Here is a 144,179-nt window from a genome sequence, read left to right as displayed (position 1 = left end):
AAATGTTCCACCTCAGGAAACAAAATGAGCACAGTTACTTTTGAGTTTACCCTCCCGCCCCTGCAGCACGACCTATGGAAATTTAGGGTCACCCAGCCAGTGCCCCCATGTCAGACCTCCTGATCTCAGCTGACACAGCTGGCCAATGAGCAAGGTGAAGGCAGCACAATAGTAACTAGTTCATATTTCTCCCTCTTGTGAGCAGCACCTTACATCTGCTCCTCACAATGGCATGACTGAAATCGAGAATCCACTAAGCTGAGAGTAAGTCTTCCTACTCCATGACACAGAACATTGGAATTCCACAACAGTGTGCCATCTGGCTGCGGTTAAAATATTTAGTCGCAATCAACAACCACATTCAACTTTTCTTGTAGCTAGAATTTCAGGCACTATCTCGGAGTTAAAATAAACAGACCTTTGGGTAGGCTGACTAAAGTTCAGCTATAAAAGAGTCCATTATTAACTGTAGATTCTTGCAGCCCTCTCGGTGACAAAGAGCACACAAGAACAGGAATTATTTGATGACAGATTAGTATCATTTAAGTGTCATCTCTTCACCAATGCACTGTTGTGAGTTCAAATTTGCATTTAAATATACATGTAGCAGTGATCAATACTGCAAAGTAAATAATTCACAGTAAGCACAATAGTGTCTTACCTGAAGACCAGCCTGAATTTTTCAATTGTAACATCAACATCCTTGCTATCTTCCACGCAGAACTCAACAAACACATAGTTCTTACGGTCATACCATTGTGTCTTTGCTGGCTGGCTAAAGAAATAAAAGTGAATCAAACAGCAGTTAGTCATTCTTTAATTCTTAAAGCATCAGGTGTTAAAAGTTGAAGCATAAAGAAGTGGGCATTTATTTTGAAGTTCAAAGTTTCAGATGGTGACTTAATAGTTACATTTTTTTAAATTTTGAGTACCCAATTAATTTTTTCCAATTAAGAGGCAATTTAGCGTGTTCAATCCACCTACTTTGCACATCTTTGGGTTGTGGGGGCGAAACCCACGCAAACACGGGGAGAATGTGCAAACTCCACAAGGACAGTGACCCAGAGCCGGGATCGAACCTGGGACCTCGGCGCCGTGAGACTGCAGTGCTACCACTGCGCCACCGTGCTGCCCCAAATCGGGGAGTGATACTAAGATGATGTTTTAAATGTGCACGAGCCCTTTGCACATGAAGTTTGACCATTGGCACTTTTTAACCCTATAAAGCCAACGGACCAGTCATGAATCCCATATAGGCCACTCGCTGGTTTAGCACAGTGGGCTAAATAGCTGGCTTGTAATGCAGAACAAGGCCAGCAGCGCGGGCTCAATTCCCATACCGGCCTCCCCGAACAGGCGCCGGAATGTGGCGACTAGGGGCTTTTCACAGTCATTTTCACAACTTCATTAAAGCCTACTTGTGACGATAAGTGATTATTATTATTCATTGATGTGGGGAATGATGGCCAGCAATCTTTAAGGCAACTACAGGATAAAAGTCTGGAAATGACAGTTCAGTTTTCGGAATGTTTTTTGTGTGGCCTGAAGGAGTATGAAGCTTGTCAGCTCGTTGACATTACAAATATGAGGCATAACCATCAATGTGCAATTGGGTACAGTAATACTTTTTTAAAAATATACTTTATTAAAGTTTTTCGATCAAACTAAAACAAAAATTTCCCATTTTACAACTTTGTAATAATATATACATTGATCGTTTTTAAAATAAATAATGTGCTAACTAACGGCAACTGCCAACAACAAAATAAGAAACAACAGAAATAATAACTAAAATAGTAACTTCGTAAAATCTAATATAAATAACTAATATATAAACACACACATAAAACCCCTGAGGACCCAAATGAGTCCCCCCCCACCGGGCTGCTGCTGCTACCTTTCCTATTTTCCCTTATCGCTCTGCGAGATAGTCGAGGAACGATTGCCACCGCCTGGTGAACCCTTGAGCCGAACCACTTAGTGCGTACTTTATCCGCTCCAATTTTATGAACCCTGCCATGTCGTTTATCCAGGCCTCTACGCCTGGGGGTTTAGCTTCTTTCCACATAAGTAGAATCCTTCGCCGGGCTACTAGGGACGCAAAGGCCAAAACATCAGCCTCTCTCGCTTCCTGCACTCCGGCTCACCTGCAACCCCAAATATAGCCAACCCCCATCCCGGTTCGACCCGGACCCCCACCACCTTTGAAATCACTTTTGCCACACCCACCCAGAACCCATGCAATACCGGACATGACCAGAACATGTGGGTGTGGTTCGCCGGGCTTCCCGCGCATCTCCCGCACCTATCCTCCACTCCAAAAAATCTACTCAGCCTTGCTCCAGTCATATGCGCCCTGTGTAGAACCTTGAATTGTATCAGGCTGAGCCTGGCACACTAGGACGAAGAGATTACCCTACTTAAGGCATCTGCCCACAGCCCCTCCTCTATCTCTTCCCCCAGCTCCTTCTCCCATTTTCCCTTCAGCTCCTCCACCATCGTCTCCCCCTCGTCTCTCATTTCCCTATATATATCTGACACCCTGCCATCACCCACCCATGCCCCCAAAATCACTCTGTCCTGGATCTCTTGCGCCGGGAGCTGCGGAAATTCCCTCACCTGTTGCCTCACAAATGCCCTTGCTTGCATATAGCGAAATGCATTCCCAGGTGGCAGCCCATATTTTTCTGTCAGTGCTCCCAGGCTCACGAACGTCCTGTCTAAGAACAAGTCCTTCAATTTCGCAATTCCTGCTCGCTGCCAAGATTTAAATCCCCCATCTATCCTTCCCGGGACGAACCTATGATTGTTCCTTATCGGGGACCACACTGAGGCACCCGTCACTCCCTTATGTCGTCTCCACTGCCCCCAAATTTTCAGAGTTGCCACCACCACTGGGTTTGTGGTGTATTTTTTCGGGGAGATCGGCAACGGCGCCGTCGTCAGTGCTTTTAGGCTAGTTCCCCTACAGGACGCCATCTCCAGTCTTTTCCACGCCGCTCCTTCCCCTTCCCTCATCCACTTACATATCATTGACACGTTGGCGGCCCAATAATAATCACTTAGACTCGGCAGTGCCAGTCCCCCTCTGTCCCTACTGCGCTGCAGGAACCCCCTCTTTACTCTTGGGGTCTTTCCAGCCCACACAAAGCTCATAATACTCTTGTCCACCTTTTTAAAAAAGGCCTTTGTAATCAGTACAGGGAGGCACTGGAACACAAAAAGAAACCTTGGAAGAATCACCATTTTAACCGCCTGCACCCTGCCCGCCAATGACAGGGGCACCATGTCCCACCTCCTAAAGTCCTCTTCCATCTGCTCCAACAGTCGTGCCAAGTTAAGCTTATGCAAGGTTCCCCAGTTCCTGGCCACCTGGATCCCCAAATACCGGAAACCCCTTGTTAACCTCCTCAACGGTAAATCGTCTATTCCCCTGCCCTGTTCCCCAGGGTGCATCACAAACAGTTCACTCTTCCCCATATTCAATTTATATCCTGAAAATTCTCCAAACTCCCTGAGTGTCTGCATTATCTCAGGCATCCCCTCCACTGGGTCCGCGACATACAACAACAAATCACCCGCGTATAATGACACCCGATGCTCTTCTCCTCCTCTAAGTACCCCCCTCCACTTCCTGGAGCCCCTCAGCGCTATGGCCAGTGGCTCAATTGCCAACGCAAACAGTAACGGAGACAGGGGACATCCCGGTCTTGTACCACTATATAGTCGGAAGTGGTCAGATCGTTGCCTATTTGTAATCACACTTGCCACCGGGGCCCTGTATAGGAGCTGAACCCATCTAATGAACCCCTCTCCAAATCCAAATCTCCTCAGTACTTCCCACAGGTAGTCCCACTCCACTCTATCAAATGCTTTCTCTGCATCCATCGCCACCACTATCTCCGCCTCCCCCTCCGGTGGGGGCATCATCATCACCCCCAGCAGCCTCCATATATTAGCATTCAATTGCCTCCCTTTAACAAACCCCGTTTGATCATCATGCACCACCCCAGGGACACAGTCCTCTATCCTCGTCGACATCACCTTGGCCAAAAGCTTGGCATCTACGTTCAAGAGGGAAATAGGCCTGTATGACCCACACTGCAGCGGGTCTTTGTCTCTTTTCAGGATCAGTGATATCGTCGCCTCCGACATCGTCGGGGGTAGTGTCCCCCTTTCCCTAGCCTCATTGAAGGTTCTCGTCAGAAGTGGGGCCAGCAGGTCCACGTATTTCCTATAGAACTCCACCGGGAACCCATCCGGTCCCGGGGCCTTCCCTGCCTGCATGTTCCCAATTCCTTTTACCACCTCCTCCACCTCAATCTGCGCTCCCAGTCCTGTCATCTCCTGTTCCTCAACCTTCGGGAACTCCAGCTGGTCTAGGAAACGCATCATTCCCTCTTTCCCTTCCGGGGGTTGAGCCTTATATAGCCTCTCGTAAAATACCTTAAACACCCCGTTCACCCTCTCTGCTCCCCGTCCCATCTTTCCCTCCTCGTCTCTGACCCCTCCGATCTCTCTCGCCACCCCCCTCTTCCTAAGTTGTTGGGCCAGCAGCCGGCTCACCTTCTCTCCATATTCATACTGCACTCCCTGTGCCTTCCTCCATTGTGCCTCCGCCTTACCCGTGGTCAACAAGTCAAAGTCCGTATGCAGTCTCCGTCTTTCCCTGTATAGCCTTTCATCTGGAGCCTCCGCATATTGCCTATCCACCCTCAAAATCTCCCTCAACAATCTCTCCCTTTCTTTACCCTCTTGTTTCCCCTTATGGGCCCTTATGGAGATCAGCTCCCCTCTAACCACTGCCTTCAGCGCCTCCCAGACCACTCCCACCTGGACCTCTCCGTCATCATTAATTTCTACGTACCTTTCAATACATCCCCTCACCCTTACACATACCCCCTCGTCCGCCAACAGTCCCATATCTAATCTCCAGAGTGGGCGCTGTTCCTTTTCCTCTCCTACTTCCAGATCTACCCAATGTGGGGCATGATCTGAAATGGCTATAGCCGAATGCTCCGTTCCTGCCACCTTCGGGATCTGCGCCCTTCCCAGGACAAAGAAGTCTATCCGGGAGTACACTTTGTGGACTTGGGAGAAGAAGGAAAACTCTTTACTCCTTGGCCTAGTAAATCTCCAGGGATCCACTCCTCCCATCTGCTCCATAAAGCCCTTAAGCACCTTGGCCGCTGCCGGCCTCCTCCCGGTCCTAGATCTGGACCGGTCCAGCCCTGGGTCCAGCCCAGTGTTGAAGTCCCCCCCCCCATTACCAACTTTCCCATCTCCAGGTCCGGGATGCGCCCCAACATACGCTTCATAAAGTTTGCGTCATCCCAGTTCGGGGCATATACATTCACCAGCACCACCGCCTCACCTTGCAGTCTGCCACTCACCATCACGTATCTACCCCCACTGTCCGCCACTATGTTCTTCGCCTCAAACAATACCCGTTTCCCCACCAGTATAGCCACCCCTCTATTTTTCGCATCCAAGCCTGAGTGGAATACCTGTCCCACCCATCCTTTCCTTAATCTGACCTGATCCGCCAGTTTCAGGTGCGTCTCCTGAAGCATGACCACATCTGCCTTTAGCTTCTTTAGGTGCGCAAGTACCCTTGCCCGCTTAATCGGCCCGTTCAACCCTCTCACGTTCCACGTGATCAATCGGGTTGGGGGGCTCTTTACCCCCCTCGTCGACTAGCCATCCCCTTTTTTAGACCAGCTCCTCACCCGGTTACCACGCACCCGCTTTTCCCCCCGACGGCGCCCTCCAGTCCCGACCATCCCGTCCCGTAACAGCTCCCCCTTCCCCTTAGCAGCAGCAACCCAGTTAAACCCCCCTCCCCTCTAGATCCCTCTCTAGCTTAGTTGCTTCCCTCATATTGCTTCCGGAAGTCAGCAAACTCTGGCTGACCTCGGCTTCCCCCGTTTATCCTTAGCCTCCCATCATGTGAGGCCCCCTCCTTCCTGCGCCCCCTTTTCCCGCCACAATTTCCATAGCGCGGGGACAAAGCCCGCGCTTCCCTCTCAGCCCCGCCCCTGATGGCGCAGCTCCCTCTCTCCTTCCCCCTCCCCTTCCTCACCGGCGCCCACAATTCTTGGTGTCCCCCCACTTCGAGGGAAAAGAAATTTCCCCCCCTCCCCCATCTGATTCACAGTCCCTTGCCACCACCTCACTACTTCATTTCAAACACTCTTTCTCCAATCTAGTCCAACTTCTCCTCTTCGATAAATGTCCACGCCTCTTCTGCCGTCTCGAAGTAGTGGTGTTTACCCTGGTGTGTAACCCACAGTCTTGCCGGCTGCAACATTCCGAACTTCACTTTCCTCTTGTGGAGCACCGCCTTGGCCCGATTGAAACTCGCCCTCCTTCTCGCCACCTCCGCACTCCGATCCTGATACACGCGGATCACCGCGTTCTCCCACCTGCTGCTCCGTGTCTTTTTCGACCATCTCCTTGTCCTTGTAGCGGTGGAACCTCACCATTATTGCTCGAGGTATTTCTCCTGCCTTTGGTCTTCTCACGAGGACTCGATACGCTCCCTCCACTTCCAGGGGGCCCGTCGGGGCCTCAGCTCCCATTAAGGTATGGAGCATCATGCTCACATACGCCCCAACGTCCGCTCCCTCTGCCCCTTCGGGAAGACCCAAGATTCTTAAGTTCTTCCTCCTCGAGCTATTTTCCAGGGCTTCCAGTCTCTCCATACACCTCTTATGCAGTGCCTCGTGCGTCTCCGTCTTCACCACCAAGCCCTGTATCTCGTCCTCATTTTTGGCAGCTTTTGCCTTCACTCCACGGAGCTCCATCGCTTGGGTCTTCTGCGCCTCCTTTAACCCCTCAATCGCCTGCAGCATCGGCGCCAGCACCTCCTTCTTGAGCTCCTCCACACATCGCCGGAGAAACTCCTGCTGTTCCAGGCCCCATACCAACTGGCCTCCCTCCGCCGCCATCTTGCTTCTCACTGCCCTTCTTTGCCGCTGCTCCAGAGGATCCTCCGTAATCTGGCCACTATTATCTCTTCTGTCCATTCACATCCGGGGGGGGACTCCCTTCTATGTCGCCTCACAGTGGGTTTAGCCTTCGAAAATTGCCGTTGGGTTTCCCGATAAGAGCCCAAAAGTCCGTTAAAACGGGAGGTGCTGAAACGTGCGACTTAGCTGGTCATCGCCGCACGCGGAAGTCAGTAATACTTTGTTAACCGGCCCCTGGTTAGATAACAAAAATCTTTTAATGGAGAAAAGCACCCCAAGGCATAATAATTTTTAAAATGGCTGCTGAGTCAAGGTGGCAGATATTAGGAGCGAGGGCAAATGCTTTCAACTTTTTAAGGAGTGTTTTAAATTTGGAAAAGTGGAGATGTCGAATGCTTCAGGTAAAAATTCCAGATCTAGGCTACTGACTATGGCCAATAGTGAGGTGAATGGAGGCGCAGTTATCCAAGAGGCTAGAATCTCTGAACTGGGCAGCTGTGAGGGCGGCACAGTGGTTAGCACTTCTGCCTCAAGGCGCCCAGGACACGGGTTCGATCCTGGCCCCAGATCACTGTCCGTGCGGAGTTTGCACATTCTCCCTGTACCAGCATGGATCTCATCCCCACAACTCAAAGATGTGCAGGGTAGGTGGACTGCCAATGCTAAATTGCCCCTTAAATGGAAAAAAAAGAATTGGGTCCTCTACATTTATTTTTTAAAACTGGACAGCTGTGGGGGGGAACAATAGTAGTAACATTGGTAATAATCACCTTGTGCAGCCCTGCAATACTCTCAGAATTCCTGTTCCTCTGTCTTTGGCCTCTTACACATCCTCTTTGCTCCACTGTTTCTTGGTTGCCACCAACTCAATTCCTCTCCCTGGTAACTGTCCGAGCTTGAACCTGACTGTCCATGCACTTGGTGCACAGTCTAATGGCTGCATTGCGCCCGGCGGGGAACAACGCAAGCAGGTTAGATCGTGGGAGAGGCCAAAATTGGGATCCGCGCCAGGCACCGATTGGTTTTCAGTCTAACCAGCCCACTCCTATTGGCAGGTTCCAAACCCCACCTAGACCTGGCGAGAAACCAATTGACACCAATTGAGGCCAATCTCCATATAGTTAACAGGACAGAATCCCTATCTAACGGCCTCCCATGAACTAACCGACTCCCCAGCGAGCGTCACGCGGGCACCCTTTAGCACACCTATTGAAAAACATGAAGCTAGCACAATGTCTGCTGAGGGGAGTGGAGGGGGTGAGTAGCCATCTGCAAATTTGAGCAATCATCTGCTGCTCCGGTGCTTGGGGCTGGGTGGGGGTAGAGGGGGTGAGGGGGTGGGGGGTGCCCCCTGGATGGGAAATTGCCCGGTTGGGGGTCGCCCCTGGGCTAGGGGGTGAGGGGCCCAGCGCCTGCGGGTCCAACAGGCCACCCCCCGGATAGTGTATACCCTGAACAGGAACAACTTTAGCTGCTGCATGTCTGTCCCACTGAACATCCCCAGGATAGAGCCCTGTCCATGGTAATATGATGAAGGTCACTTTAACTCTCACTGACCCGCAGCAGCTGCTCGCGCGGTGCTGGTGGTAGTCCGGGCGGCCGGATGCTGGAGAAGGCAGTGGCAGCAGCGTTGGCGCAGGCTTGAGGCGGCAGCCCATGTTCAGCAGCCCGCCCCACACTCTGAGGACCTGGCCGCCCATCAGGCCAGGGAGGGACTCAGACGAGGAGGCCAGCAATGGCCCAAGCTGTACGGGCGTTGCTGGTCGTTTGAGGAGATGTCAGACAGCATATTCTACAGGAGTCTCCACCTCAGCAAGGAGACAGTACCATGGCCTTGCTGACTTGGCAACACGTGGAGGAGGAGGATACTCACTCCTGGTGGCAGTCAAGGTCACTACGGCCCTGATCTTCTAAAATTTGGGTTCATTCCAAGGCTTGAATGGGGACTTGTGCTGCATATCCCAACCTACAGCCGAAAAGTGCATCCGTGAAGTCATGGATGCACTGTTTGCGTGGGCAGCTGACTGTATAAACTTTGACCTGGACCAAGCCCAACAAGGTGCCCAGGCAGCAGGATTCTCCACCATCGTTGAAATGCTCCAGGTCCAGGGGGTAATAGATGGTACGCATGTCACCTTGCGCACACCAGGCCAACAGGGAGTGCCTTTCATCAATGGGAAGAGGTTCCACTCCCTGAATGTTGAACTCATGAGCGACCACCAGCTCCGGATCATGCACGTGTGTACACCCTTCCCCAGGCGTGTGCATGACAGCTATATACTGGGGCAATCGGAGATCCCCAACATCTTCGAGGAACCCCCCCAGCCCCAATGCACTACGGGATAGTCCCCACTCACCCCAACAACAGCGCAGTGCACCCCTGGCCCGATCGCACCCATACAAAAAATTCCAGCTTTGCACTTTGGCAGTGCCAACCTGGGCACCTTGGCAGTGCCAGGCTCCCACCCTGCCCAAAGGGAATGCACCTGGGGGCCTCCAATCCCCTGGGAGACCCCCACAAGTGTCATTCCATCTGGTCCCCATTTCTGGAGACCAGTACTGAACAGCGCTCACCCAAGGTGTAGCCATGTAAAATGGCTGACTCCAGATTAGAATGGCCAAACACCGATTTAAAATGGTGAACTGGAGAGGCTGATGGGAAAATCAGCCAACAGGACTCAGACAGCTGCAGGTAAAACAGTGTATTCGCCTCTGGGGAAGCCAGACCGAATCGATACCTGCAGCCATCAACATAACAACACCCCAGTCATCTGCATATTAATCAGCAATCCCCGGGAACAATTGATACAAAATAGACATACAAAGCCAACCGAGATCTTTCGACGCCAGCAGGAGCTGACACAAAGAGAGGTAAACGACCACCCCTCGATCAAGGAATCGCTCCAGCATTGGAGAATATCGAACCAAGTGATTGGGACCAAGTCCAATCACTTGGAACCAGGTACAAGGTCCGCCCCGAGAGGCGGGAAGCCTCTGGGGACTATAAGAATAGGTGCCAAGTTCAAATCGACCCTTCTTCTCCTCTCCGCACCCTTCTTCACCCTTCTTCTCCCGGCTGCACCCTTCTTCACTCTCTCCAACAACAGCCGAAAGAAACGTAAGTCTTACTCCAACAATCGCTACCAGATAGACACTCCTGACTATCGACCTGTACCAGCTTTGAATCCCGCAGGCTCAGAACCCATACGAAAGGCCATTCGTTTCCCTGACCTGGTGGGCCATTTCCAAAGTTAAGTATTGGCATGTTAGTTGTAGGAAGTAGCTTAGAGGTAGAATTAATGTATAAGTATTGATTGCTGTATATAATAAATGAGCGTTGATTTAACTCTTACTAAGCGGTGTGTTGGATTAATCATTACTCGGACTTGAACCACGTGGCGGTATCAGAAAGATACCTGGCGACTCAAGAGCAAAGGTGACAGAATAAGAGCAATTAAACTAAGGCTAAAACGAGCAACAAAGGTCTCCAAGGTGAGGGAGATAGATCCCATGCCTCGGGTACCTCAGGAATCTGCACATATAAATCGAGACTCGCTGTCTGGTTTTAATATGCAGATTTGCTAAAAGGTGATCCCACCCCAATCCGGCTCGCAATATCTTGAGAGATCGCGTTAGATCTCGTGAGGCGTTGCGAGCCGGGTAGATCCCGGGAGCGGGGTCTCTCAGCTTTTATTGGCCACGTTGCACTGTTTCCTCTAGACTCAAGCTCCGGGGTGCCCTGGGATGCAGGCCGAGGGCTCCCGTCCGTGTTGGTGTCAGCCTCGTCGCTGCTCAGCACCTGGGGTTCTAGCTGGGGGCAGCGGGCACTTGAAGGGCCGCCTCATCATCAACAGCTCCTGTAAGACACAAGACAGGACGCATGAATGCATTGCGGGTCGTGGCGGTGGACGTGGCGCGGGCGTGTAAGGGGTGGTGTGGGAGTGGGGGTAATGTGAGAGTGGTGTGGGGGTGGCGGTAGGGGGTGACACACATGCACGGGGAACCCCAACTCAGTGGGGTCTCACTTCCTTGCCCGATGCCGACCTCCACCCTGGTGACTGCACTTTCTTTGGGCCCACGTCCAGTGCCCTCTGCTCTGCCGCGATGAGGAGCCGCAGGTCCGACAGACCCCCTTGAGTCTTCCACCGCTCCCGGGCGGAGGGGGTGGGGGGGGGGGTGGGGGGTGGGGAGGTGGGAGAGACACAGAAAACGCACAGTGTTAGACAGTCCATGCATGCAGCCCAGGGGGTAGCTCGATGGTGGCTTCAGACCAGGGCACCCGGCCATGCTGCCAGTATAGATGCCGGCATGTGGTGCAGGGTGGGGGTTCGTCCTCTCTCTGGGGGGGGGGGGGGGTATGCGTGTGCGACACTGGAGTTGGTGCCAGGGGCATAGTGCTGCCTACTCACCCTGCTGCCCTGAGGCGTCATGCAATTTATTCCTGCTGGCCGGCCCGGACGGTGTTGCCCACATCGCAGACCACCTCTGCCACCTGCGTCCAGGCTCGGTGAACAGCAGTGGCTGGCAGCCTCCTTCCCACCCCAGGGTACAGGGTCGCCCAGCTCTCCTCCACGGCATATAGCAAGACATCTAGTTCCGCATTGGTGAACCTCTGGGCCCCGCGTCTTGCTGCCATCTTGTCGGGTGGGATGGTGCGTAGGGAGTGTGTATATGCAGCTGCAGCCTGGTAGCCTCCGGAGTGCAAATCCCGGACCCGGTGAATCCAAGATTCGTAGGAATCGATTGTGTTGCACGTGGCGACAGTGCTAGTCCCTGAACAGCCGTTGAATCGGTCCAGGTGCGTCGCCAGTTTTGCTGCCGTAGAACTGCGAATCCTGCCCCAACGTCAACACTTAGTCTCAGGAACGGAGCATCCAGCCGATTGGATTTCAAGTACAAAGACCCAGAGAAGAATCAAAGATCAAAATATCCATCCCCACCCCAGAATCCAGCAACTTCACAAAGACAACATGGAGGCCTCCTAGCATCATTCTGAAGGCCACAGAATACAAAGGTTCAAATGCCAGCTCTTCAGTTTCCAATCACCACACAACATAACGTCAGCAGCCCTTACATTGGGAGAAGTGGCACCTTAGATTTGTTAAGCTTCTCGGTGGGGTGTAGCCACTTCTAACGAATGAAAATACACTTGGTTTGGAGGGCTCGGGTATGTTTAAAATAATACGTCTTGTTACAAGTCACAATAAGTAACCCTGGGCCATACATTTTTTTCATATATTATCACCACCGTTACATTACCTGTAATCAGTTTCTCCTGAAACCGACATAGTCAGCTCACCAATAAATTCCCACCAAATCTTCTAGTGTAAAACTCCTGTGGCAAGCCGGAGCGTTGGGAAAGTTTGCTGAGTGTGTGCCTGGTTCCAGTGCGTCAGGCAGAAACAGATGCTATTTTTAGCTGATCCTTCCCATCTGTCCCGATGTTTCTCCTGCCCCTCCTCCCCAGCCCCGGCTTCTTACCGACACCAACTGCCCTTCAGCTCGCTCTTTCCTTTAGTTTATTCGTCATCGACTTTTGCAATGTGGAGAAGGACCCGGGGAAATGTGGAGCTGTGTGTCAACTCCAGCAGATGTGTATTCAGGAGATTCCAGGCACTTCATGGTGGCGATGAGACAAGTGGTAATGATATGGTGGCGAGGCCGTCACAAACGACAAATCCATGTAATCCTGCACATAACTCCATTACCATTTAGGGTAATTATCTGCAAATCCATTTTGCCTCTGGTACAGCCTCCTGAAGTTGAATCATACAACCAGGAACTAAAATGCACTTACAAGTTATTTTAGACAGAGGTGATTTCACAGTTCAATCCATATTAATGTTGGATAATTTTAAAATTCTGTATATAATCAGTGACATTTGTTTTTCATGTCAAAATGATCTTGGCTGTAAATCAATGATTGGTGTTTCACAGTGATGTTTTTATACCACACCTATTGAATTTATTTGGCAACTTAAATAAAATATCCCAAGGCACTTTCACTTTTGAAGTGTAATTATTGGATAACTCAATACAGAATATCATCAGGAATAGACTGTGCTGTGTATGAAGCGTCGTCTCCAAGGCCTCACTTCTCCCTATCTTCTTCTTCGGCCCAAAACACAGAGCTGTGGGTTCCTCCAATTTTGGACACTTGGTCCATCTCTCATTTCCTTCATTCTGCCATCGGCGGCCTGGCCTTCGGCTGACAAGGTCCTAAACTCTGGAATTCCACTGCTAAACCTTCCCAATTCTCTCCCCATTTAAGACACTCCTTAAACCTAACCCTTCGACCGAGCTTTCTCAACTTTCCTAATATCCTCAAGTAGCTCAGAGGGATATTTTTTTTTTGGTCTGGTCATAGTTCCATTGCACAACATCTAAAGGTGCTGCATAAATGTAATTTCTTGGCGCTGTGGTGCACGCATCATAGCAACAGTATGCTGATGTACAATGCAATGTCAACGGCCACCGTCAGTAACCCAGCACCCCAAAGTAACCTGCTGCTCTTAAGAACGGGATGGGGCGCTCATAGGCTCTTCAGTTGTAGAAGGTTTGCATATTTTAAATGGTGAAAACTAATTCATAGAATCATTGAATAGGAACATAGAATTCCTACAGTGCAGAAGGAGGCCATTCAGCTAATCGAGTCTGCACCAACCCTATAAAAGCACACCCTATCTAGGCCCACTCCGCTCTCCTATCCCCACCTAACCTGCACATCTTTGGACTGTGGGAGGAAGCTGGAGGGGCCGATAGAAACCCAGTCCCAGCAATATCCCGTCAAGACAAAAGACTCGCTCGCCCCTTATATTAATAAACATTTTTAACTACTCACTGCATCTTGCAACTCAGTGGATGACACTTAATGCGGCATGAAATTTTTATACACACTAACTTTCGCACAGATGCAGCACATATGCAGAGCAGTATGGGGATCTTTAATTCTTTACATATTTATTTAGAGATATCATAGTATGGAATTTTAACTAGGTTCATTATTTTTATAGCTGGGGTCATACTGCTGAACATGTTTTTGGCAGCTGTCACAGAATCACAGAAATTCACAGAGCATAAGAGGGCCTTCAGCCCATCGAGTCTGCACCAACACATGAAAAACACCTGACCTACCTACCTAATTCCATTTGCCAGCACTTGGCACATTATAACGTTCAAGGCAATGGGCCAAGTGCTCATCCAGGTATTTTTTAAAGGATGTGAGGCAACCGGCCTCTACCACCCACCCGGCCTCTACCACCCACCCAGACAGTGCATTCCAGAACGTCATCACTGTCTGGGTAAAAAGATCTTTCCTCACATCCCCTCTAAACCTCCGGTCCCTCACCTTGAACTTGGGTCCCCTCATGACTGACCCTTCAACTAAGAGGAACAGCTGCTTCCCATCCACCCTGTCCGTGTCCCTCATAATCTTGTACACCTCGATCACGCTGTCCCTCAGTCTTCTCTGCTTCAACGAAAACAACCCAAGCATATCAAACCTCTCTTCATAACTTAATTTTTCCATCCCAGGCAACATCCTGGTGAGTCTCCTTTCCACGCCCTCCAGTGCAATCACATCCTGTGTGCCCTGTCTTCTTTCATGCATGGAACGATCTACCTGGACTGTATGCAGAACAATACTTTTCACTAAATCTAAATCCTTTCTATAATGCGGCAACCAGAACTGCACACAGTACACCAGCTGTGAACTCACCAAAGTTCTATACAACTCTAACATGACCTCCCTGCTTTAGTAATCTATGCCCCGATTGATAAAGACAAGTGTCCCATATGCCTTTTTCACTATCCTATTAACCTGCCCTTCCACGTTCAGAGATCTGTGGATAAGCACGCCACGGTTCCTTTGTTCCTCAGAACGTCCCAGTGTCATGCCGTTCATTGAATACTTTGTTGTCAAATTGCTCCATCCAAAGTGTATCACCTCACATTTTTCAGGGTTAAATTCCATCTGCCACTGATCTGCTCATTTGACTATCCTGTCTATATTTTCCTGAAACCCAAAACACTGTTAGTCATCCAGCCAATCTTTGTGTCATCTGCAAACATAATGAACCTACCCCCCCACACAGTCATCTATGTTGTTTATATAAATGATGAACAATAGGGGTCACAGCACAGATCCCTCTGGTGTGCCATTGGACACTGGCTTCCAGTCACTAAAACAGCCTTCTGTCATCACCCCCTGTCTCCTACAACTAAGTGAATTTTGAATGCACCTTATCAAATTACCCTGTATCCCCTGTGCATTTGCCTTCTTTATAAATCTCCCATGTGGAACTTTGTCAAATGCTTTGCTGAAATCCATGTAAACTACATCGACTATCTTCATCTAGAAACCTGACCAACTCCTCAAAAAATTCAATCAAATTTGTTAGGCATGACTTCCTCTGACATAGCTATGCTGTCTATCCATAGTCAAACCTTGCCACTCCAAGGAGATAAGTCTCTCCTTCAGAATTTTCTCCAATAGTTTCCCTGTCACTGACATGAGACTCACTGGTCTGTAGTTCGCTTCCTCATCTCTCCACCCCTTCTTAAATAATGGAACCACATCAGTTCCAGTCCTCTGACACCTCCCCCTTGGGCAGAGAGGAATTAAAAATTTGGGTCAAAGCCCCTACAATCTCCTTCCTCACTTCCCACAGCATCCTGGGACACAATTCATCCGGACCTGGAGATATATCCAGTTTTAAGGCTGCCAAACCCTCCAATACCATGTCACACCCTTTTTCAATTTGCTCAAGAACCTCGCAGTCTCCCTCCCAGAGATCCATACCTACACCGTCATTCTCTTGGGTGAAGACGGATATGAAGTATTCGTTCAACAAAATGCCAATGCCCTCTGACTCCACCCACAGATACCCCCTTGGTCGCTAATGGGCCCTACTCTTTCACTGGTTATCCTCTTCCCATTGATATATTTATAGAATATCTTGTGATTTTTCCCTACTTTTACCAGCCAGAACTTTCTCGTATCCCCTCTTCGCTCTCCTAATTGCTTTCTTTGAAAAATATTTTTATTGGGATTTTGACATTTAGTGAAAAGATTTCTTCTGTGTAACAAAACAAAGCAACACCATTGGCAATACATAAATGAAGAGACGAGGCAACAATAGTTGCATATACATCTGTACAAACAGTTGTCACTTTGCCTGTGACAAGGTTCCCATTCTGTTATTTACATTTGTATTTACAGTCCCTGTCAGAACTCTCAACTTTCTTTGTGTGCACTCATTCTCAAGTGAGGTTTGGATAATCAACCTCCCTGGTTTTACATGTGTGTGGGGGGGCTGTCCCCCCTCCCCCCCCCGCCCCCCCAGGCTAATGGCCTCCTAACCAGTCTCTCACCTGCTGCACACAAGCTACCTTCTGATCTGGCGGTGTTCCTGCACACACACACCCTCCCCCGTGCCCTCCCTTCCCTTCCTACCTACCCCCCTCTCCCTTTCTGCCACTCCTCTATCCCTTCGTTAGTTGCTGGTTGCATACAGGTCCTCAAAGAGGTTCATGAACTTCTTCCAAGTGTCGTGAAATTTCCTCTCGGACCTCCTGATAAAGAATTCTACCTTTTCTAATTTCAGGAACTCACCCAGGCCTGAGAGCCACCCAGAGGCCAGAGGTAACGCTGCTGACTTCCAGCCTAGCAGAAGTCTCCGCCTGGCGATCACTGAGGCGAAGGCAAGGGCGTCTGCCCCTATCCCTGTCCAGAGCTCGGAATGCTCTGACAACCCGAAGACCACCACAGGTGGGTACGGCTCAATCTCTACTGACACAACTTTGGACAAGGCCTCAAAAAAGTCCGCCGAGAACGGAGTCTGAAGCATGCCCAGAACATGTGGGTGTGGTTTGCCGTGCCCCTCTGACACCGCTCGCACTTATCCTCCACCACCAGGAAGAACCCGCTCATGCGTGTCTTAATAAGATGCGCTCTATGCAACCTTGAGCTGCATCAGGCTAAGCCTGGCGCAGGAGGAGATGGAGTTGATCCTGTGCAGCACCTCAATTCAGAGTCCTCCTCCTATGTCCATGCCCATCTCCTCCTGCCCGCCCCCCATTTCCATCTGGTCTTGTCCAGTGGGGTCCTGATCTTTTCTATAAGTCGCCTGTAAATGTCGCCACACTTGACGCCCTTACACCAGTCCAACCCTACCATTGTGTCTAAGACTGTGTGTTCGGGGAGCTGGGGGAACATTCTTGTCTCCTTATGGAGCAAGTCAAGCAGCTGCAGGTATCGGAGCTCATTCCCCTTCGGGAGTTGGAGCTTCTCCGAAATTTTCCATAGGCTAATTGCTTTCTTATGCTTCACCTTGCACTTTCTGTACTAATGCCTCCACAGATTTTCCCCCATGTACTTGCTTAAAGCCTCTCTTTTCCTTCACACTGTTCCCTGAATATCTCTAGTCATTCATGGTTCGCTGTGCTGGTTAATCCTTCAAATTACCCTGGAAGAAACATGTTGAGTCTATACCCTCTCCATTTCCTTTCTGAATGCCCCCACTGCTCTTCTGTAGATTTACCCACAAGCAGCTCTTTCCACTCTACCTTGGCCAGGCCCTGCCTTATTTTATTAAAATCTGCTCTCCCCCAATCCAAAATTTTTTTTTTTTTTTTTTTTGCAACTTGTCTATTTCTTTGTCCATGACAAGCTTAAATTGTACCATAGATAAAAGCAAATTACTGGAAATGCTGGAATCTAAACAGAAAATGCTGGACAATCTCAGCAGGTCTGACAGCATCTGTGGAGAGAAAAGGAAGCTAATGTTTTGAGTCTGGATGACTCGACGAAGAGTCACCCAGACTCGAAACGTTAGCTCCCTTTTCTCTCCACAGAGGATGTCAGACCTGTTGAGATTGTCCAGTATTTTCTGTTTAAATTGTACCATGTTGTGGTTGATATCACTAAAATGCTCCCTACCATCACCTCAACCACCTGTCTGGCTTAGTTACCCAGAATTTGCTCCAGCACTGTGCCGTCCCTTGTCGGAACCTCTGCAGATTGAGCTAAAACGGTTTCCTGTGTACATTTTAAGCACTCCACTCCATCTAAGCTCTTAACACAGTGACTATCCCAATTAATGTTGGGAAAGTTGAAATCGCCTAATATAATTACCCGATTATTTTTACACATCTCTGCGAATTGCACACATATTTGCTCCTCAATTTCCCACTGACCACCTGGGGATCTATAATAAACACCCAGCAATGTGGCTGTCTGTTTGTTATTCCCATGCTCTATCCACAAAAATGAATTTGATGCTCCCTCCAAGATACCATCTCTCCTGACTGCAGTAACTGATTCCTTACCTAATAATGCAATGCCTCCTCCTCTTTTATCCCCTCCCCTGTCCGTCAAATAATCATTGTAAGTTGATGAGTGATCAAACAAGTCATCAAACCAACCAAATTTTAAAATGTTTTACCACCTCCCCAAAAGTGATGGTGCCGCTGTTACTCCTAAAGTTAAACCCACTCCTACCTCATTCAACCAGACAAATCACTAATGGTGAGGGCTTGCAAATATGGAGCTGCAAAGCGATTTGGGGTATCCATATATAACAATTACCGAAAACTTGTGCACAGATGCAAAAAGCAATCAGTAAGGCTAATGTAATGTCTGACATTACCATCAAGAAATTTGGAATGCCGCAGAAGGCAGTGCAGGGCAAGTCACTGGGTATCTTTAAGACAGCGATAATAGGTTCTTAATTAATAAGGGAATCAGGGGATACGCGAGAAGGCAGGAGGATGGGGATGAGAAACATATCAACCATGATTGAATGGCGGGTTCAATGGTGTCATTCTGCTCCTATATCTTATGGAATGGGGAAACAGTAGTGTAATGGTAATGTCACTGGATCAGTAATTCAGAAGCCTAGGCTAGTGCTCTGGGGGCATATCTTCATTATCCTGCTGCTAACTGGGATTGCAGCAGATGGTGAGGGAACCAACGAGAGGGAAAAACATACTTGACCTTATCCTCATCAATCTGCCTGTAGAATTATCTGTGCATGACAATATCGTCAGAAGTGACCACCACACAGTCCTTGTGGAGACAAAGTCCCATCTTCACACTGAGGATGCCCTCCAAGTGTTGTGTGGCACTACTACCATGCTAAATGGGATAGACTTTGAATGGATCTAGCAACTCAAGACTGGGCATCCACGAGGTGCTGTGGGCCATCAGCAGCAGCAGAATGGTTTTCAACCACAATCTGCAACCTCATGGCCGGTATATCCCCCACTCCACCATTACCACCAAGCCCCGGGATCAACCCTGGTTCAATAAAAAGTGCAGGAGAGCATGCCAGGAACAACACCAGGCATACCAAAAAATGGTGTCAACCTGGTGAAGCTACAACACAGGACTACTTGTGTGCCAAACAGCATAAACAGCAAGTAATTAACAGAGCCAAGTGATTCCACAACTAACGCATCAGGTCTATCTCTGGAGTCATGCCACATCCTACCGTGAATGGTGGTGGACAATTAAACTCACTGGAGGAGGATGCTCCACAAATATCCTCATCCTCAATGATAGAGGAGCCCAGCACATATATGCAAAGGTCAAGGCTGAAGCATTCGCAACAATCTTCAGCTAGAAGTACCGAGTGGATGATCCATCTCAATCTCCTCGGGAGGTCCCCAGCATCACAGATGTCAGTCTTCAGCCAATACGCTTCACTCCACGTTATATCAAGAAACAGCTGAAGGCAATGCACACTGCAACGGCTATGGGCCCTGACAATATTCTGGCAATAGCACTTAAGACTTGTGCTCCAGAACGTGCCACACCTCTAGCCAAGCTGTTCCAGTACAGCTACAACACTGGCAGCTACCCGGCAATGTGGAAAATTGCCCAGGTGTGTACACAAGAAACAGGACAAATCCAACCAGCCAATTACTGTCCTTTCAGTGTGCCCTCCATCATCAGCAAAGTGATGGAGGAAGTCATCAACATTTCTATCAAGCGGCACTTACTCAGCAATAACCTGTTCAGGGACGCTCAGTTTGGGTTCCGCCAGGGTCACTCAGCTCCTGACCTCAGCCTTAGTTCAAATATGGACAAAAGAGCTGAATGCCAGAAGCGAGGTGAGAATGACTGCCCTTGACATCAAGGAGCCCTAGCTAAACTGGAGTCAATGGGAACCAGGGGGAAAACTCTGCTGGTTGGAGTCATACCTGGCACAAAGGAAGATGGTTGTAGCAGTTGGAGGTCAATCATCTCAGTCCCAAGACACCACTGCAGGAGTTCCTCAGGGTAGTGTCCTAGGCCCAATCATCTTCAGCTGTGTCTTCAATGACCTCCCTTCCATCACAAGGTCAGAAGTGGGGATGTTCGCAGATGAGAGTACAATGCTCAGCACCATTCGCAACTCCTCACATAATAGTCCATGTCCAAGTATAGCAAGACCTGAACAATATCCAGGCTTGCGCTAACAAGTGGCAAGTTACATTTGCCAAACAATGACCATCTCCTACAAGAGAGGATCTAACCATCGACCCATGGCATTCAATGACATCACCATCACTGAATCCCCCACAATTAACATCCTGGGGGTTACCATTGATCAGAAACTGAACTGGACTAGCCATATGCAATACTGTGGCTTCCAGGGCAGCACAGTGGCTAGCTCTACTGCCTCACAGCGCCGAGGACCCAGGTTCGATCCTGGTCCCGGGTCACTGCCCACGTGGAATGTGCACATCCTCCCCGTGTCTGCTTGGGTCTCACCCCCACAACCCAAAGATGTGCAGGGTAGGTGGATTGGCTATGCTAAATTGCCCCTTAATTGAGAAAAAAAAAAATTGGATACTCTGGTAAATTTTAAAAAAATACTGTGGCTATCAGAGCAAGTCAAAGGCTAGGAATCTTATGGCGATTAACTCACCTCCTGAGCCCCCGAAGCCTGTCCTCCATCTACAAGGCATGTCAGGAGCGTAATGGAATACTCTCCACTTGCCTGGATGAGTGTAGCACCAACAACACTCAAGAGGTTCGCCACCATCCAGGACAAACCACTTAATTGCTACCCCTTCCACAAACGTTCAAACCCTCCATCACTGACTAACAGTGGCAGCCATGTGTACCATCTACAAGATGCAGTAACATGCCAAAGTTCCTTAGACAGCACCTTCCAAACCCACAACCCCTGGCAACTAGAAGGACAAGACAGAGCAGCAGATATATGGGAACCCCACCACCTGGAGGTATATGGAAATATATCGCTGTTCCTTCACTGTCGCTGGGTCAAAAATCAAGGAACTCCCACCCGAATAGCATAGTTGGTGTACTTGCACCACATGGACAGCGGCGGTTCAAGATGGCAGCCAAATTAATCTGGAGCAATACTGCTCTAAGATTATGTCATAGATATAAAAGTACTTTCTCTGATTGAAATAGCCCCATTTTAAAACAGAAAAAATGAAACTCCTTTAAGGAGTTCCTCACACCTGTGATGTGGGCAAAATACTGTGGCATGAAATATGCAGAATACATTCAACTGTTCTATCAACTCATTTGAAATATTGTCTTTGGTGAATGATTGGTGTACCTATTTTCCTAAAATCTCATTCCTCTCTGCTGAAAGCTACAATCCAGTGTAATCCGAAGTGCCATCAGAGCCTCCAGGGATTCTATCTTCCCGCCACTTGTCAATGGGATTTCCCACCGACGTCACCCTATGCCGCCAGGAAACCCACGGGCCGAGGTGCACTGCCGGCCGGGAAAAGTGAATCGCAAGGGCCTGCGATTCCGGCCCAGATCTGCAGTTGCCATTTGTGAAGTGCCTGTCACAGCAGCTCAATAGTTTGATCGTCAACTTTCAAACATATGCGGCCTGACCCATGTTTGCAACAGTTTTGTTTTCTTTCTTAACAACTTCCAAGTTTTACACAGAAAGCAAAAAACGTTGATGTATCTTCATAGCCCAATAACAAATCTAAAGGTTTGTTATAGCTCGTGTTTCTTCTCGTGTTTCAGTTGGGAAATGTGTTACAGTTCTTATGAGTGAAAGAATACTGGACAATTTCCCCTACGGTGAGCACCTAACTCCTTGCAGAGCATGAAATCTGCACGGGGACACAAATGTAAGACCTTGGGGAAGATTCTACTGTCGTGGTGTTCTGGCACATCATCATCTGGGTGCAGAGACTTTAGAAATTCGGGCATGCACTGCCACTTTACCAACACCTGCTGCGCCCAGTTAATGGTGCACCTCAGTTGACATCGGAAGAAAATCTCGCTTTTTATTTTATTTTTTTAAAATGGACTTCCCACAAGATAATGATGTTAAAGGACGCAATCTTCCCAAAAGGGAACAAAGTTCCCTAGCGAGCGCGTTTAGCCACGTGTTTTCAGGCACTCACCGCGCCGAGAAACATGCGGCTATTCAATGCTCCTCCTGTTGAATAAGGAGCCTAAACAGGAAACGTGCAGCCGAAGCCACACATAGCACCGTTTTTTTTTTTTTTACAACGGAGAGCTCCGCTCGCCGGACCTTCCCGTTGCAGCGAAGGATTGGGGCGCCATTTTTAAATGGCATCCTGATCTCCGAGGGCCCCCCCCCCCAAATAAAAACCTCCCCCCAGCCCGAATGCAACATGAGAGGGTCCCCCGGCCTCCCTCCCTCACACTCCACAATACCCACTGTGGGCAGCCCGGCCCGATTGCGTGCGCACAGAAAATGCCATCTTGGCACTGTGGCAGTGCCAGGATGGCACCCAGATGGCCCAGCCAGGGTGGCAGGTTGGCACTGCCAGGGTACCCAGGTGGCACCAGCAGTGCCAGGACACCACCCTGCCCAAAGGGCATACAGCTGGGTGCCTCCGATCCCCTTGGGGACCCCACAAGTGCCATTCCATCTGGTTCGCGTTTGTGGAAACCAGTACCAAATGGCGCCCGAGGTCCTTTAGGCGAAGGGATTGAATCCCAAAGCCTCAGGCACCTTGGAAATCTGCACATTGGAGTAAGGCTTACTGCCTCGCTCTTAATGTGTAGATTTGCCAAAAAATGATCCTGCCCATTGTTGGGGGGGGGGGGGGGGAAAGAGGGTGGGGGGAAAGAGTCTCCTTGCAACATCTCACGAGGCGTTGCGAGCACCACCTTGCGCCGCAGCGAGATGCTTTTCTGGCGCAGCGTGGCCGGAAGTTCGCGCCCAAAATATTTCTTGCATGTGTAGAAAAATATTCCTTTCTTCGCCTGAAGAATGCGAGGCATTTTGGAATACAGTTCCACAGGCAGTGATCGCACTTTAGTTTGGCGAGTGACTCCTTTTCATTGATGAATTTAAGCGGTTGAGTGTCAGACAGCTATTCTATTCCATACAGCCTTCGTATCCAAAGTCTACACAAATAGACTTTCAAACCAGAGTGGGGGACTGGGATGAGACTAGGAACTTTGGCTAAAATCCTGCCCTGCTCAGTGCAGTGGGGCACAGAGGCCATTGGTTTTGTTTTGAAACTATTTCTTTCCGATGAAAAACTTCAATTTCTAAACACCATGTAACCTCACTCAAATGACAAAGCTCAGTTGGTGTTGTTTAAAAATTGCATGCCTATAAAGTTTATTTTAGAAATGAAGTCAAAAGAGTTCCACTCATGCTAAAATATCCTCATTATCTTATCATAATTTGGGCCTTAGTAGTGCAGCATAATACTCTGAACTAGCAAATATCATAATTAAAGTTTGATAAATTTATGTAAACAGTCCACAAGGAATAGTTTTCAGCCAATTATGACACAAATGCACATTTTCATGTAGCAGAGAACAAGTTTTTTTTTCTTTTAAATAAAAGGCTTCCTCTTTCTTTCGTAGTTTGGACTTTGCATCCTGAGAAACTGTGGAATTTCTTGGTCAGTCACTATAAAAGGCTGTTATAATGTTTTTGCATGGGCATTTTGTTCGGGTTGATCCTCATCCTCTGAGCTGCTTTCCACATCACTTCGATCGTCTTTAGACACCTAATCGTTAAGGGAAAAGAAGAAAAAATATAATCACATTTTAGATGTTCAACCCTTGGGTCTCTCAATTTCTTCCCCTCTAATGTTCTAAAATCAAAGTTCCATTTTTTTATCAAGTCAGAGAAATTCTGCACCATTTCTTACACAGTTGAGGATAACATGGTGGTATTATACTTGTTGCTTTTGGGTTAATGCAATACGGTTTTGAATGCATCGATGTAATACTGGTAGTCCAACTCTGGAGCCATCTCTGACTTGAAAATACTTAATGAGCTAGTGGCTGAAAGGCCTCACACTGGTAAAACTGACTATGGTCTTCTGAAGATGATGATAAGACACATTTCTGAGGCAGAGTATTGAGAGTTTTCTTTTGACAATAGGAGACGAAAACAGAATTAAAAGTCTGTCATTCCTCAATATGGGGCGGGATTCTCCGACCCCCCGCCGGGTCGGAGAATCACCGGGGGGGGGGCGGCGTGAATCCTGCCCCGCCTGCTGCCGAATTCGCCGGCGCCGGATATTTGGCGGGGGCGAAAATCGTGCCGCGCTGGCAGCGGCCCCCCTGGCAATTCTCCGGCCCGCGATGGGCCGATGGCTGCCCGCTTTTTTGCCGGTTCTGGCGGCGTAAATTAGAGTAGGCACTTACCGGCGGGACCTGGCGACGCGGGCGGCCTCCGGGGTTCTCGGGGGGGCGCAGGGGGATCTGGCCCCGGGAGTTGCCCCCACGGTGGCCTGGCCCGTGATTGGGGCCCACCGATCCGCGCGGGCCTGTGCCACAGGGGTACTCTATTCTTCCGCACCGGCGGCTGTAGCGGTCCGCCATTGCCGGTGCGGAGACGAAGCCCTCTGCGCATGCGCTGGGATGTCGCCAGCACACGCCGGCGCTCCCGCGCATGCGCCAACTCACGCTGGCCGACGGAAGCCCTTTGGCGCCGGTTGGCGTGGCGCCAAGCCCTTTCCCCGCCGGCTGGCGTGGCGCAAACCACTCCGGGGCCAGCCTAGCCCCTGGAGGTGCGGAGGATTCCGCACTTTTGGGGCGGCCCGACGCCGGAGTGGTTCATGCCGAAACTCCCGCCGGAGTTGCCCGCCCCGCCGATTACGGCAGAATCCCGCCCATGGTCATCATATGTCACTGTGACCAAAAACATTTACTCCCCTTTGTAAGAGAACAACAACAAGCTCAGAGTTGCAATGAAACCAAAGAAAAGAAAAATGGAAAGTTCTGGAAATTCTCAGCAGGTCTGGCAGCATCTGTGAAGAGAGAAACAGAGTAAACATTTTCTGTTTTTATTTAAGGTTTCCAGCATCTGCAAAGTTTTGCTTCGATATCAATGAAACCATGTTTATATTGTTGCTTTCACACTGTCCGAACAGCTCCTTCCCCAATTGTAAACCAGTGAAAATGATACGCCTGGTAGTTTACCTTTCCTTTATGAAATGCTTTAAACACCATACGGATGATTAGATGGGACCAGTAGATGTGCATAATCAGCAGTGTGATGAGGAGAAGGTTGATGAAGCCCCAGATTTTGTGTGGTCCTATGATCTCCCAGCTTTCAAAAAATATAGATCTGATGCTCCTGTAAAACAAATATAAACAGATGGCTGGGTTAAAGAGCCGTGTGGTGTAATATTCAAATTGAAAACAAATTTGAATCACAGTAAATGGGGGTAGAGGTTTTCACCTCCGGAACGCTGGGTGTTCCGACAACACCTTAGGGACTGAAGCGGGTCAAGGCAGCAGCTGACCACCACCTTCTGAAGGGCAACTAGGGATGGGCAATGAATGCTGGCCGAACCAGCAACGTCCACATGCCGTAAATACATTTTTTAGAAACCTTCCCCATTTGGACATTAATCTGATAGGGTGGATCACTTGTCCTTAAACATTTCTTGAAGTTAGTCGATTAAAACCAGGTACATTCATTAAAAAGCTGGAAAACCTGAGGGCAGCACGGTGGCGCAGTGGTTAGCACTGGGACTACTGCGCTGAGGACCCGGGTTCGAATCCCGGCCCTGGGTCACTGTCCGTGTGGAGTTTGCACATTCTCCCCGTGCCTGCGTGGGTTTCACCCCCACAACCCAAAGATGTGCTCGTTACGTGGATTGGCCACGCTAAATTGCCCCTTAATTGGAAAAAAAATAATTGGGTACTCAATTTTTTTTTTAAAGTGGAAAACCTGGCATGGCAGATTACCAACTGGACAGCGAAAATTAAAATCTGCCCCCAATTCTTTTGTCCTCGCTAAGTGTAGAATAAAGTGGACATGGTTAAAATCAATATTCAGTCCCAATGAGGCTTGCAGACCAGTACCATCTGGAAAGAATAATGTATTCAATTATTTTAAATTAACTTACTAAAATTAGCAGCGGCAGAAATGAAGTTAGGAGTCAGGCAGAAATGGCTAGGTAACTTGGGCCCAGTGACCTTTTGCTTCGCGCAAGGAATGTTTGCATTCTTTTTTGTGGAAGGACTAAAATACTTTTCATTCCTTTTCCACCCATTTACAAACCTCTTGCTACCCCAGCTGCTGAGATCATGGGATAATCACAGACTTCTTCACAACAGCTGTTCAAAGACACGGAACTTGGCAAGGAATGGCAAAGGCCGCATGAAATGCAATGGCTCAAGAACAGCGGAGACCCAGTGTCAATCAGTTGAGGCAAATGAGACGCTCCTAGATTTTTAACGCCTGAATTTCAGTTCAACAATCAAAATCTTCAAATTACTGGGGCATTCTTAATTTTGAAAAATTTTTTAGAGCATCTTTCCTAATTAAGCGGCAAAATTTAGCATGGCCAATGCACTTACCCTGCACATCTTTTGGGTTGTGGGCGTGAGACCCACGCAGACATGGGGAGAATGTGCAAAGTCCTCATAGGCAGTGACCCAGGGTCGGGATCGAAGCAGGGACCTTGGCGCGGCGATGCTCCACTGTTAACCACTGCACCACCGTGCTGCCCAGGGCATTCTTAAATTTGTGGCAACAGTTAAATTCCTCTACATGAAAAGTAGAGTTTCATCGGGGCACAGGCCATGGAAATCAATTGAACCCTTTCCTCTTCAAAGATTTGGAAATGCATCCCCATCAATCACAGTGGGCACCTATTCTCAGCCCCAAGTTCCCTAATCCCTTCCCACTTAGCTGGCCTAGTTACTATAGGGATAGATTTCCTATGTTTGTAATTAAACTGTTCTTCAAACTCAAAATTAGAGTTCAGCCATGAGGAATCTGTTCCTTTATGAAACATTTTCTTACCCACAATAATTAACTGACTAAGCAATATCATCACTGCCATGTGGTGGAGTCAGTCATTAGGGACATTTAAGCGACTCTTAGACAGGCACATGGACAGCAGTAAATTGAAGGGGTGTAGGTTGGGTTGATTTTGGATTAGGATAAATGGTTGGCACAACATCATGGGCTGAAGGGCCTGTACTGTGCTGTTCCATGTTCTATCAAGTTAGGTTGATCTTAGGTTAGGATAAGTGGTCAGCACAACATCATGGGCCGAAGGGCCTGTACTGTGCTGTACTGTTCTATGTTCTATTTACAGCACCGGAGGCGGCCATTCGACCCATCATGCCCACATCGGCTCCCAAAAGATCTGCCCAGCTAGCCCCATTCCCCAGCCCTATCTCTGTAGCCCTCTAAATTAATCCCTTTCAAATATATATCCAGCTCTCTTTTGAAACCTCCTATGGAATCCGCCTCCACCACTCTCCCAGGCAGCACTCTCCAAATCCCAATATCTCCCCGAGTAAAGAAATGTTGTTCCTGTTCGATTTTGTTTCAAAAAAGGTTTGGGCATGTCCCAGCTGTTTATGAATTTTACTTTCACAGTCTGAAGTAATTTTTGCAAACTAGTTAAAAGTTTAAAAAAAAAAAAACTTGTTTTGTTCTTTCTTAATGTATCACGTGATCATCTAAATTATTTAATAAGCATTAGGATGGGGGTACACATGGGTGACATTTAACTGACTGAAATTCCTTTCTGCTCTTACAGTGGAGATGTCAACTCAGTTAATTTATATTATGTCTGCCAATAAAGCACAAAGATTTGAGCATTTTCAAAATATGGAAATTTAAAAGTGGACTTTTGAATGTGTCAAATTCAACCCTCTTAAAATCAATGAAAAATTGTCTTTTATTTATTCATTCACTGATGGGTAAATCACTGACAAGTCCCACATTTGCTCAAAAGAGCAGGAATGTATAAATATATATGTGTATAAAAGCAGATTTTTAAAAAGACAACCATTCCATTAGGACATCTTACCACTCCTTGGTAAGCATAAACTTAGCTAATCTGTGAAATATTCAGAAGGATGTTAGCTAATCTGTGAAATATTCAGAAGGGTGATACTCACATGAGGGGGTATATTACCAGACGGGTCACGATGAAAACCACAGCAAACATCAAGAAGAAGACGTTACAGAGCTTTTGCCATTTAGCATAGTTTGCCATTTTAGCCAGCTAGATTTAATGGAAACAGTCATTAGTGTCCTAAACATACCAGTAAATCTGCAAGAAAACTGTCCATGTCACAAGCAGAAACAGGCAATTTGCAAGTAGCAGCCATTCAAGGGGGAAGTTATCCATATTCTTATTGCAAATAATGAACCTTGGGTGAACTCATGCATATCCCCAGAGTAACTAGAAGATGTTATTTTTTTTCTAGCCAGATTCTTTATGCACTTAAACCCACTATGTAGCTCAGTCAACTGACTAAATGGTTTTCAGTAACACAAAAGCAAAATACTGCAGATGCTATACATATGAAATAAAACAAAAAAATTCTGAAAATACTCAGCTGATGAGGCAGCATCTGTGGGGAGAACCAGAGTTAACGTTTCAGGTCAAGATGATCTTTGATCAGATCATTTTGGATGAAAGGTTATTCCAACCTGATATATTAATTCTGTTTCTCTGCTGAATACGTCCAGCAATTTTTAATAAATATTTTTCAGTGTTGTTTACAGTTAATGGCAGAAGTCAACACTACAACTGGTTTGCCAGAGATGTAAAGAATTTGCTCGTTTTAAGTATTAGTAAGGGATCCACTCTCACTCAAAAGATGCAAATAATATACCTACAGGTGGAGCAGGTTAGGTTTTTCATCCAATCTATAAGCAACTCAATGACAATGTTTCTCAGCAACCAAAACAACAACCTCCCTTTCTGGGTTGATGCAACATGGATGTAAAAATTTAAACTAACCCGAGTGAACTTGCTGATTTTACAATGCATTGAGTTTTAATAAGCAATGCAAGACCAACTTGAGGAAGTAGATTCATAATCAGTAATAAATCAAATCAGCTGAAGCATAACTGGAATTTATCCAGAAAGTTTACAAATGCTACTTTTCCAAGACTAAACACATAGAATCCCTACATCGAAGGAGGCCATTCAGCCCATCGAGTCTGCGTCGACCTTGTGAAAGAACACCCTACCTCGGCCCACTCGCCCGCCCTATCCCCACCTAACCTGCACATCTTTGGACTGACCCGGGGGGGGGGGGGGGGGGGGGGGTGATGACACTCTGCAAATGTGGTTGTGTAGAACCGTTTGAATCTTGGGCAGGCTCTCAGAATTCCCCTAAAGTATTTTTTTCATTATGTCAATAACCACTCATCATCCAACCCATCCACTTTTCTGCTGATGCTTACACTCTACGTTAATTAATTTCCTCAATTCCTAGTTTTGTTCTTCATTTATTGATGTTCATCTATCTCCTCTATCCTCTTTTTTAATGAATTTAGAATACCCAATTATTTTTTTCCAATTAGGGGGAAATTTAGTGTGACGAATCCCCCTAATCTTTTTCCAATTAGGGGAAAATTTAGTGTGATGAATCTCCCTAATCTGCACATCTTTGGGCTGTGGGGGGGGGGGGGGGGGGGGGGTGAAACCCACGCAGACAAGGGGAAAATGTGCAAACTTCACAAAGACTGACCCTCTATCCTCAAGTTGAATTTCCACATTTTCTCCATTGCGAAACATGCCAAGAAATTTTGTTTAATCTTTCTTCATAAATTATTTTCCTCTCAACATTCCTCTAGAATCTTCAAATCCACAAGATGTGAATGCTGCTCTCATTTCAGTGAAGATCTTTTGTAGTCCTGGGCAAAATGCAAGAAACATTGCGTGGTCCCTTGGATTTTTAGTCTCGAACCCCTGCCACTGATCCTGATAGCTGCATTCTACATCCAAGCCTTGGTTCTTCAACTTGGTCTCTTAATAATAAGGCCACCAAATAGGCAGTATATGTCACCAAATCAGGAGAAAGAAACTGAAGGTGAGATTTGTAAGTAATTCAGAGAGATTTGTAGTAGAAGCAGAATTGCACTTGTGGACAACTTGAACTAGTCTATGGTGCACTGGGTTACAGCAGAGGTTTGCAGTAAAAATGAGGCTGGGTTCCTAGGATACTTCCTTAAATAGAATGTTGTTTGCCCATCAAGGATAGATAAATTTCAAACCCGATTCTGCACGATGAAGCGAGAGTGACCTGAAGATAAGCAAATACTTATGAAATGGTCGCTGGAATCAAACCAAGATCACACTGAAGAGATATAATGAAAATAATCCAAATTCAGACTAGATGCTTGGAAGAATAGCAGATTAAATAATGGACCAGCAATGACAGACATTTAGATAAAGGTCGGACAAGAACAACTGAAATGGATCCTGCAAGTGTTAAAGAACATCAATTCAAGATCAGTGTTTAATAGGTAACAGTGCGACGGCAAAGGTGAAGATTAAAAAGAGGCACATTATAACTGCAAGGATGATAACACAAAAATAAATATAAAATGTATAAAGTGGAAATAACGGGAGATTATAGGGGCTAAGAGAAGAAAAGATAATTGGCATCACAAAGTGCTCTTATAACCAAGCACATCAAAGAACAGTGAAAGAGGTGAAGCCACATAAAGACAAAAGATCATGATGTATCTTGAGAATAATGGAATGGCAAAGGTATTTTGTTCAATTTTTACAGCAAAGTTGAAAGTAGGAACATCCGAGGATGATGGGGAAAGGCTGCTTCTGGAGACAAGTAAGGAAATCTGTACTTAAAGATAATAGGACTGAAACTAGAAAAGCAGCTAGGCCCAGATGGAATGCAAGCCACAGTATGAAATAGTTTGGGGACAGCAGAAACAAGATATTTTTCAAAAACTTTGGAAAATGCAATTCTTTCAAGGACTGGACAATGGTAACTATTACATCCACATTCAAAGAAAGAAAGTGATCCGACAGAAAATCATAATACAACCTTCCAGGGGTTGATCTTGACTTTGTGCAATAGTGTTAAAAAGGTGACTGTGGGCAACTTATCTACATCTCTTCCAATTTTTAGGACTTTAAATGGAGATGTACAATTGGGAGTGATGCAAACCCAATGTGTACCACTGCATAAAGTCAAGACCTATTCCCTAGGGTCAGTACACAGGAGAAAATTGCTGAACACTTTGAAATGTATGACAAACCAGGGCTAGTCAGATTTGTAAAGAGTAGGTCCCATTTCACTAATTTAATTGATTTTCTGAGGCAATCAGTGTATATTGAAAGGGAACATGCTGAATGTGTTTGCCCAATTTGTCATGAAAATTAGTCTGAGAGGATAGGTTATCTTAAAATTAAAGCCCATGGACGGGATTCTCCGTTAACTGGCGGCAAAATCGGGGTGTATGATCGGGCGGAGAATAGCTCCCGACGCTGAAATCGCTGTAGGCACATGTTTGACGGCGAATCATGATGCTCCGCCTCCCCGAAAACGGCGTCAAAGCGACGCACGGCGTCGGTTGGCCAGGAGGTGGGCTTTGGGATGGGGGTGGATGGGTACGCAACACCATTACCACAGCTGGCAAGGCAGCCACGCATGCCACTGACAGCCCGCTTTAAACCTGGTGCCCTGGGTGATATAGATGACCCCTCCCCAGGGCACCCCACGGGTGCCCTCTGGTCCCAGCTGACCCATCAGCTGTATGGGTGCTCCTGCACACCCTGTCCCATCATTTCGGCTCTGATCGTGTGTGTGTGGGAGGGGTGTATAGTTTATGCACGGCTGCAGCTCGTCAGCACTGTGAGTATCATGGACCCGGTGATTCCCTTGCCTTTTTTCGTGGGTTTCGATGGTGTCCACGCGCCACCGATACTAGCCCTTCACCGGTAGCAGAATCGGTGCAGGCGTGGCGCCAATTTGTCTGCCGTGAAAGTCCATGGGTTCTCCGTTGGCGTCAGCACTTAGACTCAGGAACGGAGAATCCGGACCCACGTCTTTCTTTGGGGTTTATATAAGGGTAGCCTCTATTTAGAGCTAGAAATGTCTCCCACGGCATGGCATGGTGTCACACTCTTACTGGCACTTGTGTCTGCTCACAGGTCACATGCCTCAGCTATTTTCATGATTCTTCCACCATTTGAATTGGGGTCCTCATTCTCCACTATAGGCAGCTGCAAACCCAACGTTACTGCATTTCTGTAACAATTCTGTAGCAGAACATGGAATTGGAATTCTAGAGCTAACCAATTTAGGTGGGAGGGCAAGTAGAATAGGTATTAAAAGGAAGAATAGGAAAAGGACAAGATCAAAACATCGTTATCACAAAAAGTGTTGTTTGAACACAGTCTGCTTTGGTATGGGCGACTTTGGGTCAGAAACATCACTTCATTTAAGAAGTATATTGGCTATTTAAAAGGATGAGTAAAAAAAATATGGAGACACAGCTTAGAGCAGACAATTTACAGATAAACAGCAAATATCCGTGTGTGCGCGCAAGTCAAATTGACTTCTGCATGGTCACTTCTAATGAAAGATCAATTTAGCTGAATGAAAGCAGACACCTGGGACCTGGTTACAGTAATTCAGCTACTCAACCAAATACATCTGAATCTGCCATTTTCAACAACAGTTTTGAAGAACTGTTTTCATCGCCCAATTAAGATTGTAACTGATACACATAGTTGTAGGGGTAATAGATATCTTTGTGGGAGTTTCTACAGTGCAACAGTAGAAAACTGTGGCTTCGCAGAAACAGATTCTCAGATTATGAAATGTTCCATCTTCAATGCCCATTTCTTACACCTACCTCTAAAACAACGTCTGCTGCGTCATGCAAGAGGAGAACAATGGTCCCTGCCCGTGTCATGTTGGCAACATAAGCAATTGTAAGCAGTAGAATGGTGACATGATGATGGATACACATGACAAAAAAATCCTGAAAACAAAAGAAGTGAAAGGCAACCTTGATTATTTGAATCACGACTCATTTCAGTCCCCTTATGTGACAGTCATTGCAGTCGTGGCTGAGGGACTCAGCTCGTGTCCAATACTCATGCTCTTGAATCAGGTGAGTCTGACCCCTGTACCAAGAATTTGTGCACATTATCTAAATTGTCACTCAAATATCATATTGAGGGGTTGTTGCATGGTTCAGAGGTATTACTTTTTGGAATTTCTTCAGAATTGTACCGAATATGCTTTCACAAGCAGCACCGTTTCCCCAGATTGCATCGGTGCCCATTCGATAGCTACTTACCTGTGCTATACCTCCCAATTTTTCCTATTCCTCAAGATACGCTACACCAGAATAGAGCAACAAACCAGGACCATAGGGCCATATCACACATTGTTTGGAGGTGGTGGGGGAAGCACTAAAAGGAAGAAGAACACGTTGATGAGGTTAAAAGTATAGTCTTTGTTTAAAATGGCCCTCAACTCAAGAAGTTTTTGTTTGATATTTCTGGGAACATTTTGTTTTTGCTGCCTCCTTTCTCCCTCCCAATTTTCTCTCTTCCCCATTACCACCCTATCCCCTCACTCACCTAATGAAGCAGTGACATGGGGGATAATAGTTTGGCAGGCAATTGTCTAGTAATTTATGCAAATATAACAAATAATAGGCCATTTGACCCCTCAAGCCTGCTCTGACTTTCAATAATATCATGGCTGATCAGACGGTGGGCTTAACTCCACTTTCCAGCCTGCCCCCATATCCCTCGACTCTCCCATCAACCAAATATCCTTCTAACTTGGCCTTGAATAGGTAAGTGTAAAACAGAGCAGCAAAGCCTGGATCTTCCAAATTGCGACATATGTGAGTGGGGGAGGATAGCTACTTGCCATGAGAGACCCTGGCTGAATTTCTTGTTCCAGGGGCATTAACATACAGTAATCATAATATAACCCGGTGTTCCCCGATTTCTGTACACATTCAGTTTCCTACAAGAACTTGCTGGATTTGTTCTTGCTGGACTTCAGAAGAATGAGGGGGGATCTCAGAGACTTATAAAATTCTAACAGGACAAGACAGGGTAGATGCAGGGAAGATGTTCCCAATTGTGGGCGTGTCCACAACCAGGGGTCACAGCCTGAGGATTCAGGGTAAACCATTTCGGACAGAGATGAGGAGACATTTCTTCACCAAAAGAGTGGTGAGCCTGTGGAATTCATTACCACAGGAAGTAGTTGATACTAAAAAAAATTGAATATACTCAAGAGGCGGCTAGATATAGCACTTGGGGCGAATGGGATCAAAGGGTATGGGGAGAAAGCAGGATTAGGCTATTGAGTTGGATGATCAGCCATGATCGTGATAAATGGTGGAGCAGACTTGAAGAGCCAAAAGGACTCCTCCTGCTCCTATCGTCTATGTTTCTATGCTAATTCAGTTCAGGGATTAGACAGGGCCAGTCCTGACCTCTACTGATCAACATTGGATTGGAATATAGTTTAATGCATTTTCATAAATAGAACGATAGCAAACGGCTTTATTACGAGGATGGCGCTGAAGTTACAGAAAAATGCAGGTCTGTTCTATTTGTGCGCAGACATTGTCAGGTTGCTATGATTATTTAATAATTTGTGGTAAAATCCAAATTCTTGTTTTCGTTCTCCAGAAGTTGCTGCAGAATGTGAATACATTGTGGGCATTACGTTTGCGTCATTTCTAGCCTTTATGCTATCAAGGGAGGAGCTTGTAAACATGTGGAGTGTTGCCGGCAAAGAGGAACCTTGGACTGTGGTATGTGCAATGAGGTGGGTACGCAAGCGAACAAGTACCACAAAATTCAATAGCCGTGCTCGTAATTTGATCTTTATTTCGATGGGAATTATGCTTTATAATACAATTCTAAAAGGTTCCATGGTATGCACTTGTTTGCTCCATAATGAGCTTGAATGCGTCAATACTACATTATTGACCCTTCATAAACAACTTTCATATCTGGTCACAGCATGATAGAAAGCCGTGACTGTTTAAACTCCAACAACTATACAGAATCAGGATCGAGGGATACAATAAGGATTACTCAAAATAATTCCCTGATTACAAATCAAACAATGGTGGAGGCTGATTGTTTTCTTTTTAAAATAAGGGACTCTATTGCTTCAAATGTTTTTGCCCACCATCTAATTAAAATAAATGTTGCAAAGTCAAAGTTAAATAATAGGTTGGTTATTTTTTTTAAGTTGTTCATAAGATATAGTTTCAGAATTAGGCTATTCGGCCCATCGAGTCTGCTCCGCCATGCTATCATGGTTGATATGTTCCTCATCTGCTACCTACAATGTTACAGACCAAGAACTGGATTGCAAAATCAGCCAGAGCATCTCCTCCCTAGAACACATGACCTAGGAGCAGGAGTAGGCAATTTAGCCTCCTGAGCCCAACACCCTCAGTGTGATCATGGCTAATCCCATCCTGGCCTCAACTCCACTGTCCTGTTCATTCTCCATAATCCTTCAACCCACTATCAATTAAAAATCTGTCTAACACCTCCTTAAATTTACTCACTGTCCCTGCAGCCACCACACTCTGGGGTAACGAATTTCACAGATTCAAACCCTTTGGGAGAAGTAGTTTTTCCTCAAATCTGTTTGAAATCTGCTACCTCTTATTCTAAGATTATGACCTCTCATTTTAGAATGACCCACAAGAGGAAGCATCAGCTCCACGTCTACTTTATCCAGACCTTTTAGCATCTTGCAAACCTCAATTAGTTAGATCTCCCCTCATTCTTCTAAACATAAGAACTAGAAGCAGGAGTAGGCCATCTGGCCCCTCGAGCCTGCTCCACCATTCAATGAGATCATGGCTGATCTTTTGTGGACTCAGCTCCACTTTCCGGCCCAAACACCATAACCCTTAATCCCTTTATTCTTCAAAAAACTCTCTATCTTTATCTAAAAAAACATTTAATGAAGGAGCCTCTACTGCTTCACTGGGCAAGGAATTCCATAGATTCACAACTCTTTGGGTGAAGAAGTTCCTCCTAAACTCAGTCCTAAATCTACTTCCCCTTATTTTGAGGCTATGCCCCCTAGTTCTGCTTTCACCCGCCAGTGGAAACAACCTGCCCGCATCTATCCTATCTATTCCCTTCATAAATTTTATATGTTTCTATAAGATCCCCCCCTCATCCTTCTAAATTCCAATGAGTACAGTCCCAGTCTACTCAACCTCTCCTCGTAATCCAACCCCTTTAGCTCTGGGATTAACCTAGTGAATCTCCTCTGCACACCCTCCAGTGCCAGTAAGTCCTTTCTCAAGTAAGGAGACCAAAACTGAACACAATACTCCAGGTGTGGCCTCACTAACACCTTATACAATTGCACCATAACCTCCCTAGTCTTAAACTCCATCCCTCTAGCAATGAAGGACAAAATTCCATTTGCCTTCTTAATCACCTGTTGCACCGCAAACCAACTTTTTGCGACTCATGCACTAGCACACCCAGGTCTCTCTGCACAGCAGCATGTTTTAATATTTTATCATTTAAATAATAATCCCTTTTGCTGTTATTCCTACCAAAATGGATAACCTCACATTTGTCAACATTGTATTCCATCTGCCAGACCCTAGCCCATTCACTTAGCCTATCCAAATCCCTCTGCAGAAGTCCAGTATCCTCTACACTTTTTGCTTTACTACTTATCTTAGTGTCGTCTGCAAACTTGGACAATTGCCCTTGGTCCCCAACTCCAAATCATCTATGTAAATTGTGAACAATTGTGGGCCCAACACTGATCCCTGAGGGACACCACTAGCTACTGATTGCCAACCAGAGAAACACCCATTAATCCCCACTCTTTGCGTTCTATTAATTAACCAATCCTCTATCCATGCTACTACTTTCCCCTTAATGCCATGCATCTTTATCTTATGCAGCAACCTTTTGTGTGGCATCTTGTCAAAGGCTTTCTGGAAATCCAGATATACCACATCCATTGGCTCCCCGTTATCTACCGCACTGGTAATGTCCTCAAAAAATTCCACTAAATTAGTTAGGCACGACCTACCCTTTATGAACCCATACTGCGTCTGCCCAATGGGACAATTTCCATCCAGATGCCTCGCTATTTCTTCCTTGATGATAGATTCCAGCATCTTCCCTACTACCGAAGTTAAGCTCACTGGCCTATAATTACCCGCTTTCTGCCTACCTCCCTTTTTAAACACGTTTGCTAATTTCCAATCCACCGGGACCACCCCAGAGTCTAGTGAATTTTGGTAAATTATCACGAGTGAATTTGCAATTTCTCTAGCCATCTCTTTTAGCACTCTGGGATGCATTCCATCAGGGCCAGGAGACTTGTCTACCTTTAGCCCCATTAGCTTGCCCATCACTATCCCCTTGGTGATAAAAATCCTCTCAAGGTCCTCACCTGTCATAGCCTCATTTCCATCAGTCACTGGCATGTTATTTGTGTCTTCCACTGTGAAGACCGACCGAAAAAATCTGTTCAGTTCCTCAGCCATTTCCTCATCTCCCATTATCAAATCTCCCTTCTCATCCTCTAAAGGACCAATATTTACCTAAGCCACTCTTTTTTGTTTTATATATTTGTAGAAACTTTTACTATCTGTTTTTATATTCTGAGCAAGTTTACTCTCATACTGTAGAGAGTATAGGCCTAAACTGTTCGATCTCTCCTTATACGACAAACCCCATATCTCTGGAATCAATCTAGTGAACCTCCTCTGAACTGCCTCCAATGCCACTACATCTTTCCTCAAATGAGGCGGCCAAAACTGTGCACAATACTCCAGGTGCAGTCTTACCAATGCCTTGCACAATTGCAACAACACTTCCTTACCTTTATTGCACAATTCCTTTTGCTATAAATGGCAACATTTCATTTGCTTTCCTTATTATCTGCTGCACCTGCATGCTCAATTTCCATGACTCATGCACAAGGACACCCAGATCCCTCTGCATTGGAGACCCCAAAGTCTCTCCCCATTTAGATAATAAGTTGCCTTTCCAGTTTTTCGACCAAAATGCATGACCTCACACTTATCCACGTTAAACTCCATCTGCCACATTTTGGCCCACTCTACTAACCTATTTCTATCCATTTGTAAGGTTCTTACTTCCTCACTGCAACTTACTGTCCCACCTATTTTGTGTTCATAAGTCACTAATTTCCAATACATTAGCATTTAGTATTTTGTTTATAATTATATATATTTAGTGCTGCTCACGATTATAGGACATCCCAAAACACTTCACAGTCAAAAAGGTGCTGCTGAAATGTAGGCAGTGTTGTAATGCAGCATCCAATTTGCACACAGTAAAGTCCCACAATTAGCAATATGATAATGATCAGATAAGATTGGTTGGAAAGGCTGGGTTTGTTTCCACCAGGGTTTAGAAGAGTGACTTTATTGATGCCAGTGCCTGCACATCATCACGTGGCCAGAGGCTTACCTTTCTTTTAACATCAAAAAACTGTGAAAATATCAGAGACCCATAGAAAGCAAATTCCATCATGTAATGTATGTAGACTTCATTTGAAAGTTCCTGCGGAAAAGGGAAAAAGACAGGATGTAACTATCTGCATCAAGCAATTTTCCTCTGAGTGATGCCAATTTTTTTTTCAACAGGCAGACACAAAAGGCATTCAATCATTATGCTCGCCAAACCACAGGGTTTTATTTTTACACTGTGCCCACTTGGCAGGAAATTCACACAAATTCCACCTGATGACATCCCACACTGCTCCTGAACTTATAAACCTGCTTTACTGAACAGGCAAAAAAGATGCCTGCCAGAAACAAACCGAATTAAAGAACAGGCTTATGTTACCATTGATTGTAAAGCATAATCACTAAATCACCCATCGTTCTGTTCAGTTTTTGTTTGACATCTGGTTATGTAGAACTTGGACAGTTTCCAAAACTTGACTGAAAAACATTTAGGGCAGGTTTCTCCATCCCGCCGCACCAGAGTTTTGGTGCGACACACCGTTGGAATTCTCCGATTCACTGGCTGGTCAATGGGGTTTCCCATTCTGGGGCAGCCCCACGCCGTCTGAAACCCCCCCGGGCTGCCGGCAAAACGGAGAATGCCGACGGCGGAGAATTCAGCCTTTAATCTTTGTGACAAGGGTCCATCAATTTGAATTGTGAACTTACTTAACGACGGATGGTTTGTTCCCACACGGGGGGGTCGAGGACTGTGGAGGTTCCAGGTTTCTGGGTGAAGGGGTCTCTATTCATTTCAGTCCTGGATGGCTGAGCCCTCGTTCTGACATTTATAATTATCAGAATTAAGTTGGCGTTTTCATGCTTTTCTGCGGAAATGTCAAATCATTGAAGGTGCCATACTTCGGATGAGAGATTCAAGAAGTCCTGATGTGAGGAAGTTCACTAGATTGATTCCAGAGATCTGGGGCTTGGCTTAGGAAGAGACATTGAGCAGTTTAGACCTATACTTGCCGGAATTTAAAAGAATGAGATCCAATTGAGGCGTAAAAAATGACAAAGGGGATTGAGAAAGTAGGCATAGAGCGGATATTTCCTCTTGTTGAGCAATCTAGAACAAGACGTCACAGCTTTAGGATAAGGGTTAGCAGATTTAAAATAGAGAGGAGGAGAAATTACTTCTCTCAAAGGGTTGTCAATCTGTAGAATTCACTACACCAGAATGCGGTGGATACCGGGACATTGAGTAAATTTGAGGAGATAGACAGATTGAAGGGTTACGGAGAATGGGCAGGAAAGTGGAGTTGAGGCAGAGATGAGGTCAGCCATGGTTGTACTGAATGGCGGAGCGGGCTGGAGGGGCTGAATTGCCTACTCCTAGTCCTTGTGCTCTTTCTTATGTGATGAGATTAGACTCCGTAATGATGCAAGCTTTTTTTCCTTTCTAAACATACTTCATCAATGAAGCTGTTGCTTTCCACATCAAGCTGTTGATTTCCACATCAGAGTTGTGGCTCTCTGTGCCAATTATGGGTGGTTTTGTGCTGTTGCTGTGCGCACACGTGGATCTGGACTGAAGCTGGCCAAGCTCATAATTTCTAGGACAGTAATGGTTGGTAAAATGAGGACTTGATTGCACCGCATCAACTGAGCTGGACACTAACCCATTTTTACAATAACACATGGTCACTCAGTCTTTTTACACATCTGGTCAAAGTGGACAAAGCTGGATAAATGGAATTTTTCACCCAGTGAGCAAGTGCATTATCAGACATATATCTTAAGAAACTAATTTATTCTTGCCTTGCCACAAGCAAATAAAACCAGATTTGCCATTTGGCTACAATTTTAATCAAGAAGTTCTTCCCACTTCTCATCTATGTTTAAATATTATACCCAGCAACGTACATTCTATTCTGAAAATAACTTGAAAAATTTACTAACTACTTGCTGCCATGTCTAATGGGTTTCACTGTATTCTTATTAAATGTATTTTGTGTGTTAGTTTAAACAACCGGGTGGAGTGGGAACAAAATGAGTCTGAGATTATCTTTCCAAATGGGAACCTGAAGCTTCTCTCCGATTGGATTTGTGGGGTGAAAGAAATTTGGTTTGACCTGAAAGAATAGTTGGAAGGTTGGAGCTGGTCAAACTTGTTGGACGAGCAGACTGATCAGCAGAAAATCAAAAATCGATATGTTATCTTTGAAGGTCACTTTGTCATAAAGTAGGCATAGATTGACAGTGTATTCACAAAAACAAAGCTACAAGTGCAACTAAAATTGTTGAGTTTGTTAATATAATATAGCATGCACTACGCCTAAATGGGAGAGAGAAAAAAAATCAACGAATTAATAAATACATAAAAATAATTTCTTTGAAGTAATAGTTATCTATATGTATGTGGAGAAATATACAATACTTACAGATGTGGACAGTAAGAAGTCTTACAACACCAGGTTAAAGTCCAACAGGTTTGTTTCGATGTCACTAGCTTTCGGAGCACTGCTCCTTCCTCAGGTGAATGAAGAGGTATGTTCCAGAAACATATATATATATATATAGACAGATTCAAAGTTGCCAGACAATGCTTGGAATACGAGCATCAGCAGGCGATTAAATCTTTACAGATCCAGAGATGGGGTAACTCCATGTTAAAGAGGTGTGAATTGTATCAAGCCAGGACAGTTGGTAGGATTTCGCAGGCCAGATGGTGGGGGATGAATGTAATGCGACATGAATCCCAGGTCCCGGTTGAGGCCGCATTCACCTGAGGAAGGAGCAGTGCTCCGAAAGCTAGTGACATCGAAACAAACCTGTTGGACTTTAACCTGGTGTTGTAAGACTTCTTACTGTGCTCACCCCAGTCCAACGCCGGCATCTCCACATCATGGTTACAGATGTGGAGGCACTACAGATGGTGCAGAGACGATTTCCAAGAATGATACCAGAAATGCATGGATATACATCAGGAAAGAATGAACAGACCGGGTCACTTTTCTCTTGGGATAAAAAGTGGCTGAAGGCTGACCTAATTGAGGCATTTAAAATTATGAAAGTTTTTGATTAAGGGGATACGGAGAGAATGTTTCCTTTCGTGGGGTAGAGCACAATCAGGAGGCCATCAATACAAGATAGTCACCAAGATATCTAATAGGGGTGACTTCCGGTTGCAGCGATGACCAGCTAAGCCGCACGTTTCGGTGGCTCCAGCTCGAACGGACCTTCGGGCTCTTTTAAGGGCCCCAACGGGAAATTCTTTCGGGCCGAAACCCGGTGTGGGGTGAGGCAACAGGGAGTCCCCCCCAGCTGAAAAGAAAAATATCGGCGGCGGTGGCCAGATCTCAGAGAATCCTCGAGGGCAGCGGCAGAATGAAGAAAGGAGCAAGATGGCGGCGGAGGGAGCCCAGGCGACATGGGGACCGGACCAGGATGAGTTTCTAAGATGGTGTGCCGAGCTGTTAAAAAAAGGAGGTGCTGGCCCCGATGCTACAGGCAATCGAGGGGCTTAAAGAGACACAAAAGGCCCAGGGGATAGAGCTCCGTGTGGTGGAGCAGAAGGTAACGGACAACGAGGACGAGATCCTGGGCCTAGCGGTGAAAATGCAGACGCACGAGGCGCTCCATAAGAAGTGCATCGAAAGGATTGAAGTCCTGGAAAACAGATCACGGAGAAAGAACCTCCGGATCATGGGTCTCCCCGAGGGAGTGGAAGGAGCTGACGGCGGGGCTTACGCGAGCACGATGCTACGCTCGCTAATGGGAGCTGAGGCCCCCTCGGGCCCTTGGAAGTGGAAGGAGACCTGCGAGGGGACCAAAGGCTGGAGAACCACCTAGGGCGATGATCGTGCGATTTCACCGCTTCAATGACAGAGAGGTGGTTCTGAGATGGGCCAAGAAGGTACGAAGTAGTAGATGGGAGAATGCGGTGATACGAGTGTATCAGGATTGGAGTGCGGAGGTGGCGAGGAGGAGGGCAGGTTTCAATCGAGCCAAGGAGGTGCTGCACAAGAAGAAAGTGAAGTTCGGGATGTTGCAGCCGGCGTGATTGTGGGTCACGCACCAGGATAGACATTACTATTTCGAAACGGCGGAAGAAGCATGGACCTTCATTCAAAATGAGAAACTGGACCAGAACTGAGGGACTGATGTTGGAGGGGAAACGAAAATGCTGATGTATATAGAGATGTAAATTGGGGAGGGGGGGGGGACACTGAGAAATGTGGGCGCCGGTGGGGGGGGAGAAGAAGAGACACAGGCGGGGGATGGGGAATGGGAATGGGGCGGTAGGGGGAGCTGCGCCATGAGCGGCGGGATGGTTCTAGAAAGCGCGGGGTTTCTTTTTCTTTTTCCCGTGTCAGAGCGATGATGGCGGGAAGATAGGCGCAAGGAGGATGGGAGTTCCTCACACGGGGGGGTCAAGGAGAGAGCAGGAGAAGCCGGGGTCAGTTGAAGTCAGCTGACTTTCGGAAGCAATATGGGGGGAGTAACCATGCTAGATGGGGATCTAGCGGGGGGGACGCCTGGGTGCGCGGAAGCGGGATGTGGGATTGGCCCAGAGAGGGTGATGGCTAGTCGACAGGGGAGGGGGGCGGGCAGCCCCCCAGTCCGGCTGATCACGTGGAACGTGGGAGGCCTAAATGGGCCGTTTAAGAGGGCCCGAGTGCTCGCGCACTTAAAGGGACTGAAGGCAGACGTGGCCATGCTTCAAGAGACGCATCTGAAGGTGGCGGACCAGGTTAGGTTATGGAAAGGATGGGTGGGACAGGTGTTCCACACAGGGCTGGACGCAAAGAATAGAGGGGTGGTCATATTGGTGGGGAAACGGGTGTCGTTCGAGGCTAGGAACATTGTAGCGGACAGCGGGGGCAGGTATGTGATGGTGAGTGGCAGACTGCAGGGAATGGAGGTCGTGCTGGTCAACGTACATGCCCCGAACTGGGATGATGCGGGATTTATGAAGCGGATGCTGGGACGCATCCCGGACCTGGAGGTAGGAAACCTGGTAATGGGGGGGGAGGGGGGGGACGGACGTTAACACCGTGCTAGACCCAGGATTAGATAGATCTAGATCCAGGACCGGAAGAAGGCCGGCAGCGGCCAAGGTGCTTAGGGGGTTTATGGACCAAATGGGGGGAGTGGATCCGTGGAGATTTGCTAGGCTGCTGGCCAAAGAGTTCTCCTTTTTCTCCCATGTCCATAAGGTATACTCCCGGATAGATTTCTTCATTTTGGGAAGGTCACTGATTTCGAGGGTGGAAGGAACGGAGTACTTGGCCATAGCTGTTTCAGACCATGCCCCGCATTGGGTGGATCTGGAACTAGGAGAGGAGAGGGAGCAGCGTCCACTCTGGCGACTGGATGTGGGATTATTGGCGGATGAGGGAGTCTGCGGAAGAGTGCGGGGATGTATCGAAAGGTACCTGGAGGCCAACGATGATGGGGAGGTCCGAGTGGGGGTTGTATGGGAAGCGCTGAAGGTGGTGATCAGGGGAGAGTTGATCTCCATCAGGGCTCACAAGGGGAAAACAGAGGCCAAAGAGAGGGAAAGATTACTGGGGGAGATTTTGAGTGTGGATAAAAAATATGCGGAGGCCCCGGACGAAGGACTATACAGGGAGAGGCGATGACTCCAGACGGAGTTCAACCTGCTGACCACAGGGAGGGCAGAGGCACAGTGGAGGAAGGCACAGGGGATGAGATATGAATATGGGGAAAAGGCGAGTCGCCTGTTGGCCCACCAGCTTTGAAAGAGGACAGCGGCGAGTGAAATAGGGGGAGTTAGGGATGAAACGGGAACCACGGTGCGGAGAGCAGGGAAGTTAAATGAGGTGGTTAAGACCTTTTATGAGAGGTTATATAGGTCCCAACCCCCGGAGGGAAAAGAGGGGATGCAGCAGTTTCTGGACCAACTAAGGTTCCCGAGGGTGGAGGAGCAGGAGGTGGCAGGCCTGGGGGCGCCAATTGGGGTGGACGAGGTGACCAAAGGGCTGGGGAACATGCAGGCAGGGAAGGCCCCGGGACCTGAAATTTTATAGAAAATATGTGGACTTGTTGGACCCGCTGCTGGTAAGAACCTTTAACGAGGCCAGAGAAGGGGGGACCCTACCCCCGACAATGTCGGAGGCGACGATATCACTAATCTTGAAGCGAGATAAAGACCCGCTGCAATGCGGGTCTTATAGGCCTATCTCACTCCTAAATGTGGACGCCAAGTTGCTGGCAAAAGTGCTGGCAATGAGGATAGAGGATTGTGTCCCGGGGGTGGTGTACGAAGATCAGACAGGGTTCGTAAAGGGGAGACAATTGAATGTCAACGTGCGACGGCTATTGGGGGGTGATAATGATGCCCCCAGCAGAGGGGGAGGCAGAGATAGTGGTGGCAATGGATGCAGAGAAGGCATTTGATAGGGTAGAGTGGGAGTATCTATGGGAGGTGCTGAGGAGGTTCGGGGAGGGGTTTGTCAGCTGGGTTAAACTCCTCTATGGGGCCCCAATGGCAAGTGTAGTCACAAATCGGCAAAGGTCGGAGTATTTTCGACTACATAGGGGAACAAGACACGGATGACCGCTCTCCCCATTACTGTTCGCGCTGGCAAATGAACCACTGGCCATAGCGCTGAGAGACTCCAGGAAATGGAGAGGGGTGGTTAGAGGGGGAGAGGAACATCGAGTGTCACTCTACGCGGATGACCTACTGCTGTATGTGGCGGATCCAGTGGGGGGGATGACAGAGGTCATGCAGATATTGAGGGAGTTTGGAGATTTCTCGGGTTATAGGCTTAACATGGGAAAGAGTGAGCTTTTCGTGATACACCCTGGGGGCCAGAGTAGAGGGATAGATGGCCTGCCGCTAAGGAGAGTGGAAAGAAACTTCCGATACCTGGGGAGTCAGATAGCCAGGAGCTGGGGAACCTTACACAGACTCAAGCTGACTCGGCTGGTGGAACAAATGGAAGAGGATTTCAAAAGGTGGGATATGCAGCCGCTGTCACTGGCGGGCAGGGTGCAGGCGATTAAGATGATGGTGCTCCCGAGGTTCCTATTTGTGTTCCAATGTCTCCCTATATTGATCACTAAGGCCTTTTTCAAAAAAATAGATAGGAGCATCATGAGCTTCGTGTGGGCAGGGAAGGCCCCGAGGGTAAGGAGGGGGTTCCTGCAACGTAGCAGAGACAGAGGGGGACTGGCGTTTCCGAATTTGGGCGACTACTACTAGGCCGTCAACGTGGCGATGATTCGTAAGTGGATGATAGAGGGAGAGGGGGCGGCGTGGAAAAGGCTGGAGATGGCGTCCTGCAGAGGAACGAGCTTAAAAGCGCTGGTGACGGCGCCACTACCGCTCTCCCCGAAAAAGTTTACCACAAACCCAGTGGTGGCGGCAACATTAAGTATCTGGGGGCAATGGAGGCGACAGAGGGGTGTGTTGGGAGCCTCGGTGTGGTCCCCGATCAGGAACAACCATAGGTTTGCCCCAGGGAGGTTGGACAGAGGGTTCCAGAGCTGGCACCGGGCAGGAATTAGGAGAGTGGGAGACTTATTTATAGATGGGACGTTTGCGAGCTTGGGAGCGCTAGAGGAAAAGTATGAGCTGCCCCTGGGGAATATCTTTAGGTATATGCAGGTGAGAGCATTCACGAGACAACAGGTGAGGGAATTTCCGCTGCTCCCGACGCAAGGGATCCAGGACAGGGTGCTTTCGGAGGTGTGGGTCGGGGAGGGCAAAGTGTCCGAAATATACCGGGAGATGAGAGAAGAGGGTGAGGAGCTGGTAGAAGAACTGAAGGGAAAATGGGAAGAAGAGCTCGGGGAGGAGATTGAGGAGGGTTTGTGGGCTGATGCCCTAAGTAGGGTAAATTCCTCTTCCTCGTGTGCCAGGCTTAGCCTGGTCCAATTTAAGGTGCTACATAGAGCACACATAACGGGAGCGAGGTTGAGCAGGTTCTTCGGAGTGGAGGACAAATGCGGGAGGTGCGGGGGAAGCCCGGCGAACGACACACATATGTTGTGGTCGTGTCCGGCACTGGAGGGGTATTGGAGGGGAGTGGCGGGAGTGATCTCGAAGGTGGTGAAGGTCCGGGTCAAGCCAAGCTGGGGGTTGGCTATATTTGGGGTAGCGGATGAGCTGGGAGTGCAGGAGGCGAAAGAGGCCGATATTGTAGCATTTGCGTCCCTAGTAGCCCGGCGCAGGATTTTACTCATGTGGAAGGAAGCGAAACCCCCCGGCGTGGAGGCCTGGATAAACAATATGGCAGGGTTCATAAAACTGGAGCGGATGAAGTTTGCGCTGAGAGGATCGGCTCAAGGGTTCACCAGGCGGTGGCAACCGTTCCTCGACTATCTAGCGGAACGTTAGGGGGAAAATAGATAGCCAGCAGCAGCAGCCCGGGGGGGGGTAAATTGTTTGTGTTCTAGATGGGGTGAGGGGGTTAGCGGGAGCATTATTTTGTGTTATTTGGTTAGTTTACTATATTATTTAAACAATGTTATATATCAGTTATCATGTTACCGTTTTTGTTGATTTGTAAGGGGGAAAAATTGTGTTTGAAAACTTTAATAAAATATATATTTTTTTAAAAAGACATCCAATAGGGAGTTCAAAAGAAACTTCTTCACCCAAAGAATGGTGAGAATGTCAAACCCATCACCACAGGCTGTAGTTAAGTGAATAGTATAATTGCATTTAAGGAGAGGCTGGACAGACATATGAGGGAGAAAGGAATAGATGGTTACAATCTTGAAGGAAAGACGTACTGGCATTGAAGGCAGTCCAGAGAAGGTTCGCTCGGTTGATCCCGGTTATGGAGGGGTTTTCTGATGAGGCGAGGTTAGGAAGGTTGGGCTTGTACTCATTGGAGTTTAGAAGAACAAGACTCAACTTCATTGAGATCTATAGGATTCTCAGGGGGCTGACAGGGTAGATACTGAGGTTGTGAGAGAGTCAAGGGCCAGAGGGCATAATCTCAGAGAAAGGTATTGCTCAATTAAGACAATGATGAGGAGGATTTTGTTCTGTTGGAGGGCGGTGAATCGATGGAATTCGTTACTGCAGAAGGCTGTAGAGGCTGGGTCATTAAGCAAGTTCAAGGCTAAGATAGACAGATCTCTCATCAGTAAGGGAATAAAGGATTTTGGGGATAAGGCGGGGTTGAAGATTATCACATCAGATCTGTAATGATCCCATTGAATGGTGGAGCAGACTCGATGGGCTGAATGGCCTACTTCTGTTCCTGAGAGTTATGGTCAATGAGAGATTTGGATGAGGAAAGATAAGAGGAGGCACTGGTTCAACATGGTTTAGTTGGGACAAAAGGTCTGTTTCTGTGTTGCATATCCTATGTAATCTTGTGCAAGAAAGAAATGAAGACAGTTATTGAAGTTATGTAGAGGCAAGAGGAGAAACGGGGATCAATATTTGAAAAATGAAGCTATCTCCGGCTCTTGTTTTAAATCGTATCTCTTAAAACATATTTTATGTTAGCACTGCTCTTAGTGATACTCTAAAGGTGGCTTGATTGGCAGATTTACTCCCTGATATTGTAGAAAGACATGTAGACTCGTTAAGTCCTTGTCTGGTTGGAGACAGCTGAGCTCAGCTGGAAAAACAGCAGTAGGTATGGTACATTTGGCCTCAGAATTCGAGGCAGGCGAGTAGCAGGACCGAGCAGTTCCTACTTCCAATTACTATCCAGTGAGCCACTGCTGAATGGGAGTATGTGTAGACCTCTAACTCCCCTCCACCCCCCTCCCCAACAAAAAGCCTGTCCACCATCTACAAGGCACAAGTCAGGAGTGTAATGGAATACTTCCACTTGCCTGGATGAGTGTACCTCCAACAATACTCAAGAAGCTCAACACCATCCAGGACAAAGCAGCCCGCTCGATTCCTACCCCTTCCACAAATGGTGGCAGCCGTGTGTACCATCTACTTTTTTTTTAATAAATATTTTATTGAAAATTTTTGGTCAACCAACACAGTACATTGTGCATCCTTTACACAATATTATAACAACACAAATAACAATGACCTATTTTATAAACAAAAAAAAAACAAAAAAATGAATAAATAATAAATAACAAAAATGAAAACTAACCCTAATTGGCAACTGCCTTATCACAAGTAACACTCTCCAAAAATATAATTTAACTATCTGTAGCAACGACCTATACATATTATACAGTATATATTAACAACCCTGAGAGTCCTTCTGGTTCCTCCTCCCCCCCCCCCCTCCTCTCCTCCTCCCCCCCCCCCCCCCCCCCCCCCCCGATCCTGGGCTGCAGCCTTTTTTCCATTCCATCTATCTTTCTGCGAGGTATTCGACGAACGGTTGCCACCGCCTGGTGAACCCTTGAGCCGACCCCCTTAGAACAAACTTAATCCGCTCTAGCTTTATAAACCCTGCCATGTCATTTATCCAGGTCTCCACCCCCGGGGGCTTGGCTTCTTTCCACATTAACAATATCCTGCGCCGGGCTACTAGGGACGCAAAGGCCAAAACATCGGCCTCTCTCGCCTCCTGCACTCCCGGCTCTTGTGCAACCCCAAATATAGCCAACCCCCAGCTTGGTTCGACCCGGACCCCCACTACTTTTGAAAGCACCTTTGTCACCCCCATCCAAAACCCCTGTAGTGCCGGGCATGACCAAAACATATGGGTATGATTCGCTGGGCTTCTCAAGCACCTCGCACACCTATCCTCCACCCCAAAAAATTTACTGAGCCGTGCTCCAGTCATATGCGCCCTGTGTAATACCTTAAACTGAATCAGGCTTAGCCTGGCACACGAGGACGACGAGTTTACCCTGCTTAGGGCATCTGCCCACAGCCCCTCCTCGATCTCCTCCCCCAGCTCTTCTTCCCATTTCCCTTTTAGTTCTTCTACCATAGTCTCCCCTTCGTCCCTCATTTCCCTATATATATCTGACACCTTACCATCCCCCACCCATGTCTTTGAGATCACTCTGTCCTGCACCTCTTGTGTCGGGAGCTGCGGGAATTCCCTCACCTGTTGCCTCGCAAAAGCCCTCAGTTGCATATACCTGAATGCATTCCCTTGGGGCAACCCATATTTCTCGGTCAGCACTCCCAGACTCGCGAACTTCCCATCCACAAACAGATCTTTCAGTTGCGTTATTCCTGCTCTTTGCCACATTCCATATCCCCCATCCATTCCCCCCGGGGCAAACCTATGGTTGTTTCTTATCGGGGACCCCCCCCAAGGCTCCAGTCTTTCCCCTATGCCGTCTCCACTGTCCCCAAATCTTCAGTGTAGCCACCACCACCGGGCTTGTGGTGTAGTTCCTCGGTGAGAACGGCAATGGGGCTGTCACCATAGCCTGTAGGCTAGTCCCCCTACAGGACGCCCTCTCTAATCTCTTCCACGCCGCTCCCTCCTCCTCTCCCATCCACTTACTCACCATTGAAATATTAGCGGCCCAATAATACTCACTTAGGCTCGGTAGTGCCAGCCCCCCCCAATCCCTGCTACGCTGTAAGAATCCCTTCCTCACTCTCGGGGTCTTCCCGGCCCACACAAAACCCATGATGCTCTTTTCAATCCTTTTAAAAAAAGCCTTCGTGATCACCACCGGGAGGCACTGAAACACAAAGAGGAATCTCGGGAGGACCACCATCTTAACCGCCTGCACCCTCCCTGCCAGTGACAGGGATACCATATCCCATCTCTTGAAATCCTCCTCCATTTGTTCCACCAACCGCGTTAAATTTAACCTATGCAATGTGCCCCAATTCTTGGCTATCTGGATCCCCAGGTAACGAAAGTCCCTTGTTACCTTCCTCAACGGTAGGTCCTCTATTTCTCTACTCTGCTCCCCTGGATGCACCACAAACAACTCACTTTTCCCCATGTTCAATTTATACCCTGAAAAATCCCCAAACTCCCCAAGTATCCGCATTATTTCTGGCATCCCCTCCACCGGGTCTGCCACATATAGTAACAAATCGTCCGCATACAAAGATACCCGATGTTCTTCTCATCCTCTAAGTACTCCCCTCCAATTCTTGGAACCCCTCAACGCTATCGCCAGGGGCTCAATCGCCAGTGCAAACAATAATGGGGACAGAGGGCATCCCTGCCTTGTCCCTCTATGGAGCCGAAAATATGCAGATCCCCGCCCATTCGTGACCACGCTCGCCATCGGGGCCCTATACAACAGCTGCACCCATCTAACATACCCCTCTCCAAAACCAAATCTCCTCAACACCTCCCACAAATAATCCCACTCGTGTGTACCATCTACAAGATGCACTGCAGTAACTCACCAAGGTTCTGTACACAGCAACTTCCAAACCCATGACCACTAGCATCTGGAAGGACAAGAGCAGCAGATATCTGGGAAACCCACCACCTAGAGGTGCCCCTCCAAATCACTCACCACCCCAACTTGGAAACATATTGCCGTTCCTTCACTGCCGCTAGGGCAACATCCTAGAACCCCCCTCCCGAACAGCACAGTGGGTGTGCCAACAGCTCCCGGACTGCAGCGGTTCAAGAAGACCACTCACCATCTCCTTCTGAAGGGCAACTAGGGATGGGCAATAAATGCTGGCCTACCCAGTGATCGCCACATCCCGTAAATTAATGGAATTTTTTTTTTTTTTTAAAACATGGAGCAGGATTCTCCCATTCGGCGGCAGAATGTCCAAGCCGTCGGAAACGCTGCTGGGAGTACCGATTCTGGCCCCTACCAGCACGGTAGCTGGAGATGTTCACGCCGCTCCAGCCTTCCATCCCGGCGTGAACTGTGCACCGCAGGATCCGCACATATGCAGTGGCGCCGGCGCCAACCTTGGCTTGCGCGGTGGCCTTCCTCAATGTGCCAGCCCCGACACAACATGGCACGGGGGTTCAGGGGCCGGCACGGATGAAAATAGGCATGAGGAGCGAGAGGCCGGCCCGCCGATCGCGTGCCGGCGTTGGGGCGGCGTGGCCCGGTTGCGGGGATTCTCCGGCCCAACCCCAGGCTGGGAGAAGCCTGCCCATGATATTTCATTAATTTCTTAGTATTATCTTCTGCCCAGAAGGTTGACTGCCTTGGTCTGACCTGTGCTGCCCTTACACATTCCACGTAGCTCAGTCATATCCAGTCCATTGTATCCATCATCCATTTTCTCCTCTGCTTCCTTCTCCTATATTTTCCATTGATCTTCCCCTCCCATATTTTCTCTGTCTACCGCCTCCTCTAGTGACGTGACCGAAGTATTTAATCTTTCTCTGATACATTGCACCAATTTCCTCTTTTCTCCAGCCATTTCCAGTATTTACTCATTAGTCTTTGTGTAGGATACGCAGAACATCCTCCAAATGTCAACATCTAGAATGCATTCAGCTTAACAATAGTCTCTTTGTTTAATACAGATGAGAGAAATGTAGCACCTTGTTGTGTTATGTACTCTGGGATAACAAGCAGCAACTGGATGCAGCTTTAACCAAAAGATACTCCAGACCTTGAAGTCAGTTCAATCTGATTTATTGAACCAGTAGCAGTTTCTATGAGTTTGACTCTCTGATAACCTAAGTGTGGTTACTCCATCTGACTGAACCAGACTAGCTCTTATCCACGTGCTGGAGGTGTGATACTGTACATACACCCGGTCTCACTCTGTAGATGTTCATCAGTGGAAAGAGGCGGAGTGTGAATGCCTCGTGCCTTTTATCGTCAGATACCACCCCCGAGTGTCCTGTCTGCTCATTGGTCATGTCCTGTTCTCGGTGTTCATTAGCTGCCTGTCTATCATTATCTGCATGTCTGCATATCATGACACACCTCAGCATTCCTTTCCTAAGACTCAGGTTCAGTTTCTTCGATGTTAACACATCCTTCTTTCTGACAAAGCTGGCCTTTGCCATCTCAATTCTCCTTCGGATCTCACAACCACATCTCCCAACTGCCCAAGGTCTGTGAACCTTTTCACTTGTTCCAGTGCTTGTCCATTTACTTCAATTTTCACTCCCAGCCTTGGGTCTTTGCTTATCACCATTGTCTTGGTTTTCTTTACATTCATTCTTAATCCATATTCCAGTATTCATAGTCTGGTAAAGTATGCTAAGTATAATGTAGCACAGACCCTTTGCAGTAACAATGCTCAGAGTGCAACAATAGGACATGGGCTTTTCACACAATTACAAGGGAATCCTTTTCAGGACTAATCCTCTGACTACCCCTAACCCCACTCACCCCTATATCCCACAACTACAGTGGTAAATGTTAATTTGCTGCTCGGATTCCACAACTGTAATATGCAAGAGATTCACCAATGAATGCCCTCAATGTTTTCGATTTTTTTTCCTCCATGATGATGCAGAAACTCATTTAACTCATTTTTATCTGGGATCACAGGGTGCAAGAATGTACCTCCACAACATCATCATTAACGGATATAGAATGAAATAATCCTCACGTGAAAGGGGTAGTTGTACCAGCATTCTCGGCTATCCCACAACCAGGGACTCTGTTGGGGGGACGGGTGGAAGCAAACACAAATTTAAGAAGTCATTTTACTTTCAGGATGGAACACAATTTTTTTAAAAAATTTACAGAGAGAACATTTTTTGAAATGTGGACATGAATGTTGACAAATGATTACGGGCAGGATTCTCTGGCCTCCCAGCCGCACGTCTCATGCCGTTCACTGCTGCAGGGATTCTCTGCTCCCGCCGCTGTCCATGGGAATTCCCATTGAAGCCACCCCACGCCACCGGGAAACCAGTGGGTGGGGGTGCGCTGTTGGCAGGACCAGAGAATCCCGCCGCCAGCGAACGGCCAGAGAATCCCGCCGCCAGCGAACGGCCAGAGAATTCCGGGCAAAGTGTCCAGAATATGTCACATATGGCACGGAAAGAAAGAAAAATAACCACAGCACCAACGACAAGGTAAAGGAAGAAAGGAAAATGAAATGCAGTTCAGACACCGACTTAAAAAAGATCACCCATGGATCTCTTCAAAGCCTGTTCGATGCTCATCCTGTTTTGCAACAGTCAAGACCTAAGAACTGGCATTAAAAGAATTTGGCTGACTCCCAGCTGAGTTGTTTGCCTCCAGAGTGCTAAGCTGCCAGACAAAATGTTTGTGCTGGAGTTGTTGACTGAGTACCGATTATAGATTAACAAATCTGCAAATTTGTGCAACTGCGCTGGGCAAATAAATGTTGAACTTTCAAGACCATAGATCCCCCGAAAGCTAAGTGAATTTATCCACAGAGTTTGCCGAACCAACGAGCCAAACCAGATTCCAGGTATGTTCCCTGGATTGTTCTGAGCGAGCAGAGCTCAATCTGGACAACAGAAGGCGGCAAGGCTGCACCTGGCCTCGGTTACGAAATCGGCCAGGTATCTCACCTATCACCGCCATCCATTATCTCCTGCTGTGAATGAGTGAAAGATGATCAGTCTCCGCTGTCATACCCCTGGCAGATAACCAGCCCGCCGACAGGCAGCGGTGTGTCTCGGACCTCCAGGCAGTGCCACCTGAGTGCGAGGTATCAGACCACGGGACCATAACCCAGCAGGCAGCAACCCATCATCAAGTGATGAGAGGGCCAAGAGTGAAGACAGCTGACAAGGATTTTTATTTCCTTTCTAATTCTGAATTACTCCCCAAAATCTATGTTACTCACATGCGGCATGTGCCAGTACATGTTTCATGCCAAATTCATACACCAAGTTGTTTCCTTACCTTTGACAGGTAATAAAAACTGAATGAAAAGGCCCATAGATAGAAAGTGAACTTCCACCTGCGAGACAGAAAAATGAAAGCTTTACTAACACAGTGCAACACTGTACACAAATATATATATATATATTTTTAAAAACAAACGTTTTAAACTGTTTGCTCACTGTTGTTCATTCTCAATTTGGGTATTACATGCCATTAGATATGACAAACCACCCACAATAAACGGCCCATAGGCCTGTAATTTAATTTTTCCTCACTATCCTATGGAGAAACCTGCATAGTATATGTTCTCAGTATTTATGCCCAGTCTCAGTTAACGTGGTCACGTCTGGTTGGACACATTCCTGCAGGTGCTATCACATGCCTCCAACCATCCCTCCTCCACAGTCTTGCTGTTTGGTCAACTAACACATCCAGTTTCATCCTGCACTGTCTTCCCAAACCAATTGGAAGGTGAATAGTCTGTTTATGGCCCAATTGGATGACTTTTGACTGTGAGTCAAACACCATACGTGATATTTTTGTAAATAGTAAACAAAAAAAGTGTTCAGTCACACAGAATTTGAATATTGCTGAAAAGAGACATGCAGCTTGCACTTATTAGGACAAGTGCAAGAATACCAAAATTTTCAACAATCACAACTATTTATACTACTGGAGAAAATGATGCTGATTGGTTGGCAAATCAACACCGATTGGTCGCGATTTTGCCATGGAGAAGACAGTGGGGAACAATAGACTCCCCAAGGCCCTGGGTAATTCAGAAAAGGCACAAGGCTTGAACGTATTCTTTGTGTTTGCAGAAAATGGCTCACTGAGGACAGGTCCCCAAGTATGTCACTTCTTCCTTGCTATGCCCCTAGGGTTGCGTTTTCCAGATTTGTCTTCAATTCCTGAAGGTTTGGACAACCCTAATCTCAGTGGCACTCCCGTTTAGAAATTAAGATTCTGGCAGAGCTGTGTAAGAGTCCTTCCTGTCTATTTCCTTTGTTCCCTTTTATTTTTATTATTTTGGTCCATGGACCCATAATCAGGATGTGTCGTTAAACAGAAGATTCAAAGTTGAAGCAGCCTGTTTCCAAGGACACTGTGGTCCCAGGTTTTGTATTTTGGAGAGGAGAAAGCAGAGTCCTTGGCACCGAGTGGATCTTAGGGATAAACTTTGGAGGGAGTCGGTTCAACTGGTGGGTTGACCAGGGACGGTGTTCTGCCTAATAATTGTCAGTGATTGGTTTGAGAGAACTTAGCGGAAGTGTTCAGACCTTGGAAGTGAAAGGAACAGCAAGCAGGAGCGAGAGAGATGTGTAGGAGCTGCTTTATTGTGCTGATAGCAGAAAGTGGCTGGCACACCCTTTGTTGTGAATCTGAATTGATGCTGAGTCTGCACAGAAAGTAGACAACCTTACCAGAGAAAGCCATCTCAAGCCTAGAAGGAAGAAATACCAACACAAAAGCCTGAATTTCAGATAGACATTGACTGGGAAGTCACCCCAGTGCATCAATGATTCATTTTATTTAGGTTTTCTTTCCCTTTCCACCACCCTTTATCTATAACATATTGTACATAGATTGTGGAGAGAGAGTGGGGAGAGTTAGGAAGGGGGGGGGGGGGGGGGGGGGGGGGTTGGAAAGGGGTAGTAGATCATCAGTTGCATTTTCTATCCATTTAATTATAATACTGTGCATAATAAAAGGTTACTTGTGTTTTAAAGTTACAAACCTGGTGGCTGCAGCTTATTGGGCTCAACCAAGGACCTTGGGTATTTTAAATAAAATCTAATTTCACCTGTGTTGTGACTACAGGTCAAGTGGGGCTGGAATTGACCACACACTAGCCCAGGGTGTCATGACAGTTGGAAGATTCAGCTTACCTAGCCTACGTAATTTTTAGCTGGACAAAGTTAGAACTAATATTGCCCAGCTAACTCTTTATTGGAGTCTTTTTGGACCAGTGCAGTGCCCATGAGTCCAAGATGGAAGGGCCTAAGGCTGGCCCAAAATTAGGCTATGGGCCTCAATTAAACAATGGGGGCGAACAGCACATGCATGTCATACTTCCACGGGAAATTCACCTTTTTTTTTTCTTCTTTTTTTCGCAGCAACTAATTTCAGTCAGCCTGACTCACTGGAGTAGCCCCAGGCAAGCAAGGGTGGGGTTAGAGAATATTCTGGAGAGAGACCAATCTCAACCGGCAGAAGTGCTGTGTGTCAGAAGTGCTCCTGCTCCTCAGGATGGCTTCAAAAATATTTGTAATTGGCAGCCACTGCTTAGACCATTGAAGAACTCAGAGTGGGGCAGGTCAACCCAATTTCTGTGAGAGGACCAAAGACAGCTCCACACTTACAGGACATTCTTTGGGTGAATGCCAGGGCGACTTAAAGAACAAAATGGCCCAAACTAATTTCAAGTCAAACTTTCTTCTTTGGGGTACAGATGGTGAGTTCCTGAAGCTGGGCCACCAACCATAAAAAAAGTGCAATGAACCCCAATTTCCGTCCAATATTTTGATTTTGCTACACCTGCACATATGCGGTCATGGAATACCCGTAGTAATTGGCCTCTATGTAATGAGAGTCTTGTTAAAAACGTTTTAAAATTGTCTCACTAAATTACTCACTAATTTCCTCCACCTGCACAGCCCCACAATTTTTCTTTCAGTTTTGCCACCCTGGCACCCACTGGAAAGTTGAACAGCTCTTACGCTTTTGTTGGAACCCCTCGTGCTAGGAGGCGTGTGGGCAGAGCCTATTCAGGACTCTTCCTCCGCTCAGGTCTCTGGCCTCTGCCTGACTGAGATCAAGAAGTGCAGAGAACACGGGATTAATTAGCACCCATAAGTGCTGGTCTCCACCATGCCACCTTCAGATAAAAACACAATCAATTCAGTTCTTTATGCAATCTATACATAGTCTATTCACTAAAAGGCATCAAATGAGTCACAGGTGCTTTGCTAGAGGGAGCAAGGAAATCAGCAGTAAAAAGGATAGCAGACTCCCATATGGGCAACTCCGAGGTGACTTGCTTGCCAAGTGTTTTTGGCAGGCGCTCAAGTTACGAGTGGGGGTATTTATTTTTTGTTTCATGGGATGTGGACATCCTGACAAGGCCAGCATTTGTTGCCCATTCCCAATTGCACCTGAACTGAATGACTTGCTGGGCCATTTCAGAGGGCAGTTCAGAGTCAATCACATTGCTGTGGGTCTGGAGTCACTGTAGGCCAGACCAGGTAAGGTTGGCAGATTTCCTTCCCTAAAAGGACATGAATGAACAAGATGGTTTTTTAAAATGACAAATCAACAATGATTTCACGATCACGATTACTAAGAATAGCTTTCAATTCCTGGTTTTATTTTTATGAATTTAAATTTCACGAGCTGGGATTTGAACCCTTGCCCACAGACTATGAACCTGAGCCTCTGGATTGCTGGCCTAGTAAGATGCTCACTACACCCTACTGGGGAGGTAACTTGCGATAGGCAAAGAATGCAGAATGTTTTTGTGTTCTCATAAAGGTACATTGGAAAGTTTAGCAAGTGGGCAAGGATCTAGCAAATGGAGTATAATGCTGGCAACTTCAAAATTGTCCATTTTGGCAGAAAGAATGGAAAAACATATTATCTAAATAGTGAGAGATTGCAAAGCACAGATTCAGAGGTACAGCAAATAATAAGGAAAGCTAATAGAGTGTTATCATTTATTGTGAGGGGAGTTGAACACAAAAGTACGGAGGTTTTGCTTCAGTTATAAGACCACATCTGGAAGACTGTGGTCTCCTTATTTAAGGAAGGATTAAATGCAGGATGGGAATAGAGGGATACGCACCCTGGAAGTGCAGAAGATTTTAGTTTAGACGGGCAGCATGGTCGGCACAGGCTTGGAGGGCCGAAGGGCCTGTTCCTGTGCTGTACTTTTCTTTGTTCTTTTTTCAGTACAGAGAAGGGTTACTAATACCTGGAATGGGCAGGTTATTTTATGGGGACAGATTAGACACGCTCTCCTTGTCCCCACTGGGGTTGAGAAGATTAAGAAGCGACTTGGTTGAAACATATAAAATCCTGAGGGGGCCTGACAGCATGGATGTGAAGAGGATGTTTCCTCTTGTGGGAGAATCTAGAACTAACAGTCGCTGTTTAAATAAGGGGTCACCCATTTAAGAAAGATCAGCAAAGAATTCTCTCAGAGGGTATCGAGTCTTTGGAACTCCCTTCCGCAAAAGGCAGTGAAAGAAGAATCTATGGAATGTTTTCAAGGCAGAGCCAGATAGATTATTGATAAACAAGGGGATAAAAAATTATCAAGAGTAGGCGAGAAGTCACAGTCAGATCAGTTATGATTTTTTTGAATGGCAGAGCAGACATGAAGTGCTGAGTGGCCTATTCCTGTTCCTAACCCGTACGTTCGGATGCAAAACGTGGTATGGCAAGAATCAATTACATGCTCTCGCAGAACTTTGTCAGCAGACTTGGTTTGTCCTGGTATCGCCGCAGCTTGAACCATTGTATCACTCTGTGTGTGTCCCAATCCAGCTGTTTTGCCAAACGAGTCAGGTGGTTTTTACCAGGTTCCTACAAAAATGATTAAAACAGCCACAAAGTCAAGGAAATATCAGAAATTATTTAACCGGGTTAGAATTTGCCAATCAACCTACTTGTCTTCTTTGTTTTTAGCTCTCTGCCCAAAGGCAGGTCTGACCCACAGCACCACAACCTCCACCACAAGTAGGGCAAGGATACAGGTCCCAAATTCACCTTAGCCAGAAGAAGGATCGAACCACATGCTGTTGACACCAATCTGATCCACACCAGCCATCCAGCATCCGGAGGAGTCCGATTTGCTGTGACAACATGCACTTTGACATGCACTCCAGTATGGAGCTTACATGCACTCCAGTCTGGAGCTATGTATAGTGACAGGAGAACTCCAATTTTCTATCCATCATATGGCTGACAAGGAATCTCTCTCACTCTTAGTGCCTGACTAGCTAGGTTATGAATGTGCACCGCTCTTGTCTTGGAGTCAGCCTTGAACCCAGAGCTTCTGACTCCGAGGCAGGGACACTATCCACTGCTACACAAGGTCTCCCAAGATGATATTAATTAATGGCCGTATTTTCCAGCCCCCGCCCCAGCGGCATGTTTTCTGGTGACCGAGGCGGCTCACCCTTGGTCTTCTTGTCCCACCATGTCTACGATGCTTGTCCCCCTGCCTGTCGTGGGGGGGGGGGGGGGGGGGGGGGGGGGGGATTGCCTTCAGCGGGAAAGAAGATTCCACTGGCAGGAAGGGCTGAAAAATCCCACCCTATCTTTTGTTAAGTGAAAGGAAGTTAGTTGAAAGCTGCATTGAGTGGAAAGAGAATACAAATTTGTGATGATCCCACAGAAGCCTCATGGAAACATAGCATTTATTATGCTGCTTAGCAAAAGGTTTATCGAACATCTCCATAGGGTCAGCTTGAATCTTTTCTTTTCCCAGATGTAAAGGCCCATTCATGATTTTGAAATTCATTACCATGATATTCAGCAAGGTAAAAATCCATTTTAAAAAAAGAGCTTAAAATCAGGACTAAACTAAAAGTATCATAGTATAAAGTTGAAGTGCAGAAAGCGTGTTAATTTTGGGTAAGGGAAAATAAACCGCAGCTTATGAATTTGTACCTCACCATATAAAATATACTGGGTGATTTCATGAGGCTCCCATAACACTGTCATCGTCGTCCGGCCTCTGCCCCGAAACTGCTGAAAAAAACCAGCCATGCCTTTATCACCTTAATCCCTGATTATTTTGTGCTATCCTGCCTGGCCTCACTTATGCCACAATCTGTAAACCGTGGCTCATCCAAAATGCTGCTCTCAATATCCCATCTGCGTCGAGTACAGCCTTTCCATTGCGGTCTTTACTAATCTACATTGGCTTCCTCCAGTCCCCCCAACATCGCAATTTTTCTCATTCTTGCGTTGAAATCCCTGCATGGCAGTGTCCCTCCCTGTGCCGGTAACTTTCCTCAGCTCTACCTCCTACCTACCTACCCCCCCCCCCCCCCCAAATAACTCTCCACTCTTTTTGACTGGCCTCTTGCTTCCTCCTTTCGCCCCACTTTTGCTGGTCACACTTTCAGCCATTTAGGCCCCATATTCTGGAAATGCCTTTCGCACCACCCTCCTTGAATTCCACATCCTTACCCAAACCATTTATCACCCACCTCATCCCCATCCCAATATCTCCTTCTTTGTCCCGTTTCCATTTTGTTTACTGCTTACATATCTCCAAAGCACCTGGGAATGTTCTTCGACATTAAAGTAATGATATAACGGCAAGTTGCTGGTGATGAGTGTTATGTAAAGCGAGACTTGATTTTAACATTTCATTTTCTATAACTGTAAACATTTAGTGCACATATATTTATTTAGCTTACATTCTAAATTCTATTGTAATAATTCGAAGACTCATCAATATAATCTCACCGTAGTTATATCTTTGAAAACTTTTTCCAGAACAATGTTTTGCTGAGCCTTCTGGATTGGCCTACAGTCTACTCCAAGGAACTTTGCAAATGGTGTAGCGATAAACCTAAAAGCATTAAAAATAAACCAGAAATTTTGAAATACACCAGTAAGCAAAAGTAACACAGCATGCCTCCAAGTGCATCATTATTTTGATACAATGAAAGTGACCTGTGTCTACATGGGACCGCAGTGGATACAATCAAAATAGACCATGGATGGTGTCAGATACGGATATACCTCGAGACTCATACTAAACTTAGTAAATTAAAATCAACATTTATACAATGTTCAGATCTCACAACTATAATATATTAATATATGACACCACCTTTATAAATGGGTTTGAGAGGGGCGGCATGGTGGCGCTGTGGTTAGCACTGCTGTCTCACGACCGCCGAGGTCCCAGGTTCGATCCCGGCTCTGGGTCACTGACCCTGTGACGTTTGCACATCCTCCCAGTGTTTGCGTGGGTTTCGCCCCCACAACACAAAGGTGTGCAAGGTAGGTGGATTGGCCATGCTAAATTGTCCCTTAATTGGAAAAAATGAATTGGGTACTCTAAATTTTTTTTAAAATAATATAATTGGGTTTTGATCCTGCCTGTGTGTGATGATTTTCAGAGAGCCAGGGGAATAACAGATGGAGTAGTGGACGCTCAGAGGAAAGAAGCTGCTCTCTCCCTCCCTCATGTTTTCTCCAGAAAAGCTGCATAGCTGTTCACAGAATCTGCATGAATCTACAGTGAAAACCTCAAACTGATGGCCTAGATTGAAGAAAGGTGTGCTAGAAACAACCATCTGAAACAAATACACTTATAGAATCCCTACAGTCCAGAAGGAGGCCATTCGGCCCATCGAGTTTGCACCTTCTTCCCACCTCCCGACTTCTGCTCTGTTCACTTTTGGCTCTCGCTCAGGTGGCTGGGCCTCGAACCTCGTTGGCCGCGTGTTCTCCAGGCTGGCTATCTGGTCTGGCCTCTGCTCTCTTTCGTCCTCGCTGCCCTGTCCGGTTGCTGCCAAACCCAGCCCTCTCACTCTCATCTCTACCTGGCGGACCTCTGGCAATGCATGCTCGCACCTTGATATTAGCTCGGTGACTTCACTTTCGCCTCAGGCTGCCCGCTAGACCGAATGCCAGAAACCTGGCTGCTGCTTTGCACCTATACTCAATGAAAGTTCAGAAACTTCGCATCAGTTCAGGAGATCAGTGTCTAAACTGCTCCAAGTCTCCACCACCTCTCAGCATCTGGCAAACTGTTTTCCTGTTCTAAAGGCAATCCACCAATCAGAGCCTGTTGTTCTGCATTGGCTGCTGATTGGTACAGGTACCAGTAAGCTTGTCGAATAGGCACATGGAGATGAAGGGAAAGGGCAGCACTTTTGATTTGAGCTCCAGAAAATTATTTTCACAAAATGGTCAATTTGTAACTAGGGAGACTAAATTTAAGATCTTCACCAAAAGAACAAAGGGCACGGTAGCACAGTGGTAAGCACCGTTGCTTCACAGCTCCAGGGTCCCAGGTTCAATTCCCGGCTTGGATCACTGTTTGTGCGGAGTCTGCACGTTCTCCCAGTGTCTGCGTGGGTTTCCTCCTGTTTCCTCCCACAGTCCAAAGATGTGCAGGTTAGGTGGATTGGTCATGTTAAATTGCCCTTATAGTGTCCAAAAAAAAGGTTAAGTGGGGTTACTGGGTTACGGGGATAGAGTGGAGGTGTGGGCTTAAGTAGGGTGCTCTTCACAAGGGTCGATGCAGACTCGATGGGCCGAATGGCCTCCTTCTGCAATGTAAATTCTATGATGCTATGAAATGTTAAGAACTTGTTTCAATACACTTAAGAGAAATGCTAGGACATGCAAAGTATCAGCAGAAACAATGGTAAATCACTCCACTATTGCAACTGTGCCTACAGCAGCCTAGGCGCTACGCTCTGACAGTCCCTCCCTATATCGCTCCTTCTTTCCCACCTCATTTATGCTCTTAAAATCTCTTTGACTTTTGGTCACTTGGCCTGATAGCTTGCTATATGATTTGGTGTTCAATTTTGTGTGATAACACACGTCGGAAGCCCTTGGGACATTTTACGACATTAAAGGAACTATGATTCTATTGAAATACAATTTGTTGTTAATGGTAGTTTTTAAAAAGGGATATTGATATACATCCAAAACACGATATTTGAAAAAGCTATGCAATGGGATTGCTCATTCAGGGAGTTGGCATAGTTGTGATAGCTCAGGAGGAGGCCATCCAGCCTATCAGATTCTGTGATTCTACATTGGCAAGTATCACTGGGCATGGAAATGTGACAATGGTATTCACTATCCTGAGCTTGAGCTTAATTGTTGAAAAAGGCTTTTCTGGTACAACAAAAATCAGAATTATTTGTGTATTTGGTAATGAGATGGCCCTGCAAACTTATACACAACTCAATGCAAGTCTTTTTACAGATTCATAGAATCCCTACAGTGCTGACCCATCATGCCCGCACCAACCACTCCCCTGCCCTATCCCCGTAACCCGTCAATCCACCTGACCTACACATCTTCAGACAGTGGGAGGAAATCGGAGTACCCGGGGGGAAGCCCCCCACAGACAGAGAATGTGCAAACTCCACACAGACTAGTCACCCAAGGCCGGAATCGAGCCCAGGCCCCTGGCACTGTGAGGCAGCAGTGCCAACCACTGTGCCACCTGGAGCCAGTCACCACTGGGCAGAGTCAAGAATCTTCTCATTGGAGATTCTGTTTTCTCGCAGTTTCCTTGTATTGTACCTGATCATCGAAAATTACAGTAGGGCTTTCCATGGTACAATGAGCTTGCACAATTAGTAAGTAAGCCATCTAGATCAGGAAAGTCCCAAGCTTTTCTTCAAGTCTGCGCAGTCTTGGCTAACCTCAGCCAGGCCAGCAATTCAATCAGCCTCAGCACTCATTTTGGAGGGAAAAGTTCCTCACCCAAGTAGCTATTACTCATGCCTGACCTGAGACATTGGGGATAATTTTGATTGCTCAATCGTGTAAAATGGACGATTGAGAGTTGGCAGTCCTTTTTAGGTCTCTTCCAAATTTTGGACCACCAAACACAGTGCAGAATGGGGTTCAATCTCATGTCCCTCCTGATTAAGGGAACTTGAGCAAACCTATACATAAATAGGTGGTTCATACCAAGCACCAACATAAATTTGAAACTCTCACTCAGGTGCCTACATCTGGCACCTAACGTCCCAAGTTCAGCATTGTGTGTACTGCCACCCAAGTAATAGTCTCATTCTAAACTCACGAACCTCAGGGGAAATATTGCGCCTCATCTGGGTCTTAAATGGGAAACACTTTTAATTAAAACCCGTGACCCCTAGTTTTAGATTCTCCTACAAGAGGTGCGGCCGCATTTGGAGTATTGCGTGCAATTCTGGTCGCCGCATTATAGGAAGGATGTGGAAGCATTGGAAAGGGTGCAGAGGAGATTTACCAGAATGTTGCCTGGTATGGAGGGAAGATCTTATGAGGAAAGGCTGAGGGACTTGAGGCTGTTTTCGTTAGAGAGAAGAAGGTTAAGAGGTGACTTAATTGAGGCATACAAGATGATCAGAACATTAGATAGGGTGGACAGTGAGAGCCTTTTTCCTCGGATGGTGATGTCTAGCACGAGGGGACATAACTTTAAATTGAGGAGAGATAGATATAGGACAGATGTCAGAGGTAGGTTCTTTACTCAGAGAGTAGTAAGGGCGTGGAATGCCCTGCCTGCAACAGTAGTGGACTCACCAACACTAAGAGCATTCAATTGGTCATTGGATAGACATATGGATGATAAGGGAATAGTGTAGGTGGGCTTTAGAGTGGTTTCACAGGTCGGCGCAACACCAAGGGCCGAAGGGCCTGTACTGCGCTGTAATGTTCTATGTTACATCCTTTCCACATCCACCCTGTCAAGACCCTTCAGGATTTTATATGTTTCAATCAAGTCGCCTCTTACTCCCATTCCAGGTATTAGTCTGGCAAACCTTCTCTGAACTGCTTCCAACTCATTTGCATCCTTCCTTAAATAGGGAGACAAATACTGTGCACAGTACTGCAGAGGTGGTCTCACCCAGGCCCTATATAACTGAAACATAACCCCCCCCCCCACCCTACTTTTGTATTCAAATCCCCTCACAACAAATGATAATATTCTTATAACTATGTCTTTCTGTACCTGCATCCTAATCCTCTGGTGATTGTCAAGGATTTATCTTTAGTTCCCTTCCAGTTCTCATCTGAATGCTGCCATTAGCACTTGCGACATCATCCGAAATAGTGCATCAGTTTCCACATGTACTTCAATAAAACCCAGCTCTACCTCACTGCCCTCTGGCTCCCACCACCTCTATAAAACAGCATTTAGCTTGTCCAGCATCCATTATTGGACAAGTAGAAATTTCCTCCAGCGTAATATCGGCAAAACTGAAGCCATCATCTTCGGTCCTCCCTGAACCACCAGTTCCATCCCTTTTCCTGGCAGCGGCCTGATGTTGAATCAGATGCTTCACAACCTTGCTGTTCAATGTGACCCCGAGATGAGCTTCCATTGGCATATCTGCTCCAAAATAAGGATCACCTACTTCCACCTTCCAGACTTTGCCAGCCTCTGGCTGCCTCAACTTATTTGCTGCTGAAATCCTCATCCATGTCTTTGTTACCTATAACCTTGCCTGTCCTAATGGTGTGCCTCCTGTTGCAATATGTATTTAAAGGGATAGCAGTATGCCATAATGAGAAAAGAAGTGCATCATGTAATCCAACCGCTGTTTCACTTTAGTCTGGGAGTAGAACACAGCAGATGTGGCCCTGCTGCAGATGTTAAGATTTATATCCATGTATAGGGTGTCCTTATGTGTTTAGTTCAAATAAATGAACCCATAATGTTGTCCAAATCCCTCACGAGTGATTGGTGTCTCTATGTCATTATAAAAACAGAACATGATGTTCAGCAGGGGGTCAAGCAGCACAGCAGGGAGATTAAGTACATGTATGATATGGTGAACAGCCTTAGATCATGCTACATGGCAAGAGATGACCCTTGACGTTTTGGCCAGGCCTCACCAAGTTCGCAGCGCAGTGGTGACACAGGAAATAATAATAATAATAATAATAAAAAATCTTTATTAGTGTCACACGTAGGCTTACATTAACACTGCAATGAAGTTACTGTGGAAAATTCCCTAGTCATCACATTCCAGCTCCTGTTCAAGTACACTGAAGGAGAATTCAGAATGTTCAATTCACCTAACAAGCGTGTCTTTCGGGACTTGTGGAGGGAAACCGGAGCACCCGGAGGAAGCCCACGTAGACGTGGGAAGAATGTGCAGACTACGTAGACAGTGACCCAAGCCGGGAATCAAACCCGGGTCCCTGGTGCTGTGAAGCAACAGTACTAGCCATTGTGTTACCGTGCTGCCCATTGTAGGCACAGGCCAGGATGATGCACAAGTAGAAAGATCTGGTAAAGGGGTGGCACATTGACATTTTTTTTTAAAGGATTGGGTAGTCAAAATTTATTTTATACAAAGGAGCTGGTAAACAGATGGATTCCTCACGGTGAGATTGCACTGCATATCTCCTCAGTTCAGTGAGTGGGACAGAGCATGTAGTTATCTCTGCTGAGGGAGGCACGTGATCAAGGTGTGGACCAGATCGATAAGAGACCAAGGGAGAGCCAAACAAAAAAGCCATAAAGCCAAACAAAAAATGGCCAGGGAGATTGGAATAATTTTTTAGAAATTATTTTTTTTTCCCCAATTAAGGGGTAATTCAGTGTGGCCAATCCACCTACCCTGCATACCTTTGGGTTGTCCCATGCAGACACGGGGAGATGTGCAAACTCCACACCAGGGCCATGATCCGAACCCGGGTCTTCAGCGCCGTAGGCAGCAGTGTTAACCACTGTGCTGCTCCGGAGATTGCAATTATAAGGGGTGATTTCAGGAGCTACTCAGCAATAAATTGAATAAAAACAGGAGGAAGGTAAAAACGGATACTGTTAAAATGATCACAGAATTTCCCACTTAAATTGAGATGCTATCCTGCTATCCAAATTCAAACTTTGAAATAACATAGAGCTGTTTTTTTTGATTCATTTCCCCGGGTGGAACAAACCATTATAAGGGGACATAAATTTAAGGTGAATGGTGGAAGATATAGGGGGGGATGTTAGAGGTAGGTTCTTTACCCAGAGAGTAGTGGGGGCATGGAATGCACTGCCTGTGGAAGTAGTTGAGTCGGAAACATTAGGGACCTTCAAGCGGCTATTGGATAGGTACATGGATTACGGTAGAATGATGGGGTGTAGATTAATTTGTTCTTAATCTAGGACAAAAGTTCGGCACAACATCGTGGGCCGATGTTCTATGTGTCTGAACCAGACAAGCAAACTGTACAAAATTGCCTAACAAGTGGGAGTGACGGTCTACATCAGCTGAACATGACAGGATTAACAGAGAGCAAATAAAGGATGCCCAGAATGTATGGACTATATTGGACGATCGCTTCAGAATCAGGTTAAATTTCTGCATTCCTCAACTACAGTTCATGTAATTACAACAACAGCCGACAAAATCCATAGACCACTTCATCACCTGATGTAGAGGAAAGAGTACACTGTAATTTTTCAAACACAAGAGCTAGTAGACAGAATTGTTGAATTGATGATCGCATGTACTCTCATGAAACTGGTCCAGAAAACCTGCTGGACAAGCCCAAAACAAAGAACTACACAAGAATGGACGCAAGTAGAAAGCAATCCTCTCAGGTCAATGAAGCTTACAAGTCTCCAGTACAATCCCAATGATTGTCACGCTCACAAACCTAGCAAGACATGTGGAATGTGTGGCCTTCTGCAAACACCAAGGAAATGCCCAGATTTCCAGCAATTCTACAAAGCATGTGGCAGAAATATATAATCTTTATTATTGTCACAAGTAGGCTTACATTAACACCGCAATGAAGTCACTCCGAAAATCCCCTAGTCGCCACACTCCGGTGCCTGTTCGGGTACACAGAGGGAGAATTCAGAATGTCCAATTCACTTAACAAGCAGGTCTTTCGGACTTGTGGGAGGAAACCCATGCAGACACAGGGAGAACGTGCAGACTCCGCACAGACAGACAGTGACGCAAGCAGGAATCGAACCCTGGCGCTGTGAAGCAACAGTGCTACCGTGAAAAGGCCATTGGCAGCAGCAGTGCACAAAAGTAAAGGCTGACGTAGCTACAAAGGGCCGTGCACGGATCCAAACAGACCATGCACAATGGGTACCTTCAAGCAATACAAATGATAATCCAGTATCCCATCAGAAGTACATCCATGAGGTGATTGACAAACCAAAATATGAACATTGAGACAATGAGTGAGTACAGGTTTCACACTGTCAAACTTGTGGGAAACAAACACTGTCACACCATCCAAGGTATTTGCCCAAGAATCAAATTGTTGGCTTTCGGTTATTGACGAAAATTGACACAGGGGCAAGTTTTCACATCCTACTCCTGTGAATTCGAAAAGGCATATATCCACAGACATGGAAGGCCATGGCGTAACATACTACTGTGCTACTTCAGCATACAAAGGTTCATTAATTCCATGTACAGGATCCATAGTCCTGGAGTGCAAGTGTAATCAATCTTCCTGGGTGCCACAGATGCTCCACACTGTGGAGACTAAAGGCCCAGTGCTCGCAGGTACACCAGCTTGCTGTCATCTCACACTAGTGAAAATCCACGGCATCAGTCAGCCCTCTTATGACACACCAATCTCTCAGAAACTATTCACATCAACTCAGTTCACAGCCTAACATTGAAATATCCAGAACATTTAATCAAAATTGGCAATTTCAAGGAAGCTACAACATTACACTTGCAAGAGAATGCAAACTTGTCAATTAAATTGAAGGCTGAACTAGACTAAATGGAGAAAGATGGAATCATTAGAAGGGTACAGAGCGCACCAACTGGTGCAGCTCAATTCTAGGTGTCATGAAAGGAGGCAATGTCATTGAATGCATACCTTGATCGACAATGTTTAAACACAGCTTTGAATTGTTGTTCTTTCAAAATATCCACATTAAAACAGTTAAATCTGAGATTTCCAGTGCAAGATTTTTTTCAAAGCTAGATGCCAATTATGGCTACTGGTCAGTACATCTTGCAGAGGAATCCCAGAGTTCACTACATTTCATACCCAGATACAGTTTTTAACAACTTCCTTTTGGGTTGTTAGTCAGGATCTTTTTCAAGCTCACATGGAACACATTACACGCGCTGTGCCAGGATGCATCTGTTTCACCGAGGACAGTGCTGTTTTGGGTAGAACATAGCAAGAACATGACCATAATCTGCACTTACTGATGAGAGCAACACGTAATGAAGGAGTGGTGTTCAACAGTCTGAAATGTGCTATCAAGATGCAGCAGATCAATTTATTTGGTTATATTTATTCCACTGCTGCCATATATTGCAATCCAAGAAAAAGAGGATATCAATATCAAAGCCACATCAACTCAAGATAAAGGACAATAGATTGCTTTAACTTCCTGTCTCGATACATTCTCAATTCTCAAAAGGTCATCTTTTCTAAGGGAATTACTGAGATGGGATGTGGCACGAAAACAACCAATACCTCTTCAAAGCACTGAAACATTACAATTTTATACTCCTCGGGAGACAACAAACATAGAAATAAATACCTCGAAGAAAGGTCTGGGAGCACGCCTACTACAAAAAAAAAGGCAAATCTTTGCTTCAAAATTTCTTGTCTAAATGCAATCCAACATCGAGTGGGAAACTTCAGCTTCAGTGCTTGTAATCATGCATTTTCATGCCTAACTATTTTGCAAAAGATTTCTGGTAGACTAGGCCACTGGAGATTATTTGGTGAAAACCATTGACCAGTACACCACCAAGATTACCATGTTTCTTGTTAAATGATTCAAGGTTATGACTGAGATTAGGTATATGCCAAATGACTAAATAGTCACATCGATACACTTAGCAGATTGCTGAACTCAGCGAAAACAAAATAAATATCCTGGGATCTACAAGTTGACTTAAATTGACGTTGAAATTGAAGATAATAATAATCACTTATTGTCAAAATTAGGCTTATGTTCTTCACATTGATGTGGTACATTTTGCACAACACCAATGCCAGCAGCTCCAAGATGAAACTGCAAAGAATTCTACACTACAGAGGCATGGCAAAAACATAATTGAAGGGGGGGGCTGAGTTAATTTAGCATGTCCATGAACACATGAAGCCATTTTGGCCTTACCAGGCTGAGCTAGGTACTTCCCAGGAGGCAATTTTAAAGGCAGGCAGGTCATCATGCTGGAATCTTTGCGATCCAATATTCTTCAATGGCTTCATCGCTCACACATGAGAATAGATCAGACCAGAAGACTCACAAAAGAGACAGTCTAACGGCTGAGTATGAACAATGACACTGAAGTTGATGTCAAGAAGTGAGGCATGAAGCACAAAGAACCACTGATTCTACACGAGGTTCCTACCCACCCTTGGTCCCAAATCACATCCGATCACTTCCATGTCCATTCAACTGACTTCATCATCAATTAGTATCCCATTGTTCAACAATGACATAATATGTCAAGCACAACTGTCGCAAAGTGCAATTTTAAATTTATATGGCATGCTTCGAGAGATCATTACTGATAACGGTCAGCAATTTATTGGTAAACCTTTTCAGATTGGAGAGAGAAGTGGACTATCAATCACACTGCTATTCCTCAATAACCTAGATCTAATGGCCTAGCTGAATGCATGATTCGCAAGGCAAAATCCCTAATTCTCAAACATAGACAGACCAAGCAAGATCTACACATTGCAATGTTACATCTGAGAGCAACACCTTTATGTGCAACTAAAGTAAAGTCGCCATAGTCCAAGATAACCATAGGCTGCTTTCCCCTTTGAGGGAGGGAGCTGACAGGTGGTGGTTTAACCCGTGGATCACCACACCTCATGTGAGGGGCAAGGTTGAGAAGGCAGGGACTTCATGAATAACCTCAGTCGGTACAGGAATTGAACCCGCGCTGCTGGCCTCAGTCTGCATCACTGTTCAACTGCTGGCATCATTGGCACAACAATATTTGTCAGACCACTGCAAACCAATTTATTTACTCTTACCCATTCTACACTCTCAGAAACCAGAGAGCAACTTTTAAAATGGCAAGAGAAGATGACTAATATGCACAATGTGCAGAATTGCTAGGTTTGCAGTTGGGAAACCAAATTTACATCCAGGATCCCCCAAAATGTACATGGTAATCAGCCAAAGTGACAGGGATTTGTTTGGAAGCAAGCTCCTACAAAGTCATTACATGAAGGCACAACAGTGAGGTGTAACAGAGGAAAAATCAGGTCCACTCCAGCTCCTCAAGCTCAGTACAGTCCTATTGCTTCAAGGACAAAATCCAAGAATATCAATCCCACAGATCACTGTCCGCAATTAAAGAAACCTCCAGACAAGTTAATCCTAACAGTATCTGGGCGTACCAGCAGATTACCTCACTGCTTTAATGACTCATAGATTCATCAGTTCTATATACTTATGCAACGGTAACTAAACATGAACATGTATTTTAAATAGTTCAACATCTTTGGGGGAGGGGGAAATGTGTCTTTAAAAAGAAAGGGTGATGTTGCAATATGCCTTTAATGGATAGCAGCATGCCATCAATAGAAAGGAAATGTGTCAAGTGAACCAGCTTCAGTTTTACTTCAGCCTGCGAGCAAGACACAGCTCTGCTTCTGATGTCTTCAAGCTTGCTATCCATGTATACATGTCCTTCTGTGCCCAGTATAAATAAATGAACATTTACTTAATCCCTTGAGCGATTGGTGCCTTTATATCATTATAAAAATATGGCACCTCCTATTTTCCATAAACTTAAGAGCTGTGTTAACCGAACTGGTACCAAGTCCCATTCATTCATCACCCCTTTGCTCACTGACCTACCTCTGGTTCCTGTTCAAGCAACGCCTCAATTTTAAGATTTGCAATCTAGTTTCCAAATCTCTCCATCTTCTCATTTACAAATCCCTCCACGTTCTCATTCCAGCCGACCTCTGACCTCCTGCAGCCCCTGAGATCTCTGTGCTCCTCCAATTCTGCCCTCTTGCACAAACCCTCTTTCATTCCCCTATTGGTGGCCTAGTTTGAGCCCTGAACCCTTGAATACCCTCCCTAAAACTTTCACTCTCAATTTCTGTCTCCCTTGAACCCACCTATTTAGCTACCTGTCCTACTGCTCATACGAGAAAAAGTACTGCACAAACTGTTGGGATTGAAGGCAGACAGGTCCCAGGGCCTGATGGCCTACTTCCTAGAGTCGTAAAGGAAGAGGCAGCTAGAGAGTGGATCCATTGGTTATAATATTCCAAAGTTCCCTGGATGCAGGAAAGGTTCCAGTGGATTGGGAAAATGCCAATTTAACGCCCTTATTCAAAAAGGGAGGCAGAAAGTAGGAAACTATAGACCTGTTAGTATAACATCTGTCTAAAAGCAAATTACTGCAGATGCTGGAATCTAAAGGGTCATCTAGACTCAAAACATTAGCTCTTTTCTCTCCCTACAGATGCTGCCAGACCTGCTGAGACTTTCCAGCATTTTCTCTTTGAGTATAACATCTGTCGTTTGGAAATTGTTAGAATCCTTAATGAAGTAATAACAGGACATTCGGAAAATCAAAACACAATCCATCAGAGTCAGCATGGTTTTATGAAGGGTAAATCGCGTAATTTGCCAGGGTTCTTCGAAGATGTAACAAGCCCAAGTGGATAATTGGGATCCTGTAGATGCAGTATATCTAGACTTTCAGAAGGCATTTGATAAGGTGCCGTACAAATCTTAATACACAAAATAAGATCACATGGGGTTTGAGGCAATTTATTAGCTTGGATAGAGGACTGGCTAACTGACAGAAGGCAGGGAATCGGGATAAATGGGTCTTTTTCTGGTTGGCAAAATGCCACAGGGCTCAGTCCTCAGGCCCCAACTATTTACAATATATATTTTTAAAAATAAATTTAGAGAACCCAATTATTTTTTCCAATGAAGGGGCAATTTAGCATGGCCAATCCACCTACCCTGCACAGATTAGGGTTGTGGGAGTGAAACCAATGCAGGCACGGGGAGAATGTGCAAACTCCACACGGACAGTGACTCAGGGCCGGTATTGAACCCGGGTCCTCAGCGCAGTAGGCAACAGAGCTAACCACTGCGCCACCCAAACAATATATATTAATGACATGGATGCAGGAACAGAAGGTACTACAGCCAAATTTGCAGAGGACACTAAAATAGGTGGGATCTTAAGTTGCAATAAATAAATAAGAAATTCACAAATAGATTGGAATAGGTTAGGCGAGTGGGCCAAAATTTAGCAAATGGAGTTTAAAATGGATAAATGTGAGGTTATCCATTTTGGTCAGAAAAAAGTAAAGGCAAATTATCTAAATGCAGAGAAACTTCAGAATGCTTTGGTGCAGAGGGATCTGGGTGTCCATGTGCATGAATCGCACTGTCCCTACTCTGCTCTGAGGTCCCCACCTGCTTCAAGAAGACCACCATCATACCTGTGCCAAAGAAGAACAAGGCAACGTGCCTCAATGACTACCTTCCAGTGGCCCTGACTTCAGTCATAATGATGTGCTTCGAGAGGATGGTCATGAAGCGCATCACCTCCATACTCCCAGAACACCCTGATCCACTGCAATTCGCATACCGCCGCAACCGGCCCACAGCAGACGCCATCTCCCTGACCCTACACTCATTCCTAGAGCATCTCGACAACAAGGATTCATACATCAGACTCCTATTTGTTGACTACAGCTCTGCCTTCAACACCATAATCCCAGCCAAGCTCATATCAAAGCTCCAAAACCTAGTACTTGGCTCCTCACTCTGCAACTGGATCCACGACTTTCTAACCCACAGGCCACAATCAGTAAGAATTAACAACACCTCCTCCACAATAGTCCTCAATACTGGGGCCCTGCAAGTCTGCGTACTTAGCCCCCTACTATACTCCCTGTACACACACGACTGCGTGGCAAGATTTGGTTCCAACTCCATCTACAAGTTTGCTGGCGATACGACCATAGTGGTCTGGATCTCGAATAACGATGAGTCAGAATACAGGAGGGAGATTGAGAACCTAGTGAAGTGTTGCAGCGACAACAATCTATCCCTCAATGCCAGCAAAACTAAAGAGTTGGGCATTGACTTCAGAAAGCAAAGTACTGTACACACCCGTCAGCATCAACGGGGCCAAGGTGGAGACGGTTAGCAGTTTCAAATTCCTAGGGGCGCACATCTCCAAAAATCTGTCCTGGTCCACCCACGTCGATGCTACCAAGAAAGCCCAATAGCGTCTATACTTCCTCCGTAAACTCTAAGGAAATTCGGCATGTTCACATTAACTCTTACCAACTTTTACAGATGCACCATAGAAAGCATCCTATCTGGCTGCATCACAGCCTGATTTGGCAACTGCTCGGCCCAAGACCACAAGAAATTTCAGAGTCATGAACACAGCCCAGTCCATCACACAAACCTGCCTCCCATCCATTGACTCCAGCTACACCTCCCACTGCCTGGGAAAAATGAGCAGCATAATCAAAGACCCCTCCCACCCGGTTTACTCACTCTTCCAACTTCTTCCATCAGGCAGGCGATACATAAGTCCGAGAACACGCACGAACAGATTCAAAAAGAGCTTCTTCCCTGCTGTTACCAGGCTCCTAAATGACCCTCTTATGGACTGACCTCATTAACACTACACCCCGTATGCTTCACCCGATGCCGGTGTTATGTAGTTACATTGTGATGCACGATCAATGACCACTAAAGCGAGGTTATAGTCCAACTGAAGGCTTTAATAAGCTAAATGTTTCCCCCAGCAGCTCAGGTACAGAAAGAAGGAAGCTGGGGCGGCACGGGCTCTTATACCCCGCCTTGCAGGGCGGAGCTACCATACAGCTTGACCAATAGGAAACATACAATATCTACCAATGGTGTTCCAGCATTATCAGGTACCGTAATATCTCTACACAGACTACCACACATAGGGCAACACAAGATGCACAATTATGTATTTTCTTTTATTTCCTTTTCTTTTCATGTAATGATCTGTTGAGCTGCTCGCAGAAAAATACTTTTCACTGTACCTTGGTACACGTGACAATAAACAAAATCCAATTTAGAACACTAGTATGCAGGAACATCAGGTAATAAGGCAGGCAACTGGAATTTTAGCATTTATGGCAAAAGGAATTGAGTATAAATGTAGGAAAGTATTGTTGCAACTGTACAAGGCATTGGTGAGACCGCACCTGGAGTATTGTGTAGTTTTGGTCCTCTTCTTTGAGGAGGGATGTTGTTGCATTTGGAGGCAGTTCAGATGAGGTTCACTGGATTGATTCCAGAGATGAGGAGTTTCTCTTATGAAGAGAGATTGAGCAGATAGGCCTATACTCTCTGAAGTGTAGAAGAATGAGAGATCTAATTGAGGTATATAAGATGATAAAAGGGAATTGACAAAGGAAAGGTAGAGAGCAGATGCTCAATCATAGAATCCCTACAGTGCAGAAGTAGGCCATTTGACCCATAGAGTCTGCACCGACACTCCAAAAGAGCACCCTACCTAGGACCTATCCCCATAACCTCACCTAATGTTTGGACACCAAGGGGAATTTATCACGGCCAATCCATCTAATCTGCACAACTTTGGACTGTGGGAGAAAACTAGAGCTCTCGCAGGAAACGTCTTGCGGGGCAATCTAGAACAAGAGGTCATGGATTTAGGATAAGGGGTAGCAGATTTAAAACCCAGACGAGTAGAAATTACTTCTCTCAAGTGGTCGCGAATCCACCAGAGTGCGGTGGATGCCTGGACATGAGAAAATGTGAGGGGGATAGACAGATTTTTAAAATCAGTAGTGGGCTGAAGGGTTACTGAGAACGGGCAGGAAAGTGGGAATCGAGGCCCAGATGAGGTCACTGACTGGAGGGAGCGGGCTGGGGGGGCCGAATTCCTGACTCCAGCTCATGTTCTTAAAAAAGTACAAGCATCAAACTTTGCTTGATCGCAGCCTGGGATGTGTTACTGCAGGAGAAGCGGCTACATTGTTGCAAGCTGTAGCTGTTGAACGAAATGAAACCAATGTGTAAACTTGGAACAGGGAAACAAATGGGCGGCTACTGGGGAGGGGAGGGAGGGGAAGGGGAGAAAGGGAGGGATCGAAGCAAGTCAGTGGAGCTTTCAGAGGGGCCAGCACAGACAATGGACCGAATAGCCGCTGCTGTGAGATTCTGAGTGCGAAGACGGTTCTATGAGCGTGGACAATGTAAATAAACTGCAATTGCCTGGCGACGTCTGTTGGCGGAAAATTGCCAGGACATCTCAAAAAGTAGTTGGGAGTTCCGAGCTAAACTGACCCAGCCTTACTTTTTTTCTAATTATTTGAGGAGATTTTTTTTCGGGAGAGCCGCTTAAAAAAATTGAAATTGCCAATTTTTTTTTTTTTAATGCTTTCAAATCAGAAGTTTGAATCATGTGTAAAACCGAGTGCCAAACAATGAGTGTCCACGTATACACAACACACACTACACATTTACCACACTCTGCTCACGGGTGTTGTGTAGTTTTCTCCCACTCTTTTTTCCCCCACCACCACCTCCTCCTCCTCCTCCTACCTTTCAAAGAGAAGCCGCAACACGTAGATGGCCCAGGTCCAGGGCAGGATAAAATACAGATCCTTGAGCCGGGGGTAGACGGGGTTTTGCGAGTCCTCCAGCTGTGCCCTGCTGACGTTGAGGGGCAGCCAGAAACTCTCGTCCCACACCGAAATGGAAAGCCACAGCGGCAGCCAAGCGCTGCCCTCCATCATCGAAGCTGCCAAGCGCTCAGCGAGACTGCAAGACAGCCAGCCTTGCCGCGAACGTGACCCCTGCCGTTCTGTCTCATCGATTGGTTAAACATATTCGAAAACAAATTCCTGCCTCGGGTTCCACAAACCAGCGCTGCGTGCTCTTATCAAAAAAAGGGAGCCCCTGCCGCTCCTCAAACTCAATAAATGGAAACTGTGTGGACGAAAAGCAGTTTAGATATCCGTCCACCAAGTTAGATGACATTAAAATAACCGAGCAGGTAAAAAGAAAATAGGCGTCCTTTGTGAGGGCTAAGCAGCGTTGGTCAAAGGTTTTTTTGGGGTTCTCAATATGTAAAACTCTTCAAAAGTTGAATACTTTTTGTGGGGGGGGGGGGGAAGGAGGGGGATTCAAAACTAGTTATTTTTCACCGAATGACATAATAGAGGAGGTGCTGGGAGGAGGGCTCAGAATTAACATACACACGAATAAACCTCTAGACGCTCAAAAGAAAAACACGGAAGCACCACTCCTCGCACTGGGGAGGATATCTCCAGCTTTCCCACTGTTCAATGTTTCAGAGCAAAATCAAGAGTCCCTTCTAAATACGCTCATTTCTCACTCGGTTTTACTTTTCTAAAAAGTCGAGCCGATTCAGCTGTGTCACAGATAGGTGCGGATCGTTCTCACAAAAGCGTTTCATAACATGTGGGAAACGTTGCTTGACAGGCATGAAGTCGAGCAGACATGACGGGGAAAGAAGCCATTTTTAAGCTCTGAACGCAATTTTAAAGTTAAAATGAAACAGAATGTTTCTCCCGTCTGTGAATTATCTGGTAACCTTCGGTTTTGTAAACTGGCAACACAGTGGTTATCACTGTTGCCTCACAGCGCCAGGGATCCAGGTTCAATTCCAGACTTGGCTCTGTGGACTTTGCACGTTCTCCCCGTGTCAGCATGGGTGCTCTGGTTTCCCCCCACAGTCCAAAGATGTGCAGGTTAGGTGGATCGGCCATGGTAAAATTGTCCCTTAGTATCCAGGAATGTGCAGGTTAGGTGGGGTTGTGGGGTTACCAGGATAGGACCGGGGCCGAGGCCTAGGTAGGATACACTTTCAGAAGGTCGGTGCAGACCCGATGGGCCAAAAGGCCTCCATCTCCACTGTAGGGATTCTACGATGATTCTACGTGTCAGCACATCATCTGTTCATTATTTTTTAAATCAACATTTTCGCAGGGATTAAAAGCCATCAGCTGATTGAATGAACTAACTGAATCAGTTAAAAAGAACATTGGGGAAATTCAACCCAATCGAAACAGTTAAAGGTGACATTGAAGGCTATTCGTCGTTTCCTGACTCGCGCACAAGCGTGTGTAAAGAACAGGATCAAGATGGTGTCTGAGAGCTGCAGTTGCCTTAAGCTGCTAAAATGCAGCTTTTAAACTTTCCTTCATACAAACAAACTTTCTGCCTAGCTATTGTGAATAATTTCTTGGGGGGATGGTGGTGTCACTGGATTAGAAATCCAGAATGTCCAGGCTAATGCCCCAGGGGCACAGGTTCAAACCCCACTGTGATGCCTGGCGGAATTTAAATTCAATTAATAAAAGGAATTTAAAACTACTCTCAGTAACGGTGACCATGAAACAATCATCGTTTGTTGTGCAAACGGGATGCCCTTAAGGAAAAAAAAATGACCATCCTTGTTATGCTCACAGTGACTCCAGATCCACAACAATATTGTGGTATTTCTAGCATACAACCGTAGGTTGATCGGTTCAAAGACTTCCAAGATACCTGCCCATTTTGTGGCTTTGCTGAGTCTGTGGACCATGTTTACATAAGTTGCTATAGACTGCATTCCCTGCTCAGTTACTTAAAAAACCTTTTGTTGCAGTTTTGTTCACACTCCAGCCCCCATGCTCCTGATCTACCGGCACCCGGTGCGGGGAAGGAAGGGGACCTCCTTGTGAACCTGCTCCTAAGCCTGATCAAACATGCCATCAATAGGTCCAGGTTTACAGACCACAAAGGCACAAACAAACAAGAACTTTATTGGGAAGGTGTTTACTCTACAGGCTGTTAGGATAACTGCCCGTTTGCCCGCTCAAATGACTGAAGGCATCATCAATTTGTCATGTGATCAAATTCTTAACGTGACCTTGGCTCAACTAGGAACAAACATGAACATTCAACATTTTCTTCCCCATTTACATTAGAGGTTCCTAAAATGAAACACAATAGTACATTAACTCTCAAATTTTACAAATTACAATGAATAAACAACAGTCAATAAATTAGACTTTTGGACGATGTTGATTTCTGTGTGATTGTCAGCGAACCTCTGCTTTTTCATGTTGACTGCAACCTCTGATGTTTTTGGTTTAGTTTGGATGTCATCCATAGTTGTCTCAACTGGAGTCAACAGCGCGTTCGCAGGTTGACTGGTATTGAAGTGTCCTCAACAGGGGCCCTGTCTTCCACAGTTGTTTCTGGTATTGTCAGGTTCGCAGGAATGTTTAGATCTTCAATTGGCACAGTTTGTTGTGAACTCTTGGTTGGCCCTGTCTCTGGTAAACTAGTTCTAATTACTAAAATTTGATCAGCGTGTTTCTTCACACTACATCATCCCGAGTTTGAATAGTGGAGGAGACTGGCCCTGTCTGTGCTAAGACAATGGCAGATATCCACTTTTCGCTGGTGGTATAGTTCCTTGCTAATACTTCTTGACCTTTCTGAAAAACACGGCTTTTAATCCTGTTCTCATGTTGCAAAACCTGACTTTGCTGTTTCCTCACAACAATTTCTCTTGTCTTAGGCGGCTTCAGCAAATCAAAAGCTGTGTGTAGCTGACATTTAATCATGAGTAATGCCAGAGAATCTTGGGTTATCGAATGTGTTGTATTCCTGTATGCCACCAGGAATTGGCTGCGTCATTTAGACAATGATCATTGCTCACGAGTTACCTTCAATTAATGCTTCATTAAATGAGCCGTGGCCCATTGTCACTAATAATTTGTTCAGGGTGATCGAATCTTGCAAAAATCTCACCCAGTCTGTCTATTGTTCTCTGTGAGGACATAGTTTTCATAATGGTGACTTCAGGTCATTTCGTGTGCGCATCTACCACAATGAAAAACATTTGTTCTTCGAATGGTCCGGCATAATCTACATGATGTTTTTACCATGGAAGTTCCGGCCATTCCCATGGGTGTAATGGTGCTAGAAGTGGGAAGTTTCAAACTTTTGCACAAGCCAAACACTTGCCCGTGTTTACTCGCTATTGAGCCCTGGCTGCCAAAAATAGCTTCTAGCTATCTCCTTCATCCTTACTATCCCAAAATGACCTTCATGAAGTTGGTAGGACATGTTTCCTTAATAATGATCCTCATTACTCAGAGGAGACAACAAGTCTGTACGGATAGTTCGAGTCTTCGGGTAACATATGCCTTCAACCCTGGGTTTGCTCCTGTGGTTTTGCCACAAAGTACATGTCTTCTGACAGTGGTGGATTATTTCTGGTATACTTCTTAACATATCCAATGTTTACAGGAGTGTTATTGACTTCTTTGAAATGGAAAATATTACCACTCAAACTATTCATTGACCACTCATTAGATAAAGGTAATCTAGAGATTCCATCAATATTCTCATGGAGATTTGATTGACGATATTTGATCGTGTCCTTCAGGGTCAAAGATGATTTGCTTCCACTCCAGGGAGTTGGGTTCTGCGGTGGCTGAATAGTCCGATCCTGGATCCACAGACACTGCCACAAGTTTGGCAGGTGGTGTTTGTTGAGGTGGGTGGGACGCTCTGGATTTTGCGCTCTCTTTCCACTGTTTATGCTTGGCCTCTGCGTGCTCCACCCTGTGATGCTCGAGGTGATTGGCGCCTTTGCCGATGCTTTTTCTCCAGTTTGTGTGTTCTAAGTCAAGCGATTCCCAAGTGTCAATCGGGATGTTGCATTTATTTAGGGGAGGCTTTCAGAGTGTCCTTGTAGTGTTTCCTCTGCCCTCCTAGTGATCGCTTGTCATTGCAGAGCTTGGAGTAGAGCATTTGTTTCAAGAGACTCGTGTCGGGCACGCAGACAATGTGACCTGCCCATCGCAGCTGGTCGAGTGTGACCAGTGCCTTGATACTGGATTTTTGACCTGGGAGAGGACGCTCATTTTGGTATGCCTATCCTGCCAGTGGATTTGCAGGATTTTGCGGAGGCAACGTTGGTAATATCTCTCCAGGGATTTGAAGTATCTGCTGTGCATGTTTCTGATGCATACAGGAGGGCAGGGACCACGGCTGCTCTGTAGACCATGAGCTCGATCCCCGAACAGGCGTCAGAATGTGTCGACTAGTGGCTTTTCACAGTTACTTCAGTTGAAGCCTACTTGTGACAATAAGCGATTTTCATTTGATGCTGGATCTGAGGTCTCGGTCTTCGAACTCTCAATTCCTCAGGCATCCAAAGACTGCACTGGCGCATTGGAGTCGATGCTGGATTGCATCATCAATGTCTGCTCATGCCGAGAGGAGGCTCCCAAGGGATGGGAAATGACCCACGTTGTCCAGGGGCTCACTGTGGATCTTGATGGTCGTGGGGCAGTTCTGTTTGGCAGGAGCAGGTGGGGAGAGAACCTTTCTTTTCCGGATGTTTAGTCTGAGGCCCATTCGCTAATATGCCTCAGTGAATGCATCAACGGTGGTTTGTAGCTCGGCCTCTGAGTGTGCACATACACACGCCGTCTGCGTACTGCAGCTCAATGACAGATGTGGTGGTCTGGGTTCTGGCCTGGAGGCGACAGAGGTTGGACAGTTTCCCGCTTATCTGATAGGTTAGCTTCGCTCCAGCAGGGAGTTTCAGGGTGATGAGGTGCAGTGTTGCTGCAAGGAAGATGGAGAAGAGCGTTTGTGCAAGACCCGTTTGACCCCAGTTTGTACACGTATTGGATCTGTGGTGGTTCCGTTGGTGAGAATCACGGCTTTTATATCACTGTGAGGTCTGGTGACGAATTTCTGCAGGCCACCCGTGGTGATCTTGCGTCAGGCGGGGCGGAAGAATCCAGCCTTTAGTCACTTTTTTGAGCCCTGGGGAGCTTCTCACCGGTTTAGCCCACACTTCAGAATTTTTTGTAGCACTAGGGAGCTGAACTCTGAGATCGGGCCATCATTTTGAAAGAGTCTCTAAGTGAGCTTGTGGGTCCCCCACCCATGGGAAATATCACCCCCACACTCATAGGCACTACCTCACACCCCCCAAGTGAGGACACCCTGCTATGGGGTCCCTGCGAGCCCCCTCGTCAGGCCCCCCAAGCACCCTTACAGTGCACCTCCCTTCCAGGACCCCCACTCATCACTGCTCCCCCCCCTACCTACTTACCTGACATGCACACCACCACCGTCCAAACACCCCTCCACCCTCCTTTCATGGGCTTGGCCCACCCCCTTGGGCCTGGACCTTTGGCAATGCCACCCGGACACCCTTGCGCTGCTATCCTGGTACGCAGGGAAAGCTCCAGCCAGCTTGGCAGGTTGGCAGCGCCAATTGGACAGTGCCAAGGTGCCCACGGTCCGGGGGAGGGCCAGGGGGCTACCCTGCAGTGACCCTGACCATCCAGGGGTCTTGGAAGGTCTGGGAGAGCCTCTGGGTGCCTATCCACCTGGTCTTAAGTTCCTGTGGACCAGACCTGATCGGTTCCCCACTGAAGCCTCTCTGGGGAGGCTGGAGAATCGAGGGAGGTCGGTGTATCCCGGGTGAGTAGGCCTTAAGTAGGTTTAAGATCTACATCTGCGAGCACTGCTTGACCCACCCCTTTTGGGCAGAGTTCCGAATCCGACGCCTCGCGGGACTTGGGTGAGTCCCACGAGGTGCGGAGGCTGCCGGGAAACCCGGGGAGGGCTCTCCCGGGATTGATGGCTGCGTTGTGCTCACGCTCGAGCGCAATGTGGCCAGAGAATCGTGCCCACGGTTTTATCAATTGTGCCAATGCAAAGCCCATGTGTGTTATATACAGGGAAGTACTGGTAAATGAGAGGTGAGGTTTCAGATTTTGAACAAGAAGAAATGGTTGAAAAATTCCTTTTGAGGTTTAGACCCCAGAGTCAGTTATGAACTTACAGCTGACTCCAAGTGAAAAGACGAAGCTGCTACCTTATCTGCATCAGCACATCAGAAACACGCCAAAAGCCCATGAGGCTGTCAGAATTCTGGAGAAGCATCTCCCAAGACTATCCAGTGCTGAGTAAAACAAACATTTTGTTGCTATTGCCCTTCACAATGACCTAACATGTGCGAGGTTGGATTTTCTGTTTTCACAAAGATAAAGATGGCACAAAGGAACTGGCTGAAGTCTGCACCTGCTATGCGCATTGCCCTCTCTTCCTGTGAACCCGATTGGAGTGAGATTGTGCGGAGCAAGCAGGCTCTCCTTTTGCATTAAAGGTAAGCGAACGTGGTGTGAGTCGGCTGGCGTGGGCCGTGAAGGTCGCCGGCGTGGGTCGCGAAGGTCAGCAGGCATGGGTCCCAAATGTTGGCCAGTTGGCAAAAGTGGGTCCTGGGAAAAAAAAGGTTGAAAGACACTGGCCTAATTAGTACTGGACTCCTTCTAATCCATTTAGAATTTGCTATATTGCATGTTTGAACACAGTTAGCTCAGTAGGCTGGATGGCTGGTTCATAATGCAGAGTGACATCAACAGCATGGGTTCATTCAATCCCCCGTCTTCTCAATCTTGCCTGAAGTGTGGTGGTCCTCAGGTTAAATCACCACTTGTCAGCTCTCTCCCTCATAGGGAAAAACAGTCTGTGGTTATCTTGTGGTTAACTACTATGGCGGCTTCACTGTACTTTAGTTGCACATAAAAGGTGTCACTCTGTTGTAACATTGCAATTTGTAGATCTTGCTTGATCTGTCTACATTTGAGAATTAGTGATTTTGCCTTGCGAATCATACATTCAGCTAGGCCATTCGATCTACGTTATTGAGGAACAGTAGTGTGATTGATAGATCACTTCCCTCTCCAATCTGAAAAGGTTTACCAATAAATTGCTGCCCGTTATCTGTAATGATCTCTCGAGGCACGCCACATAAACTTCAAATCGCACTTTGCAACAGTTGTGCTTGACATATTATGCAATTGTCGAACAATGGGATACTAATTGATGGTGAACTTAGGTTAAATCATCATTAGTCAGCTCTCTTTCAAAGGGGGGGGGGGGGGCAACCTCTGGGACAGTGGCAACATTTACATTTTATAGGTTTTTAATATTATGTTTGAGGATTTAAAGGCAATATATCCTAATTTGTCTTGGTAAACAGTTTCTGGTACCAACGAAACTGCTGCTGCAGTGGCGACCTCCATTTTCACCGGCTGTCTGTCCAGATGAATTGGACATTCTGAATTCTCCCTCAGTGTACCCAAATTGGACCTGTAGTGTGGCGACTAGAGGATTTTCACAGTAACTTCATTGCAGTGTTAATGTAAGCCTACTTGTGACACTAATAAAGATTATTATTATATAGGAGTGACCCATTAACAGTTTGTTGTGCCCACAAAGGTCAGTATGTTCAACGACAGTTCATCATCTGACTGTGTGACTGGTCTTTTTTCGCACTCTTTTTGTAACACATGGATCCTTTTCCCTCTATTCGGTTTTCCATTTGATACACTTGCTTCTCGTTTTTTATAGTTCTTGTTTGGAACTTATTGTTTCTTTCTCCAGCACAAACATTCGATGTGCCCCTTTCTACCACAATTCCTGCATTTTGCACCTTTGCACCAGCGGTCTACTGCAGTGTGCCCAGCCTTTGCACATTGGTGGCAGTTTCGAACCTGTGACTGTGTTCAGGTCTCAGCCAACATTTTATGTATTCTAATGCTCAAACTAAATTGTTGGACTTCCTTAGCTGCTAATTCCATAGAGGTCGCGACTTCTAAAGCCTTCTTTTGGTTTAAGTTTCTTTCTGTTAACAGCCTTTTTTGGATAGTTTCGCCTCTTAACCCACACACTGGTCTGTCTCTAGTGGTGTCGTTCAAGACATCTCCAAATTCACAGTATTCAGCTAATTTCTTCAAAGTAACTACGAACTGTGTGATTGATTCACCTTTTTGCTGGTTACGTTTATGGAACCTGAACCTCTTGGCGATGACCAAATGTTTAGGTGAGAAGTTGCCCTGCAATATCTCCACAACTTGGTCATAGGTCGTAGAGCCTGGTTTTTCTGGCTGCACCAGACTTCACAGGAGGTTGAAGATTTCCCCCCCATTGTACTCAGGAAAGTTAGGGCTACAATATCTGCCACAATTTTATTTGTTTGTACAAAATGATCAAATCTTTCAGGACATGAGCTCAACCATTCGGTTTTCTCATGATACAGTTCCAGGATGCCAAATTTTTCCACCATTTTAGCTATGGAAAGGGATTGTGTAAACACAATGTGACATGAAATTCCTTAGCACTACCTCGCTTCTTTTTTCAAATAAGGTACCCCCGAGATCAGCCTGCTTCCTTCTGAGTTTTGGAACACCTCCAGCTCTAAACTATTGTTGCCGGGTACTTGCTACTCAAAGTGTTCCCTGTACTGTTCCAGATCTTTCTGGGCAGAGCACACGGCGAGCTTCTTTTCAGTGTTGTTTTGTTCCAAAATCTACATTTAAATTTTGGTTCCTTCGATGGCTGCTGCCAATATTTGGCACCCCTCCGTCACCAGCTTTGGTGTAGCTACGCTTTTAGCTTCTTAATCTTTTTTGGATGTCTGCACACGGAACAATGATTTTTCCTTATATTTTTTAAACTTCTCCGGGAGTCAGGCAGCATGGTTCAGACCTCCTCACTGCCAGTTTTCTTTGTGGTATTTTTAAAGGATAGGCTTGCAGACCCCGAATGTACCAACAAACAAGAGCTTTATTGGAAAGGAGTTTAATCTCCAGGCTGATAGGATAAACTGCCCATTTGCAAATTATGCCTCGTGATCGGACACTTAAAGTGACCTTGTTCCAAGTAGGAACAAACATGAATACACAACAAATGTGGTTGATTCTCATCTGCCCTCTTAAATGGCCTAGCAAGCCACTATGTTCAAGGGCAATTAGGGATGGGCAACAAATGCTGGTCCAGCCAGCGACGCCCGCACCCCATGAAATAATATGTAAAAATCTAGTTGCAATTGCTTTTTGAGCTAGGAGGGATCGTTCCGGGCAAGAAATATTACTTGGCTTTATTGAGCATTCCTATTCATATAGAACCTCCAGAGTTCTGGAAAGACTGGGGAGAAGGAGTGGTGAATTTTATTTGATTTGATTTAAACAAGTTACACTGTTTCTCATTTCAGATTTTACTCCAGTGTTCTGCTAACTGGCTTTTTTGTGTGCGAGTCATGGTGCCTGATTATGTTCAGTAATTTACTGTTTTGGTTGTTTGGGGCCCCTTGGGTGGGGTCCCTTTGTTACTGTGTCGTAATCAAGGAGAGAGCTCAAAACTTGGTCCATACTGGAGCAGTCAATGTCATGCCAAAATGTGAGGAGTAGCGAAGGATATAATAGAATTTTCAAAACATTTGTTTCATTCATGAAATTATATAACAGCTCAAATTTAACATTAAATAAAATGCAAAACCGGTCGGTTTCTTTCAATGTAATATGTGGCACTCTGAGGTGCACTTAAAATTACAGGTTATATACATTTACAATATTCATTTAATGTTAAGCATACAGCCAGGGAGGTTTTACATAGTTTCCAGTCCTTGGTATCTTAGTGTGGGAGGCCTGAGATAGTGGCCTATCCCCACAGAGTCTTTGCAGTAGCTGACTCAAGCTTTAGTACAGCTCTCAGCATGAGGTCTTGAACCTTGGAATGCTTGTCCCACTTGAATAGAGTATAATAGATTGCAAACCCAGACTAGAGCTAATCAGCTCCATCTAAAAGTACAAGGTTCTGCTCTAAATGCTTGTTCGTCTAACTCACATTTTGTCACTTCATTTGTAAAACAGTTAGAGTGTAGCTTACTCTCAGAAAGAAAATAAACAGAACAGTCAAAACAGCAAAAAAATACTACCGATTGTAATAGTGGATGAATGTTTAACACTTTTTTTTTCCTGTGCATTAACAGTGGGCCTGAATACATTTATTTAAATTTTACTCTATAAAGTTAAATGGCATTTTCTAGAATATCTTTTATTTTTACTGCTAAAATATCAGAGAACATTTTTGACTTAAAAGACACAATTATGGTGACCCCCAAAATAACAAACAACACACTAAATAAAGTGTAAAAAATGTGTCAGGCATTTGGAAAATACTTCCTCTGTACATATGCAAAAGAACTGAGTCATCATACATTATGGAGCAAGTTTAACCAATTCCAGATCAGTTGTTTCCTTCCCTGTGAACGATGCTAAAAATAATTAGGATTTTAAAAAACATATTATTATTGAGTGACATAATATGAGTAACATTTACTTTACATTGTAAAACAAAAAAGTTAATTTGTGCAGATTATGACATTCAAAAAGACTGCCAGCATAGTGGCCCAGAGTTAGAGCTCTCTCTCATTCCTGACTCAAGAAAGTTGGAGGTTCAAGAGACATGAGCACAAAAACTAGGCCGATACCGCTGTACAATACCGAAGTAACGCTGCAATTTCAGAAGTGCTGTCTTTCAGATGAAACATTAATCTAAGGTCCTGTCTGCCCTTCCAGGTGGATGCAAAAGATCCAACGGTGCCATTTCAAAGACAAACAGGACAGTTCTTCCTGCTGTCCTGGATAATAATTGTCCTCCAACTAAATCAAATGACCTTTTTGTTATCATTCTTGCTGTTGGTGCGGCCTGTGCAAATTGGCTGCTGCATTTTCTGCATTACAACAGTGACTATATTTCAAAGATAATTGGTGGCAAAGTGCTTTGGTTATTCTGAAGGGTGCTATATAAATGCAAATCTTTAAAGTAAACAATCCTGGAGAATACCAAGTTTGATTTCTTTTTTCTTAGTGGTCTGTCGTAATCACCAAGCCAGGCAACAGCTTCTGCAGTAGCTAAATGGAGCACTGCGATCCCTCTGCTGAGTTATGTCAGGGGGCATTTGGTTTCTGAGCAATGATGAGTACAGGTATTGCCACAGTTGGCCTCTCCATCCCTGGGCTCATAAAGGGAAAACAAATTAGGCATGGTTTCCATTCCTGATTGCTCTTGAGTGACTTTGCTGTTAATTGCTTGTGGGTGAATGTTTTATGACAACAGAATTGAGTTTGCTGCTCTCCTATGTTCATATAACCTTGCAATAGGAAATAGGGAGAGACGCTTTCTGTACCTCTAATAAACTTAGGCTTCCCTGTGCAAGGACATAACCCTAATCCTTCATCAAACTGGAGAGGATGCAAAGAAGAAACACAAAGATTATCCCCGGTATTAATCCCCATTATGAATAGGGACAGGTGAAATGTGGTTTCCGGCAACAACACCAACAAATACTAATATAGCGGGGGCGATTCTCCAATATGGCGCCCAAGTGCTCGCGCCGTCGTGAACGGCGTCGCGGTTCACGACGGTGCGAACCGGGCCCGGGTACGACAAGTTCATGCCGCTCCAGCCTCCTTTCGCGGTGCCAAATGGGCGCCGCGCCAACCCGCGCATGTGCAGTTGGGCTGTGCCAACCTCAAGGTGGCGTCGGTGTTCAGGGGCCGGCTGTGCCAGAAAGTAGGCCGGGGGTGGGGGGGAGAGGCTGGCCCGCCGGTCAGTGGGCCCCGATCGCGGGACAGAACCCATCGGAGGGCCCCCCCCCCCCGGTGAAGGAGCCCCCCTCCCCCCCACAGGCCGCCCCCCCCCCGACCGTTCGTGCAGAGTTCCCGCCGGCAGCGACCAGGGGTGAACGGCGCCGGCGGGACTCTGTCGTATCGGCACGGCCGCTCGGCCCATTCGGGCCGGAGAATTGGTGGCCCTGCCGATTCCAGCGGCCGGCGCCGCGCCAAACGCGGCGGCGCAGATTCTCCGCACCTCAGAGAATCGCGCGCCGACGTCGGGGCGCGGTTGCGACGATTCTCTGGCCCGGCGCGGGGCTCGGAGAATCGCCCCCAGCACAATTCATGTTAGAAAGTATTCCAAGATCCTTCACCAGAACACTATAAAACAAGGTGCTCCAGTTTTCTCCCACAGTCCAAAGATGGTTAGGTGGATTGGCCATTCTAAATTGCCCTTAGTGTTCATAAAGGTTAGGTAGGGTTACAGGGATAAAGGGGATTGGGTGGAGGTATGATGCTAAAGTGGGGTGCTCTTTCCAAGGGCCGATGCAGACTCGATGGGCCGAATGGCCTCCTTCTGCACTGTAAATTCTATGATTCTATGAAAGTATGACAGCAAGCCAAATGACGAGACATTAGATCAGATGACCTAAAATTTGGTCAAAGCAGCAGGTTTAGGCGTGTCTTAAAGGAGGAAAATCAGGTAGAAGGGCAGTGAAGTGTAAGGAAGGGGCCGAGAACTTGGGGCCGAGGCAACTGAAGGCTTGGCCACCAATGATGAAGCAATTAAAATCAAGGACGCACAAGTGTCGATATTTCAGAGAGTTGTGGGGCTGGAGAATAATACAGGGATATGAAGGCGTGAGGCCATAGCAGTTTTGAAAACAAGGATGAGAATTTTAAAATCAAGACATTGCCTGACCAAGAGCTAATGTAGGTCAGAAAGTACAGGAGTGAGAGGTGGACAGGTTTGTAAATACTGAGGACAAGATAAATCCAGACGATTTACCTTAAATTAGGACAAGGGGGTTATACAGTTTTGAACTAATACAAAAATAATTAAGACTGAGTAGGATTGTGGTAAATTATCCTCTTATTCTTCTTGACCTGTCTGCAGACTTTGATCTGGCTGGCCACACCATCCTCCATCCCCTCTCTCCTTTAATATTCAGCTGGGTGGGGATGACTCCGCCTAGTTTTACTCCTGTCTATCCAGTTGAAGTGTAACTTTTCTTGCAATGGCTTCTCTTCGTGCTCCAATGCCAATAGCTGTGGGACCCTCCAAGGTTATGTCCTTAGCCCTCTCCTATTTTTTTTACTCAGTGACATTACCCAAACACACATCAAGGTCCAGATGTACAGATCTCTGTGCTCGTCCAATTCTATTTTTTTAAGGGGCAATTTAATGTGGCCATCTACCCATGCAAACACGGGGAGGATGTGCAAACTCCACACAGACAGTGACCCAGAGCCGGGATCAAACCTGGGACCTCGCCGCCGTGAGGCAGCAGTGCTAACCACTGCCCCACTGTGCTGCCCTTGCTTGTCCAATTCTGGCCTATTGCGTATTCCAGATTTTCTTTATGTTGGCAGCATTCCTTCAGGTGTCTAGGCACTAACAACTGAAATTTCTTCCCTGAACTTCTCTGCAAGTCAGCCTGCTTCTCCTTCCCTTTAAAGCATTATAATGATTACTGTATCAGTGGGCTATGTCTGGTTCAGCTAATGCTAACCATATTCATAAATGTTAACGGAATACGGTTGTTAATCTGTAATGGCAACACATGCAGAAGTAGAGGCATTCTGTCAATCCTGCAAATTTGGCCAAGATTTGGGTGACCTGCCTTAATCTCAAGGTGTGATGTCAAGCTTTTCTTGCTAATGCTCTTGCAATGGTGCCTTCGGACAATTTGGGACCAAAGGCATTATGGATGCAAGTTGTGATATTAGTCATAAAGATCAGTCAATTTAACGTCAGTGGTGGGAGAACTTCCAGAAAATATAATTTGGGACAGAATTAATAGTCACATGGGCAAATGCAGATTAATTTTTCACATTAACTACATTGTTAATGTAAGCCTACTTGTAGCACTAGGGCAGCACGGTAGCATAGTGGTTAGCACTGTGGCTTCACAGTGCCAGGTTCGATTCCCTGCTGTGTCACTATCTGTGAGGAGTCTGCACATTCTCCCCGTGTTTGCGAGGGTTTCCTTTAGGTGCTCCGGTTTCCTCCCACAGTTCAAAGACATGCAGGTTAGGTGGATTGGCAATGCGAAATTGCCCTTAGTGTCCAAAAAGGTTAGGAGGGGTTATTGGGTTAGGCGGATAGAGTGGAAGTGAGGGCTTAAGTGGGTCGGTGCACACTCGATGGGCCGAATAGCCTCCTTCCGCACTGTATATTCTAATAAAGATTATGAAGCAGAATTAGCATAGATTTCCTAAGGGAAAATTGTATTTTATTAACTTGCTGGAGTTTTTTGAAGAGGTAACAGAGAAAGTTGGTGAGAGCAATGCTATCGATTTGGTGTACATGGTGTACAAAAGACATTTAATATAATGTTGCACAACATACGCGCGAGAAAAGCTACAATGATTGGAATAAAAGGGTCAGTAGCAACATTGGCAAAGTGACAGAAAACAGAGGCTAATGGTTAATGGATTTTTTTTCAGATTGGAAGGCTTGTAACGAGTGTCCTAGAGGTCTGAATTGGGACACTTGCTTTTCCTGATATATATTAAGGATTTAGACTTTGGGATCAAACTTTGTGGACAATACAAAACTTGGAAGCATTGTAAACTGTGAGGAGGACAGTGCAGAAAATCAAAAGGACATAGGTTGGTGGAATGGGTGGATAGATGGCAGATGAAGCCCAATGCCAAAAATATGAGGTGATATATTTTGGCAAGAAGAACAGTACAAAATAAAGGGTGCTACACTAAAGGGGCTGCAGGAGCAAATTGTTCAACATCGTGATCCTCTGTCTGTATGTGCATGAACCATTAAAGACATCAGGTCAGGTTGAGAGAGCCATTAATAAAGCATACAGTATTCTTGGGGCAGCACGGTGGCACAGTGGTTAGGTTCGAATCCCAGCTACTGTCTGTGTGGAATTTGCATTCTTCCTGTGTCTGCGTGGGTTTCATTCACACAACCCAAAGAGGTGCAGGGTAGGTGGATTGGCCATGCTAAATTGCCCCTTAATTGGAAAAAAATAATTGGGTACTCTGAATTGATTTTTTAAAAAGACATACAGTATCCTAAGCTTTATTAATAGGTGCATAGGGTACAAGAGCGAGGACGTTATGTTGAACTTGTATAAGGTGTTATTTCGATATCAGCTGGAGTGTTGCTTACAGCTCTGGGCACAGCATTTTAGGAAGGTTGTGAAGGTTTGGAAAGAGTGCAGAAGAGGTTTACGAGAATGGTTCCAAGGATGAGTACCTTCAGTTATGAAGTAAGATTGGTAAAGTTTTCCATCCTTGGAGTGATATGTTCAAGAGGCGGCTGGATATAGCACTTGAGGAGAATGGGTTCAAAGGCTATGGGGATAAAGCAGGATTAGGCTATTGAGTTGGATGATCAGCCATGATTGTGATGAATGGCAGAGCAGGCTCGAGGGCTGAATCCTCCTGCTCCTATCTTCTACATATGTATCTATGTAAAGAAGATTGAGATGAGATTTGATAGACGTATTCAAAATCATGAGGGGTCTGGACAGAATAGATAGGGAGAAACTGTTCCCACTCATGAAAGGATCACGATCGAGAGGGTACAGATTTAAAGTAATTACCAAAAAAAGCAAAAGCAACATGAGATAAGACTTTTCCATCCAGCGAGTGGTTAGGGTCTGGAATGCACTGCCTGAGAATGTGATGGAGGAAGCTTCAATCAAGGTATTCAAGAAGTAATTAGATTATTTGAAAATAAGCAATCTGCAGGATTACAGGGAGAAGGCAGGGTAATGGCACAAGGTGAAATGTTCATTTGCAGAGCCAGTGCAGACAAAATGAGCCAAATTGCCTCCTCCTGCACTGTACAATTCTGTGAATCTGTGATGTGTGATCAGAATTTAATGGCATCTTGGCATGAGTCAGTGGAGGTAGTCATTAGAAACCAAATACAAAAGGGGAAAAGCAGGGGCGGGGGGGGGGGGGTTTCTGCGACACGGCAGGGGGTGAGAGATGATATGGTCAAGGGCGAAGAAAGGGGCCATCTGGGATGGTCTAGGTACAGAGTGGAATTAAAGGGGCAGGAGTTAAGTGGGGAAGATGACGGACGGTAGAGGGGATTGGAGGCGCAAGCCTCTGGTAAGGTTGGTAATGTGGATCGTCCGGGGACTGAATGGGCCGGTTAAAAGGTCACGGGTGTTCGCGCACCTCAGGAGTTTGAAAGCGGGGGTTGTCTTTTTGCAGGAGACATACCTCCGTGTGAAGGACCAGGTTAGGTTAAGGAAGGGGTGGGTCGGGCTGGTATTTCACTCGGGGTTTGATTTGAAATCGAGGGTGTGGCGATTTTAATGAGCAAAAAAATGGGATTCGTGAGTGCGAAGGAGGTGAGGGATCCAGGTGGGAGATATGTGAATGTGAGTGGGGTAATGGAAGGGGCACCAGTAGTGTTGGTAAATGTGTATGCCCAAATTGGGATGATGTGGGTTTTATGAGGGGGTTGCTGGCAGCAATCCCGGATTTGGCCACGTACCAGTTGATCATGGGAGGAGATTTTAACTGTGTCCTGGAGCCGAGGGTGGATAGATCAAGCCCCAGGTCGATGGGTAGGGTACGAATGGCAAGGAAGCTGGGGGGGGGGGGTTTATGGAGAGGGTGGGTATGGTGGATTCATGGCGCTTTCAGAACCCGGGGGAAAGGAGTATTCCTTCTTTTCACGCGTCTATAAGGTATATTCGAGTATTGATTACTTTCTAGTGAGAAGGGAGATTTTGGTTGGGGTAGAGGGGGCAGAGTATGCAGGGATAGTTATCTCGGACCATGCACCCCACTGACTGGAGATTCGGTTTAGAACGGGACGAGAGCAGAGACCGGGGTGGAGGTTTGACTCGGGATTGTTGGTGGATGGATGTTTTTGTGATAAGTTGCGGTTGGTGATTAGGGATTATGTGGAGTTCAATCAGAATGGGGAGGTGTCGGCGGGCATTTTTTGGGAAGCACTGAAGGCAGTGGTCCGGGGAGAAATGATCTCATTTACGGTTCGTGCGAATAAGGAAAGGAGGGCAGAACGTGACCATCTAGTGTGCGAGATAGAGAAGGTGGACAGGGAATATTCGAGGGTGCCCACTGTGGAGGGATTGGCGAGGAGGAAAAAGTTGCAGGGGCAATTTGACAGGCTGACACCGGGGAGGGCGGTAGGGCAACTGCGTAGGTTAATAGGGGTACAATACGAGTATGGGGAGAAGGCGAGCTACATGCTGGCGAACCAGCTGCGGAGGCAGGCTGCGTCCAGGGAAATATTGAAGATCCGGACTGGGGCTGGGGATGTGGTGTCAGAGCCAGGGAAGATAAATGAGGCATTTAGAGAGTATTACCAGGGACTTTATGAGGCAGGCCCAGGAGGAGAGGAGGGGGACATGGGATGCTTTCTGGACGAGCTGGAATTTCCCCAGGTGGAGGAAGCAAAGAGGCAGGCGTTGGAGGAGCCCCTGGGGCTGAAGGAGATGCTGGATAGTATCAGGGGTATGAAGTCGGGGAAGGCCCCTGGGCCAGATGGGTACCCGGCAGAATTTTATAAGGAATTTGTGGCGGACCTGGCACCACATCTGTTGGGGGTGTTTAATGAAGCACTGGAGAAGGGGGAGTTGCCAGAGACGGTAAAGCAGGCAGTAATCACACTAATCCCCAAAAAAGGGAATGATCCGGTGGAATGTGGGTCATATAGACCCATATCACTATTGAACACGGATGTGAAAGTATTGGCTAAGTGTTGGCGGGGAGGATGGAGGATTGTGTCCCGGGGGTGGTTGCAGAAGATTAAACAGGCTTCGTGAAGGGCAGGCAGCTCGCGAGTAATATAAGAAGGCTGTTGAATGTGGTGATGAATCTGTCGAGAGTTCTGGTACCGGAGGTGGTGGTGTCCATGGACGCGGAGAAAGCATTTGATCGGGTGGAGTGGCGGTACTTGTTCGAAGTTTAGGGAAGGTTTGGGTTTGTGTCGAGATTTGTGGCATGGGTGCGGTTGCTGTATGTGGCGCCAAGATCGAGGGTGAGGACGAATGATATGAGCTCACGAAGCTTTGACTTACACGGGGTACGAGGCAGTGGTGCCCGCTGTCGCCGCTGCTATTTGCGCTGGCCATAGAGCCATTCGCGATGGCTCTCAGGGGGTCAGCAGAGTGGCAGGGGATAATGAGGGGACAGAGGGAGCACGGGTGTCGCTCTATGCCGATGACCTCTTGCTGTATGTTTCGGATCCGTTGGAGAGTATGGTGAAAAAGGCGAAAAATCTGTACAAACTTGATTGTCGGGAAGAATGTTTCCCAGGGTATTTATTTGCTGTAACCTACTTTGATACAAGTTTGAATAAAATGCGTTTTTTAAAAAAAGAAACCAAATACAAATATCAAAGCAGAATACTGTGGAGGACAGAGATCTGAAATAAAAACAGAAAGTGCGAGAAATACACACGCCTGGCAGCATCTGTGGAGAGAGAAACCCATAGTTAATGGCCGTAATTCTCTGGCCATTGGGATTCTCCTTTGTGGCAACCAGTGCACCCCTGCCCGTGGGTTTCCCGGCTGCATCGGGTGGCTTCAATGGGAAATCCCATTGATAGGTGGCGGGAAGAGAGAATCCCACCACCAGCGAAAGGCGTTTTTTGGGACACATGGTTTTGGGACTGGAGAATCCCACTCACGGTTTCAAGTAACTTAGCAGCAGTAACTCAGTTGGTAGCACACTTGCCTCCAAGTCCTGAGGTTTGGGGTTCAAGTCTCACTCGAGGCCTTAAGTATAACAATTTGCACTCTCACTCCAGTGCAGTACTGGGGGGCTGTCAAAGGTGTAGTCTTTTTGATGTGTGTGGGGGAGGGGGAGAGAATGCAAGCAGTTAAATGGGAAGGTGGGATGGAGTTGAAGGCCATTGAAAGTGACTTAGTCAGGAGAGGCCAGAAGGTCTGGCACACCTCTGCTTACCTGGTGGCTGCACGGTGGCGTCATAGGGCGACGCAACGGCTTGACGTCATGGGAGTGACGCCGCGACGTAACGTCAGGTGCGCTGTTCGCACAAGATGGCGGCCGTAAACTGGTTGCTTTGAAGCCGGGTGGGTGGACACGACCCAGCGATCCCACCGGCCGCGGGATGGACGACATGTCCCTGTCGGATTCGGAGAGGCTGGCCGGGGAGCGCTGGGCTCCAGTGGGGGCGGTGGCGAGCCCCGAGGAGATGGAGAGGGCCGGGCCGCCCGAGGCGGGCCTGGGGAGCGGGGTGGTGGTGATGGCGGAGAAGATGCAGCGGCTGGAGAGCGAGCAGGATCTGCTGAACTCGTCGCTGCTCGCCCTCACCTCGCACTTCGCCCAGGTCCAGTTCCGCCTCAAGCAGATCGTCAACGCCCAGAGTGACGAGAAGGAGCGGCTGCTGAAGGAGTTGGAGGACTTTGCCTTCAAAGGCTGCCCGCAACCCTTCGTGACCCGGGCTCTGGACGGGCAGCATCTGGACAATGCGGTAAGGATGTACCCTGGCCACCTTCACCCGACCTGCCACAGGAGCTTGATCCACAAAATCCACCTTTCAAACTCGTCTTGTCGAATTTGAATTCACCTCATTTGTTTAAAACGAAGCCTAATTTCTTCTGGAATAAAAAAAAGTATTGAGAAGTTCACTATAACACGATGCACAGCAAACCGATTACAAATCTGAGGTGTTGAAACCGGTCTGTTGGGTGCCCTTCCTCTCATCTCCATGGCAAGGATATATTCCATCCTCTGCGCCTCCTATTTGCTAGTTTGTAATTTGAGTGTGAGTAGATTAAAATCGCCCAAATCTGTCAAGTTGACCTTTTAATTGCACATTCCTTATTTTATTTTCAATTTGGAGTACCCAGTTGTTTTTTTTTCCAATTAGGGGGGCAATTTATTGTGGTCAATTCACCTACCCTGCACATCTTTTCTGGTTGTGGGGGTGAGACCCACGCAGACTTGGGGAGAGTGTGTGTGTAAACTCCACATGGACAGTGACCCGGGGGCTGAGATCGAACATGGGTCCTCGGTGCTGTGAGGCAGCAGTGCTATGCACTGTGCTGTCCCTAATTAATAATAATCTTTATTATTGTCACAAGTAGGCTTACATTAACACTGCCATGAAGTGGCAGTGAAAATCCCCAAGTCTTGCACATTCAATTGAAAACTTTCTGTAATCAAATGCACAATTCTTTTAAATTACTTTTGTTAACGATTACTGCCAACTTCTTCCTAGCTAGAGTGTGGAGACCTGTAGTGTATCACATGCCCACTGGTCATTGTAGTGAACAGAATTCCAGAGACACTACCTGATGATATAAGTTTAATCTGGCTATATGATATGGGTTAACTGTAGCAGAATACCCTGTATAAACTTTTGTAGCCAACTATTTATTCTTTTCCCTGTCACTGGTTTCATGTTAATTTTTTTATTGTATTTTTAACATGTATAACAACAAAGGAAAATTACATAGTGCAACAATACCCACACATAAATCAGAAAAAAGAAATATGAACTCCAACAAATATAACACTACCCAGAATAACCTCTCCCTAAATACAAAATGAGTGGTTGCCATCTACGAAAGGACCTGTCAAATCAACCCTCTTATTGTAAACATGAAAAATTACCTGTCATCATCACTTGAACATTAAAAGTGGTTCTGGATAATTAGGTGCATTTTACTAATGTGTGGAAGATTTACTGATGTTCTCTTATAATAGTCATCCAACTTAATTTTATTGTGCCTATATGTCAATGGCACTGCCCAAATACTGCAGCACATGGATTTGTTTGAGACATTTATCCAAAATTATTTTGCTTGGTACAATTAATTAATTTAGCAGAATTGCTGCTGTTATCCACGCGACTACTTGTAATTCTATTGGAAAACACATTTTATGTTATTTTCACAATATTATTTTTCTCCCCTCACTAGGTTCCCCAAGTGCAATATACTGTTCCCCAACTGAAAGGTTGGCAAGTAACTCTGCTGACAACTTTTAAAATAATTAATATCTTCAAGTCACATGAACAGTTTCTCCATAAAGGAAAGTCACTTATTCATGATTGGGTCCATTGCTGATGACTGTGTTGAACTCCAGGATATGTTGAGTGATTCTGAACTGCCACCTTATAAATCTGTGATAAACTTTGTTAATAGACTAATGAGCCCCTGAGTACTCATTAACGATTTTAAAAAAGTGTTCACTGCAGAATGTATTTCTTATTTGCACACTGAACAGATGGTAACAAGCAACTGTTCTACCTTAAGATTACATTGTATGAATTCAGCAGATTGACACTTGGGATTCTTCCTACAATGGCAAACAAGATGTGTTTGTACTGTATTTCAAAAATGAAAGAATCTGGATGCTGCCTCTACAGTTTGGATATTGAAGTTTTTGAAGAAAGGTGCAGAGAATTGAAAGATTGCATTAAATGGTCGTAACTAAACCCACATTGCCCTTATGACATGCACAATACTTTTTCCTGAGTAATTAAACTTTTCAAAAAAAATACTTCAACACTGGTTATGGAGTTACACATTGGAATTCCATATTCCACGATTTTGACAAGTGACAGTAAAGGAACAGCAATTGTACTGTTGAAGGTGCTGCAGTGCATAAGAGCTGGAGGCAGTGAATGTTTAAGGTGGTGGATGGGGTGCCAATCTAGCAGGCTGCTCTGTCCTGGGTGGTGTCAGGTTTTTTTTGAGTGTTGTTGGAGCTGCACTGATCCATCAAGTGGAAAGTAATCACACTCCTGACTTGTGCCTTACAGATAGTGGGTGGCTTTGGGGAGTCAGAGGTTGAGTTACTCGCCACAGAATTCCCAGCATCTGACCTGATATTGCAGCCAATGTGTTTGTAACATTGATCTTGTTTTGTTTCTGGTTGATGGTACACCACAGGATATTGATAATGGAGATTCAGTGATGATAATATCACTGAATGTCAAAGGGAAGATGGTTAGATTTTGTTTTATTAGAGATACACATTGCCTGGCACTTGTGTGGCATGAATGTTAGCTGTTACTTGTCAATCCAAGCTTGAATGTTGTCCAGGTCTTTCTGCAGACTCTTGACTACTTTAATATCACAAGTAAAGAACACAATAAGGAGTCACAATGAGTACAGAACACTTCAGGTGGCAGAAAACACCCACACTTATTACATTATGATGGCGACAATGTCGTTGATGAAGCAGCTAAAGATGATTGGGCCAAGCACACTACCCTGAGGAATTCTTGCAGCAATCATAGGTTTGACCCTTCAAGTCAAGTGGACCCACCAAGCCGTCGAAAGACCACCCTAACTAGGCCCACTCCCCCATCCTATCCCTGTAACCCCACCTAACCTTTTGGAATTTTGCATGACCAGTCCACCTAACCCGCACATCTTTGGACTGTAGGAGGAACCAGAGCACCGGGAGGAAACCCATGCAGACCCGGGTAGAACGTACAAACTCCACACATGGTCATCTGATGCTGGAATTGAACCCAAATCCCTGGTGCTGTGAAACAGCAGTGCTAGCCACTGTGCTACCCTGGGACTGAGATGATTGACCTCCAACAACTGCACCATTCTTCCTTTGTGCTTGGTATGACTCCAACCATAGGAAGAGGATTGTGTTTGTTGGAGGCTCAGTCCCAGGTCAGGGCTGCAGGAATTCCTTAGATAGTGTCCTGCACCATTTTCTGAATGGTTTAATCCAAGTAGTTTAGAATGTATAAAATATCAATAAAATAATGAAAGCTACTCGTTTCAATGTTATGTTAGTCAGAATATTAGACTTTGGAAAACCAGTGTATTTTGAATGTTTATTTGCATTGTGCAAGTAAATTTATTACAATTGTAACCGCAAATCGAACATTAAGAATATTGTAGCTGGATGTTTGAAGCAAAAGCCTACGTAAAATGGGGGAAGCTGAAAAGCCTGGAAATCTGACAAAGATGGAAAAAGCTGTAAATACACTATCAGTTGGCGTTAGTAAAAAGAAAAGGCAGGTTTTGACCTTTCTGATGTGTGCTTGACATTTGACATTTAAACAACAAATCCTGAAGAGTATCAACAAGTTTCTTTTCTGTTTTCCTGGCTGAGCACTTTCCCCATCCGCCTCCACCCATGGATATTGTGTTCTTTTTACTCATTTCTAAAGGAGACGAATGACTGATTTTTCCATTACTCTGCTTTGTGCTCAATACCAAGAGCTACCCACCCTGCCTACTTTAGTGGAATTGCTGCTATACATTATGTATGTGATATTCAGGATAGCATCATAAGCTATATCCAGAATATAATCTCAGAAGTATGACAGAGATCTACAACATTGTCATTTTTGCATGTTGCATATTTAAATGGTTATGATATTTTATATTGGGCCTTTCACAAAATTGTGATGGATTGCATTATAATTTGTTTCTTTAAATAAATGTAGAGTACCCAATTATTTTCTTGTCCAAGTAAGGGGCAATTTAGTGTGGCTGATCCACCTAGATGTCTTTGGGTTGTGGGGGTGAGACCCATGGAGACACAGGGAGAATGTGCAATCTCCACGCGACAGTGACCCGGGGCCGGGATTGAACCAGAGTCCTCAGCACTGTGAGGCAGCAGTGCTAACCACTGCTCCACCGTGCCGCCCGTTCTGTTATAATCTGAATGCAAAATATTGTTTTTAAATATGGCAATTTAAGGAGTCCTAAAATACAAAGTTCATTGGATGGAAGAAAAACAAACACTACAGTTGTGAGATACAATATGTTTTGAAAATAATACTTTAGAAATGCTGCTGATTAACCCCAGCAGTGAATTATCAGCAACTGGCCAAGATAAATCATTTTACCCATGTAGCTGTAGTTCAATAATGAACTAGAATGTAAAATTCAAACAAGGTTAACTCTGAGTTTAATAATAAAAAAACCCACCTGAAGTTTGATTAAAAAATTAAGTAATTGTAATATATCAAATGATTCTAATCTTCTGTTTTTTTTTTGTATTGATTCTGCCTAACATACAGGAAGGTTTGGTAAGTTCATATTCAAAGTTGAATTTTTTTTGTATAAGAAATGAAAATGTTGTGAGCACATTGCTGATGATTGGGTTATTTTTCGCATTGAAAACTGAATATTCAGTCATTTGAATTAACTAACATGGGCCCAGGGCGGTGCAGTGGAGAGCACTGCTGCCTTACGGCACCGAGGTCCCAGGTTCGATCCCGGCTCTGGGTCACTGTCTGTGTGGAGTTTGCACATTCTCCCCGTGTTTGCGTGGGTTTCTCCCCCACAACCCAAAGATGTGCAGGGTAGGTGGATTGGTCATTAAATTGCCCCTTAATTGGGAAAAAATGAATTGGGCACTTTAAATTTATTTTTTAAAAACTAACATGGGCCCAGATTATGCAGAGATTTTTGACAGTGAGCTGTCTGCGTTTGAGTGAAAAGGGGAAGTTCTCGCCACATCAACTGCGCAGCTGTGGACCCTCATTCCAAGAGCCAGCCATTGAAATCCGTTGATGTGGCCAGAGCTTCCTTTTTTCTGCTCTCTCTGCTATCAGGTGCAACAGGGTTTTAACGGCCAACTTAGTAATAACTTGTTAAACAAAAGAACAAATGAAAAAAAAAGTAATTTCATATTTGTGGACCTTTTTGTAAAAAAGGAGTTTTTAAAAAAAACTACGGGTGGGATTCTCCATCACACCCCACCCCTTTTCAGATGCAGTGTGCTCCAGCCAACAGTGGGGATCCTCCGTCCCAGCAGCAGGCCAATGTGGGCAGCCCCATGCTGTCAGGAAATCCATGGGCGGGAGTGCTCTGCCAGCGAAACAGAGAATCCAGCCCATATCTCAGCATCTAACTTCACTACATATCCCAAATTTTATTTTGCTCCATATATATATATATTTTTTAAATCATTTTGATTTTACTGCCTTTCATTTCCTAGTTGACCCCCTTGTTAGAATTGGCTGTTGGGGCAGGGATGACATCGCTGTAGTGTCACACTGAGCATCCCCATTATCGAATGTGGTTATCCACTGCATGGCAAGAGAAGAATGTTCTTGCCACCGACTGGATCTCTCAGCGGGCATTATTCAAGGTCACCAACAAGTGCTTTTGCTTTGCCACTAACTATAAAATTCCAGGCCATTAATAATGCTGAAAAGGTTGTATTAATTGGATTGTGTGCTTGGTTCAGGAACCATGAAAAATATCATTTACATGTCTGTTGGTCTTTGTATACTTTAAATGCACTGCTGTAAACTCTAAATTGCTTGCCTGTATGAATGAGGATGACAAGTTTTTTAAAGTTCTCAAAATAAATTTAGAGAATCCAATTTTTTTTTTCCAATTAAGCATGGCAATCCACCTACCCTGCACATAGAATTTACAGTGCAGAACGAGGCCATTCGGCCCAATGAGTCTGCACCAGCCCTTAGAAAGAGCACTCTACTTAAGCCCACGTCTGCACCCTATCCCCATAACCCGGTAACACCACCTAATGTTTTGGACACTAAGGGGCATTTCAGCACTGCTAATCCACTTAACCTGCACTTCTTTGGACTGTGGGAGGAAACCAGAGCACTCTGAGGAAACCCACGCCGACACAGGGAGAAAGTGCAAACTCCACACAGGCAGTCATCCGAGGCAGCAATTGAACCCGGGTCCTTGGAGCTGTGAGGCAGCAGTGCTAACCACTGTGCTGCCCTGCCACCCCATCTTTGGGTTGTGGGGTGAGACCCACACAGACACAGAGAATGTGCAAAGCACTGTGGCTTTGCAGCACCATGGTCCCAGGTTCGATTCCCATTAATGTCTGTACGGAATCTGCACGTTCTCCCTGTGTCTGTGTGGGTTTCCTCCGGGTGCTCCGGTTTCCTCCCACTAGTCCCAAAAGACGTGCTGTTAGTTAATTTGGACATTCGGAATTCTCCCTCTGTGTACCCGAACAGGGGCCGGAATGTGGCAACTAGGTACTTTTCAGAGTAACATCATTGCAGTGTTAATGCAAGCCTACTTGTGACAATAAAAATTATTATCGCCACATGGACAGTGACCCAGGGCTGGGATAGAACCTGGGTCCTCGCCACCGTGAGGCAGCAGTGCTAACCACTCCTCCGTCCCAAGTTTTTAAAGCTAATTTTATTTTAATTTTATTTCACTTTTGTTCCATTGAGGCTTCAGATCTGTTGAACTGTTTCCCTTCTACAATCTGCAGGCTTGTTTTCAGAAACAGGTTTTTCTGTCTGAACGATCTGTCGGGTTGAGCAGTGTACATTGACTGTTCTATCTCAAAATGTGAAGGAGGATACAGCAGGATCCATTAATGTTATATTACAGACTGCAGTGGGGGTGATTGAACTCAGGGCAAAGGCGGCATTAGTTGAGATGGGGGCATGTACATGTTGCCACTACCTCTGCAGACAAGGTGATTTCTCTGGGGTAGGTGGGGATTGGGGTATACCCCTACTTTGGTCTCCCATGTATGTGTTGATGATGGGTCTCAACCTGCTGTGTACAGGGATGTGAATGGATCTGATGCCACGTGCTGGGGAAAAGGTACCAGTGGTTGAAGCCATCAGTGGAGTCAGGTGGTGTTCATTTCCTATATGAGTGAAAAAGAATTGGTGAAAGCACTTAGAAGATGGGTCAGTTAATTCACGGGAGGATCAAAGTGCCACATTATGGACGGGAGAGTGAAGGAAGAAGAGCAACTGTGTAATGCCAGCATAACGTTGGAATAGAGCATGTTTGTCCCAGCATGGAGTTGGAATTGAATGGCGGAGCAGGTTCGAAGGGTCGCATGGACTACTCTTGCTCCTTTGTCTGTTTCTCTGTAGATAAGCACGAAGATGACTAAATTGAACAGGGTTTAGGGTAGCAGTCTTGTCCATTTAAATTGATATATTTTTTTTTTTAGAGTACCCAATCTTTTTTTCCAATTAAGGGGCAACTTAGCATTGCCACTGCACATCTTTGGGTTGTGGGGGTGAGACCCACGCAGACACAGGAAGAATGAGTCTTGTCCATTATTTCTAGTTTACTATGCTCTGTATTTGAAAATAGCAAATATTAGGGTATTTTTGTAAATGCTAAAGTAAAAAAATTAAATCGACATTTTTAAAGCTACCAGAATATTCAGCATTGAAAGGGTTAAGTGCAGCAGATCTGTTACACAAATCGTGCACTTAAGCTGGTAACCTTATTGTTGCTCTTTTATTGCTTTTACCTGGTGCAATAGTTTGCATTTATTAAATGGGGGGGGGGAAATTGGGCACTCTAAATTTATTTTAAAAACAAAAAAGTATTCAGAATTTCTTTGGTTTGTGTTGGATTCATACAGTTTCTTTGGAATTTTTGCAATCTGTGGATATGTATTTATTCATGAACAGTAAGGTTTCAATTTTCCCAACACTTGGTCCGTTTAGACAGTCCACAATTTTTATGTGTAAATATTTAATGTTGTTTTGTTGTAGATTTGAAAATGCAATGAAGGGGTTAGTTTGATTTTTCTTTCTTTCTTTGCTTCTCAGAGTGAAAGGGAGAAACTTGAAAGACTTGAGGCTCAACGGCAGAAACAGAGGGAGTTGATTATACAGTTAAAGACACAGCTGGATGACTTGGAGACATTTGCTTACCAGGAGGGCAGCTATGAATCCCTCCCCCAGTCAATAGTTCTAGAACGTCAGAGGGTAAGGATTGTAACCAAGTACATTTGAAAGCCAAAGTGAATAGTAAACATAGTTTCTTATTTCATTCATAATCAATTTAATCTAGAGGCATAATCAGCCAATAATAACTATGAAGATTTCAACAACCTCAGGATTGTTTAGACTTGGTCCTTCCAAAGTGTCAAGATGATCAGTGAATAATACAAAGGGTAGTTTTTTTTAAAAAATGTTTTTATTCAAAAATTTTCAATAATTTCTACAAACCACTACAGAAGAAAATATAATGCAAAGAGAACAAAACAATATGCCAACAAAAACAACTTAATCCTCCAACAAATTAACAATTTAACAAACCAGACAAAATCAGATTGGATATTTGTCTCTGGAATGGGGCTTGAACCGATAACTTTCTGATATTTCTTTCTGAAGTAATGTCACGGAGTCTAGGGCTGACGCATGATGTTAGGCTCTCTACAGGCAAGGTACCAGTTTGTAGCCACAATTTTCCACCCGTCAGATATATTTTGGGGTGGAAGGAGAAGAGACACCTAAACCACTTGCTTCTGCCCACAGGAGCTGGGATAATCGGGTACTGTCTAGACTTTGCAATGGTCAGTTACATGGACAGAACTTTTGCCTGCTCCCGTAACTGGAAGTTATTCATGGGACCCAGAAATATGACGGAAAGATACAGGATAAATGTACATTAATGGGTGTCTGTTTTGGTTTTTAGGTAATCATCGATGAATTGATTAAGAAGTTAGATGTAAATCTAAATGAGGACTTTAGCAATTTGCCACCAGAAGAACTCCGACAACGTGTTGATGCGGCAATTGCCCAAATTGTGAATCCAGCAAGGGTGAAGGAACAACTGGTAGAGCAGCTTAAAACACAGATTTGTGACCTCGAAATGTTCATCAACTTTCTCCAGGGTATGTAGAACTATTGTGCTGTTCTAAATAGCCAGTGGTATTTATTGCACTCATTGATCAAAAGATCAATAAACCTATATTTTTAAAAATTAAGTTTTGCAACTTAAAGCTTTCGACAAATTGGTATATAACAGCAAACAATTTCCGGGAACGTCACACCTTATCATCTTCACCCAACCCACCACCACTCCAAAAGGGCAGCGTGGTAGCACAGTGGTTAGCACTATGGCTTCACCACGCCGGGGTCCCGGGTTAGATTCCCGGCTTGGGCCACTGTTTGTGCGGAGTCTGCACGTTCTCCCTGTGTCTGCGTGGATTTCCTCCGGGTGCTCCGGTTTCCTCCCACAAGTCCCGAAAGACGTGCTGTTAGGTGAATTGAACATTCTGAATTCTCCCTCCTTGTACCCGAGCAGGTGCTGGAATGTGGCGACTAGGGGCTTTTCACAGTAACTTCATTGCAGTGTTGATGTAAGCCTACTTGTGACAATAAAGATTATTTAAAAAAAATAAAATCTCCAATGTCCCTTCTGTAATTTGATAAATGGTGGGTTGTGTGCCAATCAAAACCAAGGATGTGAAATTAAACTATCAAAATTGCAACCAGCCAGAGAAATTTCAATTGTGAAATGCATTTACTTGTTTTTTCTTTCTGCCAGAAATTACTGAGGCTGTATCTGTGTTATCATAACCTATAATCTATTAACCAAGAAAAGGACTCTGTTCAGCATTATGCATTTTATATTGCTGTTTGTTTAACTCTGTGTTTGGGAGGGGGAATATGGTGGCGTTCTTTCTAGGTTATAAGGTCAAGTCAACACTAGCTGCCAGAAGGCATTTTATTACGGAGTCTCAAAGGTTGTAAGCGATAGGTGATGTGTAACTTTGATTCTGATCTTAAATCAATATGAATCCTGTTCATATATTAATTTTGCTTTAAATCCCTGGAGTTAAAATCTGAGGTTTCCATCAGTACACATTCTGACACAGTGGAATATGTTAATAGCACTAAAACATTTATTGAAGTGGCTCTCTAAGAATTTTGCCAAGTAATGTGGCCTTTACACTTTGTTTTCATTACACAGATGAGGTTGGAAGCCCTCCACAGCCACAGAATGAAAGATGCACATGCACTGTGCATGGAGTGAATGGGTCTAAAGCATCAAGTGCAAAATCGTCAAGTGGAAGCCATCATGGTGAGGTGTAATTTTTCTGATGCATTTTATTTCTGGGTGTGAGGGACTCTTGTCACACTCCAGATAAATTATCTTTTCATGGTCGTTGTCCACAGAGTCTTCAGGTTTTAAATAGAACATTCCATGACATCCCCAAAAAGTCAACAATGTAATTAGTGCACCTTATCTAAAATGGTAATTGTTGGCCTTTTCTCGTAAATAGAGAAAATCTGTGCCATTCAACTGAGTGATCTATCTTTTGCCAGCACATTATTGCCAAAGATACTATTACCTAACTCTACATCAATATACATTTTTCTTCTTTCCTCCCTTCTCCTTTCCCCCAATGTTTGTATGGATAAAAACAACCGCCTTCTCATTATAAATTCCAGTAAATATTTTCACCTTCACAAAGCACAACTCTGGAAATTCTTAAAGGTATCCCTGAGAGCCATACATCATGTATGATTACAGAATATTTGTATTGGAACAAATTGTAATTGTCATTGCCCTTCAGCAGTAATTAAGCTTGAGACTCTGAGTTAATATAACAAGAGACATAAATGTGCAAGTATTTTTTTCTGTTGTTAGAAATGTATATTTTTTAAATGACATTTCCGTTGTTTTACAGTGGATCAAGAAACAACCAGAAGGATGAGGGAAACTGGGTTAAACCTTGTGCGCAGAGCACTAGCAATTTTGCAGATATTTGCTGTTAGTCAGTTTGGATGTGCTACTGGTCAGATCCCACGTGGACTGTGGCAGCCGAATGAAACCGACAAGGACTACAGTCCACTGCTACTGAAACTAGAGGGTGCTGTAGATAAAGTAAAGCAGCTGGCTTTGAATCATCAACAGGCTGACGAACATGTGGTCAGCAGTCGTGACATTTGCCTTGGAAAGAATGACCTTATTACAGCTGTGCGAAAAGAGTTGTCAGTAGCTCTCCGAGACCTGATGAGCCATGGCTTGTATGCCTCCTCTCAAGGAATGAGCTTGGTCTTAGCACCAATTGCGTGCCTCCTCCCCTCGTTCACAACCTCTCCGCAAACCATGCACCCCTGGCAACTTTTTGTGAAGTACTACAATACCAGAAATGGTAGAGCCTTTGTAGAGTCTCCTGCTCGCAAGCTCTCGCAATCCTTTGCCTTGCCAGTGACTGGAAGTGGCATTGTAACTCCGAAACAAAGTTTACTTTCCGCAGTCCATGCTGTGCTCACCGAACATGACCGTTACAAGCGCAGTGCAGATTCAGAATTTAAGGCCTTAATATGCATGGCATTGAACGAGCGGCGTTTGGTTTCCTGGGTGAACCTGATTTGCAAGTCAGGGACGCTTATTCAGAGTCACTACCAGCCATGGAGCTATATGGCTTCTACTGGGTTTGAGAGTACGCTGAACATACTCAGTCGTCTTAGCAACCTGCACTTCAACCTTCCAGTCGACACTGCGGTTCGACAATTAAAAAATATCAAAGATGCTTTTTAGTGTTTCCTGATGTATATATTTTATTCAAATTGTTCTATTTTGTCCTAAGAAAGGTTTATTTGAATGGTCAGATCCATTGCAAATTAAACCAATGCTGCTCCTCCTTTGAATATCACAGCCTTAACTGAAAGTTTGAGGTGTGTCTAATTGACTGGATCATTATTTTTCCTCATAGGTCATTTACACTTGTGTTTTAAATCAAAATTATAAGTGACTAAAAGTTTTAAGACAGGATTTTAATATTTAAAATATGACTGGTTGCTCGTAGCACAGCTCATGTTAAAACATAGAATGTGCTGTTTTCTAACAATAGTGTTATCAGCATATTATATGAATAGTGTTACAGGAAGTAAATGTGATATTCACAACAAGTGCACACTACTGATTGGCAAAGCTTTATTTCAGATAGGAGTTTAAATCCGCTTTCTATAAAAGGAACACTGTAGGGAGTTGTTGGTTTTTTGTTCCCTTTGTCTTTTCTGATTACTCAGGTGAGAACTGATTACTGGATCTCTCACATGATTCTTGTCATAATTTCTAATCAGCAGCTAGCCAGAGTAGTTTCTGCTATAGTAAGCCAGGTCATCAGTTTTGGAACCTGGCTAAAAGATGCTTTTCGTAGGGACTGAAGTAGACCGATAAGCCCCTCGAGCCTGTCCTGCCATTCATGGCTGATCTTATCTTCACATCGCTCCGTACAAACTCAAATTGGTTTTAATGAGATAAAAGCAAATTATTGTGGATGCTGGAATTTGAAACAAAAACAAAATGCTGGACAATCTCAGCAGGTCTAACAGCATCTGTGGAGAGGGAACGGAGCTCACGTTTTTAAGTCTGGATGACTTTATTTTTTAACTTTTGAATTTTATTTTGACTTTTAATTTTTGACTTTTTTCATTTGTTTTCCTGTACACACATCAGTTTTGACCAATGAAGGTGGACAGGTCCTCTACCTTTGGGCCTGTGCAAGATTTTTTTTTTTGAGGAATGTGAGAGCAGTTCATGGTGGTTGGAACATGGTTTCAAGTTTCAAGCTTGATAATGTAATATGGTGAATTGCACAATGCTACCTCTCCATGGCATTGTGCATTGGAGCATCACCCAAGTTGTGTAGCTTGTGTCTCAATTGTGCTTGATGATATGTCTGTGTTTCTGTCATGCATAATAGTTTTGTACTTTCTGGGCAATGGGTGTGACCTGTACAGACTACTGTATGTTTTGGGCGGGAAATGTTGTTTTCTTTCAGACACCGATATTTCTGGAGGATCAGCAAGAACCAACGATAACTTAATGGATGCTATTAGGCAATTATCTAAAATGTTTTGGTTACAAATATTAAATAGAGATTTATCTACAATTTATATATAGATATAATATATTCAGTTATGGTGTAATGTTCAGTGTGATTGCAATGTTCTGATATAAAATCAGGAATTCCATTTTATGTTGACTGCATTATCTCACTCCTTTTCTAGCAGGATATTCTGTTGAGAAATCATTCTGTTTAATGTACAGCATGTGGCCAGTACTCCTCCTCTGGTATGTAAAATATAAACCATACATCTGGAAGAACAAATTTGATTCTGTTTTACTTTCCAAAATCCCATTCTATACAATTTAAATCAATATGCACCATACATGTCATAGAATTTACAGTGCAGAAGGAGACCATTCAGCCCATCAAGTCTGCATCGGCCCTTGGAAAGAGCACCCTACTTAAATCCCCATCTCCACCCTATCCCTGTAACCTCACCTAACCTTTTTGGACACTAAAGGCAATTTAACATGGCCAATCCACCTAACCTGCACATCTTTGGACTGGGAGGAAACCGGAGAAACCGGAGGAAACCCATGCAGACACTGGGAGAAGGTGCAGACTCCACACAGACTGACCCAAGCTGGGAATCGAACCTGGGACCCTGGAGCTGTGAAGCAACAGTGCTAACCACTGTGCTACCGTGCCGCCCTTAAAATCTTAATCATGAAGTGTAAGTAATCAATCACTTCATTGTGAGGTCATTGAAAATAGTGTCAATTGATTTTGGACACATGCTGTTCATGGTACATTCTAAGCTCTATGCCTCACAGAACCCATACTAGAAGCTACAACAAAGGTATGGTCATTAATGTGCAATTTTGCAATGTCCTAAGTTACTGTATTTATTTCGCAAGTCAAAAGTTTCATTCTGAAACATGTAGGGTACACCCCCAAATTAGAATTTAGGAATGCAAATGTGTTTTGTTATATTGATGTGAAAATTGCTTTGTAAACAGCATCTCTGTTTTAAGATCAGAAAGAACTATGTCCATTTCTGTGCATAATTCCAAGTTATTTTTTTCTTGCCATATATGAGTGGAAAGAAGGAATTCTGTTTTTTATATTTGGTAAGTTGGATCATGTTAACGAATTAGATTTTTGTTTTGTTAAAGATCTAAGCAAAAGAAAACAAATTTGAAATCTTTATTTGAAATTTGTGTTGACATTTAACATTGAAACAACAATTGCTCTCTGATGAGAATTTATTTGTCTTTTCCAAAGCTGACCAACTCCGTGCAAAGCCAAGTCAGAAATGGACTCTGGCTGCCAGCACTTGGATGTTTCTGATTTAAAAGAAATATTGATAATAGCAAAGTCTGTTTTTAAGATTCCAAAAATTCAATGCTCAAACTTCATCGGTATATAAATGTACCTTCGTTTTGGACTACCGTACAACTTATAGAGATGTTGAAATCCTCTCTACTCCTACAGGAGTAGGCCATCTGGCCCCTGGAGCCTGCTCCGCCTTTCAATGAGATCATGGCTGATCTTTTGTGGACTCAGCTCCACTTTCCGGCCTGAACACCATAACCCTTAATCCTTTTATTCTTCAAAAAACTATCTATATTTATCTTAAAAACATTTAATGAAGGAGCCTCTGCTGCTTCACTGGGCAATGAATTCCATAGATTCACAACCCTTTGGGTGAAGAAGTTCCTCCTAAACTCAGTCCTAAATCTACTTCCCCTTATTTTGAGGCTATGCCCCCTAGTTCTGCTTTCACCCGCCAGTGGAAACAACCTGCCCGCATCTATCCTATCTCATCCCTTCATAATTTTATATGTTTCTATAAGATCCCCCCTCATCCTTCTAAATTTCAACGAATATAGTCCCAGTCTACTCAACCTCTTCTCGTAATCCAACCCCTTCAGCTCTGGGATTAACCTGGTGAATCTCCTCTGCACACCCTCCAGTGCCAATAAGTCCTTTCTCAAGTAAGGAGACCAAAACTGAACACAATACTCCAGGTGTGGCCTCACTTAACACCTTATACAATTGCAGCATAACCTCCCTAATCTTAAACTCCATCCCTCTAGCAATGAAGGACAAAATTCCATTCGCTTTCTTAATCACCTGTAAACCAACTTTTTGCAACTCCTGCACTAGCACACCCAGGTCTCGCTGCACAGCAGCATGTTTTAATATTTTATCATTTAAATAATAATCCCTTTTGCTGTTATTCCTACCAAAATGGATAACTTCACATTTGTCAACATTGTATTCCATCTGCCAGACCCTAGCCCATTCACTTAACCTATCCAAATCCTTCTGCAGACTTCCAGTATCCTCTGCACTTTTTGCTTTACCACTCATCTTAGTGTCGTCTGCAAACTTGGACAATTGCCCTTGGTCCCCAACTCCAAATCATCTTTGTAAATTGTGAACAATTGTGGGTCCAACACTGATCCCTGAGGGACACCACTAGCTACTGATTGCCAACCAGAGAAACACCCATTGATCCCCACTCTTTGCTTTCTATTAATTAACCAATCCTCTATCCATGCTACTACTTTTTCCTTAATGCCATGCATCTTTATCTTATGCTGCAGCCTTTTGTGTGGCACCTTGTCAAAGGCTTTCTGGAAATCCAGATATACCACATCCATTGGCTCCCTGTTATCTACCGCACTGGTAATGTCCTCAAAAAATTCCACTAAATTAGTTAGGCACGACCTGCCCTTTATGAACCCATGCTGCGTCTGCCCAATGGGACAATTTCCATCCAGATGCCTCGCTATTTCTTCCTTGATGATAGATTCCAGCATCTTCCCTACTACCGGAGTTAAGCTCACTGGCCTATAATTACCTGCTTTCTGCCTACCTCCTTTTTTAAACAATGGTGTCACGTTTGCTAATTTCTAATCCGCCAGGACCACCCCAGAGTCGAATTTTGGTAAATTATCACTAGTGCATTTGCAATTTCCCTAGCCATCTCTTTTAGCACTCTGGGATGCATTCCATCAGGGCCAGGAGACTTTTCTACCTTTATCCCCATTAGCTTGCCCATCACTATCTCCTTAGTGATAACAATCCTCTCAAGGTCCTCACCTGTCATAGCCTTATTTCTATCAGTCACTGGCATGTTATTTGTGTCTTCCACTGTGAAGACCGACCGAAAAAACTTGTTCAGTTCCTCAGCCATTTCCTCATCTCCCATTATTAAATCTCCCTTCTCATCCTCTAAAGGACCAATATTTACCTTAGCCACTCTTTTGTTTTATATATTTGTAGAAACTTTTACTATCTGTTTTTATATTCTGAGCCAGTTTACTCTCACAATCTATCTTGCTCTTCTTTATAGCTTTTTTGGTAGCTTTCTGTTGCCCACTAACGATTTCCCAGTCCTCCATTCTCCCAATAATCTTTGCCACTTTGTATGCTTTTTCCTTCAATTTGATACACTCCCTTATTTCCTTAGATATCCACGGTTGATTTTTCCCTCTTTCTACCGTCCTTTTTGTTGGGAAAACCTTTGCTGAGCACTGTGAAAAATCGCTTGGAAGGTTCTCCACTATTCCCCAACTGTTTCACCATAAAGTCTTTGCTCCCAGTCTACCTTAGCTAGTTCTTCTCTCATCCCATTGTAATCTCCTTTGTTTAAGCACAAAACACTAGTGTTTGATTTTACCTTCTCACCCTCCATCTGTATTTTAAATTCCACCATATTGTGATCGCTCCTTCCGAGAGGATCCCTAACTCTGAGATCATGAATCAATCCTGTCTCATTACACAGGACCAGATCTAGGACCGCTTGTTCCCTCATAGGTTCCATTACATACTGTTCTAGGAAACTATCGCGGATACATTCTATAAACTCCTCCTCAAGGCTGCCTTGACCGACATGGTTAAACCAATCGCCATTCTATAAACAATCGACATGTAGATTAAAATCCCCCATGATAACTGCTATACCATTTCTACATACATCTGTTATTTCTTTGTTTATTGCCTGCCCCACCATAATGTTACTATTTGGTGGCCTATAGGCGACTCCTATCAGTGACTTTTTCACCTTACTATTCCTGATTTCCACCCAAATGGATTCAACCTTATCCTCCATAGCACCGATGTCATCCATTACTATTGCCCGGATGTCATCCTTAAATAACAGAGCTACACCACCTCCCTTACCATCCACTCTGTCCTTCCGAATAGTTTGTTACCCTTGGATATTTAACTCCCAGTTGTGACCATCCTTTAACCATGTTTCAGTAATGGCCACTAAATCATAGTCATTCACGATGATTTGCGCCATCAACTCATTTACTTTATTCCGAATACTAGGAGCATTCAGGTAAAGTACACTTAGGTTGGGTTTTTTACCTCTGTTTTGAATCTTAACACCTCGATCAGTAACCTCTCCTAAGTTATATTTCCTCTTAACTTTTCTCCTAATTTTCCTTGTCGTTGAACCCATATCTTCATGTAACAACCTGCCGCGTCGCTTACCATTAATGTTTTTACTTCTCGTTTAATTCCTTTCAGTATTACTGGGCCTATTCATTGAGCTCCCCTCAGTCACTGTACCTTGTACTGTCGCCCATTTTGATTTCTGACTATGGCTTCTCTGCCTTACACTTTCGCCCTTACTACCTTTTGTTTTTGTCCCTGTTTTACTACCTTCCAACTTCCTACATCAGTTCCCATCCCCCTGCCACATTAGTTTAAACCCTCCCCAACAGCTCTAACAACCGCCCCCCCCCCCCCCCCCCCCCCAGGACATCGGTTCCAGTCTTGCCCAGGTGCAGACCGTCCGGTTTGTACTGGTCCCACCTCCCCCAGAACCGGTTCCAGTGCCCCAGAAATTTGAATCCCTCCATCTTGCACAATCTCTTGAGCCACGCATTCATCCTATCTATCCTGACGTTCCTACTCTGACTAGCTCGTGGCACTGGTAGCAATCCTGGGACCTTTGAGGTCCTACTTTTTAGTTTGTCCATGTAAATCTTTTTGACACTTTCTCTAGCTAAATATTACATATTTTGTAATATGGAAACCAGACTATTGGTGTAATAAAACAAAGGTTCTATACAAGTTTAACATAACTCTGCCTTTGAATTCAATTCATCTAAAAATGAACACTGAAAAAAAATTTGCACTGATTATGGCTTTAATGTGCATTACTACTTTTATTGGTTTGTGTTTCTGTACACATCTCTTTGTGCCTTAGGCCCATTTAGATTCTTATTTTCCAAGGAATATGTGGTCTCTCTATTCCATGTACCAAAATGCAACAACTTGCACTTTAAATGAATTTGCCATTTTATGGACGTTATGCAAATTTGTTAACATTCTTCTAGTTTTGCACAGTCCTCTCTTGTTAACCCTGCTTACAAACGTGTTGTCATCTGGAAATGAAAGTTATTTTCCATTGCAACAACACAAAGCATGAATGCAGCCTTAATCTGGTGTCAGGCCCTTCCTTTCCCACCCCATGTGGTACAAGAAGGAAATTGTCATGTTCTGCTGTACTCCAGCTCAATCTCGGTCTTGGGATTTTGTTTGTCCCTTCCTGAGCTCAAATCTGTTGAGGTCATCCTGTGACCTCTTTTTGAACCTCTGTTATTTGTTAAGTTGATATTTTTCTCACTATAGGACTTGATACATAATCTAAACTTTCACTTCACTGATGTACTGAGCGAGGGAATGCTGTCTTTTGGTTGAGGTGCAATATCGAGCCTTGAGCTGTTTAGATATCTGATTAAAATCCCTGGATTTTGAACAATTCTTTCTCTCCAAACAGTATCACCAAAATCACATTAAATGGGTATTTATCTAATTTAATATTTACAAAAAAACAAATTAGGGGCAGGAGTAGGCCATTTGGCCCCACAATCCTGTTCTGTCATTTGATAAGATCATGGCTGATCTGATTGTGGCCTCAAACCCCACTTTCCAGCCAACTCCTATAATCTTTGACTACTTTGTTAGTCCAGAATCTATCTACCTCTGCCATCAAAATATTCAATGACCCTGCCTCCACCACCATCTCTGGTGAAAAGAGTTCCCCAGACTTGCAAACCTTGGAGAAGAGATTTCTCCCCACCTGACTTAAATGGGAGACCCATTATTTTTAATCTGGTGTCCCCTGGTTCTGATCTCTCCCACAATGGGAAACATCCTCTCAGTATTTACTGTCCAGTCCCTTCAAGTTCTTGTATATTTCAATAAATCCAACTCTTATTCTTGTAAATTTCAATAGATAGAGGTCCAACCTTTCCTCATAAGATAATGCCTTCATCCAAGGAATTAGTTGAGTGAAACATCTCTGAACTAATTTAGTTGTGTTCGTTCTTAAATGGACTGCAGCACTTTAAGAAGACAGCCTTCTCGAGCCATTGGGGATGGGCAATAAATGCGGGTCTAGCCAGTGATGCCCACATGTCATGAATGAATTTTTTATTTAAATGGACCAACACAACGCAGTGTCCCAACCTCCTGGACCACTGTAGCAAAACACCCCTACTTTTATGTTCCATTCCCGCTGCAATAAATCACAGCATTTTGTTTGTGTTCTAATCACTTGCTGTCTCTTTTTGTGATTCTTGTACCCGGACACCCAGATCCCTCTGTACCTTGAAGAGTTCTGCAATCTCTCTCTACTTAGAGAATATGCTGCTTTTCTAGTCTTCCTGCCAAAGTGGACATGTTCGCATTTGCCATATTATGCACCATCTGCCAAATGTTTGCTCATTTGCTTCACTTATCTATATCCCTTTGCAGACTGCTTATGTCCTCTTCACAACATACTTCCCTGCCCATCCTATTTAGCAACTATACATTTGGTCCCTTCATCCAAATCATTGATATAGATTGTAAACAGTTGAGGCCCCAGAACTGATCTCTGTGGAACTCCACTTGCTGTGTCCTGCCAACCCAAAACACGATTTGATAGAATTTGCTCCATACAAATTTGGTGCTGAATTTGCCCACTACATTTAAACACCAGAAATAATTAATAGTTGAAGAGTATTTTGTGGTGGGGTAAAATGATGGTCGACAAGATGACTTGAGTCTCATGGAGCCATCAAGGCTGATAGAGATACTGGCCTCTGATTAATGGGGACTGACACTTGTTGGCTCTGACCTTACAATGGAAACTAATGCCTTCAGAAGTTCTCTTAACTAACAGTTAACCACAAGTGCTCCATATGATAAATCTGCATTAAAGCCTCTGCATTCAGCTGTCTAGTCAAGCACACTATTTAATGTCGCTCTGCAGCCCACAATGTTAGTAACGTGTACATTTGCTATGCTTTCACAAAATCTGCTACTCTCCATTGCCCAGAAGGGAATAGAAAGATCCTGGGTGGGATTCTCTGGCCACATTCGCCCGGTTACCGGAGAATCCCCCCCAAGGTCAATGAAGTTCTCCATTGTATGGGGCTCGCCTTGCGGCAGGCGGAAGAATCCAGTCCCGTTGTTTACTCTTTAATAATTATAAACACCTATTATATTTTAATGGTGATGGAGGGGAAAACTAATAGATTCTGTCGTAAGCTGCTTACATAACGTTACATCTATCATGACATTTGGAAAATTGGAACAGATGGAGGGAATATAGAATCATCTAATAATCCTGTCTAATTTTGCTCTTAATACAAGTCCCTAATTCCCTGAAATTGACATTTATCATTTGATGTAAGTTTCATGGTATTTATTTTTTTAAAAGCTTTTAGCTGCACATCACAATAGTATCGAGTGATATCTATAGGGTTTCTCTTATCGCCAAAAGGCAAGTGCTAATTACAGCAAAATATGCAACAAAATCTTCAAAATTTAAATTAAACTACGCATAGAGCAGACTAATTTGGAAAAAATCTATAATATTTTCATCCAGAAATTAGCCTTAATTATTTCTGTCAAAAATAAAAATACAAATTCTGTGAATCCTTTTTTTTAAAAATCATGTAACTGAGGGTGGCGGTACATGATTGCCATATTACACATGTATGTTAAATTTGTATGTTAAAATATCAACATATAAAAGTTGGTGCTGTTCTAGAAAAATAAATCAAACATCGCCTTATGGGAGAGATACACTACGATTACAGAAGATTGAAACAGAAAGTGGCCATTGTTGTACATACACATGAATAAACTGAATTCCTTTGTCCCACAATCTTTATATTGAAACCTATTGTCAAATTCTAATTTGTGAACTTTGGAATGATAGTGAAAGCTTTAAATTATGCATATGATTGATATTTGGTAAATGTATGATTTTGGGGTTTATTGTAACATACAGTAATATAATTTTGTGGCATGAATTATTGCTGTATTTTCTGTCCAAGTACCAAAATGTGTGTGTACACAATCAATAAAATACTAAGAAAATATACAGTGTGGAGTTATTGTAAGAACACAGGAGATGGGAACAGTAGATCTTTTGAACCAGCTCTGCCATCAATCTTCAACTCCAACTCCACCTTCCTGCATAATCCCCATATGCCTTAGTGCTTTAAAGGTTTGTTGAGTTCTGTCAACAACTGAGCATCCAGATCTCCGGGATTGAGAAACTTCTCCTCATCGCAGTCCTAAATAGCTGTCTATTCTGAGACTTTGGTCATGTGTCATAGATTCTGCAACCAGGAGAAATATCTCAGTGCTTACCCTGTCAAGCCCCTATTATTTCAATTACATCTCATTATTCCAAACATCATGGATTATAGGCTGGGAATACTTGATCTTAGGACAACTCTCATCCCAGGAACCAATCTAATAAACGTTCGTGGCTTGCTCTCTCAGGTATGTCCTTGGGTCTGGAGACCAAAACTGCACACATTACGTAAGATGTAACCTCGCCAATGCCCTGAATAATTGTAACAAGGCTTTTTTTTAACCCTTGCAATGCCTTTGAAACGCAAGCTAACTTGCTGTACCTGCTATGGGCCAGGGTTTAGAGAACACCAAAGTATATCATGGAGTTCACCTGACCTACAACTGTTTGTCGATTTTGGTTAGGAGCACAAGGGCCTACTCTTCAGGTGTTATGCAACAGAGGCCTTAAGCACTTGTAATCAAAAACAAAGTTTATTCTACGAATTCAGTTAATATTTTATAAACACACAGTAAACATTTTATCAACTACAAACATAAATACCCCCACAGATCCAGTACTCTATATATTTAACCCTTAATAACTTCCCTTTACTGTTTCACTCGAGTAACAATATCCAGACAATCCCTTTTACCACAAAACCGTAGGTTTGAATTCCTTCCAGAACACAGTTATTACTTTGACGTTCTCAAGGGATCTGGAGACACCTTTTTTAGCATGCAGAGAGAGATTCCAAAATCCTTGTAGTCTGAATACAGCTTCCAACTGTCTAAACTGAAAGTAAAACTCAGAGCCACAAACAGTTTCCAGCTCAACAAGTAAAGTAAAAACCAGAGCCACCGCCCAGCTCCACCCATGGAGGATCCTGCTGCCGGCGGTGGCGCACCACGCCGGAAAATGGGTGCGGTGGGACAGAGAATCCCACTCGTTATCTTTACTTTCATCCAAAACATACTTTATGTAATGCACATTTACAAATTTTATGAATAAACAGTTCACATTTGGCATATGAAGTGCAATAAAGGTTGTTTCTTTCAATACGAGGTGCCTCACTACATTTGCTCATACAGCCTGTATTTATTGTAATTTGCATTCCTTGTCAAATGTACTCTGGTGCAAATAGTTGAATTTTACACTGGTTCCTGCCCCTAGGTATACTATGATGGGGGGGCCATAGTGGCCTTTCCTTATTGAACCTTTGCAGCTTGGACTTTTGTGTGTCCCTCGCCACATAGTCCTGGCCCTTGGGATGTGCCAGTCTGCAATACTCAGTAATCAACAGATCTTTGCACTGGAAGACCAGTAAGTGTAAAGAGGTCACTGAGTTGATTGTCCTCCAGATGTTTGTCTAGATGTGCATCCTTGGGAAGCCTGTAGAGCATTGGGTTCTACATTGTTAAACTGCTCCATATGAACCTCCACAAAAACCATTGTTGCTTTCTCTGCAAGGTAGCTGGGTGCTGGACGGACTCTTTTCTCCATTTCAACTTCCTTGAGGGCAGCATGAAAGGCCAGGGAGACTCTGGGTGTCCAGGAAGGATCGGACAGGGAGAGCATTTCTCACCTCTTGTTACTTGTTTGAAAATATTGGCAGTGAACCAGTCTGCAAGTGGCTGACAATCTGCTCAGGGAACCATCTGACAGAATCCATAATTTCCCTTTTCCATAGAGCCTTGGGGACCTTTACACACTGCCACATTATATTCCATAACGTGCCCACTCACCCAACCTGTTTACGTCCTTCTCCAGCCTCTTTTCATCCTCACTACTACTTTCTCATCTAATTTTGTTGTCAGCAAACCTGGATATGTTACACTCAGATCCCTCATCTAAGTCATTAATATACAGTAGATTATAAATATCAGATCCTTGCAGTACACCACTAGTTAAAGTCTGCCAATCCAAAAATGTTCCGTTTGTCCCCATCCTGTGTTCTGTCCATTAACCCAGTCAGTTTCAAAGTCGGGGTCACGACCCATGGGTGGGTCACGGGCGGGTGTGAGGGTCACGGAGCCATCCATCGCGGCGTTTCCGATCTTGGGAATTAACGTGCAATGGCCGCAGCAGCCGTGGCCGCTTGAAAAATGGGGGCGCACCGTGCATGCTGCCCACTCATGAGTGAGCATGCCCGGAGCCCAGCGAGAAGCACTGCCTCCTCACGTCAACGTCATGACTCAGGAGAAGATTTTTTTAAAATTCAACCAGTCTTCCTGCCTGAAGCGAGGCAGAGAGGTCACAGGCTTCAAACACTGACATCACATCCTCTGGACACAATTGCAATTCCTCCATTTTGTCTGCAACAAACAAGCAAAGGACTGAAAAATCTAAAATGGATTGTTTTGTAATAAGAAAGAGAGGCCAGAGACACAAACATGCCAGGATCTCAGAAATAAACCTGCTGGTGTGAGTGGATCAGGAGAACCCACAACAGGACAAAGCAGCGCTGGTGTGCACTGTTCAGGACCTCTGATGAATAACTCATACAAAACAAGTCAGATCGTGAGGACCAAGCAGACTCACCTTCTCATTAAAGGTAAGTGAAAATAGTGAGTCATGATGTTTGGGAGGCATGGGTCGCGAGTATCGGCCGGCGTGGGTCGCGAACGTCGGCTGGCGTGGATCACGATGGTCAGCTGCCGTGGGTCGTGAAGGTTGGCCTGTTGGTAAAATTGGGTCCCCGGAAAAAAAAAATTTCAAACACTGCATTAACCTATCCTCATCCATGCTAATATATTGCCACCATCCCAAGAACCCTAATCTTTTGTGGCATCTCATCAATGATTTTTGGAAATCCAAATACATTTTATCTGCTAGTTTCTCCTGTATCTACTTGTAGTTACATTCTCTAAAAAATTGCAGCAGATTTACCCAACACTTCCTCTTTCATAATCCATGTTGACTTGAGCTCAGCGAGGGACCTTACTGTTGTTCAATGAGTGCTTTGATCACTCAGACTTTCAATACTAAAATAAAAGCAAAATACTGCAGGTGCTGGAGATCTGAAGTAAAAACAGGAAGTGCTGGAACAACTCAGCTGGTCTGGAAGCATCTATGGAGAAACAGTTAATGTTTCAAGTCAAATATGGTAATAGATTCTTGCATTTGACCTATTATTGATGTTAGGCTAACTGACCTATTCTTCCCTGTTGAAGCAGTTTCGCTCCAGTCAAAATTTATAATGGTTACAATTTTTAACAATTTTTATCTATAGCACGGATAACCTAGGTTGGTGAGTAGGCTGCATAAGTGACCCACGTTCATCTCAGTGGGCCGCAGGCCTTTTCACTAACTATAAACCCATGAATAAAATTAAATACATTTAATACTCACCGAACATTTCCTAATGAGTTATAGAAAATGTTTAATCATTAATAGAACAGTCATCAACTTCAAATGGCAAAAACAAAAGAAATATTTACACTTTGGATGCAGAGAGAGCGCACGGCTCTGACAGTTAATGTTGTGAGCAATCAGCACACACATCGTTTCCCTTACTTTGCTTTATATTGCCCTTGCTTTACGTGCGAATCACTTCAGTCATACCGGTAGGAAATAAACAAGCGGGTGGAAATCAGCGGAATGTGGCAGCCCCGCGCACTGGCAACGGTCAACAAAATCTCTCGTGGACCACACTCGGAACCCAAATGGGTCACATGTGGAGCCTGGCTTGCATGTTGCCCACCACTGACCTTTTTAAAAATAAATTTAGAGTACCCAATTATTTCTTTCCAATTAAGGGGAAATGCTAGCATGGCCAACCCACCGAACCTGCACATCTTTTGGTTGTGGGGGCGAAACCCATGCAGACACGAGGAGAATGTGCAAACTCCACACAGTCAGTAACCCAGAGCCGGGATTGAACCGGGTCCTCAGCGCCGTAGGCAGCAGTGCTAACACTGCGCCACCATGCCATCCTTGTCCACCGCTGATCTAATCTATTTCTATTTCCAGAGTGTATTGTGTAATGGATGCGACTATTGCTTGGTTGATAATACTGTTGAGTCAGAAGAAAGTCTCCTAAGACTTTCCCATTCATTAGAAAGCGCCATTACTTATTGACGAGCTGATGGTGAGCTTTTCTGACAATATTATTTCAGATAGGGCAGAAAATGTTTTTTATAATCAGGACAACTGACTTGTTATCACTCAGCTTTGTTTGAAAATTACAAAGGACGTACCTTGTAAATTTACAACATGAGGGGGAAAACTCCCATTGTGCACACAGTAGATTCAGATTTAACATTATTTGCTTTGAAAGATACACCTCAACTAATCATTTGCCTCAGTCATATCAGAATCTGAAGTCACTAGTTTAACCTGAAGGAGGCGATGGCATAGTGGTATTGCCACTGGACTAGTAAACCTTTGAATCCTGTCACTGCAGACGGTGAAATTTGAATTAAAGTCTGGAATTAAAAGTCTAATGATGACCACGAAACCATTGTCGTAAAAGCTCGTCTGGTTCACTAATGCCCTTTAGGGAAGGAAATCTGCCGTCCTTACCTGGTCTGCCTACACGTGACTCCAGACCACAGCAATGAGGTTGACTCTTAACTGTCCCCTCAAGGGAAATTAGGGATGGGCAATAAATGCTGGTACAGCCAGCGACGCCTATGTCCCAAGGACAAATTAAAAAAAACATATGTGCTCTTCAAGCCTGGAAGTAGCAGTCTTTTGTTTTGAGAAACAAATACTTTTTGAACCAGATTTTGCATTGCTCACAGGCTAGCCCTTTTGTTACTGGTTGTCAGTTGTGTTTCATGTCTGACTTTGCATCTTAACTCATATCACCGCAGATGGTCCATTAGGTTGAGTTAGGTTTTGTAGCATAAACACAGGTTAGTGTTGAAATCTTCTCTTGGCAGCACCAATCCAAGCACAGATTTGTTTATTTGCATATTTGCTTCTAATGTGTATTTTTTCATAATTATTCCTCTTGATATTGCGAGTTCTGATTTGGAGCAGCATTCCTCTATCGTCACCCACTTTTTTTTCAAAAAAGTCATCCAGAACAGAAGGACACTGACATCTACTGATTGTTGGTGGTATTACTATTGTAGGTAAATTGATGTCACATGAACAGTTTTAGTTTAGTATAATAATCAATCAACATACTATTATATGATTCTGATTAAGCTTGTGAATTTTCATTTTAGCACCATGTGACTATTCTTTGCTTCACTTGGCAGGACGGTGCAACTTGGGATTTTAGACAGAATAAAGGATGAGCTAAGCAGATATCTCCTTCAAGGTTGAATGGGCAGCTCGCATTTGTTATCAGTAACAAGGGAGGCTAGCAGGAATTTATGGGTGCAAGAGAGGGAAGTATAACAACTGATGTTTTTTCATGAGTTTAACTCCAGTTGTCAAAAAGAAGCAATTACCATTAACTTTGATTAGAGTTAAACTTTATGACACTATATGATTATTTGTAAAAGTACAATTCTTTCGATCATTATTATTCAATAGTAGGTATTAACTAAATGTATAAGGGGACTGGTTTAGAATATCACATTTTAAACTGTGACTATTGCGATACACTTCTATTGCATACTCACTCTAAATAACTTTAAGGACAACTTGTATTGTAGCTTTATGTGTTCGTACCTTTTCTGTATTAGAAATACATAGTTTTGAGTTGTAACCATCTTTACCACTTTATTCTTTGTTCTAACATAGATGGTCATCTATTGATATCATTGCCCATTGTCCTCTGACTGGCCCTTTAAGGTGTCAGTTACTTGTGGGACACCAATTAGAAACTGACCATGCCCACCTAGACCAATCACATGTTGATCATGCACCTCTTCAGCCAATTAATAATTAGCCTCACCTCATTCAGGCCAATCAGGAAACAATAACATCATTGATCATGCTGTGGGTTGTGGCTTGGTAAACAGCAGCTTTCCGTGAGCAAGGGGAGCACCAAGTCTGAAAGTTGTAATTGAAAATATGGAAAATGTGTAATTTGAAACATGGAAGTCTGGCAATATCTGGTCTGGGAGAAACATGAGAGAATGTAGGGAAAGATCCCACGAAGGGTTAACAGCAGCTGCAAAGAGATGAAGTCATGTCAAAATGAGTACTTAGTTGGATTAGAATGTTTAGATCAAAGATACTTTTTACAATCAAAGTGAAAAATATTACTTGACAATAAAGTCATAAAAACTAGATAACTGTTAGAAAAATATATAAACCTAGAGACCAGAGCAGGAACGAGAACCAGAACTCAGAGGGGAGAAGCAGAGAAGGAACAAGCAGTTCAGAGTCAGATTACAGTCAGCTCGGCTATGGGAAATGGACAGGGCTTAGCAGCCGAGCTAAAACAGCTAATACATCCAAGGAAGACCAGAATTTAAAGAGTCAGCTCAGAGTCAGCCAGCAGAATCAGCTCTCACAGCTCGGTACATGGGAAAGATAGGACACAGTAACCGAGCTCATCAGCGAATACATCTAAAGAAGACCAGACTTTAAAAAGATTGATTGTCAAGGTGGGCCTGAAGGTCCCTTCAACCAACCAGAAGGATCCAGAAGCAAGATCTTTTTCCTTTCTGTAAAGAAAGTAATTGCAGCTTTTAAAAGAAAAAATATAATAATAAAATAATTTAATTTAACCTGAAATAGTGGTTATTCCAAAGTCTACTTTACTTACTTAGCAATGCGGGACCCAGGATCGATGCTACTAAGTGGTAAGTAGATGAAATCTTCGGTGAAGGTATGGGTTATACTGGGGGATAACTTGAAAACATAGTTTGACCTGAATAGCACCCACTGAAGCTTGCATCGGAGTCGGGGAGTGAAAATCCCTGTTTCACCATTTAGAATGTCGGCCCTTTTTGGTATAGGGGGACTTCTAAGAATAGTGGTGAGTTTTCAAAAACAAAGTGAAGTTTGCAGAGCCTGCTGTCCAGAGGGAAGGAAAAGATCCACACAGGTTACGGGGAGAGAACTGAAGCCAAGAGTCGTTCTGCATCCTAAACCAAACCGGAAAGCAAGAGTAGTACTACGCCCTTCAATTCGCCGTCCTGCTCTAAGTATTAAATAAAGTTCCCTGAGTTACTTCACTAGACTGTCTCCTATTGCCATTTTTGTTTAAAGTCTCAAAGGAATGAAATTGGATATAAGTTCAAAAACAATATCTAGAACTCACACTAATTTGCAGCTCACATAAAAAAAGACAGGAAATCTCTTGTCCCCCCCCCCCCCCCCCCCCACAACAAATGAGTCACTGAAATTAATTTTCTCTCATGGTGGACATCAGACAGGTGGAGCACACACATTGCTGGCCAGCGACCAGCAAGAGCCCTTGATCAGTTGCTACATGGGAGTATTGATATCGGAAAATTGCTCGGGAGTGGTGTGGCTAATCAAGCCCCTGCCAGTTTAGATGGATTTTAGGCTGCTTATTTCAAAGATCCATCAAAATGACTCCGTCATCAATGGGTGCAGTGAATCTCGCAGTGTAATTTTTGCTTTCTGCTATCTCTCCAGTCCTGTCTGAAAGCAGGGACAAAATCAGCCTGATGTCTTTCAAAGAGGGAAAATACATTGAAAAAATTGGGGAAGGGAAACAACAAGACAAGTGATTTATTTGGCTGCAGACAATTCTGTAGAAGGTCACAAAGTGCAGAGCTGCAATGGGTGAAAGTCTTGTATTTCAGCGCTTCCAGATACCAGCAGTCTGACAGGCACAGAAAATCCAGGCTCAACCTGTGGTTTGTGGGCCTTGTTATCTACAGAATAGACATTCCATTTGCTTTCTTCATAAGCATTCAAACTTATATATACAAACCCTCAGTTCACACAAAGGTGCCCCACAGGAATCACCGGCTCATAAAATCTTTCTCTGCTTCAGTGTGTTTCTGACTGTGACTGTTTCTTGACTTATGGCACGTTATTTCTGTTGCTCAGTAAAAGTTACTTTTACAATGGAGGAATTGTGTTTGCTTGGCTATCTGACCATGTCTTTTGGGAATTTGGACAGATCATCTCCAGTAATATGATCGCGCATCTTTTAAAAAAATATATATTTATTCAAATTTTTAAACATATTTTCAGCAAACCACCCCCCCTTACAGAGGTAAGAAAAAACAAAGAACACATAAATAAACATCTTATAGCTATGTCACGTATTCCCCCAATATACAAGCCCCCCATTAAACGATAATAAACACAGTAGTAAACACAAAGTACCCGCCCACCCCCCCTGGGTTGCTGCTGCTGCTGACCACCTCCTAACGCTCCGCTAGAAAGTCTAGGAACGGTTGCCACCACCTGAAGAACCCTTGCACAAATCCTCTTAAGGCAAATTTTACCCTCTCCAGTTTAATGAACCCTGCCATGTCACTGATCCAGGCTTCCACGCTTGGGGGCTTCGCCTCCTTTCACTGTAGCAGAATCCTCCGCCGGGCTTCCAGGGACGCAAAGGCCAGAATACCGGCCTCTTTCGCCTCCTGCACTCCCGGCTCGTCCGATACCCCAAATAGTGCGAGCCCCCAACTCGGCTTAACCCGGGTGTTTACCACCTTAGACACCGTCCTCGCAACGCCGCTCCAGTACCCATCCAACGTTGGGCACGCCCAGAACATGTGGGCATGATCTGCTGAGCTCCCCGAACACCTCACACACCTGTCCTCCACTCCAAAAAACTGACTCAGCCTTGCCCCAGTCATGTGCACCCTGTGCAGAACCTTAAATTGTATCAGACTAAGCCTGGCACAAGAGGAGGAAGAATTTACCCTACCCAGGGCATCCGCCTACGTACCCTCGACTATCGCCTCCCCCAGCTCCTCCTCCCATTTACCTTTCAGCTCCTCCACCGAGGCCTCCTCCTCCTCCTGCATCTCCTGGTAGATCGCCGAGACCTTGCCTTCTCCAACCCACACCCCCGAGAGCACCCTATCCTGGATCCTACGTGCTGGCAGGAGTGGAAATTCCCTTACCTGCCGTCTTACAAACGCCCTTACCTGCATGTACCTGAAGGCATTTTCAGGGGGGAGCCCGAATTTTTCCTCCAACGCCCCAAGGCTCGCAAACATCCCATCTATAAACAGGTCCCCCATCCTTCTAATTCCTGCCCTGTGCCAGCTCAGGAACCCCTCCCATCCATTCTCCCCGGGACAAATCGGTGGTTCTCTCGGATCGGGGACCACATCGAAGCCTCTGCCTCCCCCATGTGGCGTCTCCACTGCCCCCAGATTTTGAGGGTCGCCGCCACCACTGGACCCGTGGTGTACCTTGTCGGCAAGAGCGGCAGCGGTGCCGTCACCAGCGCTCTCAGGCTCGTGCCCACACAGTACGCCATCTCCAGCTTCATCCACACCACCCCCTCCCCCTCCATTACCTACTTGCGTATCATCGCCACATTGGCAGCCCTGTAGTACCCACACAGATTAGGCAACGCTAGCCCTCCTCTGTCCCAGCTCCGTTCCAGAAACACCCTTCTCACCCTCGGGGTCTTTTTCACCCATACAAACCCCATAATGCTCCTGCTGACCCGCTTAAAAAAGGCCTTATTGATCAGGATGGGGAGGCACTGGAATATAAAAAGGAACCTCGGGAGCACCGTCATCTTCACCGACTGTACCCTACCCGCCAGGGAGAGTGGCAGCATATCCCACCTTTTAAACTCCTCCTCCATCTGCTTCACCAGCCTTGTCAAGTTGAGCTTGTGTAGGGCCCCCAGCTCCTGGCCACCTGGATCCCTAGGTACCGAAAACTCCTTTCCTAACCCAACTAACGAACTGTGGCGCACAAAGACTCCGTGAGACAAATAGAGTGAAGTCGATGAGGCTTTATTAAGCGTGTCTGTTCCCCAGCAGCCCGATAGTAAACTGGCCTGCGGGGGAAGGCACCGGCTTCTTATACTTCGCGTTCAGGGCGGAGTATGAGGTCAACGGCCAACCAGGACCCGGGATCTCCTGCCGGCCAGGTAATGCCTCCAATGTCGCACAGCTTCCACTATGGCTTGGGCTTCCTTTTCCACTGAGGAGTGGCGGATTTCTGAGGCGTGGAGGGTTCGGGAGAAGAAGGCCACGGGTCTGCCCGCTTGGTTAAGGGTAGCCGCTAGAGCTACGTCAGAGGCGTCGCTCTTGACCTGGAAGGGGAGGGACTCGTCGATGGCGTGCATCGTGGCCTTTGCGATGTCCGCTTTGATGCGGCTGAAAGCCTGGCAAGCCTCTGTCGACAGCGGGAAAGTCGTGGTCTGTATTAGGGGGCGGGCCTTGTCTGCGTACTGGGGGACCCACTGGGCGTAGTATGAAAAGAACCCCAGGCAGCGTTTCAGGGCTTTTGGGCAGTGCGGGAGGGGAAATTCCATGAGTGCGCGCATACGTTCGGGGTCGGGGCCTATTATCCCATTGCGCACTATGTAGCCCAGAATGGCTAGCCGATCGGTGCTAAAAACGCACTTGTCCTCGTTGTACGTGAGGTTCAAGGCTTTGGCAGTCTGGATGAATTTTTGGAGGTTGGCGTCGTGGTCCTGCTGATCGTGGCCGCAGATGGTTACATTGTCGAGGTACGGGAACGTGGCCCGTAACCCATGTTGATCAACCATTCGGTCCATTTCCCGTTGGAAGACCGAGACGCCGTTTGTGACGCCAAAAGGGACCCTTAGGAAGTGGTATAATCGCCCGTCTGCCTCGAAGGCTGTGTACTTGCGGTCACTTGGGCGGATGGGGAGCTGATGGTAGGCGGACTTGAGGTCCACGGTGGAGAAGACTTTATACTGGGCAATCCGATTGACCATGTCGGATATGCGGGGGAGAGGGTACGCGTCTAGTTGTGTGTACCTGTTGATGGTCTGGCTATAGTAAATGACCATCCTTTGTTTCTCCCCTGTCTTCACTACTACCACCTGCGCTCTCCAGGGACTATTGCTGGCCTGGATTATGCCCTCCTTTAGTAGCCGCTGGACTTCGGAGCGAATGAAGGTCCGGTCCTGGGCGCTGTACCGTCTGCTCCTAGTGGCGACGGGTTTGCAATCCGGGGTGAGGTTCGCAAACAAGGACGGGGGTTGCACCTTGAGGGTGGCGAGGCCGCAGATAGTGAGTGGGGGTATGGGGCCGCCGAATTTAAACGTAAGGCTCTGTAGGTTACATTGAAAATCTAAGCCCAGCAAGGTGGGGGCACAGAGTTGGGGAAGGACGTTAAGTTTGTAGTTTTTGAATTCCCTCCCCTGTACCGTTAGGGTAACTATGCAGAATCCCTGGATCTGTATGGAGTGGGATCCTGCAGCTAGGCAAATCTTTTGTGCGCTGGGGAAGGTAGTTAAGGAACAGCGTCTTACCGTGTCGGGATGTATAAAACTTTCCGTGCTCCCAGAGTCGACTAGGCATGGCGTCTCGTGGCCGTTAATTAGGACCGTTGTCGTCGTCGTCTGGAGAGTCCGGGGCCGAGCCTGATCGAGTGTAACCGAAGCGAGCCGTGGTTGTAGTAGTGGGGTGGGGTCCGTTGTTGCCGTCCAAGATGGCGTCGGGGATGGACAAAATGGCCACCCCCATACCTCGCCCGTAGCTGAGGGGTCACAAGATGGCGTCGGGGGTGGACAAAATGGCCGCCCCCATGCGTCGTACAGGTCGGGGGCGGTCCAAGATGGCGGGGCCCCTCCTCCCCTCGTGGTGGTCGGGACCCAAAATGGCGGCGTCTGCGGGTCGCACATTGAGTGCTGGGGGGTCTGGGGGGCGCTAGGACCGCGCGGAGTTCCTGCATTGCGAGCGCCCGGGCCGCGGGCGCTAGGACCGCGCGGAGTTCCTTGGCTGCGAGCGCCAGGGCCGCGGGCGCTAGGACCGCGCGGAGCTCCCTCACCGGGGACAGCGGTGGTCGGGGCCAAGGCCGGCGGGTCAGTACTGCGAGCGCTGGGACCGTGAGGAGGTCCCTCGCCGGGGATGGAGATCGGGGTCCAGGTAAGTTGTATTGCCGGCGGGTCAGGCGTGGGGCGCGGGACGGGGGTGAGGGCCCAGGTCGGCGGCGCTGGCGGGTCAGGCGTGGGGCGCGGGACGGGGGTGAGGGCCCAGGTCGGCGGCGCTGGCGGGTCAGGCGTGAGGCGCGGGACGGGGGTGAGGGCCCAGGCCGGCGGCGCTGGCGGGTCAGGCGTGGGGCGCGGGACGGGGGTGAGGGCCCAGGTCGGCGGCTCCGGCGGGTCAGTCGTGGGGCCGCGAGCGCTGGCACCGCGCGGAGCTCCCTCGCCGGGGACAGCGGTGGTCGGGGCCCAGGCCGGCGGGTCAGGCGTGGGGCGCGGGACGGGGGTGAGGGCCCAGGTCGGCGGCTCCGGCGGGTCAGTCGTGGGGCCGCGAGCGCTGGCACCGCGCGGAGCTTCCTCGCCGGGGACAGCGGTGGTCGGGGTCAAGGTAGGTGGCGCCGGCGGGTCAGGCGTGGGGCGTGGGACGGGGGTGAGGGTGGCGTTCGGGATGCGAAAAACCCCCTCCTCTCCGTGGAGAGTGTTGGCCGGCACCCAAATCGGGAGCGCCGGCGGCGGGTCGTACATGGACTGCGGGGAGTGGGGTTGGGGAGCGTAGACGGCATGCAGGGCTCCCAGTTCTCCCGGGGCCGCGGTGGTCGGGACCCAAAATGGCGGCGCCTGCGGGTCGCACATGGCGTGCTGGGGGGGTTGGGAGGCATAGACTGCCTGTAGGGCTCCCTGTTCTCCCGGGACGGCGGCGACCACGCGGGATCGGCACACCACCGCATAGTGGCCCTTTTTCCCGCAGCTTTTGCAGATGGCTGCGCGGGCCGGACAGCGTTGTCGGGGGTGCTTCGCCTGGCCGCAGAAATAACAGCGGGCGCCCCCGGTGCGACTCGGCGTTTGGACTGCGCAAGCCTGTGGGGTGTCCGGGGGGGGGGGGTAGGGGGTTTGCCGCGGCGGGTACGTACGGGGCCCAATGGCCTGCCGCGCGGTCGGGGCCGTAGGCGCGGGTATTACGCGCGGCTACGTCCAGCGAGGCTGCCAGGGCCCGTGCCTCTGAGAGTCCTAGTGACTCTTTTTCTAGAAGTCTTTGGCGGATTTGGGAGGATTGCATACCTGCAACAAAAGCATCGCGCATTAACATGTCCGTGTGTTCGTTTGCGTTCACCGACGGGCAGCTGCAGGCTCGTCCCAAAATCAGCAGCGCGGCGTAGAACTCGTCCATCGATTCTCCGGGAGCTTGCCGTCTTGTTGCGAGCTGGTAGCGAGCGTAGATTTGGTTAACTGGGCGAACGTAGAGACTTCTCAGTGCTGTGAAGGCCGTCTGGAAATCGCGGGTGTCTTCAATGAGGGTGAAAATCTCCGTGCTCACCCTCGAGTGCAGGACCTGCAGTTTTTGTTCGTCTGAGACTCGGCCTGTGGTCGATGTGATGTCGGCCTCAAAGCAAGTCTGCCAGTGTTTGAAGGCTGCTGCCGCATTCACTGCGTGGGGGCTGATCCTCAGGCATTCTGGAATGATCCTGAGCTCCATAGTCCTTTTTAGGCACGCTTAATAAATTGTGGCGCACAAAGACTCCGTGAGACAAATAGAGTGAAGTCGATGAGGCTTTATTAAGCGTGTCTGTTCCCCAGCAGCCCGATAGTAAACTGGCCTGCGGGGGAAGGCACCGGCTTCTTATACTTCGCCTTCAGGGCGGAGTATGAGGTCAACGGCCAACCAGGACCCGGGATCTGTCAGCCAATGACATTAGGGCTTCCAGTCCCACATGACCCCCAATACATACGACCACACGAACCCCTCCCCGAACCTCCTCAACACTTCCCACAGGTACCTCTACACCACCCTATTGAAGGCCTTCTCCGCATCCATAGCCGCCAGTATCCCCGCTTCCCCCTCCACTGCAGGCATCATGATTACCTTTAGGAGCCTCCGCACATTGGTGTTTAGCTGCCTTCTCTTCACTGGTCCTTGTGGATCACCCCCGGAACACAGTCCTCAATTCTGGTAGCCAACACCTTTGCTAACAGCCTCGCGTCCACGTTGAGGAGCAAGATTGGCCTATACGACCCACACTGTAAAGGGTCCTTGTCCCGCTTCAAGATCAGCGAGATCAGCGCCCTGGACATCGTCGGGGGTAGGGCCCCCCCTCCCTCACCTCATTGAAAGTCCTCACCAGTAGTGGGCCCAACAGGTGCATACACTTCCTGTAAAATTCCACCGGGAACCCATCTGGCCCCGGTGTCTTCCCCGCCTGCATACTCCCCAGCCCCTTAGTCAGCTCCTCCAGTCCTACCGGTGCCCCAAGTCCCGCCACCTGCCCCTCCTCTACCCTCGGGAACCTCAGCTGGTCCAGAAAACAACACATCCCCCCTCCTCCGTCGGGGGCTCAGAACTATACAGCTCCTCATAGAAGTCTCTAAATACCCCATTTATCCCTACCGCACTCCGCACCATGTTCCCCCCTTTATCCCTAACTCCCCCAATCTCCCTCGCTGCCTCCCACCTCCAAAGCTGGAGTGCCAGCATCCGGCTAGCCTTCTCCCCATATTCATACACCGCCCCTTGCGCCTTCCTTCATTGCACCTCCGCCTTCTTGGTGGTCAACAGGTCGAACTCGGCCTGGAGGCTTCGTTGCTCCTTGAGTAGTCCCTCCTCGGGGATCTCTGCATACCTCCTATCTAACCTTAAAATCCCACCCACCAACCTCTCCCTCTCTCTACTCTCCTTCCCCTCCTTGTGGGCCCTAGTGGAGATTAGCTCTCCCCTAATCACCGCCTTCAGCACCTCCCAGACCACCTCTAGGTTATTGTTCACCTCTAGGTATCTTTCAATGCATCCCCGGATCCGCCCGCTCACCTCCTCATCCGCCAGCAAGCCCACCTCTAGGCGCCACAGCGGGCGCTGGTCCCTCTCCTCCCCTAGCTCGAGCTCCACCCAGTGCTGGGCATGATCTGAGATGACTATGGCCGAATACTCCGTGTCATCTACCCTCGGGATCAGTGCCCTACTCAAAACAAAGTCAAACCGGGAGTAGGCTTTATGGACGTGGGAAAAGAAAAAGAATTCCCTGGCCCCCAGCCTAACAAACCTCCATGGGTCCACTCATCCCATCTGGTCCATAAACCCCTTCAACACCTTGGCCGCTGCCGGCCTTTCACCCGTCCTGGATCTAGAGCGGTCCAATGCTGGATCCAATACCATTTTAAAGCCCCCCACCCCATTATCAAGCTCCCTACTTCCCAGCTACGTCCCCCCCTAGCTGCGTTGCTCCCCCCATAGCACTCCTGTAAGTCAGCTGACTCCTGCTGACCCCGACCGCTCCCGCCACTCCATCGACCCCCCCAGTGTGAGAATCTCCCCCTACCCTCCTGTCAATCAGCAGGCGCTCCTCTCAGCACCACCCCTCCCCCTGACCCCGCCCCCTTCCTTCCCTAGCGCGGGAGAAAATCCCGTGCTTTCCACCAAGCCGGCCCCACCCCCTCAGGTGCAGCTCCCTTTCGCGGCCTAATCCCAGCTCACCCACCTCGGGCCTCCTCTCTCCCCCAATGGGGCCCCCTCCACCAACCACTGACGCTCACACTCTCACCAAACCCCCACTACGAACCATTTCACCCTACCCCACCCAGCACCCAAAAAGAAAACAGTACCAAACAGAACAGAACATCCCCTCAAAACACGACAATCACATCAATTCCCTCTCGACATCCCCTCGCAACCGACCCTCAATCCGAGTCCAACTTTTCGGCCTGGATAAAGGTCCACGCCTCCTCCGGCGTATTGACGTAGTGGTGGCGGTCCTTGAAAGTGACCCACAGTCGCGCCAGATGCAACATTGCAAATTTCACCCCCTTCCGATGCAGAGCCGCCTTAGCCCGATTGTACCCGGCCCTCTTCTTAGCCACCTCCGCGCTCCAGTCCTGGTATATCCGGACCTCTGCATTCTCCCACCTGCTGCTCCGCTCCTTCTTTGTCCACCTTAGGACACACTCCCTGTCCATGAAGCGGTGGAACCACACCAGCACCGCCCGCGGCGGCTCGTTGGGCTTGGGCCTCCTCACCAGGACTCGGTGGGCCCCCTCCAGCTCCAGGGGCCCCGGAAAGGCCCCCGAGCCCATCAACATGTTCAACATCGTGACAACGTATGCTCCAACTTCCAACCCCTCCACTCCCTCCGGGAAACCCAGAATCCGCAGGTTCTTCCTCCTCGACCAATTCTCCATGTCCTCAAACTTCTGCCATTTCTTATGCATCGCCTCGTGCGCCTCTACCTTCACCGCCAAGCCCAAGATCTCGTCCTCGTTCTCTGAGGCCTTTTGCCGCACCTCCCGGATCGCCGCCCCTTGGGTCTTCTGGGTCTCGAGCAGCTTGTCTATCGAAGCCTTCATCGGCTCCAATAGCTCTGCCTTCAATTCCGTGAAGCAGTGCTGGAGAAACCCCTGCTGTTCCTGCGACCACTGCGCCCACGCTGCCTGGTCTCCATCCACCGCTATCTTGATTTTCCTCCCTCGCACTTTTCGCTGCTCCAAAACTACTTTTTTCACCGCTCCACTCCTGGTCCAATCCATATAGTGCCGGGGAAATATTACTATCACCTTCCCACACTGGGAACCGTCGAACAAATGCCGCTGGGGACCCTAAAGAGCCCAAAAGTCAGTTTCTGTCGGGAGCTGCCGAACGTGCGACTTAGCTCCGCATAGCCGCAACCGGAAACATATGATCTCACATCTGATTAATCACCATCTGATTCCCGTAACAGCCTCCCCGAACAGGCGCTGGAATGTGGCAACTAGGGGCTTTTCACAGTAACTTAATTTGAAGACTACTTGTGACAATAAGTGATTTTCATTCATTCATTCATTCACCAAAACTTTCTCCTCCAATAGCATATGTTAGCAGAGTCCAACATTTGTAAGAATACCAGATAAGAACTGCAGACACTTTTTTAATATTTATAAAACTGTGAGGAAAGGATACTTCACCCAAGGAGTGATGTCTCTGATAATTGGTATCTTTAATGTTAAAACAAACTTTAATTTAAACACAGAATTAACCACATCAACATCAGCTTTACAATGATCAGTTAAAGTTTTTAAACACAGGGAAAAACTTTAACTTACACCTTCATTAATTCCAATTAATCAACCCCAATACAATTCAAATGACAGTTAGAATAAAATTAACAGAACATGTTTCCAGAAATAAAGTTAAATGAACATGTTTTCTTGCTTATATGTGTAGAGGCTTTTGGAGAGAGAACCTTTCAAGAGCAACCTGAAAATCCTTCTATCTTGTCAGAAGCTCCTGCTCAACCTGACAGCATTTGGCAAAACCGCTGTTCAAATCAAAACTTCTAGCCGGCTACAAAACTACAGACAGACCTGGCTCCTCCCATTAATTACATCATCAACATCCCACTATGTTCCAAGACCTGCTTAGCTAGGACTAAATACAATCCCTCATAAATTATCTACTCTCCAGGGAATCTCCAGCAATCATAATATTGTTGCATTAGGCCCTCTATAGGTAAACAAGTAAATGGTTAGAATCAATCATGACCTCAACTTTTACAACCTTTTAATTAAAGTTGTAACAGACATACAATCTGGATACCTTAATATAAATTCTTTAATGATATTATTGCAGCAAATCCTTAACCTTGGTTTTTAATAACATTACTGCCACAAATATGAAATACAATATATTTACCAATTTCTTACATTCATCACATATAACAGACCCCATCTCTGTCCCTGCCTCAGCTTACCTGCTGATTCCCTCATACGTGTCTTTTTTACCTCTGGACTTAAATATTCCTAGGCTCTCATGCCCAGCCTCCCACCTTCGACCCTATTTAAACCTGTGCTCACCGAAAACCTCTGGTGCCCATATCTTGGCTTTTATCAAGCCCTGTTCACCCATCAACCCTTTGCTTGATGGATATACACTGGATTTCGCTCCAGTAACATCTCAATTTTGAAATTCTATTCAGTCTTCAAGTTCCTCCACGGCATTACCCCCTTCCGATCTCTATAACATCCTACAACCCTCCGAGATCGCTGAGCTCGTTACAGCTTCTTGCACAGATCAGATTTTAATCGCTGCAGCATTGGCGATGGTGCCTTCAGCTGCCTAGACTAGCTCCAAAGACGGGAACGCCCTAAAATCTCCACCTTCCTAACTCTCTCAGCCTTTTAAAATAATCCTTAAAACCTGCCTCTTTGCTGAAACCTTTGATCTATCTCCTTCTGTGGTTTAAATTTTGATTAAAGCAGATTTTTTTCTGCTAATTTAAGATGCTGTATAAAAACTTGTTGTCATATCTCCTTTTGACGCTTGGTACCAAATATTATTTGATAATGCTCTGTGACATGCCTTTGTACATTTTACATTAAAGGCACTGTGTAAATGAAGGTTTCTCTTGTTGTTTGCAGTAGGTTCCCGATGCAGAAAAGTATGAAAATCACTGGCCTGCATATCCATTTCTAAGTAATTAAGTGTACATGTTGTCCATACTTTAGCAAGGCAACCCCAAACATTCAGGGCGGGATTCTCCGAAATGGAGGCAGAGTGTTTGCGCCGTCGAGGTTCACGACGGTGCGAAACGGCCCCTATCCCGGCCGATTCAGGGCCCAATAATGGGCTAGGAGCAGCACCCCGTCATTTACCCGCGCCAGGCCTTGGCGCCGCGTAAAGGCGGCGCCGCATACATGACGCGTCACCCGCGGATGCGTGGTTGCCGTCCTCTCCGGGTCCGCCCCGCAAGATGTCTGACGGATCTTGCGGGGCTGCGGAAGAAAGGAGGTCCTCCTTCAGAGAGGCCGGCCCTACGATTGGTGGGCACTGATCGCGGGCCAGACCCCATTTGAGGCCCATCCAGGCCGGAGAATCGCGGGGGTACCGGTGAATCGCCATTTTGGCTGTCTCGGGCAATTCACTGTACCGCGTCGCACAAAACGCGATTGTGCCAATCTGGCCGCTTCTGTGAATCGCGGGATGGCGTCGGACCGGCGTCGCGGGAAAATTTGGCGACCCAGGCGATTCTCCCAACCGGCGCGGGAGCGGAGAATCGCGCCCATAATGTTTCAGCTTGTGTTGCAATGACAACATGTCTAAATAACATCATTAAACATTTAATCGCTGGTTCCACCAATCACGAGCACAGCTTGGAAAATTACAGGCTCACCATTTCCTAAGATAAGCTTCTTGTAAAAGACTGACTGGCATACTCACTGGATCCCTACCAAATACTCCAAATAATGAACACAGTCGTCATCGCCTTGAAGGACAAAGGAAGGATTGTGGAATCACCACACCGCTACTTTGGCATGGACCTCACAAATAAATAAAGGACCTAACACTACTGCCTCACGGCGCAGAGGACCCAGGTTCGATCCTGGCCCTGGGTCACAGTCCGTGTGGAGTCTGCATATTCTCCCCGTGTCTGCGTGTGTCTCACTCCCACAACCCAAAGGTGTGCAGTGTAGGTCGATTGGCCACTCTAAATTGCCTTTTCATGGAAAAATAATTTATTTAAATGAATAAAGTGCCAAATGAGAAATCACAAAATAGAGGATGTCCACCAGGGCTCATCTTAACCTATCCTCATTCAGAAGAAACTAATGGCTCCAAAGATGTGCAGGTTAGGTGGATTGGCCATGCTGAATTGCCCCTTACTGTCCAAAAGGTTAGGTGGGGTTATGGGGATAGGGCAGTTACGTGGGCCTTGGTAGGGTGCTCTTTCAGAGGGTTGTTGCAGACTCAATGGGCCGAATGCCCTCCTTCTGCTCTGTAGGGATTCTATGATTCCATGATAACACCATAAAAACAAGTTTTTTTGAATATTTTGCAGAAATATATTTATTTATATTGATTTATTTATATTCATTTCAGTATCCCTAGTATTGTACTTTGTATTAGTGTTTACTGCGCAGTGTTTTGCTTTGCACCGATTTCCAAGTGGTTTAGTAGTTGTTTTGGGTTGTTGCACTGTTTTGCCTTTAACCCGTCTCACTTCCTCCAAACCAAATTTTTAGCTATGGGTATCCACATAGGTCCCAGTTTTCCCTATCTCTTTATGGGGTATGTAGAACAATCCTTGTTCCAGTTCTACTCCGACCCCATCCCACAATTCTTTTATTAACTCATCGATGACTGTTTCGGTGCCGCTTCCCGTACCAGCCTCCCCGAACAGGCGCCGGAATGTGGAGACTAGGGGCTTTTCACAGTAACTTCATTGAAGCCTACTCATGACAATAAGCGATTTTCATTTCATTTCATTTCATTTCATGTTGCCGTCTGGACCTGGAAAAATGTATAAATTTTGCTTCCTGTTTTCACCCCTCTATCACCTTCACGTGATCCATCTCTGACATTTCCCTTCCCTTCCTTGGCCTCTCTACCTCCATTTCTGGGAATAGACTGTCCACTAGTATCCGTTACAAGCCCACCGACTCCCACAGGTACTACAGCCCCACACACCCCACATTCTGTAAGGACTCCATCCAATTCTCCCTCTGTTCCGGTGATGCCACTTTCCAAAATGGTGCTGCTGGCATGTCTTCATTCTTCCTTAATCATGGTTTCCCACCCACTGTAGTCGACAGGGTTCTCAACCGTGTTCGACTCATCTCTGCACCTATGTTCTCACCTCTTTCCCTCATTCCCAGAACCGGGACAAGGAAGGTCCCCTTTGTCCTCACTTTTCACCCCACCAGCCTCCGCATTCAAAGAGCCATCCTCCACCGGTTCCGCCAACTCCAGCATAATGCCACGACCAAACACATCTTCCCCTCACTCCCCCGCATTCCGCAGGGACTGTTCCTTCCAGGATACCCTGGTCCACTCCTTCATCAGCCCCAACATCTCACCCTTTTCTCACGGCACTTTCCCATGCAATCGCAGAAGATGTAACACCTGCCCCTTTAGCATCTCCCTGCTCAGCAGCAAAAGCCTAAACACTCTTTCCAGGTGGGGCAGTGCTTCACTTGCACCTCCTTCAATCTGGTCTATTGCATTTGCGGCTTCAAATGCGGTCTACTCTACACTGGAGAGATTAAACAGACTGTGTGACGGCTTTGCAGAACACCTTTGGTACGTCTACAAGCAGGACCCAGACCTTCCTGTTGCTTGCCTTTTCCAGTCACCATCCTACTTTCACGTCCACATGTCCGTTCCTTGGCCTGCTGCAATGTTCCAGTGAAACCCAGCGCAAACTGAAGGAACATAACAGCACCACATCTTCCGATTAGGCACATTACAGCCTTCCGGACTTCCGATTGTGAACTCTCTCCTCCACCTTCACCCCATTTTTATTTCCACCAACTTACTTCCATCGATCCGTTTTCCCCACATCATTGTTCTCCCTCCCACCCCCACCCCACCCCATTTGGGCCATCTGTTCCCCGTTCCAAGTTGTCCTTTGACACACTGCTTACCCCTTTTCGGCCATGAACACATTCTGAGTTCTTAACGTGAAACTATCAGCACCCTTCTTAGCCATTTACAATAGTGACGTTTAAGGGGCGTCTTGACAAATACATGAATAGGATGGGACTAGAGGGATACGACCCCGGAAGTGTAGAATATTTTAGTTTTGACGGGCAGCATGGTCGGCGCAGGCTTGGAGGGCCGAAGGGCCTGTTCCTGTGCTGTATTTTCTTTGTTCTTGTTGTTCTATTATCTGCCTTTTGCATTCGTCTTTCTGTCCGTGACACCTTTGTCAATCTCCACCTATGGCTGGCGGTCTATCCCCCCCCCACAGTATAAAACTGATCCTATTTCCAGTTCTCTCCAGCTTTGACAATGAGTCATCGAAACATTAGCTGCCTTCCCTCAACAGAGAAGCTGTCAGGCTTCCTGCTCCAGATGCCAGCAGCCAAGCGGAAGTGGCGTGACGTCAGCGGGGGACGAGTGCAGTCAAAGTTCAACGCGAGCCGGGCAGCTTCCTTTCGGGCGGGCGGCGGCCATTGAGCAGCAGCAGCGGAGCCGGTGAATTGAGCGAATGTGAATCCGTCTCCATCGGCGGCCGGGGCGCGGCGCACCTCTCCCGCTCCGGCCCCGCGTGAAAGCAGCCGCCCTCCTCCCAGCGGCCGGCGCCCTATTTGTGGGCTCGGGGCCCGGCCTGGGCCGCCGATGGGATAGTTTATTTTGGGTGTGTGGGCTGACTTGCCCGGGGCCTCCGGTGCGGCCTCCACCCCCCCCCCCCCCCCGGCCTTTCCCATTCCTACCTCGGCAGCAAGACCTCCGTTTACACCACATGGACGGAGCTCAGCCGCCGGCAAGACGGCTTTCCAGTTTTCTGTGTCTCCCATGCAGGGAAACTGACTGGCAGCCGTGGGTCATACACTGTCAATGCTGAAAGACTCGCACCCTAGTGAGGTTGCCTGACTGTGTGTGCGTACACATCACAGAATCCACATTCTGAATCCAGCATTGCACTCATCAGTGGCAGCATGTGTGGAAGGCCAGAAATCTAATTTATGTTAGCCCCCCCCTGTCATTTCTCAAAGTGCTTCACAGCCAATGAATTACTTTTGAAGTTTTTGGAAAAAACAAATTAAGAAACAGCAAGGTACACGCACTTGCACTATGAAATGAATTGCTGGTTAGATCCGTACTCAGTGGTGTTGATTCGCAGGGTGAGCACTGATCACCTCCCTGGGAGATCTCCCACCTCCTGAAGTTTCGACTTCCTACCTTGTTTTTTGGTGACATGTCTGCCTTGCCTTTACAGAAATGGGAAAGTTTATGAAACCTGGGAAGGTGGTTCTGGTGCTGGCCGGACGCTACGCTGGCCGCAAAGGTGTCATCGTGAAGGTACCCTGTCTTTCCAGTTATGATTATAGTTAAGGGATAAACGCACTAGGCCTTATTTAATTCATAGATTCAGGCCGGGATTCTCCAATCCTGCGGCCAAGTTCTGATGCCGGCGTCAAAAGTGGCGCGAGCCACTCAGGCGTCAATGGGCTTCCAGGCCCAGGTATTCACCCCTTCCTAGGGGGCTAGTACGGCGCCGCAGTGGTGTCCGCTGCTCCGACGCACCACGGCCGGCGTGAGTCCACACATGTGCGTGGGTTCCTGTCTGCGCCTGCCTACTGCCATTATGGCAGGGGCCCGGCGTGGAGGAACATACGCTCCCCACGGAATTTGCCCGCCCCAATCGGTAGGCCCCGATTGTGGGCCAGGCCACTGTGGAGGCCCACCCTCCCCAAAATCCGGAGTCTGCGCCCCCACCAGGATGGCCCCCGCAGCCAGAACTCCGAGGTCCTGCCGGGTGGGGCCATACATAACCCACGCCGGCGGGCACTTGGCCCGCCGAGGTGTGGTGACTCGCCGGGGGGTGGGTGTGCTTTCAACGGCCCCTGACTGGCTTGGTGGCGACGCTAGATAATCGGCGTGGCGTGGTTCCCACCCTCTTTCCCCCCCCCCACGGCGATTCTCCGACCCGGGGGGGGGGGTCAAAGAATCCCGTTCTTAGACTTTCCCCAAACAGCTTTTTGCAGCTGGTTAACTCTTGCTGCTTTACCAAGTATTGGGCACTTGATGGGTGTTTTGGTGGGAGCTAAATAAGGCGGCTTTATATTTGCTGATCAAAGTGGACATCAAGGCAGGTGTTTCTGCAGAGCGCAGCAACATTTGTGGAGTCAGTTGAATCACTAAAAATTAGTATGTCGGCACATCATGCAATTAGGATACCAAATGGTATATTTTTTTTTTTTTTTTAATAAATGTTTTATTGAAAATTTTTCCCCAAACAACAATTTTTCCCCTCTTACAAAGCAAACGCAACAATAACAATACAGAAATTTTAAACAATACACAAGTAACAAAACCCCTTTATCTTTGACCTAAACTAAACCCCCCCTCCCCCCCCCCCTCCCCCCCCCCCCCCCCTCCCCCTGGGTTGCTGCTGCTGGTCATCTGTCTTCCCTCTAACGTTCCCCTAGGTAGTCGAGAAATGGCTGCCACCGCCTGGTGAACCCTTGAGCCGATCCTCTCAGGGCAAACTTTATCTGCTCCAGTTTAATGAACCCCGCCATATCATTTACCCAGGCCTCCAGTCCGGGGGGTTTCGCCTCCTTCCACATGAGTAGGATCCTGCGCCGGGCTACTAGGGACGCAAAGGCCACAACGTCGGCCTCTTTCGCCTCCTGCACTCCCGGCTCTTCCGCAACTCCAAATAGAGCTAACCCCCAGCCTGGTTTGACCCGGGCCTTCACCACCCGCGAAATCACTCCCGTCACTCCCTTCCAATACCCTTCCAGTGCCGGGCATGCCCAAAACATATGTGCGTGGTTTGCCGGGTTCCCGCCACACCTCCCACATTTGTCCTCCACTCCAAAGAACCTGCTCAATCTTGCACCAAATGGTATATTGGCCTTCTTCACATGGGGTTTGAGTATAGAAGTAAAGACTTTTTGCTGTAGATGTAAAGAGCCTTGGTGAGAGTTCACCTGGGGCATTGTGTACAGTTTGGGTCCCCTTGTCTGAAGGATGTACTTGCCATGAGTGCAACAGAAATTGGCGGGAGACTGCTTTAGGAGGAGACTGGGTCTGTTTTCCAAGGAGTTTTGAAGAATATGGGATGATTGAAGCTTTAAAAATTCTTACAGGGTGTGACAGAGTGAATGTAGATAGAATGTTTTTCCTGGCTGCTGAGTAAAACCAGAAGACATTATCTCAGGATAAGGAGTAGACTACTTAAGACTGAGACGAGGAGGAATTTCTTCATCAGAGGGTGGCGAGTCTTTGGAATTCTCTACCCAAGAGGGCTGTGGAAGTTCAATCATTGAACATGTTCAAGACAGAAATTATTAGATTTCTGGAGACTAATGCCATCGAGGGATATGGAGGTAGTGCAGGAAAGTAGTGGTGTCTATATGCACTAGGGTCTTCGAACACGATCAAATTTTGTATGCCTTCATTTCTGTACTGGAGGTCAGCCTGTATTGTGTGCTCGAGCTGTAGAACTCATGACCATCAAACTCGAGGTGAAAAGTGCCACTTGATTCTGGGGTAGGTTTTACACTAATCATTTGGCCTGGCAGCAACTGAGCAGGAAACTAGCACAAGTGCCCAGAGTGTGGTAACTAGACTGTTGGTAGTGGCTGTTCCCATATTGTAATACTATGAACTAAATATTGTGCTTCATCTTGTAGAACATCGATGATGGGACCTCTGATCGACCCTACAGTCACGCTCTTGTTGCTGGTATAGATCGCTACCCTCGCAAAGTGACTGCCAAAATGGGCAAGAAGAAGGTAGCCAAGAGGTCCAAGATCAAATCCTTTGTGAAAGTATACAACTATAACCACCTGATGCCAACCAGGTAATAGTCAGAACGTACATCATTGTGTGCGCAGATCGTATGAGTTTATTTGATGATGTAGTGATATGTTCAGAAGGGCTAGACAATCACTCCTATATAGAAAGCCAGATTCCAAGGTTCGGGGCTGCACTTCCATTATAAAATTCTCCGATATGTGATGTACTACAGAGCTTTCCAGAACTTGATTTGCCCAGTTAACTGGTGGTTTTAAACAGGATATCAGGAATGTTGAATTGCTGGATAAGAGCCTTTCGGATCCAATGAGTGGGTTGTAAAACTTGGTATTCGAGGTCAACTCAAGTGCTTGATTTAACATGTTATGTGAAATTCTATTGCCATTCCATAGTGTTATCCTGGGAGCTTTGGTGCTTATTGTTGCTGTACCCTGTGGGGGAAAAAGTAGCTTGGTACAAGTGGATGTGAGGAGATAATTTAAACCCCGTGGATGGTGGTGCTCCATGCCATCTGCTGACTGCTGCATGTCTGGGGACAGGTGAAAACAGGGATGTGATTCAGTTGGTTATTCTCAGTTTCTTTTCATTGTCCTTGACCCATACTGCCCCTTACTCAAAAGCTTGGTACACCTTGTCTGAAATTTGTAGTGTTTTTGATTGTAGAAGTAATTGTACTGGGCATTCTTAAATTTTGTATCTGTCCAGTTGGGACATTTTGGTACAGAGAAAAAGCAGCTCGTCAAAATGTCACATGCATTTAGTTAGAATGAAATGTAGCGATGGGGGCCGAAATGGAAATCAATCATTTTCCATTTTGCAAAAGTGTGTGCAAGGATGAATAGACTGATTGCTGTTATATATTAGTTGGATACTACAGAATTAATGTAGAAGGAATCCATCTACTTTAATAGAGAATTAAAATGCCAATTTGAAAGTTGCATCTTGGCTATCCAATTAGTTGTGGTGTGGAATGTTATGAAGGTTGCGCACTGCATGAGTAGGAGCTGGAGTGTGGGTTGATTCAAATATTTGGAGCATTAAATTACCTAAATGTCACTGACCAATTTTACTTGTAATGCTGCAATTGTCAAATGCTTCCTGCTGAAACACGCAGTGCACTTCTAAACATGCAGTGAAAATA

At 46.1% G+C, this 144,179-nt stretch overlaps 4 protein-coding genes across 4 annotated transcripts in view; 2 read left to right on the top strand and 2 right to left on the bottom strand.

Annotated features, from left to right (window-relative positions):
* The window catches only part of aarsd1 (alanyl-tRNA synthetase domain containing 1), a 111,350-nt gene extending 98,911 nt beyond the window's left edge, over window positions 1-12,439 (bottom strand). The window contains exons 1-2 of the mRNA XM_072487285.1: window positions 12,231-12,439; window positions 662-775 (exon numbers count right to left, since the gene is read on the bottom strand). Coding sequence (XP_072343386.1) covers window positions 662-775; window positions 12,231-12,259 — 143 coding nt within the window. The 5' untranslated portion in view covers window positions 12,260-12,439. The remainder of the gene's footprint in view (window positions 1-661; window positions 776-12,230) is intronic.
* An 11,088-nt stretch (window positions 12,440-23,527) lies between these two features.
* LOC140398513 (ceramide synthase 6-like) lies at window positions 23,528-77,141 on the bottom strand. The gene is given in 11 exon segments (XM_072487282.1): window positions 23,528-23,954; window positions 25,378-25,534; window positions 28,327-28,433; window positions 33,053-33,181; window positions 38,676-38,768; window positions 53,097-53,147; window positions 54,371-54,428; window positions 58,806-58,936; window positions 60,833-60,938; window positions 76,626-76,855; window positions 76,858-77,141. Coding segments are annotated over 11 exon segments (1,203 nt in total). The 5' UTR covers window positions 76,912-77,141; the 3' UTR covers window positions 23,528-23,867.
* An 18,548-nt stretch (window positions 77,142-95,689) lies between these two features.
* rundc1 (RUN domain containing 1) lies at window positions 95,690-117,631 on the top strand. The gene is made up of 5 exons (XM_072487281.1): window positions 95,690-96,203; window positions 104,247-104,405; window positions 105,118-105,316; window positions 106,399-106,509; window positions 107,120-117,631. The coding sequence occupies exons 1-5, from the start codon at window positions 95,841-95,843 to the stop codon at window positions 107,974-107,976; spliced, it is 1,689 nt and encodes a 562-aa protein (XP_072343382.1). The 5' UTR covers window positions 95,690-95,840; the 3' UTR covers window positions 107,977-117,631.
* Window positions 117,632-139,586: 21,955 nt separating this feature from the next.
* rpl27 (ribosomal protein L27) overlaps window positions 139,587-144,179 on the top strand; it is a 9,008-nt gene continuing 4,415 nt past the window's right edge. Inside the window, exons 1-3 of the mRNA XM_072487280.1 lie at window positions 139,587-139,744; window positions 140,490-140,572; window positions 142,915-143,084. Coding sequence (XP_072343381.1) covers window positions 140,492-140,572; window positions 142,915-143,084 — 251 coding nt within the window. The 5' untranslated portion in view covers window positions 139,587-139,744; window positions 140,490-140,491. The remainder of the gene's footprint in view (window positions 139,745-140,489; window positions 140,573-142,914; window positions 143,085-144,179) is intronic.

Source organism: Scyliorhinus torazame, chromosome 21 (assembly GCF_047496885.1).
Source record: "Scyliorhinus torazame isolate Kashiwa2021f chromosome 21, sScyTor2.1, whole genome shotgun sequence".
Lineage (NCBI taxonomy): Eukaryota > Metazoa > Chordata > Chondrichthyes > Carcharhiniformes > Scyliorhinidae > Scyliorhinus > Scyliorhinus torazame.
The sequence above is the reverse complement of the archived record's forward strand: the minus strand, read 5'-3'. Positions and strand labels throughout refer to the sequence as shown.

Excerpts from the sequence above, each read along its gene's own strand:
- rundc1 (XM_072487281.1), top strand. The coding sequence starts at position 95,841 with ATGGACGACATGTCCCTGTCGGATTCGGAGAGGCTGGCCGGGGAGCGC. Across the intron at positions 104,406-105,117 it reads TAGTTCTAGAACGTCAGAGG|GTAATCATCGATGAATTGAT; the intron begins GTAAGGATTGTA and ends TTTGGTTTTTAG. Across the intron at positions 105,317-106,398 it reads GTTCATCAACTTTCTCCAGG|ATGAGGTTGGAAGCCCTCCA; the intron begins GTATGTAGAACT and ends TTCATTACACAG.